Below are 130,744 nucleotides of genomic sequence, written 5' to 3' on the forward strand. Positions count from 1 at the left end.
TGTTCATGTATCTGGATTCGAGTTCTGGTAATGACGGTAGTGGTGGTGGCCGTGGTGGGCGTGTGGTCGTGGTGGGCGTAAACTCCCCAGCAACCTCTCTCTCTCTCCCCCTCTCCCTTCCCTAGTGCGACCCTCCCCTCCCTCTCCACTCCCCTTCTACTACATCCATCACCTCCTTCTCCTCTTATGGCCTAATAGCCCAGCCAGGGATGATGGAAAAAAAAAAAAAAAAAAAAAAAAAAAAACACCTCCTAGGGGCTTCGTGGTGCAGTGGTTAGCACACTCGGCTCACAACCGAGAGAGCCCGGGTTCGATTCCCGGGCGGAGTTGAACAATTTGGGCGGGTTTTCCGATACCCTACGCCCCTGTCCACCCAGCAGTGAATGGGTACCAGGTATTAATCGGGGGTTGTGTCCCGTCTCCTGGGGTCTGTTCCCTTCCTATAATTCCTTCCCTTTCTGTCTCTCTCCGGCATATGACCACAGATGTTGCACCGACTAAACGAAACTTTCCAACTTTCCTTCTCCTCCTCTTCCCCTCCCAACTACGGTCCTTACTTTTCCCCTTCTCCGCTCTTTCCCCATTCCACGCCTGCTACTTCCTTTTTTTTCCTCTCCTCTCCCCAGCATCTTAACCACCACCTCCATCTTTTTCTCCCCTTCCCTTCCCATCTTCTCTCCCCCTTCCCAGCTCCTCACCTACTGTCTCCCCTACCTTTCCCTCTCCCCAGTACCACGCCTCCTACCTCCTGTTTCCTCTCCCCTACCAAGCAGCTAACCTACCACCTCCTTCCTCCCCTCCCCAGCCCCTTCCCTGCCACCTCCCCTTGTCCTCCACTTCCCCAGCACCTCTTCCCCCTCCCATCCTCTCCCCAAGACAACCCTCACCTTCCCCTCTTATCCTTCTCCCCACCACCTCACCACCACCTCCCCTCCCCCTCCTTACCTTCCCCACCTATACTCTACCCAGGGGACTGACTCTCCTCTCCCTAATCACTGCGCTGTACCGTGTAATGCAACAGGTACGATGCTGCTGCTGCTGATGATGATGATGGTGATGATGATGACGATGATGAGAAGCTAACATGCCGTCATCTATCGCCCCAACACGTGTCGCCCAGGTGTCAAGCAGGTGTTGATTAGTCATGTGCCTGCATCACCTGGCTCCGAGCACGAGTAAAAATATATCATAAACACATGTAAAGAGTCTAATTATTATTCCTCCGACGAGTAAGAAAATGTAATACTCGATCCTCCAGTTAAAAAGGTCCATATATGCATCCCAAAAAACTTATATATACAAGGAAAAAGAGACATGTCAAAAGTCTAGTTATTCCCCCGATGAGAAAGAAAATCCAATGCTCGATCCTCCAGGTAAAAAGCTTCAAATTTCACCCCAAAAATAACTTATATATACAAGGAAAAAGAGACATGTCAAAAGTCTAGTTATTCCCCCGATGAGAAAGAAAATCCAATGCTCGATCCTCCAGGTAATAAACTTCAAATTTCACCCCCAAAATAACTTATAAATATGCAAGGAAAGCAATAAAAAAATAGTGGAAATGATGACTCCACCATAAAAAAGATAATAAAAATGTAAATGAAGCGAACAAGTGAGCTGTTAACCTTGGCCCGCTGATCAAGAACACTTTATAGTCATTTCTCCACTCAAAAAAAAAAAAAAAACATTTAAAATTCCCCTGAAAGTAGTAAAAGATAGAAAAAAAAACCGCAGGAAAAAGTTAAAACGTCCATAAAAGAGATGGCATGAAAATATTTGACTACACATATACATTACTACATATATAAAAAAAATCCCCTATAAATGGATCACCTGGAAAAATAAATTTGGAAAAAAGTCTATTCCCTCATAAAAGAGATTAGTGTGTCGTGAAAATACTGAACTCCATAGATATATAAACTCTAAACTTTCCATACATACGCACCTAACCTAACCTAACCTAACCTAACCCAAGCGACATCTGCAAACTCCGACAGCTACCCTCTGCGGAGTCTGCTTTGATTGGCTAAACTCCCTCATACGTGGCCTTAAAGCTCCACCCACGTGACCTGCCCCACGCCCTGGCCTCCCCATACTCACTCTCCTCCCTCTCTCACCCCCCTCCCCACGACCCTCTCTCTCTCTCTCTCTCTCTCTCTCTCTCTCTCTCTCTCTCTCTGGGTGCCAAGCCACGTTGATCTGAGAGGAAACGAGAAGGCTGACCGTGCTGCTGACACGTCTCGGTCCCTTCCACAGATCACCCTCCCCCTTGCCCCCAGCCTGTCCTACATTAAGATCAAGGCATCCCAGGCGGCCCTCTCACTCACCCGACTAGAACACAAGGCCGTCCTGGTTCAGGGCTCTGCCTCTGCCTCGTGGTACAGCACGGCCACTCACCACAAGCCTGTTATACAGTTCCCCCACACCACACCCAACACCATCCTCGCCTCCATCCCCCGCCTCAGACTCGAGTTTGCCTGCTACGAGGAGGTGGCAAACAAGGATAGCCCACCCTGCCCCCACTGCTGGCAAGCCACCCGGAAACCTCTGCTGCACTACATCCTGGAGTGCCCCCTCACCACCCCACTGCACCCACCCGGCCCACAGCTCCACCCTGACGACGACACGGCTCCCCAGACAGCAGCAGAGCGGGTGAGCCTCACCCAAGACTCCACCCTGGCAGAGGTGGTGGCAAAATTCCCACCTCCTCGACAAATTCTGAAAACTGACGACATCCTCTGACGGGCTCACCAGCCCGTGCCCTCCTCTAGGAGGACAAATCAACAACAACAACATTCTCTCTCTCTCTCTCTCTCTCTCTCTCTCTCTCTCTCTCTCTCTCTCACACCGATTTTTAAGAAAGGAGACAAAATAATACCAGGTAACTACCGATCCATTAGTCTAACTTCAATCGTAGGTAAGCTACTTGAGAGCATGATTAGAGACAAAATTGTGAGTTACCTCGAAAGCCATTCATTAATTGGGGATGAACAACATGGCTTCCGTAACAAAAGATCCTGCCTATCAAACCTATTGACCTTTTATAACGACCTCTTCTCAGTTTATGACGGAATTATATCATTGGACGTAGTCTATCTTGATTTCCAGAAAGCGTTTGATAAAGTCCCACATCATAAATTACTTTATAAATTAAAGCAAATAGGTATTGACGGTCAAGTAAACCAATGGATCGCGAATTGGTTGAGCAACAGACAACAAAGAGAGGGCGCCGGTCACTAGTGGCGTCCCTCAGGGCTCGGTTCTTGGCCCAGTGCTCTTCATTATTTACATCAACGATGTGGATGTTGGACTCAATAATCGCATTAGTAAATTTGCAGACGACACAAAGATTGGTAACTCTGTTCTCACTGACGAAGACAGGCAAAGCCTCCAAGAGGATTTGCACAAAATTTCAGCTTGGTCGGATGGATGGGAGATGCCCTTTAACGTTGACAAGTGCCAGGTCCTTCAAGTTGGAACAAGAAATAAGAAGTTCGATTACGAAATGCGCGGCGTTAAACTCACAAGCGTTCAATGCGTTAAGGACTTGGGGGTCAAAATCGCGTCAAACCTCAAATTCTCACATCAATGCATCGATGCAGCAAATAAAGCGAACAGAATGTTGGGCTCCATTAAAAGAAACATTTTATTCAAGAATAAAGATGTAATACTTCCGCTCTACAATAGTTTAGTCAGACCCCACTTGGAATATGCGTTACAGTTTTGGTCTCCTCACCATGCAAAGGACATTGCTAAATTAGAAGGTGTTCAGCGTCGGACAACAAAATGATCCCTTCCTTGCGCAACAAATCCTACGAAGAAAGGCTTTCCACCCTTAACATGTTCTTTCTTGAGAAACGTCGCCTCCGAGGAAAACTGATCGAATGTTTTAAAATACTTAATGGTTTCACGAATGTAGACAGATCAACATTGTTTATGATCGATGACACTTTGCGAACGAGGAACAATGGCACAAAACTTAAACGTAGACAAGTAAATTCAGAATGCACCAAATTTTTCTTAACCAACGTTGTAGTGCGAGAATGGAATAAGCACTCACCGTCAGTGGTCCAGTGTAACACGATTGACTCATTTAAAAACAAGCTCGACCGTCACTTCATTGAACTGAATATTACTAGAGTTGAAATGCAACGTTTTGGAGCCATCTGATTAATGTAGAATCATTTAGGTTTAAGGAAAGACCACTTAGTCTGGACCATGGGATCTGTGTGGTCTGATTGTCTATGTAATTCTATGTAATTTTTTTCTCTCTCTCTCTCTCTCTCTCTCTCTCTCTCTCTCTCTCTCTCTCTCTCACACACACACACACACACACGCACACACACACACATTTTGATATTTGTGCTTCTAGGTCAGGTAAGGGCACCTTATTAATAAATGACATTCAATCCCTACCTCCTCTGAGACTAACTTCCACATCGCACTAATCTTCTCATCCTCTTTTACCCCTCCTCCCATTATTTCCTATTTCTTTCAACTGTTTTTCGTGGCTCGACGGTGTACCATCTCGAGTTTATCAATATCCTTTCTGTAATAGGGAGACCAAAACTGAACGCAATACTCAAGATGTGGGCGGACTAACGAATTGTACAGTGTCAATATTACTTTTTCTGATTTGTGTTCAAATGTACGACCAATAAATCCGATCAGTTATTGGCAGTTTTTACTACTTGTGTGCAATGTTGACTCGGTTTAAGATCGTTCGAAATTATTACTCTAAGATCTTGTCTTTGTTGGCTTCAGAGAGTTGCACTCCATTAATTTGATAATGAATACGATCGTTGTTGATTCCGATATGCATAACCTTGCATTTTTCAATATTGAAATTCATTTGCCATGTTCGTGCCCAACTACTTAAACGTTCGAGAACAGCTTGGAAGTGTTCTTTATCCATTGTCGTAGTGACTCTGCTGGCTATTTTTGTGTCGTCTGCAAATTTCGATATTTTTCACGATATCCCCTCGTCATTGTCATTTACGTACACTAAAAACAGAACAGGTCCCAACACCGATCCCTGTGGAACACCGCTTTTGACATCTCGCCAGTTAGATGATATACCATTCATAACAACTCTCTGTTTACGGTCGGTAAGCCAGTCTTTGAGCCACTTATGAATTTTACCAGTTGTACCGTGAGCTTGCAATTTACTAAGGAGGCGGTTGTGAGGGACTTTGTCAAATGCTTTCTGAAAATCCAAATATACAATATCTACTGATTGACTTTCATCGTACACATTAATGATCTAGTTGAAGAAATCGAGAAGGTTAGTCAAACAGGAACGTTTGTTTCGAAAACCATGTTGCAAATCCTTAATTAGTCTGTTATCTTCAAAAAAACTTTACCATTTTTTCGCGAATGATTGTCTATAAAATTTTGCACACGATTGACGTTAGTCTGATCGGTCGATAATTACCTGGTTGTAACTTGTCGCCTTTTTTAAAGATAGGAGTTACGTTAGCGAGTTTCCATTCTAGTGGTACTTTTCCTGTGTTTAGCGACTTTCAGAATATGTTCAAGAGGGGCTTGCTGATATGATGCTTTGCCTCTTTAAGAATACGCGGGGATATTTTATCTGGGCCGAGCGTTTTGTTTACTCTAATATTATCGATAATTTGTACTATATCACTTTCTACAATGTCGCTAATACTACTCAAGGATATGTCATCAATATATCTAGGGGCTTCCGGTTGCCTTTCGGATAAGATTTCTTCTGTAAAAACGGAGGCAAAAAAAAAAAATCATTCAATATGTTAGCGATTTCTTTATCATCATTCGTGGATTCGCCATTTACAGTTGCTATTGGGCCAATACTGGGGGTGAGAACTTTTTTATTACTACTTACGTTGGCAAAAATTCTTTAGGATTTGTTTTGCATGTGCTTGCAATATGAAGCTCTAGGTTTCTTTTATTGAGACGTATGATTCTTTTTGTTTCTCGGCGTAATCTTTGGAATTCAATTTTGTCTGTTTCATTATTTGTGATCAAGTATTTACGACGTGTTCGATTTTTATTCTCAATTTGGCGTTTGAGTTGATTGTTCCACCACTTAGGCTTCCAGTTGGCTGTTGGTCGTCTTATACGGAATGGTACGCATAAATTCACGGCTCTACGTAAAGTTTCCGTGAATGTTTCCCAAGCTTTATTTATATCTGAGGCTGCAGAAATTTCGCTCCAGTCTGCATTCGCTAGTAAATTTCTTAGTTTGTCAAATTCCGCACGTCGGTAGTCAGGTATTCTTTCTTCACTCGTTTTCATGTCATCTTTGATTTTTATCTTAAACGAAATCATTCGATGATCGCTGTCGCCGAATTCTGTACCAACATTGAGATCATTAACTAGGCTTTCTTTAGTTGTGAGAACAAGATCGAAGATGTTATTTTCGCGAGTTGGTTTATGCACATGCTGATAAAGCGCACTTTCTAATAAGTTACTGATTAGATCGTGACCTGAGTGTATATTTAATGTGTCTCCCCAACTCTTTACTGGTATATTAAAGTCTCCCATAATTACAGCTTCAAATTATTATTATTATTATTTTTTTTTTTTACGTCGTAGCCTATTGCGCCGGTAGGTTTCTTCCCGGTGGATCCTGATGGTCGGTCCAAGGCTTCTTCCCGGTGGGGCCTGATGGTCGGCCCAGCCCGTTCTGGCGCAGGCGAGTGTTTATAGTGGCGCCATCCTGCATTGGCTCATGCTGCCCTCCCGGAGGTCATCTTTAATCCTAGAATCTAGAGTCCGGGTTGATAGGTGGTCTTCTGGACAGCATGTGGGTAGTTTTAAGCCACTCGGCGGCGGCTGAAAAATCCCAGCTTGGTGGCACCGGGCGGGGATTGAACTCGCGTCGTCCCGAACGTGGGGCCATCTCGCTATCCATTCAGCCACCGTCTCCCCTCCGTTGTTAGATATGTTAGATATGCATATGTTAGAAATTTGTTCGAACACTTTTCTGTCTATTTGCATTGCTTGGTTTGGAGGTCTATAAACAATGCCAATAACTAATTTACTTGAACGGTTTTTAATTTCTACGAAAACGGTGTCCATATTATTATTTTTTTCTACTTTGATAACACGTGGATTTAATCCAGCACGAATATATAAGACGACGCCACCACCAACTCTGTTTTCTCTGTCGCAAAGGAAAATTGAATAGCCGGGTAAGCTAAATTCCGCAATAAAAATCATGTTATTTGTATTTAACCATGACTCCGTGACGGCGATAATGTGGAAGTTTTCCGTTCCAGCAAGTTCTTCTAGGTCTATGAATGTATTTCGAATGCTGCGGGCATTTACATAACACGCGTTTATATGGTCGTGGTGGGATTGGTTGGTCTTTGATTGTTTACGTGACGTTTTCTATCGGGGCTCGCTGATTTTTTTTTTTTTTTTTTGCTCTGAAAAGTGACACCTGTTCACTAAGAAGTCTTCCAAGTCTAGCCGCCCCGGCGGGATTTAGGTGCACACCATCGCGTTCGTACAAGTCATTTGCACTGTAAAAGTTATTCCAAAAGTTCACAAACCCGACATTTTCTTGAGCACATTATGACTTTAGTCGGTTGTTAGTGCTGAAGGTCTTTTTTTTTTACAACAAAGGAGACAGCTCAAGGGCACACAAAAAAGAAAACAATAATAAAAAAGCCCGCTACTCGCTGCTAAAAGGCGTTACTTTCTCTCATCCGCGGGAGGATACCATATATCATTATGTTGTTTGTTTTTTCCTTGAATTGTCGGATCAGTCTACGATACTTTTCCATTAATTATTCTGAACGATTGGCTTTTACGTCGTTTGTTCCGACATGGATGACGAACAGTGAGTTTTGGTCTGAGCCGGTCATAACATCGTCACGCGCCGCAGTGATGCCATCTACACCTATAACAGGGAAACACATGCGCTTACCTTACGTTTCTCATATGAAGCACGACCGCAAAATTCTGTTAATTGACCTCTGATCATGGAATCGCCAATTAACCGGGTTTCGTGTTCCTCTTCAACTTTCTCCTTTAAAATATCAAATCGATTGAAGGTCGTGAGTTGCAGCATTTTTCTTGGCGTATAAGGCCTGGCTCCATTCCTTACAGGATTGAAACCGTCATCAGGTGCTTCGGTGCTCGGATTTCTCGTGACTTGGGCATAGGTCGGTTCGGTCGGGTTGGGCAAAGAAGGGGCAGTGTCGCTAGCCTGTGGCACAACTATGTTGGCCGCAACAAACTCCTTCAGGGATTCGTGTTGTTTTTCTAGGATGTCATATTTCATTTTCAAATCGTCGTACTTACAGTCGCTAACACAAAAGCGACAAGCAGAGGAGTTTCTACAATACTTAGGAGCGAACTTCTCGCAACATACTTCGCAATCTCTCAGGTTGGAGGGCATTTTGGATTAGCAATTTCTTAACTGACAATGAAAGCTATTAGAGCGCAATTACTGTAAAACTTAAGGGTGGCACCATAATACAATTTAAAAAAAAAAGTCAAATGCATAGAAAAGAGATACTGCGGTTTCCCAGTGCTCCAGGAAAAAGGTATGGAGGCCTCCGCAGGGCCAGAAAAACACAGAAAATGGCCATTATGAGTGATGAGCCTTCGGATTTGAAGCTGGCAACCTTGTCAACCCGGTCGAGTTTGTCCTTGAGCTTTGTCCCCAAAAGACTGGGGCCGGCGTGGTTACCATCACCCACACTGGGTAGAGAGAAAGGAGTCAGCCACCCAAGAGCATCACATGTGTGCTCCTTCAAGCACGAGCCTTGCGGGCCCTGGCCCAAGGCACCTGTCACCATCCGTGGACTCCGCAGGAAAAAAGAACACCGCCGCGAAGACTCCGAAGTGACTAGAACCTCCCGGGATAGTGAGAGAAACATCGGAGGAAGACTGAGACTAGAGGCTAGGTAGAATACCTGTAGAAAGGAAGGAAAGGAAGGGATGTGTCCTCAAAGTGTAGGGGAGGGCGACAACCTTTGGATAGACTACCCATAGGAAGAAAAAAAAAAAAGGCAATAGTCCGGAGAGAAAGAAAGAAGTCCCATTTAGTCGCCTTTTACGACACGCAGGGAATACGGTGGTGAAATTCTTACACCCCCCAACCACAGGAGGAGGAGGAAAGCAGTTGAAAAAAATAGGATATGATGGGAGGAGGGGTAAAAGAGAAGATTAGTGCGATGTGAAAGTTAGTCTCAGAGGAGGTAGGGATTGAATGTCATTTATTAATAAGGTGCCCATACCTGACCTAGAAGCACAAATAACATAATGTGTGTGTGTGTGAGAGAGAGAGAGAGAGAGAGAGAGAGAGAGAGAGAGAGAGAGAGAGAGAGAGAGAGGGTGAGAGAGGGAGGAGCAGTGAGTATGAGGAGGCCAGGGCGTGGGGCACGTAACGTGGGTGGAGCTTTAAGGCCACGTTTGAGGGAGTTTAGCCAATTAGAGCAGACTCCGCAGAGGGCAGCTGTAGGAGTTTGCAGATGTCGCACACGTTTTCAGCCCCGTGCCGCCCTCCCCTCTGACTCGCCGGCTGGCTCTCAAGCTCCGCCCCCCTCCTCTGCGCCTCTGCCTTGCCTGTCAGTGTCACCCCTCCCCCCTCTCTCTCTCTCTCTCTCATCCATAAATATATAAATGAAATTTGACTGGAATATAAAAATAGTTTATACTTTACTATCAAGACTTGAAAATCCCACACACACACACACACACACACACACACACACACACACACACACAGGAACACACACACACACACACACACACACACACACACACAGATATACGCTAAAGTGCACTTGCTCATGTCGGGAGGGTTCCTGCTGGCGCTTACGAGTCCAACACTTGATCAGTCCGTGGTGAATTACACACATATATTCTCTCTCAATGTTACTCAGTTCTTTCCTGAATGTATCCAAGTTGTTTCTCAACTGCTTCCCGAAAAACTTGGGAAACGTCTGGGATACATTGTTGACATACAAAGATTCCTGGTGTGGGCGCGCCTTTACAGGCACGGCAGAGGCGTAGAGGAGGGCCCCCCTCCTCTGCGCCGGGCTTGAGAGCCAGACGGGGAATCAGAGAGGAGGGCGGCGCGGGGCTGAAAACGTGTGGGACTTCTCGTGAATATGCGACCCAGCCTAATTTTTAATGACGCTGACGTTATATATATATATATATATATATATATATATATATATATATATATATATATATATATATATATATATATATATACACACATACATATACATTTGACAACATATTTTCAAAATTACCCTGAAAATAGCACATGATAGAAAAAAAACGTAGAAAAAAGACGAAACGTTCATAAAAGAGATGCCATGAAAATATTTAACTACAATATGCATAACTATATATATTCGAAATTCCCCTGAAAATGGCTCACCTGGAAAAATAAATGTGGCAAAAAAGGCAACTCCACCATAAAATAGATTAGTGTCATGAAAATATTTAACTCCATAGATAGACTTGAAACCTTCCTCGAGTAAATGGGAAGATTATCGATATCGTTGTACGCGCATTCACTCCTTGTATAGCGAAGGCAAAACAGGGAGAGAAATATTTTTAAACGAAACGAAGCGCGAGGAAAAGGTCACTCTGAAAATAGTCTACCAAGAAAATAATATAGAAAAAGAATGTAGATATAAAAGAAAATAGTCTACCAAGAAAATAATATAGAAAAAGAATGTAGATCTAAAACAAAATAGTCTACCAAGAAAGTAATATAGAAAAACAATGTAGATCCAAAACAAAATAGAGAAGTGTAAACAAGTAGGAGAAATTTATATATATACAAAAAGGTAAGAATAAGCCAACAATAATTAGAAGAGGAAGAATTTTCAACATACCATAAACTCTGATACCTTGTGGCCGTCCCTCGTTAGAAAGAGAAGGAGAAGAAAGATGAACAGTATAACCAAAACGAGGATAAAAGAACATGATTTAGCCTTAAGAACATGAGAACATAAGAACACAAGGAGACTGCAAGAGGCCGAGTGGCCTACACAGGGAAGCTCCAGAATCCCCCCCACTACTCACGATGGGTGAGGTGTAGTTCCAGGGGTTACAGGTAGAGGCTTGATCCTCGTTTACCTTCGGTACGGGCGTACGCTCCAGTACCCTGTCTCCTTACTGCACCCACACCTCACTGCCATCTGTCATCCTCGTCCATGTAGCTATCCAGTCTACCCTTAAAACAAGCTGTCGTCCCTGCACTATGTGATTGCTTAGTCTATTCCATTCCCCCACCACCCTATTACTAAACCAATGCTTGCCTATTTCCCTCCTAAATCTATACTTTTCTAATATAAATCCATTACTGCGTGTTCTATCCTGCTGACTAATTCTTAGAACTTTACTTATATCGCCTTTGTTGTAACTCTTGACCCATTTGAATACTTCTATCAGATCTCCCCGCACTCTTCGTCTTTCTAGCGAATGTAAGTTGAGATGTTTCAGCCTATCTTGATATGGGAGGATCCTCAGTCCCTGAACCATATTGGTCATCATCCTCTGAACGGTTCTCGGAAAAAAATGGCACCTAAAAAAATTGCACAGGAAAATGGCACCAGAAAAAATGGCACAGGAAAAAATTGCACAGGAAAAAATGGCACAGGAAAAAATACCACATTTTTCAGCATAGGAAAAAATGCAGTAGAATCAGCTAAAATGTGTTAAAATTTAACTTCTTTACATTTTCCATTTAATAATTTTACATTTCCAAACATTTCCATTTACAAATTTTACATTTAAAAACTTTTATTTAAGGTTTTTGTTATACTGCTTAAGATTTCCAGCGAATGTTGTTGCCAGCTCCCCGTAGAAACTCCTCAACAGATTTACGACCAGCCCGGCGGTCTAGGCAGAGGTTCTTCATCCGTGCCTATAGATTCTTGTAGACCCTTTTCTGGCGTTTCGTGGGAGGCTCACCACGAGATTCTTGCAGCATCTGAGTAGCTACAACAGCATGGTCAGCTTGGATTCATTGGATCGCACGCCATAATTTATCGTTGGGTGACTGTGACCAACCAACCTAGCAGAATAATGATCGTAAATCATTTGATTCGTGTAATAACTAACCAAAGACCTACCTAAGCTAAATACGAGAGAGAGAGAACGACTGACAATATGTAAGTAAATAATTAGACAACAACTGACCACATGAATACATTATTTTCAAGTCCGCAGTAGCCTATCTTACAGTGGAGAGAGAGAGAGAGAGAGAGAGAGAGAGAGAGAGAGAGAGAGAGAGAGAGAGAGAGAGAGAGAGAGAGATTTACATAGATTTACATAGAAAATCAGACCACACAGACCCCATGGTCCAGACTAGGTGGTCTGTCCTTAAACCTAAGGGATTTTACATTAATCAGAAGGCTCCTAAACGTTGCATTTCTACTCTAGTTGATATTAAGTTGAAGGAAGTGACGGTCGAGCTTATTTTTGAAGGAGTCAATCGTGTTACACTGGACCACTGATGGTGGGAGCTTATTCCATTCTCGCACTACAACGTTGGTGAAGAAAAATTTGGTGCAGTCTGAATTTACTTGTCTACATTTGAGTTTTACGCCATCGTTCCTCGTGCGCAAAGTGTCATCGATCATAAACAATGTTGATCTGTCTACATTCGTGAAACCATTAAGTATTTTAAAACATTCGATCAGTTTTCCTCGGAGGCGACGTTTCTCAAGAGAGAACATGTTAAGGGTAGAAAGCCTTTCTTCGTAGGATTTGTTGCGCAAGGAAGGGATCATTTTCGTTGCCCGACGCTGAACACCTTCTAATTTAGCAATATCCTTTGCATGGTGGGGAGACCAAAACTGTACCGCATATTCCAAGTGGGGTCTGACTAAACTATAGTAGAGCGGGAGTATTACATCTTTATTCTTGAATAAAAAGTTTCTTTTAATGAAGCCCAACATTCTGCTCGCTTTATTTGCCGCATCGATGCATTGCTGTGAGAATTTGAGGTTTGACGTGACTTTGACCCCCAAGTCCTTGACGCACTGAACGCTTTGGAGTTTAACGCCGCGCATTTCGTGATCGAACTTCTTATTCCTCGTTCCAACTTGAAGGACCTGGCACTTGCTTACGTTAAAGGGCATCTCCCATCTATCCGACCAAGCTGAAATTTTGTGCAAATCCTCTTGGAGGCTTTGCCTGTCTTCGTCAGTGAGAACCGAGTTACCAATCTTTGTGTCGTCTGCAAATTTACTAATGCGATTATTGAGTCCAACATCCACGTCGTTGATGTAAATAATGAAGAGAGAGAGAGAGAGAGAGAGAGAGAGAGAGAGAGAGAGAGAGAGAGAGAGAGAGAGAGAGAGAGAGAGAGATTCCGGAAGTGAAATTTGACAAGTTCAGTTTAACTAAGAAGATCTTGATCTTGATCTTGATGTCACAGGTGGCTCGGGATTTCTCCCCAGCCAGGCCTTTGTATCGGCAGCTCCTGTGAAAAGAAAACAAAACATGCGGGAAGTCTATGTTCTCGGGGCAAGATATCATTCCCTACATCTTGCACGCCACATGCCTTCCAAGAACTCTTTCACTGCCTCAATCACTCGTCCACTCGTCTCTCCACTGAGCCCCAGCAGCAGCACCATCCACTCCCTTCCAGTCCTCCCGTTTACTCCACGTCCCATCTCGCTCATAAACACATGCATCATCTTCGTTCTCTCCCTGTCATACTTCTTACATTCCAGCACTACATGCTGCACAGTCTCGTCCACACCCCTGTCACACATCTGGCACACTTTGCTGCGGGACTCAGACCATCTATAGTTCCTTGCATTCACATCCAGACACTGCGCTCTAGCACGGAAAAGAAGATCACCTCCCAGGCTTCCCTCATACCACACCTCACACTTTGGGGCCTCTTTCTCCCTGTACCAGTCGAGAGTTTCCTTTCTTTCCATCTCATTCTTCCACTTGCTCAATCCCTCATCTTTAACTGCCATATCTATCACATTCTTCCACTTTCTAACATCCCACTCAAACCCCTCTCCATTTCTGTTTGTTATTCTCCATTCAAACACATTCTGTCTATCTTCAAAAGGTCGGTACACCCACCTACTTAGCATAACATTCCTGTCTATCATTCGCCCACATTTATTCGCCCATTTGCCATCTGTTATACTCCACAAGTATACTTTCCTTGCTAATCTTGCATCTTCCATTTGTTCCAGTCTCACTTTATATCTCAAGGTTGCCTTTACTAGTCTTTCCCTAAACGTGGATGTGAATGCAAGGAACTATAGATGGTCTGAGTCCCGCAGCAAAGTGTGCCAGATGTGTTTTAGGGTAGGCGGTGGCCGAAATGGTAGCGTACTGGGTCCACATTCACCGCGTGATGGACGACGCGGGTTCGAATCCCCACGCTACCACTCGGATTTTTCAGTCACCGCCGAGTGGCTTAAAACTACCCACATGCTGTCCTGAAGACCACCCATCAACCCGGACTCTAGAGGAAGCCGTCCAAGCGAATCAAGAACGAGTTCCGGGGGGCAGCATGAGCCAATGCAAGATGGCGCCACTATAAACACTCGTCTGCGCCAGAACGGGCTGGGCCGACCATCAGGCCCCACCTGGAAGAAGCCTTGGGCCGACCATCAGGCCCCACCAGGAAGATGCCTACCGGCGCAACAGGCAGCGACGTATAAAAAAAAAAAAAAAAAAAAAAACGTGCTCCATCCCATGTCACCCCTAAGAGCCTCTACTGCTGCAAACCTTGGTGCATTCAGTGCCATTCTTGCTACCCTATTCTGCCCCACTTCTAATTTTTCTATCTCACTGTCATTCCATGTCATCACATCCATTCCATACATAATGCTCGGGACAGCCACACTCTTCCAAACCTCGCGGATGACATGCTCGCTCTCATCCTCGCTGCACTCCTTAAACGGCCTACCCACTGGTTTGTCGTACTTATCTTTACATTCTTGGCCCTGCCGCATCCATTTACCTCCATCCACACCCCTAGATACTTGTATTCTTCCGTCTGTTCCAACTCATCCCCTTCCAGTCTCCAAGTTGTTTCTCTCTCATCCTCTGATCTATTTACTATCATTACTTTTGCTCTTCTCACTACTGAACCTAACCCCAAAATCCCTTCCATAACCCCCTACCACATCTAGGAGACTCTATAGTTCTTCAGCAGACTCACTCATAACCACCACATCATCCGCATACAACAACACACATATTCGAAACCTGTAATTACTGAAAATCATGCCATAACAAGCAAATATTTCTGTGTGCCATTTTTTCCTATGCTGAAAAATGTGTCATACTTTCCTGTGCCATTTTTCCTGCGCCATTTTTTCTGGTGCCATTTATTCCTGTGCCATTTTTTTCCGGTGCCATTTTTTTCCGGTGCCATTTTTTCCTATATTCCCTCTGAACTGATTCTAGCAAGTTGGTGTCCATTCTGTAGTGTGGGCACCAAAACTGGACAGCATAATCTAAGTGTGGCCTAACTAACGCTAAATAGTCTGAGGATGACCTCTACACTTTTGTTGGTTACCGTCCTGTTAATAAAGCCTAATACCCTGTTAGCCCTATTCCTCGCACTAATACATTGCTTCCTTAGCTTTAGGTCAGAGTTCACTAACACTCCCAAATCCCTTTCACACTCTGATCTGCCTATCGCTGTGGAGTCTAAGCTATACCGGTGTAATGGGTTGCGTGTTCCTACACTTAGTACGCTACACTTGATGTTAAAATTCATCTGCCATTTCTCTGACCAATCTGACAGTTTGTTGAGATCCTCCTGCAGACCTCTAGCATCCTCCCTTGTCCTTATAGTGCGTCCTATTTTGGTGTCATCCGCAAATTTACCTATGTTACTAGTTATCCCATTGTCTATCTATATCACTGATATAGATAATGAATAAAAGCGGGTCTAAAACTGAACCTTGAGGAACCCCACTGGTAACATTACCCCATTCGGATTTTTTACCGTCAATGGTAACCCTCTGTTTCCTGTCGCAAATCCACGCCCTAATCCAATCATAAACCTTCCCTCCTATTCCATGAGCCGTGACTTTATTTAACAGTCTCTGGTGAGGTACCTTATCCAAGGCCTTACTAAAATCAAGATAAACTGCATCGTAACTCTCACCATTGTCAGCTGCCTCGTATACTCTATTGTAAAAGGATAAAATATTAGTAAGGCACGATTTTCCTTTAATAAACCCATGTTGTGAGTCGTGAATTAAATTATGTCTGTCAATATGGTCCCTAATACTATCTGCTATTATTGACTCAAGCATTTTACCTATAACTGACGTCAAACTGATCGGCCTATAGTTTTGCATAGCAGATTTGTCTCCTTTCTCAAATATTCGAATAACATGTGCCTGCCTCCATGAAACAGGCACCACCCCTGTGTCTAGCGACTTCCTAAAAACTTCAGTTAGCTGCCCACTGATTTCAGAGTTCCATTTTTTTAAGTACCCTGGGAAAAAAATCATCTGACCCTGGCGCCTTAGTAACTTTGAGTCTATTTATTTGTCTAATCACGACCTCCCTACTTACGTTGATGTCGGTTAATCCTTTTACCTCTTCTCCCCTATAGATCTCTTCTCCCTAAGGTATATCGCCTAATCTTTCTTTGGTAAATACAGTTAAGAAATATCTATTTAACGCCGCACTCATTTCCTCATCTGTATCTATCAGTGATTCTCCTGACTTAAAAGCGGCCCTATCTTATCCCTAACCTTAGTCTTATAAAGCTGAAAGAAGCCCTTTGGATTGGTCTTTGCTTCCTTGGCAATTCTAATCTCATAATTACGTTTTGCTACACGTTTCTTAACTGTTCTGGCTAAATCGTTGTAACTGTCCCTTAGGTGAGTTTCCCCCCCTCTTGATTCTAACATATAATCCTCTTTTCCTTTCTATTTCAGTTTTTAGCCTGTCTGTCATCCATCGCGGGTAATTACCTGTTGACCTGACTTTCCTTTGAGGTATAAACTGTTGCTGACCTAGTTTGATCTCCCTGACCAGACTACTGTACTCATCCTCCAAGCTACTGACCTGACTAGTGACCTCACCAGAGATTAACGCCCCTCCCTGCTCTGGGTCCTGACCTACTTCTGATCCTACTCCCCTAATCCTTTGCAGCTGCTTTCTTAATCCCTCGTAGTCTGCCTTCATAAAGTCAGGTATTAATGTGTTGTTACTGCTTACTCTATCCTCCCATTTGATATTACATCTAATTTCCTTATGATCACTGTTACCTAATGAATCCCCAACCTCTATGTTGCTTATTATGTCCTCTCTATTAGTTAACAACAAATCCAAAATATTTTCTTCCCTCGTTGGTGTTCTAATCAACTGCTTAACCCGTACCGTACCGCCCTATGTGATGTAAAAGTGGTCCCCAGTACCGCACTGGGAGTAAAAAAATATTATTGGCTAAATCCCTTCAAAATGACCCCAGTAACAAGGAAAATAGGTTCATTCCACTCACCGTTGCCCATAAGAGCTCCGCACCCCACACCCCGTCCGCTCGTGGCTGGGGTGTGGTGTCATCTGCCATCCGGTATAATGAGACATCCCATCCTTATTTTCGCATCGCGGAACCCAAAATTTACTATCATAGTGACTAACTGAAGCACCTTAGTAGTATGTATTGGTGACAGTGACGGGACCAAAAAAATTCGCAAGCATGATCAAGAATTAGCACCAAAAATGACGTCGAAAAATTTTATACGTTGAATTTGCCGGCCGGGGCAGCCAGCCGCGCGGGCAGCCAGCCGCCGAGGGGACCTCCCCACTACCCAACCGGGGAGTGGTCATAAAGCTACCCAAAGTGACCATTCCCCCCCAACCCCCCACCCCACCCCAAATACCACCACCTTCCACGCCATCGTGTCTCCCCCTACCCCCCGGAGGCCTGAGCGTCACCCTCCTGCCGGGGATTGGTTAGGGGCGTCCTTTCGCGCTGTGCCGGGGCGTCGCCCTCCTGCCGGGGATCGGTTAGCGCGAGCGGTGACTTGTTCGGGGGATCGGTTAGGGGCGTCCTTTCGCCCCAGTGCCGGGGGATCGGTTAGGGGCGTCCTTTCGCCCCAGTGCCGGGGGATCGGCTAGGGGCCTCCTTTCGCACCGTACCGGGGCGTCACCCTCCTGCCGGGGGATCGGACTTAGGGGCGTCCTTTCGCACCGTGCCGGGGCGTCCTTTCGTCTCAGTGCCGGGGGATCGGCCAGGGGCCTCCTTTCGCGCCGTACCGGGGCGTCACCCTCCTGCCGGGGGATCGGTTAGGGGCGTCCTTTCGCACCGTGTCGGGGCGTCACCCTCCTGCCGGGGATCGGTTAGCGCGAGCGGTGACTTGTTGGGCAGAGGCCTGTGGCTACCATTCCCCCTCCCTCTCCCTCTTCCCCTCCCGCTATTGATTTTTTTTCAGTTTGCCAGCATGTGTGTGCGTGTCCCCCTCTATACCCCACCCCTCGCGAGCGGTGACTTGATGGTCAGTCTGAGGGTACCATTACCCCTCCCTCTCCCTCTACCCGCTATTGATTTTTTCAGTTTGCCAGCATATGCGTGTGTGTGTGTGTGTGTGTGTTACTGTTGATTTTCATATTGACTGGAGTTATATCGATTGTCTTTTCAGTGAGGGGGTAGGAACGGGAAAAGTAGATTTTATACATTTTTATTGAAATATAGTGGAAAAAATGGTATGACAAGTTATTATAACTTAATCTAGTCTATTTTATTTGTTCTTTCTTAATCCAGGCTAATTTGTTCTTTCTTAATCCAGACTAAATACATGCTAAGCCTAAAAACAAAAACACACAATCGCCATAAAAAAAAAGGCATATTACAAACTCACACCGTACAGGCTCAAAGAAATACAATGGAAACCCACCCATCCTACCCTTTTTTTTTTTCCCTCCCCCAAAATAAATCCTAATTGAAAGAGACATATTACAAACTTATGTCGTACATGCCCAAAGACAGCCCATAAAAAGATGACAACACGAGTACATATACAAATGAATAAAAAAAATACACAACACAAGTACATATATATATATATATATATATATATATATATATATATATATATATATATATATATATATATATATATATATATATATATATATATATATATATAAAAAATAATACACAGAGCGAGTACATATATAAAAAAATGATTGTTAAGCACTAAATATAGGACTCTCATCAAGAACATTTATAATATTATTCACGTCCATGCTATGAGAAAAATTCAAAGACTTGAAAGCTGAAGGAAGGTCAGTGCTTGAGAAGCTTTCATTTGTTTCGTCCGCACGAGCCGCATTGGAAGGGCCCGGTTGTGGCGCGAGATTTTCTTCAACGGCCGCAGTTGTTGCACGCCGCGCTGGTGGGTCTTCAAAGACGAGTTTCTTGGTCACAGAGAGATTTTTTTTCATTGGTTTTCCCCGACCGTACGCCGCTGCTGAGGAGAAGAGACCCGCCTCACGTTTGGCCACCTGAAGTTTTTTTCTCCCAACTTTGTGGAGGCTCTTCTGAGACAGTCTTGGGTCCCGGTGTTCTTGCTGCTTCGGCAAATTATTCTTTGTCATTCTTCGCCGCCGTTCTTGTCCTCGGTCGCGATCTTGTCGTCTCTGGTGCGTCTCCTGCTGCTCGCTACGCCCCTGCTGCTGGAGCTGCCGCAACACTTCCGCCATATGCTGCATTTTTTTTTCCAGTCGTGATTGACGCATTTCATGATCTTTTTGCTGCAGACGACTTCGCCGCCGCTCTCGCGATTCAGCGCCCGACGGAGAGTCGAGACACACCATCATAGGTTTCAACTACGCCTGCTCCACCCGACCTGTTATCTTTGAGGAGGTTTCCTATTTCTCCGAATGATTTGAGTTTTAACGTGGAGAAGGTGGTGAGCATTTTTAGGAATGACCAGTAATTAAAGTATGGGTTACTTTCAACCATTTGATCGCCTACATACACCTGAATTGATTTGAACATGGTATTAGCAGTGCCATTGCAGAATTCGACATTGACAGCCTCCTCGACTTTTGTTTGTCCATCAGCTTGAGTGACACTTAATTTCAACTCAAGAATTAATTTAGCAAGATCGATAAATGCCCCCTTCACCCCCGGCACGCGGAACTCTAGGTACTTATCTTTTAACCGGGCGTGGCTGGACAAATTTACAGGTAAAATGTCGACAAGAGTTTTAGACGCAATAGAGCTCTCAACCTGGCGTTGTCTGTTGATTCTAGGGAATTCGTCAATCACACTGAGCGCATAATCAGAAATCGGAACGGAGGGAGCGGCGGAGGCCATGCTGTTGTCGCTTTCGTCGCCCGCTATATACTAATGGAGACACTGGTCGCGGGAGCGGGCGACGTGTTAACTTGATAAGAGACCACTCGCTAAAAAAAATGGCAAGCCCACGCGCGCGCGCAGGTCAGAATGTTCCCCCCCCCCCCTTTTTTTTTTTTCATGAGTGTCCACCGCACCTCCACATTACTAAATTATATCAAACACATCGCTGTTCTTTCTCTTGCAACCACTTTTCCTTTTATTATTTTTTTTTCTTCTTCTTGTTTCGCGAAGTAACTCTTCTTTTTTTTCTCCTTTAATAATTCTAGCACCTACGTCACTTAAGGCTTCAATACCTCTTTTCTTTAAAGCGCCTCTCACACTTCTTTGTCCACTGCTCACATCCTGGATAACATCTTGAGTAAACTTAAGCGCTGAGGGCTTAACGGTTCTGAATAGAAAGGGCATTACACTCTTGGCTAGGTTTGCGAGCGTACTAAAAATACCGCCACCTCTTTGATGTAGTCTTGCAGGATGGGCGAAATGCACAGTTCGAATATTGCCAAAACCACCCCCCGCCTGATGTGGAAAGCTACTCAAAAGACTTGAAAATTCACCTCCGTAGGCGGAAGAAACACTGTTCGCGACGATGACTGCATGACCACTAGTTAAAAAATATAAAACGTAATTTTATAGCTACACAGTGGTTTGTTCCTGTCGCCCATCCCCGGCAGTTGAGGCTTTCGCGGGAGATTCTTCGTCCTCTTCCCGCCCCAAGAGCATTACCTTAACGTTATTCAAATCTAGTTGGTGGGCAAAAGATCTTAGCTCCTTCAAGTAGGCCACGTTCCATTCATGATCCATCTTTCCCCTTCGTCCTACGCCGGTAGGAAAAATGACTTTTCGAATGTTTTTTTTCTGCTTTACATAATCACCTAGCTCACTGAGGCAACATTTAAAATTATCGCGTCTGCTTTGCTTGGTGTCCGACATTAAACCGTTCACATAATGCATATCTCTGCTGGTTTCAATAAAATATCTTGACACGTCATTATATTCTACAGATTCACCCTGACAAAATTGAGTCACCATACCCACCACAATGGGATAATTTGATTCCGTGGGTGGTTCCTTCACTACCAGCGACCCCACATTCGGTCTGTCACTCCAAACGACTCTGTTCAAATTATAAAGTTGTTTCCGATTTTCAAAGAGATTAGCATAGCCATACACTTCAGCCAAGTCCTTGGCTATACCGCTAAGTTTAAAACTGCTGGCGTTGATGGTGGCTACTAAACACACACTGTCGTCAATGAACTGGCGATCGGTCATTCGCCCCTTCACAGGAATGATGGGATAGTCTGACATGTTTATAGGAAAAATATATATTAATTCTCGCTCTTACTCACGCTTGGTGTCTCCCTGTCCCGCGAGGTCACATAAGTGTCTATATCCCACTGTGGTGCCCCGCGAGCCGCGACACCACTCGTGTCATCATCATCTTCTCCGGCAATATTTTCCGATGACAACAGCGGTATCGACCGCTAAAGCACAACACGGACTCCAACACATGATTGTCCCCAAACGCACTGTTCATTTACCAACCTATACACAATTGCAATTGCCCATTAACGCACCCGCTTATCTCTCTAAGCCAAAACACAATCAACCGCGGCCAAAACACAATCAACCGCGGCCAAAACACGATCAACCGCGGAACAAAATGTTATGAAAACAAAGCTGCGTCACCGCGTGACAGCTACACTAAGGATTAAAATCGAGTGTAAGCCACATGTCGGTTAGGTAGATTATTGTATGAGCTCGGTGTGAGTTTGATGTATGACTCACACGCCTGACGTATTACCCTCGTGATGTCTGTATGTATGTCATGCCTATATAAGAAGCATTTATTCAGGCTAGGGATCAGATCAGCCAGCACTCTGTTCGTGTGCTGTACACCCAGTTGTCCTTCCCTAGACAACATGGGCAAAACATTCATCTTTGCTACTGTGAGTATGGAGTGAAGAAGTACCATAGAGGAAAGCGTATCTAACATATCTATTGTGTTCTATTATCTTAGTTTTACTTAGGATTATATTTCTATGATACTTTATTGTGTGAGTTTTTACTCAATATTATACCAGTGCTAACGTCAGTAACCAATAGTGAAAGAAAACCTGAAGACTCATTGAGTCTCGTAAGCCAGTCGCTGGTTTAAACAATATTTTTACCCTTTGTAATATTAAGTAGTATTAAGGTAGAATAAAATACATATAAGAAAGGCGACACCGTTTCATCACCCCATTTACGAACTCCTTTAAATACCAGAATTTTAAGTCAAGTGTCACTATAGTCCGGCAAATCTTAAGTGGCGGCTCTGACGTAGACAGCCCGCTAGACCCTGTTGCCACGTTTCCAATTGACCTCGCACACCGTGCCTCTCACACCCTTTCTCTCTCTCTCTCTCTCTCTCTCTCTCTCTCTCTCTCTCTCTCTCTGTGTGTGTGTGTGTGTGTGTGTGTGTGTGTGTGTGTGTGTGTGTGTTCCTCTCTCTCTCTCTCTCTCTCTCTCTCTCTCTCTCTCTCTCTGTGTGTGTGTGTGTGTGTGTGTGTGTGTGTGTGTGTCTCTCTCTCTCTCTCTCTCTCTCTCTCTCTGTGTGTGTGTGTGTGTGTGTGTGTGTGTGTGTGCGCGAGAAAAGTGGGGGTGTACTCTCATTCGGGGAGTATGGTGCACGACAATGCATAATAATAATAATAATAATAATAATAATGATAAACCTCTTTTAAAAAACGCACCAAGACTCTTTACCCCTTGGGTGATGTGGAAATAAGGTCAAAGTGTAATATTTTAATGTTCTTAGCGACCACTCCTTCCCCACTCCTTGGCCCAAGCGGAACCTCACCATTCACCTGCATGACTCACATCAAAATTTGCTTGACGGTCATGGCATATTCCATATATAGTCTGTCTCCATATTTTAACATAATTGTGCCATATGGCTGACATTGTATGGCAGATGGCAGACACACACCAAAAAATGGCAGAAATGCGATAATTAAAGCAGGCAGAGCAACTGGCAACTGCGGTGTGTTGGGTTGACTTGAGCTGACAACGCCGCGGTGGCAACGCTGCCAAGTGTTGTACAAATTTCTTTGTATTCACTCACAGATAGAGAATCAATCATAAAAACCATATTTGTTTTTATACTAAAGTGAGAGAGAAAGAGAGAGAGACACGGGGGGAGAGAGAGAGAAGGGCGTGAGAGGCACGGTACGCGAGGTCAGTTAGAGACATAGCACCAGTGTCTAGCGGGCTGTCTACGTCAGAGCCGCCACTTAAGATTTGCCGGACTATAATACAAACAGTGTGTCGTCTCCCCTGTGTGACCCGGGATTACGGGTTACAACATTGGTGTCAGGTGTGGGGTGGTGAAACTTGTGGTGAAACTTGTGGTGAAACTTGTGGTGAAACTTGTGGTTTATATTGGTTTATATTGGTATTGTACTAGTGTATGTCCACATCCGAAAGCGAGGGAGAAGACAGTTATTCTTGGAATTACGGGAATAAGACTTTAGAGTTAAAAAATGCCAGACGAAGGCAAGAACCCTCCCCCCACCAAAGGAGATGGAAAATCGATCACCCTTGCCCATGATGATCTTGTCACGCTACTTAGCCGTCATACCTTGAATGATTTTAGTAGAGTGCAGGGACTCTTATATTTTTGTGGTGGAGAAGAAAAAAGTAGCAAAGCACCAAACCTCCCATGCCATAAGCTAGCAAAGAAATGGATAGAGGATATTGATAGCCGGACACAGGCAAATTGGGACACTACCGGAAAGATTGAGTTAGCCAAACAATATGCCCTGGGAGCAGCGCGCGATCATCTCCTCGGTTGTATCACTAGATGTGGACAGGATTGGGAAAAAGTAAAGGAAGACTTCCTACGTGTGTTTCCCACAGTAAGGACCTTTTCGGTCCTCCAGAAAGAATTGGGAGAGGCAAAACGGCGGACAGGAGAAAACATCCGCACCTTCCTCATCCGCCTGGAGACATTGAGAGACGAGTTGATCGCTCTCAAGCCTGACAATGCCAGTTTGCTAACTGAGATAACCGCTTTACGGCTCAGAGAGGCTTTCCCTCCGGCCCTCTTACTCATCCTAACGGAGGAAGAAAAGGGGGACCCACAGAAGGTATTAAAGAAAGGGTATGAGTATATTAAAGCTTATCCAGAGTCGAAGCTATCCGATGCCGATATCGCCAAAGAAATAAAAGTGCTGAACGTCTGTTCCACCCAGGCATCCGGACCCAAACATGTCTCACAAGCCCGTCCTCCACGCCCTCCAGGCCAGTCACGTTACCCGATACCCCAAAGGGGAGGACGGCACGCCACGCCACCTACATGTTATGCTTGTGGGTATGTAGGACACATGGCTCGTGGTTGCACATATGGAAGGCAGTATAGGGGTGCCTACCACCCACCAACGGGCTCTCGGTACCCTCAGTACCAGCCCACTCGAAACAGGCGTCAGCCTGTCTCGCCTTGCGCTGCCTGGCGCCCGGAGTACACGGCCGGTCCCTCACCCCGTAGCTCCTGGGTCAACCCTGACCACGAGAAGAACAAAAAAAAACGACCCCAGAGTAGCTGCGGCAGTCCACGGCCCTACCAACGCCCTCACGTTGAGATTGTGCGTAGGCGCTAATGAACCAAAGGAGATGGTTTACGCAATGCTAGACACAGGAGCAGGAGCGTCCCTAATAGAAGAAGATTTATTTAGGAAGGTAGGAGGGAAGATGATAGTTACAGAACCTCTCTCCATACAAGGGGTAGATCGGACTCCAATCCCTAATAAAGGAATAGCCGAAGTAGTAGTAGACTTTGGGCACGGAGAAATTATAGAAAAGTTTGTAGTAATATCACAAGGTATAGTGTTACCAACAGCAGTTTTGTTGGGCCTAGAATTTATGTGGAGACAAAATGTGGTAGCTGCACCGCTGGCCACACCTGGGCAGTTTAGTGTAATGGTGGGCGCCTACCCAGTGGAAGTTCATTCCCTGGCTGCGGACGATATGAGCCCGTACCCAGAAGATTGACTAACCGACCATAAACCTACTTTAGACGAGATGGAGGAAGTACCAGTGAAAGCATACGCTATTAACGTGGCGTCCTTGCTACCAGGCACGGCAGGGTATGTCACTCTGGAGGCAGAGATTGGCAGAGCCCAGCAAGCCTTATTTCTCCCAAGGTCCAATGATATCCCTTCTTCATTTTTATTTCCCGGGTTAGTAACCTTAACTCCTAACGTCAAACAAACCAAAGGCAAATTCATCATTCCCTATGCTAACCCAACTGAAGAAACTATTGAGATGCCAACCGGTGAAGTGATGGGACACATTTATTCTTGTCACTCAGAATACTATCAATCATCGACTAATGAATGTGTAGCGGCTGTCACAAACACACCTACAAAGCCGCCTGTCACCCAGTCAAGTAAGCAGATGGTACTCGATAAGCTGATAGACGAGCTATTTTTACCCTCACAACGGGAAAATTGCTGTCTGAAGGGCCTAACCCGCAAGTATCCTGATGTGTTTGCTCTAAAAACGAGCCACTCACTATTACCCCCTATTATGTTCACACTTTAAGGCTAAAAAATGACAAGCCTATATATAAAAAGCCATACCCAATACCAGTAAAATATCATAAAGAAATAGAGATTCAGCTCAAGGACCTTGAGGCCCAGGGTATTATACGCCCTAGTGCGTCACCCTACAGCGCACCTCTAGTCCCTGTTGCTAAAAAGGATGGTGGAGTCAGACTTTGTCTCGACTTCCGCGCTTTGAACGATGAATTGATTGATGACAAACATCCCCTCCCTAACATTAACCTCATTTTGCAACAGTTAGGGGAAAGTAAAGTATTCACCTCCCTTGATTTGCGCCAGGGCTACCACCAAGTCCCATTGGCAGAGGAATCTAAACACTTGACAGCCTTCACGACACCTTATGGCCTCTATGAATTCACTACAGTCCCTTTGGATTAAAACAGCACCTGCAGCCTATCAACGGATCATGAATCAAGTTCTCATAGGTCTGACAGGAAGTATTGTACATGTATACCTTGATGATTTGATAGTACAATGGAAAGACATGGACCATCACCTAAAGAACCTCCATGCCGTCTTGGACAGACTGCAGAAGGCTCACCTGTCCTTAAGACTAGATAATTGTTCCTTTTTCAAAGAGCAAGTAGATTATCTTGGTCACATTGTTAGTGCTTCTGGCTTAAAGCCTCAGCCCTCAAAGGTACAGGCGGTGCAACAACTCAAACCTCCGAAAACAGTCAAAGAACTTCAAGGTTTCCTGGGATTGGTTAACTTTTATAGGAAATTCATTAAAGACTTTGCCAAGATAGCATCCCCACTTAATAATTTACTCAAAGGGAGGAAAGTAACCAAGAATGATAAGACACATCTGGAGTGGAATGAAGAGGCATTGCATGCATTTAGCACACTAAAGAACAGTCTAACGACTGACATTGTTTTAGCCTTTCCGGATTTCCCGAAGCCCTTCAATCTCACCACAGATGCGTCAGATAAGGCAATAGGTGGTGTGTTGCAACAAAAGGATGAAAATGGTAGTTTACGTCCCATAGCATATTTTAGTAGAACCCTGAATGGAGCAGAACGTAACTACTCAGCGGTAGAGAGAGAAGCTTTAGCAGTCATCTATGGCCTCAGTACTAACCGACCCTTATCTTGGGTTATAGGATACACATCCTGTCGGACCATAGACCACTGACTTGGCTGTTAAAAGCACAGTACCTAGCAGCAGGATTGCACGCTGGCAGACACTTCTAGGAGAATTTGACTTTAGTATTGATTATCTCCCAGGCTCCAGCAACATGGTAGCAGATTTTTTGTCAAGGATTAGGAATCAGGAGAGCGACGTGATAGAAGGCGATTTGGATGCTCGAATTATGTCTGTCACCCTTACGGGTGGACAGGACATGTCTGTCGCCTCTCCGGAGGGACATGACAAACAGGATAAGTTTCTCCATTGGAGTCTTGCTGGACTCATGGAGCACCAGGATCGCGATCCTGAACTGAGAGAATTGAAGCATGCTTTTGAACAGACCACCGGTGGTAACGTACATGAGAAAGATGAGACAAAGGTTGCAGAGAGGAGCAATGTAACGTTAAATGCAGCTAAGAGGCACTTCAAAAAACTGCCTCTTAGTGAAGTGTGTAGAGAACGGCATTCTCTACCGCGATGTTTGCGATGAATACAACAAGCAGAAAAGACTGGTTATCGTTCCACCAAGCTACATTCCTAACGCGTTAGTTTTGGCGCATTCCATGCTACCTGCAGGGCATGGAGGCACTAAGGTTACGTTGGCACGCTGTCGCAAGTTTGCGTACTGGCCGGGAATGAAGGCGGACGTGGAGCAATATGTCAGATCTTGTCCTGTCTGTTGTCGGTTTAAGAAGATGGGATCCCCGCCAGCTCCACTTATGAGGTATCCAGAGGTTGGCCAACCGTTTGACAGAGTCCATATGGATATTGTCGGACCTTTGTCTGTTTCAGACGAAGGCTATAGGTATGTACTGACAGTGATAGACGTCCTGTCACGCTTCTTGGTAGCAACCCCCCTTCGTACGAAGGCAGCCAAGGAAGTGGCAGCTGCGTTCTACAAGAACGTAGTCTGTGTACACAGCATCCCGCCGATTCTAGTCACGGATCAAGGAAAGGAGTTCGTCAACACTCTCTTACGAGAGTTGACTCAGTTGTTACAGATTGATCATCTAAGGACAACTCCTTATCACCCGTCTGCAAACGGTGTGATAGAAAGGCCTAACGGCACCTTAATAAATATCTTGAGAACTTTGTGCGAGGACAATCGCGGTATCTGGGACCAAATGCTTCCGGTTGCAACACACGCCTACAACACTGCCTACCATCGTGTTCTGAAAGATTCACCATTTTTCTTGCTTTTCTCTCGGGACCCAAATGTTCCTTTTGAAGTGCTTGAGAATAAACTCCAACCTTGTTATGATGTTGACAGCTATAAAGCATTTACTTCTAGTGTCGCGCAGCGGACCTATAAACTATGTCAGACCAATATAGATATAGGATGGCAGGAGTCAGAAAGAATGTTTAGGAAATCCAAACCCAAACAGGTGGTAGTAGGAGATCGGGTCTACTTAAGGCACGTATGTACAAAGGGCGAACCAAAGAAGCTCCAGCCCTTGTTCAATGGACCTTTAGGGTGCTAGAAAAATAAGCCCTGTAGTCTTACGACTGCGTCATGTTAGAGGTGGTAAGATCAAGACAGTTCACACAAATAATGTTCAGGTCGTTCACGAGGACTCTCTTGGCTTCCATGACTCTCCTAATGTCAGGCGTGCATACCCTCTCCCTGATCAAGTAGTAGAAGTGGACCCACTCCCCATGCCTTATTCCCCGAGGAGCCGCTGCCATTGTCCTTCCAGCTCCTTCCGAGCTCTCCTTACCGGCTCCTGTCTCCTCAGATGCTTCAGAGGTCCCTCATTGGTTCCCTCAGCTCCTTCAGAGCCCTGTGTCAGTCGCTCATTACGCTCCAATACGGTACCCCTTCTCCCCAATGTGATGGAACGCCCTTGAGTATCGCCAACGACCAACGAACTGATGCCCCTATAATTACAGATCCTGGGTGTTGCCTCTCCTTGTCTTCCCTTGATCCCTCCTGGAGCAACCCATTCGTCCCGGCCTCGTCTTCTCCCCAGTCTTTAAGATGCTGTTGACAGGACGGTACTATGTTGTCCCTGTCGTCATCAAGACGGACGACATCCAACGTCCTCTCATCAACGTGGCAAATCTAACAGCGGAAGTTTCATGGTCGATTGAACATATGAATCAATCGTTCCCTACTGTTGGTCTACTCAGGCGCACTCTAGACTCTTTTCACATTGAGTTTGAGAAGTTATTCAAAGATCTTAACAGCTTTCTGTCGGCTATGAGTGGTAGAGATGGAAGCCCATTTCGGACTCGCCAGAAGCGAGGGGCCGTGGATTTCCTTGGCTCGGTAGCAAACCTCCTTTTCGGTACGGCCACTCAGGCCCAAATAGATGTGATACACGGAAGCTCTCCCAGCTCTACACTCTGTCCACAGAAGAGAGACGTCAACTTAACCTCCATCAGGAAGTCCTCAACGCCACAGTTCGGGACCTCCGTCATGTTCATTCTGCCATCTCCGTCTAGAGTCCGCCTCGGCTTTGGCCTCAGCTATTATCCGTCAGTTCTCACTAAAACCTTGCAAATTGAAGGGAAATGCGTATTTTGGAGACTATCCTTCTCATTCAGTTGGCACTTAGTGACCTGAATCATGATACTCTGAATCTTAAGCTTGGCCTTCAGCAGCTGTCCCAAACGCAGGTTTCCTCTCCTTCCGAATGATGTACTATTTCGTGTGCTCAGCAATGCGTCACCCATTACCCAGGCTTACTTTTCCCTGCAGCACATTAATATTTATCATTGTATAGAGATGTCTAAAGGGTTATTTCTAAAGGTACGCATTCCTCAGGAAACCTTCACTTCTACTTAAAAATCCCCAAGAAAGGGGATCCTCTGACGTGTTCGATGTGTTTAAAATGGACGCGTTGCCTTTTCATCTTGATGGCACGCCATATTTTCTGCACACCGACACGCTTTCCACTTACCTTGCGGTTTCTGAAGACCGCACTCACTATATGCTCTTAGACTCCTTGGACCGCTGTACTAAACACCACCTGCTCTATGTATGTCCCCTGTCGCCCCTGTTCACTCGACTTCTGTCCGGCGCTGCGAGATCGCTCTTTCTCGATCGCCCAGACGCCCTCTCGCTGTGTTCTAAGTCTCTCTCAGAGTCTTCCCCGGTCTTCATCCTGTCTCCTGCGGGCTGGGTCTTCGCTACCGATACTCCCCAGGTGGTCACCATGGTCTGCCCGGACAGCCCGGTCTCCAAATACAGGCAGACCATCAACGGGACGGGTCTCCTCAGCCTCGGTATGGGCTGTAGTGCCCACTCCGACGCCTTCAGCCTCCCTGCCTCTGCTACTATGGACGGTGACGCCCCGCTGACGGTTCATCGCGCCCCCTTCCACATCGGACGTGACGTGGTCTCATCGCTCCTGGCCAAGACTCCCCTTGGCCCCTTCCCCTCCCCGCCGCCGTCGCCCGGGTCGTCTCTGGCCCCCCCGCTGGACCTCCCTCCAGCACTTCACGCGCTCCAGGAATCCGTCTCTCCGGTCCCCGCCTTCGACCCCTTCCTCCCTTGGTGGGGGTGGCTGCTCCTCCTCGGCGTCGTCTTCGTCGCCGGTGGGGTGGCCTTCTTCTGTCTCTTCAGGTCCCGTCTCTCGCAGGACTCCTCCCCCACGATCCCGCCATCCCCGTCTTGGCCCTCCATGGTCGTCCGCCGGGCGGACCGCTTCATGCCACGAGGACGTGGCGTGATTTTAACGGGGGGGGTATGTGGTGCCCCGCGAGCCGCGACACCACTCGTGTCATCATCATCTTCTCCGGCAATATTTTCCGATGACAACAGCGGTATCGACCGCTAAAGCACAACACGGACTCCAACACATGATTGTCCCCAAACGCACTGTTCATTTACCAACCTATACACAATTGCAATTGCCCATTAACGCACCCGTTTATCTCTCTAAGCCAAAACACAATCAACCGCGGCCAAAACACAATCAACCGCGGCCAAAACACGATCAACCGCGGAACAAAATGTTATGAAAACAAAGCTGCGTCACCGCGTGACAGCTACACTAAGGATTAAAATCGAGTGTAAGCCACATGTCGGTTAGGTAGATTATTGTATGAGCTCGGTGTGAGTTTGATGTATGACTCACACGCCTGACGTATTACCCTCGTGATGTCTGTATGTATGTCATGCCTATATAAGAAGCATTTATTCAGGCTAGGGATCAGATCAGCCAGCACTCTGTTCGTGTGCTGTACACCCAGTTGTCCTTCCCTAGACAACATGGGCAAAACATTCATCTTTGCTACTGTGAGTATGGAGTGAAGAAGTACCATAGAGGAAAGCGTATCTAACATATCTATTGTGTTCTATTATCTTAGTTTTACTTAGGATTATATTTCTATGATACTTTATTGTGTGAGTTTTTACTCAATATTATACCAGTGCTAACGTCAGTAACCAATAGTGAAAGAAAACCTGAAGACTCATTGAGTCTCGTAAGCCAGTCGCTGGTTTAAACAATATTTTTACCCTTTGTAATATTAAGTAGTATTAAGGTAGAATAAAATACATATAAGAAAGGCGACACCGTTTCATCACCCCATTTACGAACTCCTTTAAATACTCCTAAAGTACCAGAATTTTAAGTCAAGTGTCACTAATACAAACAGTGTGTCGTCTCCCCTGTGTGACCCGGGATTACGGGTTACAACACCACCCCAAAACAAAATCCTTTTTATACGCGATAATTCTCCCACGTCATACCCGGCATCCGCGCGGGGGCGGAGAAAGAAGGCGTGGGGCGTGGCTTTGCCCGAATTGGGGCACTTCTCCTTCCTCCCCCACCCCCTCCTCCTCCTCCAAACAGTTGCTTCCTTGCCTTATTATTGCGTATAAATGAGGGATCTAAGTTTGTGTTGTGGAAAAGCATTTTAATAAATGGTATATCATCAGCTTTGAAGCCTAATTTGCTGTTGACGTCACTTAAGGTTTGCAATATATCAATGACGTTAAAATTATTAATGGGGCTCAAAAGATTTCCGTTTGTATCCCATGTAATTCCTGGAGTATGTTTCATGAGAGCTAAGAAAGCTTTGGCATAATCCCTTTGAGCTGCTTTCATTCTAACATCAATCCTGTTATCTATGGCAGGTTTCGAATCGATAGTATTGGTGGGGAACGTCGTGCGAGGACCTATGGCCGCTATAGATGGCGGGTGGTTGTTTGGGGTTAATACATCTTGCAGCGCGCGTCTCTTTATATTTTTTAATGCAGTTGACGCCTTGACCGTCGAACCCGACAACGGTTTCCGCACTCTCTTTTCTTTTTTTTCCTCGTCCGTCTTTCTGTTTCGTTTTATGTTACGGCTCCCCGTAGAAGACTCGAGTAAAAATTGTTCTGCTGTTGATTTCGGGATGAGACAATATTCCTTCATTTTGTTAAAAGACCAGTTATGACACTAGCTGCCAGAGGTAACAGCACAGAGAGTATAGCACCGCCCCGCTGTGTTCGCAGTAGTTTTTTTTGTTGGCGAGTTTCCTTATGTGTTTTTTATATTTGTTCAGGGATTTCACAATCTTTGTATTTCGCGTAAGATTAGTTTTTAGGAAATTTAGAAACACTTCTGACAAGCAATCTATATGTTTCTTGTTCAACACTGCAATTACTTTTTTCCGCTTGTCGGGGGAGAGTTTAGCCAACAACAAAACAAGATCCTTGTGAACAAAGGCGAGGGGAGGTGCTTTTTTTTTTCTTCTTGTTGGTGAATTCGAGGTTATTAGGAAATATCTTGAGCGTCTATCCAACCGTCTTGGCTCGGATCATAACCCAACCAAGATACAAAAAATTGTTTGCGGCCGTTCACAACTCTCGATTTTTTATGATGATGGGGAAAACGTCCGGGAGCTGAACTTTGATAAATTCCTCTTTGTAAAACAAGCCTTGGATGGGTTGATTGGATAAATCTTGCAAGGTATAAACCAATGGGGATTGTCGATAATCCACGCTTGCAATTTTAAATATTTCTTCTGTGTTTTGGATATGAAAGCCTCGGTTAAATTTAGAAGCTTTATCCGCGCCCACGAGTCGAACGTAGTCCCCGATGTTCAGCACACGACTGGCTTTACCTTGACGCTTTTCTCTGTTTTTATAATTATGCATTTTCTTAAACTGACGAATGATTCCTCGCGGTTCTTCATGGCATGTACTTCGGCTGGGGTTTTTCCTAGACGTGCGTGAGGCGTGGTTATAGCTCTCGAGTACCTTCTGCAAGATGGAAATATACTCGAGTTTATTGTGAGCTGTCATATACCTATATATTCGACCTTTCAGAGTTCTGATAAATCGCTCAGCAAGGCTGCTTTTTATCTCTTGGGAGTAAACGCTGTACATTTTTATGTCTTTACTTTGCAAATAGGTTTGAAGTGGACGATTATAGAACTCTTTGCCTCGGTCAACACAGAGCCTAGAGACCCCACTGAAAGCAGCGTCTTCCTCTGGCAATGTCTTCATTGCCATTACCATCGATTTTGCATCTTTACGTTTAAGAGGCAGGGCTTTGGCGTACCTTGAAAATGCATCAACGCAGACTAAGATGTAATTATGACCTCCATTAAAGCGGGACAATTCTTTCATGTCCGCGAGATCTGCTGCTATGATAACTCGTGGTTTGGGACTGAGAATAGCGCGTCGCTTAAACTTATGGGGTTGTATCTTATGTAATGTGTGTTCTGCAACCTTCCATAAACTGTTCAACATCGCGCATGGAAACGTCGGGTTCAATGGCTCTCGCTGCTAAAAATAAAGGTCTCACTCCACTTTAGCCTCCAGGTACTTGAGGGTCTTCATAAAGTGACTTTAAAAGACGTGTCTTGATGGGTTAGCATATCGCTCACTCTCTCCACGAGTACACAACCTCACAGGAGCCGTCGTTCGCTATATTTGATCTCAGTGATAGGACCTCGGGGTTAGTTATGCAGACGTCAGCCAGCAGATAGCCGTAAGGTTTTCCCGCAACAGCTCGCTTGTAGATACTGAGAAATGCCTTGGCTCTGTCACGACCATACAATTGACGACCTAGAAGTTCAATTTGACCAAGATCTCTTTGTTTAAGCAAAACGAAATGAGTGCAATTGAGGGATATGCTTCGCGCATACTTTCCCTGCATAAATAAGTCCTGAGAAATGAGTATGGAGCTAAGGCCAAGATGTCTGCCTTTAATAAAAACATTGGCGACGCTTTCATCATTGGCAGCGCGTAAAAAGTTATCGTCATATACTACTAACATAGATTTATATTTCTGACAGAGATCAATTTCCTGTTCTGGGTCTATAATGTCCTTACTAAGTATTACTTTATTTTGCAGCTCTGGCAAGTCTTGAATGGGATGATGTGTTGCACCGTAAATAAGAACTCGATAGAATTTGTCACAATATTTCCGCACAAGTCGCGTCACTAGCTGTGTTTTCCCAGATCCTGACGCACCGGCCACAAATATCCTCCCTCCTCGCTCGCGGGGAAATAAATCGATAAGGTCTTCCCCATAACACTCTTCCATGGCAAAAGTCTCGCCATGAGTGAGCGTTTTTTTGCTGGCCCACTGATTTTAAAAGAGAGGGTGGGTGGGTGTAATGCGCAAGACGATCGTGGCCGAGCGGTTTTCTTCAAAGTATATTATTCGTCCATACTGATCCGTCACCACTACCGCCACTGAATCTATAGCGTTCTTCGCCAACTTTTTGTACAGAGGTCTTTGCACTGAGTAATAATTGTTACTCCCACCGTAAGGGAGAGTGGCTAAAATGTTCACAGTTTGGCTAGCAAATCGCGTGGGCTGGATTATGTCGCAATAGAGGTGGAGATAGTCCACGTCGGCGTGGGGGTCTGGCGGGAAATCGGCATTTACCTGGCGAAGCGAGTAATGTGACTCCTCATCCGTGACGAATATATCATAGTAATGATTAGGAATAAATCCAAGAATAGCCGCCAATCTGGGCTTAAATAACAAACTTATTTTGCAATAATTTAGATTACCGCAGCCATCTATAGAGCGTTTGTGGTAGCATACAAAATTTTTGGTCCAACTCAGTATTCCGCCTTCTCCATCAAAATAATCCTTGTAATTTGTAAACCCAAACACTCCATTTAAAATAGCTTGCCAGTATGTATTAAGGTCAGCCACAATTGCGCTTATTTGCTTGCTCGTTATATTTTTCGAGGGAGACAGCGAGTACCGCAACTGTTTTCCTGAGGTGTCATTGAGCGTTTCTGTGTAAACTTCCACTATGGCTTCTTTGTCTTCTCGATGGAGGGTGTATACTTCTAGGAATAAAATACCGTGTAAGGCAACCTGATAATCTCGGTCGGGTTGTAAATTTAACGGTATGATTTCATTTTTAAATGAACCTGGCACGTTGTCGGGATAAAGATCGCGGCATCCTAGGCTACTAAGGTATATTATATGTTCGTCCGCGCTCGTCATGTTTGCGATAAAGACTGAGCTTGTTATGGTTTAGGCTTTAGCTTTTAAGTAACAGATCAATGATTGCTTTTAGCGCGAGCTCTGTCGCCGTTACAGCCACTCGCGTGAGCTCCTTTGTCTGAAACCCAGCCCGGTGGGGGAGGGAATCTCCATGCCATTCTCGGGGGTGGGGAGGGTGAGGATATAGGCGACCGTGGAGATGATGTTGACGCTGCTGGTAGCTGGCGCGATGGGAAGACATTGGTTTCTCTCCTCTTTCTTTTGTTTGATCGATTAACGTTCTCTACGTTGTATTTCCTATATCTTTTTCTCCATAGATTACACGCCACTGGTCTAGTTCCATGACTATACACACCCTCATCACCACTTTCACTTAAAGTATCCCCGACAACATTATGAGTAGTACTAGTAGTAGTAGTAGTAGTAGTAGTAGTACTAGCAGTAGTGGCAGTAGTGGCGCAACTAGTAGAAGCAGTTTGAGATGTCCTCCGCATTTGACGCAGATTCTCAGGTAAATCAGGGTGGCCATAATCTCTCGTAAAAACACGAGAAGGATTACCCGGCATGCTGTCATCAGAGAGCAGATGCACTCTTTTGTTGTCTAATGCGCTTAAAGTCGCCTTCTCAATGGAGGTAGTGCATACCTGACCTTTCAGGGTGCGGATGCAATAGAGGCGTGCCTTATCCACCCCCGCCCCTTGCAGTACCTGTCTGTATTTTTCATGATTATAGTTTCTCAAACTATAGTGAGGTACCCCTTTAGCTTTTTTTATTTCTGCATCCTCGCCGCTTGAGGGATCATGCAATTTGATAGAGTACATCTTAGGTTTCAGGCAAAGCACTTCCTTTATATGGGCCGCGCCCACTTCTGACTTGACATACCCCGCTTGACCTTTCTTAGAAGTGTCATAGGCGAGGTGGGTGGTGGGGAAGTTATTAAAATCCATTATGTATTTTATGAGTGGAAGCGAATAAAATTCACTAATGTCTTGGAAGTTAGAGATGCATATGGCGGCCGAATCTGTGTCGCCGTAAATATATGAGACATTCTCTGCGCCACAGGCTTTTCGAATTGTGTGGTAATAGAAGTCGTACATTTCAACCTTAGAAAGCTCCAAAATCTGATAACCAATGCAATTTGGTTGGTTGATGCGAATGTTCTTCCTTCCTCGAACAACAAGGACTCTGTCGTTACTAAGAGGTATGAGTCTCTTGAATAATGGGTCTCGTAACCTGCGCCGTAGTGCTGACTTGGAGGTTACAATGTCTGTATTTATGCTATATTTGACTGGATCCATAAGGGTTCGACCAAATATACTATTTGAAATGACTTTATAGGCTTTCTGTAGGATTTTACTGCTGGCCTCGCGTCGTGCTTTGATGTTACCCTCCATAAACTCTTTAAGAAATGTGGATTGGGTAAACTGATAGATATCGTGGATTTCTGCAATTTTACCTTCCATTCCCAAGTAAAACTGCAACATGGGTAGCGTGGTGAGGACACCATTCTGAGCGCAATGCGATCCAACAAGCTTTCGCGTTACCCTAGGGAGTTGACATCCTGTTTTCGCCATGAATGTCTTGCTGTGCTCAGTCTGGGGCGAAAGGACGCCCCGGCACGGTGCGAAAGGACGCCCCTAGCCGATCCCCCGGCACTGGGGCGAAAGGACGCCCCTAACCGATCCCCCGGCAGGAAGGTGACGCCCCGGTACGGCGCGAAAGGAGGCCCCTGGCCGATCCCCCGGCACTGAGGCGAAAGGACGCCCCGGCACGGTGCGAAAGACGCTCCTAACCGATCCCCCGGCAGGAGGGTGACGCCCCGGCACAGTGCGAAAGACGCTCCTAACCGATCCCCCGGCAGGAGGGTGACGCCCCGGCACAGTGCGAAAGGACGCCCCTAGCCGATCCCCCGGCACTGAGGCGAAAGGACGCCCCGGCACGGTGCGAAAGACGCTCCTAACCGATCCCCCGGCAGGAGGGTGGCGCCCCGGCACAGTGCGAAAGGACGCCCCGGCACGGTGCGAAAGGACGCCCCGGCACGGTGCGAAAGACGCTCCTAACCGTTCCCCGGGGTGGAGGGTGGCGCCCCGGCACAGTGCGAAAGGACGCCCCGGCACGGTGCGAAAGGACGCCCCGGCACGGTGCGAAAGACGCTCCTAACCGATCCCCCGGCAGGAGGGTGGCGCCCCGGCACTGGGGCGAAAGGACGCCCCTAACCGATCCCCCGGCACTGGGGCGAAAGGACGCCCCTAACCGATCCCCCGGCACTGGGGCGAAAGGACGCCCCTAACCGATCCCCCGGCACTGGGGCGAAAGGACGCCCCTAACCGATCCCCCGGCACTGGGGCGAAAGGACGCCCCTAACCGATCCCCCGGGACTGGGGCGAAAGGACGCCCTAACCGATCCCCGGCACTGGGGCGAAAGGACGCCCTAACCGATCCCCCGGCACTGGGGCGAAAGGACGCCCCTAACCGATCCCCCGGCACTGGGGCGAAAGGACGCCCCTAACCGATCCCCCGGCAGGAGGGCGACGCCCCGGCACGGCGCGAAAGGACGCCCCTAACCGATCCCCGGCACTGGGGCGAAAGGACGCCCCGGCACGGTGCGAAAGGACGCCCCTAACCGATCCCCCGGCACTGGGGCGAAAGGACGCCCCTAACCGATCCCCCGGCACTGGGGCGAAAGGACGCCCCGGCACGGTGCGAAAGGACGCCCCTAGCTGATCCCCCGGCACTGGGGCGAAAGGACGCCCCTAACCGATCCCCGGCAGGAGGGTGACGCCCCGGTACGGTGCGAAAGGAGGCCCCTAGCCGATCCCCCGGCAGGAGGGTGACGCCCCGGTACGGTGCGAAAGGACGCCCCTAACCGATCCCCCGGCAGGAGGGTGACGCCCCGGTACGGTGCGAAAGGACGCCCCTAACCGATCCCCCGGCAGGAGGGTGACGCCCCGGTACGGTGCGAAAGGAGGCCCCTAGCCGATCCCCCGGCACTGGGGCGAAAGGACGCCCCTAACCGATCCCCCGGCACTGGGGCGAAAGGACGCCCCTAACCGATCCCCCGGCACTGGGGCGAAAGGACGCCCCTAACCGATCCCCCGGCAGGAGGGTGACGCCCCGGTACGGTGCGACAGGAGGCCCCAGCCGATCCCCGGCACTGGGGCGAAAGGAGGCCCCTAACCGATCCCCCGGCACTGGGGCGAAAGGACGCCCCTAACCGATCCCCCGGCACTGGGGCGAAAGGACGCCCCTAACCGATCCCCCGGCAGGAGGGTGACGCCCCGGTACGGTGCGAAAGGAGGCCCCTAGCCGATCCCCCGGCACTGGGGCGAAAGGACGCCCCTAACCGATCCCCCGGCACTGGGGCGAAAGGACGCCCCTAACCGATCCCCCGAACAAGTCACCGCTCGCGCTAACCGATCCCCGGCAGGAGGGCGACGCCCCGGCACAGCGCGAAAGGACGCCCCTAACCAATCCCCGGCAGGAGGGTGACGCTCAGGCCTCCGGGGGGTAGGGGGAGACACGATGGCGTGGAAGGTGGTGGGATTTGGGGTGGGGTGGGGGGTTGGGGGCGGGAATGGTCACTTTGGGTAGCTTTATGACCACTCCCCGGTTGGGTAGTGGGGAGGTCCCCTCGGCGGCTGGCTGCCCGCGCGGCTGGCTGCCCCGGCCGGCAAATTCAACGTATAAAATTTTTCGACGTCATTTTTGGTGCTAATTCTTGATCATGCTTGCGAATTTTTTTGGTCCCGTCACTGTCACCAATACATACTACTCACCTTAGTGTAAAAAAGTACCAATGAGGACCTAAAAAGCGATACAAAGCTAAACAGGTCACAAGAAGAAGAAAAATCATTGCTGATATCCTCGTTATGTACATACATGCGTCGTCATTTGCTTTCATAATAAAGTAAATAAACTTGGGTGGCACAGACCCCGACAAGCAGTCGACGAAAGATACGGTACTGTGTCGAAATGCATGTATGTATTCAGGATCGGATGTCTCACGATCCCCGGATGTTTCATGACGCCACAGTGTGTGTGTGTGTGTGTGTGTGTGTGTGAGACTGGCTCAAGGTCACTACTCGGCTGACATCCCTATGATTATCAGACGTTTTCACTTTGTTTCGGACAGGATTTCGTTGGGCTTCCCTTTGTTCCCAGTGGGTCGGCGTCACCCCTGGGGGCATATTGACCTGGGAGAGGCTAGGCTGACTCACAAGTCAACGCTTTTTACCCATATGAGCCATAGATGCGCATGGGAGCGTCCTTTCAATTTTTTTTTTTTTTTTTTTTTTACAGCAAAGGAGACAGCTCAAGGGCACAAAAAAGTAAACATTAATAAAAAAAAAAAGCCCGCTACTCGCTGCTCCTAAAAAGAATCCAAAGAGGTGGCCGAAAGATAAGTCAGTTTCGGGAGGAGAGGTGTCCTGATACCCTCCTCTTGAAAGAGTTCAAGTCGTAGGCAGGAGGAAATACAGATGAAGGAAAATTGTTCCAGAGTTTACCAGCGTGAGGGATGAAAGAGTGAAGATGCTGGTTAACTCTTGCATAAGGGGTTTGGACAGTATAGGGATGAGCATGAGTAGAAAGTCGAGTGCAGCGGGGCCGCGGGAGGGGGGGAGGCATGCAGTTAGCAAGTTCAGAAGAGCAGTCAGCGTGGAAATATCGATAGAAGATAGAAAGAGAGGCAACATTGAGGCGGAATTTAAGAGGTAGAAGACTATCAGTATGAGGAGGAGAGCTGATGAGACGAAGAGCCTTTGCCTCCACTCTGTCCAGAAGAGCTGTGTGAGAGTAGCCCCCACACAAATGAGATGCATACTCCATACGAGGGCGGATAAGGCCCATGTATATGGACAGCAACTGTGCAGGGAGAAGAACTGGCGGAGACGGTACAGAACGCCCAGCCTCGAGGAAGCTGATTTAGTAAGAGATGAGATATGAAGTTTCCAGTTGAGATTTTGAGTTAAGGATAGACCGAGGATGTTTAGTGTTGAGGAAGGTGATAGCTGGGTGTTGTCAAAGAATAGGGGATAGTTGTTTGGAAGATTGTGTCGAGTGGATAGGTGGAGAAACTGTGTTTTTGAGGCGTTGAAGGACACCAGGTTCTTCTTGCCCCAATCGGAAATAATAGTAAGGTCTGAGGCTAAGCGTTCTGCAGCCTCCAGCCTTGAGTCGTTAAGTTCCTGAAGGGTGGGTCTTCTATTAAAAGAAGTTGAATAATGCAGAGTGGAATCATCGGCGTAGGAATGGATAGGACAGTTCGTTTTGGAAAGAAGATCATCAATGAACAACAGAAAAAGAGTGGAGATAGGACAGAACCCTGTGGGACACCACTGTTAATAGATTTAGGGGAAGAACAGTGACCGTCTACCACGGCAGAAATAGAACGGTCAGAAAGGAAACTGGAGATAAAGGTACAGAGAGAAGGATAGAAACCGTAGGAGGGTAGTTTAGAAAGCAAAGATTTGTGCCAGACCCTATCAAAAGCTTTTGATATGTCCAGCGCAGTAGCAAAAGTTTCACCGAAACGGCTAAGAGAGGATGACCAAGAGTCAAAAGAAGGTAGGAGATCACCAGTAGAACGCCCCTTGCGGAACCCATACTGGCGATCAGATAGAAGGTCAGAAGTGGAAAGGTGCTTTTGAATCTTACGGTTAAGGATTGATTCAAAAGCTTTAGATAGACAAGAAAGTAAAGCAATAGGACGGTAGTTTGAGGGATTGGAGCGGTCACCCTTCTTAGGTACAGGCTGTGTGAAGGCATACTTCCAGCAAGAAGGAAAGGTAGATGTTGACAGGCAGAGGCGAAAGAGTTTGACCAGGCAGAGTGACAGCACGGAGGCACAGTTTTTAAGGACAATAGGAGGCACTCCATTAATTACGGTAATTTTGAAACGCGTCTGACGCGTCAACGGTATATAATAGCAAATCGCTTTTAACGCGTGAGACTCGTCAACGGTACTCTGCGGGTTAAGGAAACTATCCTGTATCACATCCAATGTCTTGCAATGCCTTCCACGAAACACCATAATCACCCCTCCCCCCTTCTCCCCCCTCACCTGACCCCCCACCCGATCCCTTCTCACTTAATTCCCCCTTTCTCCCCCTCACCTGACCCCCCACCCGATCCCTTCTCACTTAATTCCCCCTTCTCCTCCCTCCTCCCCCTTCTTCTCACCCCTCCCCCAACCCCATCACCCCTCTGCCCCCTTCTCTCCCCTCATCCCACCCACTTAACACCTGCAAGCACTTTTTTTTATAACACAGCAATCGGGGAGGCGGTGGCTGAATGGATAGCGTGACGGCGCCGCGTTCGGGACGACGCGAGTTCAATCCCCGCCCGGTGCCACCAAGCTGGGATTTTTCAGCCGCCGCCGAGTGGCTTAAAACTACCCACATGCTGTCCAGAAGACCACCTATCAACCCGGACTCTAGATTCTAGGATTAAAGATGAGCTCCGGGAGGGCAGCATGAGCCAATGCAAGATGGCGCCACTATAAACACTCGCCTGCGCCACAACGGGCTGGGCCGACCATCAGGCCCCACCGGGAAGAAGCCTTGGGCCGACCATCAGGCCCCACCGGGAAGAAGCCTTGGACCGACCATCAGGCCCCACCGGGAAGAAACCTACCGGCGCAATAGGCCAAGACGTAAAATAAAAAATAAAAAAATAAATAAATAAAAAATCAACATTCACTTTTCATCACCCCTTCCCTCCCTCTCCCCAATCCCCATTCCCACTCCTCCCTTCCCCCCTTAACCCTCCCCCCCCATTCACACCCCCAATCCCATTTTCTATGACATGGCAATCAATTTTTCTCTTCCTTTATCTTCCTTTTACAGACATAAGCAAAAAGAGTTGAGTCCCCCCTTCCTTCCCCCTTCTCCCCTCCCAAACCCCTTCTCCTACCCCCCATAACACAAATTCTCTCCCATATTCCTCTCTTCTCCCACCTCCATAACCTCCCCTACCCCATAACCCTCTTCTTCTCCATAATCCCTCCTTGTTTGATGCCAATACTCACCCACACACTGAGGACACTAATGACACAGCTCTTGAAATCATTAATCATCTCCATGGACACACTGATCTTAACGCTGTTTCAAACTATTTTGATCTTGATGCATACAACAAATTATCTAACCATAACTCAAATAAAATAAATATTGTACATATTTTTTATTTATTTATTTATTTTTTTTTTTTTTTTTTACATTGCAGCCTATTGCGCCGGTAGGCTTCTTCCCGGTGGATCCTGATGGTCGGTCCAAGGCTTCTTTTCCCGTAGGTCCTGATGGTCGGCCCAGCCCGTTCTGGCGCAGGCGAGTGTTTATAGTGGCGCCATCTTGCATTGGCTCATGCTGCCCTCCCAGAGCTCATCTTTGATCCTAGAATCTAGAGTCCGGGTTGATAGGTAGTCTTCTGGACAGCATGTGGGTAGTTTTAAGCCACTCGGCGGCGGCTGAAAAATCCCAGCTTAGTGGCACCGGGCGGGGATTGAACTCGCGTCCTCCTGAACACGAGGCCGTTACTTTGACGACTCAGCCACCGCCTCCCCTAAGATTCCAGATCCTTCCCAAAGAACATTGACAACATTATAGCCTTCCTTAATACCCTTTCCACTACCCCAGATATCCTGGCAATCACTGAGACCTGGCTAAATACTAATAACAAACACATTTATCAGCTTCCTGGGTATCACTGTTATCACCTCGTCAGGACCAACCGAGCACAAGGTGGAGTCACCATTTTTATTTCAAATAATATACAGTCAGAACAATTACAAGATCTATCTCTAACTAATGATAATATTGAAATCAATACTGTTAAGATTACCTCAGACTCACTTTCATTCATACTTTGTGCAATATACAGACCTCACAGTAAACATGAATTTGTGGAAGAATTTACAAACACCTTATGTACATTACTACAAAATAACACTGTAACGAACAAAAAAATCATTCTTATAGGTGATTTAAATATAAATTTGCTGGAACATACTACCCATACCCCAACTAACAATTTTCTTGCAACCCTCCAAACAATGAATTTCTTCCCACACATTTCAAGACCAACACGTTTTCCAGACAGCTTCAATCTAGGTGAACCTTCTCTACTTGATCATATCTTTACAAATTTTTTCAACACCTTCTCATCTGGTATAATCCATTACCCAATATCGGACCATCTACCAATTTTCCTTAATGTTAAAGTTCCCTCTAAATCTAAAAATCTACATAAAATTGAGTTTAGGGTAATAAATCAAACAAATAAACAAGAATTTGCTCAAAAAATCAATATGATCAATTGGAATGCTCTCCTTAATGAACACGATGTCAATGACAACTGTAAAATTTTCTTAAACAATATTAAAAAAGCTTTTAGTGATTGTTTTCCACTTAAATCTAAATTAATAACTGAAAAAAGATTAAACAATCCCTGGATATCAGAGGCAGTACTAAACTCTATAAGGACAAAAAATTATCTATTTAAGGACTATAAAATTGGTGCTGTCACTGAGGCTCAATACAAACAATACCGTAACATCCTAAATAATACTATAAGACAAGCTAAAAAATCTTACTATATGGCTCAATTCACTAATTTTAAAAATAACACCTGTAAAATATGGCGAACAATCCACCAACTTTCTAATCATGACCATAAGAAGAGTTCCAAAAATAACATAATCTGTAATGGTAAAAAACTCTCTGAACCTTTACAAATTGCACAAGCTTTTAATGAATTTTACACAAATGTTGCACCTAAACTAGATCACAGTCTACCACCTTCCACCACAGACCCTCTCAGCTTTCTTCAAGGTGACTTTCCTCATTCAATGACAATTCCTATAATTATCCCCCAAGATGTAATTACTGTAATTAATTCCCTTAAAAACAAAAAGTGCAATGTGCATGAAATCCCAGTATCTGTATTAAAAACCAGCAAAAACCAACTTGCAATACCCTTGTCCATACTCTTTAATAATTCTATCAATAATGGTAAATTTCCTCAACTCCTAAAACATGCAACTGTTGTCCCCATCCATAAAAAAAGGCCCCAAAGATGAACTAAGTAATTATAGACCAATATCCTTACTAAATGTTTTTTCAAAGATCTTTGAAAAAGTAATGAAAAAATTCCTCATAAATTTTCTTGAAACTAAAAACATACTTAATCCAAGTCAGTTTGGTTTTCGTCGTGGTCTAAACACTTTCGATGCCTTGAGAACTTATTCAGAAGAAATCTATAAAACTTTAGATAATAAACAGTCATTATTAAGCATCTTTGTTGACTTCACCAAAGCTTTTGACACAGTCAGACATGATATATTATTACGTAAGTTGTATTACTATGGAATTAGAGGTATTATTCATGACTGGTTTCAGGATTACTTGTCCCACAGAACTCAATCAACCAAATTCCACACTTGTCTATCTGCATCTCTACCTATTCAATACGGTGTTCCACAGGGCAGTGTCTTAGGTCCACTCCTGTTTCTCTTATATATAAATGATATTACTTACATATTTACAAACCTTAAAACAATCCTTTTCGCAGATGACTCAACCTTAAATATTACTGGTGAAAATCCTACTGACATGATACATATAGCAAACACTGACCTACAAACCTTTCATAAATGGTGTCTGAGTAATAGATTAACAGTGAACTTAAACAAAACATTTTATATGCTATTTACTAATAAGTCACCATCAATGCTTCCGTCCCTATTTTTTTCCCAAGACATTATAAGCAGAACTAATAAACATACATTATTAGGAATAACGTATGATGATACCATGACCTTTAAGCATCACGTAACAAACCAAATCCTTAAATTATCCAGGCTAGTATCTCTGTTATATCAAATTAAAGAATTAATGCCCATTGATGTTTTGAAATGTTATATGACGCACATGTCTTACCACACCTGTATTACTGTACGCCTATCTGGTGCAACACCTACCCCACACACCTGTTACCTCTGTTTAGACTTCAAAAGAAAATAATAAGAATTATTACAAACAGTGACTACTTTGCCCACACACAACCTCTCTTTAAAGAAACAAATTCCTTAAAACTTTTTGACATAAATAAGCTACAAATTGGTATTTACATGTATAAAAAGATCAAAAGTGAAACCTCCGTGTCCTTACAGCCACAACATACTTCTTTCACCCGTACTCATGAAAATTTACGTACACCTGCCCATAATTTAACACTTTTTCAACACTCACTTTCTTATTCAGGACCTAAAACCTGGAATTCTATTCCTAATAATATTAAAGCTCTAAATTCAATACACTCCTTTAAAAAACAATTTAAAAAACATATTCTTCTCAGTTATAATTATTAAGTCCATGTATCATGTCAGAGTGTGTCCTCAGCTTAATCAATTATTACCTTATACTATTATTATTGTATTAATACTATTACTACTTACATTATCATTTACAGTACTACCATATTATTTTTATAAATCAATTACAATTTTTGTACTAATGATATTGTGTTAATATTATCACTTTAATTATTATTTACACTGCTATTATTTTATAATTATCACAATGTTAATTATTATTATTATTACTATAACTATTATTATTATTATTATTATTATTATTATCATCATTTTACTTTTGTCATATATTATATGTTTGTATGTGTATATATATGTATGTATATATATATATATATATATATATATATATATATATATATATATATATATATATATATATATATATATATATATATATATTTTTTTTTTTTTTTTTTAATTGCTCTCAATATATATATATTTTTGTTTTTGCACTATTTATTAAATCCGGCACCTAAGTTTCCAGTACTGCCCAAAAAGCTCCCAGCTTTAAATGGGCTCCCTGCACTACTAAATTATTGTAAATACATAATTGTATAAAGGGATAATAAAATGTTTCAAATGTTTCAAATGTTTCTCCTTTATTCTACCCACTCCCCACTCCCACCCCTTCTCCTCCCTCCCATCCCACCTGAGCGTCTCACCTTAACGCATGCACTCAATTACATCTTCATTTACCCTCATTTTTAAACAAAATATTCATTGGCGCCAACGAGGATAGGCACGAACGCTCATCAGTAAGCAACCAACCAAAACACCTGCCCACGCACACACCTGGCGCACACCTGTCAGGAATCAATTAAGGCAGACTTATCTGAGATCGAACGGCAGAGTGTCGACATGAGGACAGAGACACCAGGTGAGGGAGTGATATGAAGTGGATGATTCGTTCTCATTTACATATTTATTTATTTAGATGTTTTTCATGGTGGTAGAGGGGGGATGGGAGTTAGTGATGGTGGTGGTGGTGATAATGATAAAAATAATAAAAATAATAATAATAATAATAATAATAATAATAATAATAATAATAATAATAATAATAATAATAATAATAACACACAAACACACACACACACAAAAAAAAAATAACGTACGAACTAGATAACCAAACGACATGCAGAGAGAGAGAGAGAGAGAGAGAGAGAGAGAGAGAGAGAGAGAGAGAGAGAGAGAGAGACAGAAAAATATACTGGACAGATGAGATAAAGGTTCATTGAAGTTGTTAGGGAAGTCAGCTGATACAGGAGTACTATATTCTGTAACAGGGGCGTACCCAGAAAATTGAAAAGGGGTAAATATATATATATATATATTTATATATATATATATATATATATATATATATATATCTATATATATATATATATATATATATATATAATTTTCTGCGTCCAGTATTATTGCAAGCGCAGGGATCCCAAATAGCTTGAGGATTTGGGTTAGATCGCTTGGGTAAAGTTATTATTTTTTATACATACATACATATACATACATTGTACATTTTAGAAGTTTGTTGGTAGCATATAAGTACAACATAAATCTGGGATATTTAAATAATCTTTAAAGTACTAATTTTATGTTACTTGAGCGAACATTACTTTTAAAATCTTGTTCATTTCTGTAATTTGGACTGCAAAAATTTACCCTCGAAACAACACTACTTACTTTAGAACTACATGTTCTGATAAAAAAGTAATATACTGGCAAGGAAAAAAATGTTATATTCATATAACATGTATAATCTTCGTTTATACAGGCTGCTGATGTAATACATATTTTTACGTACAAGATACATGAAAACTGGGTCAGGTATTTTATGAATATAAAATAAACATAACTAGATGAATTAGATTAGTTACTGTTAACAACAATACAGTAAAACTGGTTTACCTCAAATTTAGGCGTCTGTTCTGACGTGCAAATTCATCAAGGACTTCATGATCAAGATTTGTGTCACAATAGACATAGTAAGGGCAGTCCATTTAAACGACTTTCACTCATTGCGTTCCTAAGGTATGTTTTAAGTAATTTAAGGGCACTAAAGGATCGTTCATTGGTGGAAGCACTAACAGGTGGGGTTGAAAAAATTGCAATAAGGTGGAAAAATTTGGATATGTGCCCAATTTTTTGGCACATGCCAATGTCTCAACAACTTGCTTTGACGTCTCATGAGATTCACGACGCTCCCAATAACTCTGCCCCCGTAGATATTCATCTTCAACGAGATCTGCATCTCCATCAAGAAATTTCCCATAAAATTCAACTGCCTCCTTCATTTCACTAAAATCAGTATCAACTGAAAGAGAGGGAACAAGATTTCCCAACAAAAAACTCCTCATGTGTTTAGATGCAAACCTTTCCCTGAGTTGTGCTATAGCAGTGTCCGAAAATGGGATAAAAATAGCTCTTCGATAGTACTCCTATGGAGTTGCTGTTGGAGGGTTAGCCTTAATTATGTTTCTGATGACCTCTGATTGTTCAAGGCTTCTGGATGATATCTCCGGACCTTTCCTCAGCTTGGGCAAAAAGTTGGTTGAACTTATTTCCATCACAATAGGACTGAAATGCATCTATGCAGCTCTGTGTAGCTACACTTCCAAGAACACCCATCAGTTCTTGTTGTGACCCCTGCAGCTTTTCTGGCAAGGGTTTAGTGACACTTAGAACTGAGGTGAGCACTTCCAAACTCATGAGAAAACCTGGGTCACTTATTGCTTTAGATTAGGTTTGGCTGCTGATTCTTCACCTAACGTGTTTTGCAGTAATTATTCTTAATCATTATTTCATTATTTACCCACCTGATTAACTGTATTATCCGGGGCATCAGCCGAGTCAGTGATGACTTTCTTACACCAGATAGAGTACGCACGTGAAGCGTTTTCTGGCGTTTTGTGACCAAGGAGGAAATATGTAAAGAATGGAAAGGCACAAATCCCAAGCCTGCGGGAATTCAAGAAATGACACACGCTATAGAAAAAAAGTAATACATAAACAGAAATTTGGAATTTTTGGTCAGAAAATATTATACGGATAACATGAATAGGCTACGGCCACGTGAGCCTACGTCGTCAATGAATGTTTCTCAAAATGGTGGGTAGGCGGTGGCCGAAGTGATAGCGTACTGGACCCACATTCGCCGCGTGATGGACGACGCGGGTTCGAATCCTCACACTACCACTCGGATTTTTCAGTCACCGCCGAGTGGCTTAAAACTACCCACATGCTGTCCTGAAGACCACCCATCAACCCGGACTCTAGAGGAAGCCGTCCAAGCGAATCAAGAACGAGTTCCGGGGGGCAGCATGAGCCAATGCAAGATGGCGCCACTATAAACACACGCCTGCGCCAGAACGGGCTGGGCCGACCATCAGGCCCCACCTGGAAGAAGCCTTGGGCCGACCATCAGGCCCCACCGGGAAGATGCCTACCGGCGCAATAGGCAACAACGTAAAAAAAAAAAAAAATAAATAAATAAATAAAAATAAAAACCTGCTCTTATTCAACTCAGCAGCTCCATTGTTCAAGTGCTGAACATACAATAGTTACTCAGCCACTCTACACTGTCCACTGTCAAGCACAAAACGGTCATTAAAGGTGGTAATATAGCAGCAAAGGTCGACGTCACAGGTCCCATACGCGTGTAGCGTCGCCTGCCACTCTCCGCGTCATAATACAGAATCATTACATACTCACCACTGTCACCAGACAAGTTCGCTTGCTGCCTCAATGGTATAATTATATAGTCCTCCAATCACTTTGACAGCACCTTACACCTAAAATCAAGTAAATCTGAGAGGCAAGAAGGAGAGAAGGCACACTTACGACTTTCGTGCTCTCTCTCTGCCAGAGCCGTCCCAATCTCGTGTTCCTCTTCTTCCTGTCTCCCCGCTCCCGCTACAAACATCCCTCAGCCGCTTTCAGTTGACAGCTTGACATCGCACTCTACACACAATTTTATGAACCCATCATTTAACACCTTACTTTTTTTTATCACTCAGAGCACACCTTATGTCATACCATTAACTCAAAACAAAACCAAAGGGGAAATAACTCGGTCAGTCGGTGTCACTGAGCTCTCAACTACACACACACACACACACACACACACATTCGTAATCGTAATACTAATATACATATTCCTATTATTTTTCTGTAATATTTATTTATTCATTATTATTTTTTCTTTGCTAAAGGGGCCATGGCCCCCCCTCTGTACGCCACTGTTCTGTAATGATTAGCAATGTCTTCAGAGAATTAACACCCACACAGAGTAGCAGTACATAACAGGCGCACCTAACATGTGGGGAACAAACTTGGCGGAGGGACTGTTTTTGGGGCCATTGAAGGTAACGGGCTAAAGAGTAGCCTATCCGGATATTTTGTTTTTATTTATTAATGATCCACGGGACATCCTAGGGTTAAATCAAAGTATGTGCTTATCTTTGTATTCATTCATACACACACTGGTAATATTTCTGTGGGGTCTGATTCACTTGTTTGAGTGAAATTCTATTGTGAAAAAGTCACAAATTCGTGTCACTGGTAAAAAATGAAACTAGTAATTTAAGTTTTGCCACCATGAAATATACACAAATAGATAAATATGAAAGCTCACGAAGTCATAATAAGTGACATCACCTGCTTTGCGCAGTAAAAATATACTATTTATGGTATCTGACACCCTCAAAATGGCGGGCTTGCTGCCTGGGACCTGCGGGCTACAGCCAGGCTGTAGCCCGCTCGGAGCAGCCCACTCACCGAGCTCCACTTCCAGACATAACATTCTTGAACACAACATTGAATAAACAACAGAACAATAATATGAAAATACGTACAGGCTATACGTATTTTCATATTATTGTTCTGTTGTTTATTCAATGTTGTGTTCAAGAAAAAAATACTCATAATTTTAGTTAGTTTTTTTGTGATAAGGATTCTTTACGAAATAGTTATAACGCTACCTCCTCTACCTTAGCAAACGTCCTGAGTCCTGGATCGGCTATGGTGATGTTTGGTGAATTCACGGCCTGCCGATCAGCCCATGTTATGTCTGGAAGTGGAGCTCGTTGAGTGGGCTGCTCCGAGGATCTTTTCAGTCATGCAGAGTTATCAGCCAAGCTGCGGTCTGTGATAGACTGATGCTCTCCATGATTGGTGACCTCTATCCTTGTAATGTGCACGTGAGAGGTTACCAGACACGGAGAAGGATGCGTCAGTCTATCATAGACCAACTAGCCTGGTAACTCTCCATGGCCGGGAAGACACATGAAGCAGGCAAATCAGTGAGATCCATTTCCAGCCGTCCCACAGGCTGATCTGTGAGCGGCAGTGTATGTGCTGCCACTATGAGGACATTCTGCTAAGGTTAGAGAATATACCTTCAGCTTCAGCCTGGGATTTCCTGCCACCTTTTCCACTCATTTGTCTCATCTTCATCTCAGTTAAAGGATCTTTTACAGCAATATTACCTTAAATTAACTAGAAAATACAAGTTAATCTATAACATGATTTCACAAAATATAGTGAGTTGCATCTCAAGTCTTTTGTTCCACAATCATTTGGGACAGAAGGCATTAATGAGACCAACCAATTTTAATTCATGCCTCGTTGGGAGAATACTGGGGATCAGATGTATCCAGGCTTTACTAGTGTGTTACAGCGTATAAGCTGCCATGCCGTGCTTACACTGTGGTGCGTGGGATGCGCTCATTCTGGATTGGAACACATTCATTGGAGGGAAACACTGACCCGTGCCGACTTTCGGAGCATAAAGCATCAAATAATACATCACGTGACGCCATCTTGAGTGTTGATTGTGTTGAGGAGATAGCGTTCATAGTTAATGTTCACACAGGTTTCGAGGTGCGAGGCCATCTGACATCCTCGCTCATGGCTGTCCTTTGTCGGTACACTTCTTTGAGGGGCTGATGAACGACGAATGGACTCACTCAGTGACAGAAAGCAAGGTAAAGAGCAGGATCAAAGGACAGTGGGTCAACTGGCGCGCAGAAAATGACGTCAGCAGGTGGAGGGAGGAGAGATGAAATAGAAAACGAAAGTATTCACGTCGAACGGTAACGCAAATAAAATCGAAAGTATTTAGATCGAATCTAAACAGGCTCTCATTGTCTTTGTCTTTGATTGACAAATACCGTATCTTCTATAGGTTTCTGTAGTGAATTTAACACACAAAGAAATTACGTACACACATCTTTAGGTAATGTTTCTTGCTTATACACACTATAATTCACTTGACTGTCTATATATGCATATTCTAGACACAGTATAAAAATACAAAACATGCTAAATTATATTTTTGGCCACAATGGGAGAGCCTAAACATTAAATCTGAGAATAATGACTGCCCGTCCCTTTGTTATGGCTCACAGTAGTAAGCGTGGGATTGCCTTTGTAACGGCTCACATCTTGCTGTGTAATAATAATAAGTACAATGAAAACTATAAACCTACATTCAAATCCTCTGTAACGAGCATGATGCTACTCGATTCTCTCACAATATGATTCAATAGTTTATCCTGTATTTTTTATATTATTTTTATATTACATATTTCCATCCATTTCTTTCTAAGTTCTTGATCTCTTGGCAGCCGATGAAACCGTATATTACTGTTTCCTTTCACTGAAACTGATCGACAACCGCGCACAATACAAAAAAAATGGCATAATGAAAGAAAATACACTTTAGCTAAGTTTCCCATTGAGTGAGTGAGGAGCCAGGTCTGGAAGCTGGTGCACGCGACTGACCTCTCTTCCATGCCGGGCATGTCCGGACCCATCAGTCCTTCTTTCACCTGGCGTCATGCGCAAAAGAGACAAATTTAGGTACCTCATCCCCCCCCCCCCCCTAGTGAACCTACCTTTCATTCTCTTTACCTTGTCATAAGGTACAATAGTAATGGACATGGATGGGATTTTAGCAGGAACTCTCTTTGTCAACACAATGTTAACTTCAGATGATCTCCTGAAACACTTTTCACGTTCATGAAAACGTGAATTTTCTCAGTCATAGCCACAGCGGTATCCTTACGGCAAATATCGTGACTTCGGTGCCTGAAGGCATCAACCATTCGATGTCTCGTAGCCATAGAGTAAGACAGCGGGCACGAGCGACTGGAAGACACGGATCATTGGCCTTCGCACAAATATCGACAACGTCATGCGCTCGTGCTGAGCGAGTCTTTGACAACGTGGGTCAAGCCAATCCGCCAATTTACATTAATTTTGGCTGCTTTCTCCTAGTGGCTGCCCTTTGGTCCTGGCCGATAAATGCGTATACCTGAGGAAAACTGTTGTAACCCGGATGTCACAATGGCCCTGTCCCGGGGTAATGGGTTATTACCCGCCATGATCATTGGCCAATGTGACGGAGATGAACACCGAGGCCACGCGCAGCTTCAATGTATGTTGCCAAGTTTGTTTTGACTCAACACAAAAAAGTATATATAATGAAAATAATTAAAAATAATAACAATGAAAGTGAAAATAAATAAAATGGAAATAACATGAATAAATACCTAAATCAATATAAAAGAGAAAAGGCCACACACTTGTAAGGCAGCACAGGTGGCCGCGCCGCGCTCCGCCCCACGTGCAGGTATTAAAAGGGCGACTCCGCCAGAACAGCCACACTGCTGCTGCGGCCTGCGACTCCGCCACGACCACGCCCGCTCGCTGCAGTACGACCACCAGCTCTGCCTGTCTGTTTGCCTGTCGCCGCACAGATCACCGACACCAAGTGAGGCCGCAAGTGCATAAAAAAACACACATAAAAAAAAAAAAAAAAGTTGGAAAGCACAAAGTGTGATCAGCAAGGTAAGCCTGAGGACTTATCACAGTCTTGCCCGTCCAACACGCCCCATCAGGAGCGTCTGTGCTGGTGCTGTGGCTTAACGTAAAAAAGAAAATGGCATTCCAAAAAACTGCTATCCTCCCCTCTCTATATAGGGTTCAGTTCCTTCAGTTGCTCTGACCACATGACCACTAAATTCGTTTCGCTACTCCTGTTCCACTAATCAATACAGCCTTTCGTGCCAAGCTATTCTTTTGATCTGTTTATTGAACTTTTTATCTGCCTTGTATCCATTACTGCATGTCCTAACTTTTTTACGTAGCTGCACTACGAATACCACATTGTCAACCACTGTTTCTGTTTCCCTCCGTAACCATAAGCCGCGATGAGGACTGCGCTTATAGTAGGACTGCTGACACTGCTGGCTCTGGACGTCTGTCAATCCAAAGTGAGTATGATTTGTGGTAGAGGTGTTCTTGCATATACACACGTCAGCTACAGTGAAACCAGATTGGGGAGATCGTGTTTATGATGGTTCTGCGGGGTTTTTCCTCCCGCCACTCTATAAAACAGTACCCTGCAGCACCTATCTTATCCTCTCATATTATCTATAGCTAACATACGAGAGGAAGAGGTAGGTGTTGGGACTATGTGGCAGAGCGGCGGGGAGGAAATAAGGACCCGCAGGAGGAAACGCTAAAACGATTTCGACAATCTGGTTAATTTCACAACAGGTGTGATATAAGTCTATTAAGTCTCAGGTTATGGTCTCTTGCACAACGCCAGTAACAGGTTCGAAAGTTTTGGCTGACAGACTATCTGGTTGATTGCCTCGTCAACGTCCAGACCAGCTGCTACTCTTCGGCGGCAGTTGTAACGCCATATTGTGGGTGAAGCTCAGCTCCGTAGTAAGGTTGCGAGTTTTTTTTTTCTTTAACACTCAGGCTGGTGGTGAGAAGCAAGGGGATGGGTCCAGGACCGTTGGTGCCGACACGAAAAAACTTTTTGATCAACGAGACCAGCCACTGCGGAGCTGCAACAGCAACAAGCGGACTGTATTGAATGGTAAGTTTTCATCTGATACAAATTATCATGAAAAAAAAAATGTAATTCAATTAGACCATGTTTCAAGCACGTCCCAAACGTACATTTCGAATAAGTGTATTTGGGCCCACCGGGTAACTTGACTGACCACCTAAAGCCGCGTTCAGACCTGTGCGCCTTGGGCCTGGTTGCCGTGCATCTTCCGATGCCTCTACGCATGCAACACGCACTCTCACGCATGCCTCGAGTTGCATGCCTCTTCCTCGATGGATACGCATGCCTCTTTCTGTTTACAGCTGGAGTGAAGGACACGTACTCTTTTCAGTCGTCAAGAAAGTTTCTCTGCCAGGCCTTGTTTCTTCTTCATCTAGAATGAAGAGAAGTGACTTGTAGAGGAAGCAGGACGGCTTTGGATCATCATCACCATCGGAACCTCTCTTCGTCTTCGACAAGTATTCCTTGCGTACTCGTCGAAGGTACGACCGAAGGCTTTTAATTTTGTTCAGGACTGCCTCTGACGTCCCCATTTCATATTTATTTTTGAGGAACTGTAGAGCATCATTCCGTTTCACCCTGCTGTCTTTATAGTGTGCAGAGCAAGCCATCCACAGCCAAGTAGATGATCGATAATCCTCAATAAAGTTTATATATTTTTGTCATTGGACCAATCCTCCATATACTGACAATACAAAGGAGGACCTGAAAATTAGAAAACACGGCGTAATAAACCGTACGTGGTTGACGGGCGAATGTTGCACGAGTCTCCCCGTCTTGGATGGGGAGACACTTGCGCCTTCATGCCTCTTTGCACGTTGGCCTGTGCGCACAGATTTGAAGCATGCCTTACCATGCACCGTTGCATGCCTCTTCTTGCCTCTTCATGCAATAGGCGCATGCCTCCTGTGCGCACGAAAAGTTGCACAGGTCTGAACGCGGCTTAACATCACGTCCATGCACAGGGGCTGCAGTAATGCCGGTGGTCCTGTTTTAGAAGGAACCCTGAAGGATGCGACAAAATAACAGACACGGAGAACTTATGTAGTGCCGGCTGCCGGTGCTGCGCGGACACCGTGGACGGTAACAGGGCCATGGACGGTAACAGGGACGGTAAGACACACTAATAGCCATCAGCGGATCTTCCTCGGCTGGCGGCTGGTTACTGTTCAAACAAAAGGCAATGATGCAGCAGTGCCTACATCACCTCAGCTTGAAATGAAGCATGTTCTTCATTATGGATATTCCCCGATCTCAAATAAGAATAACGTCCTTCCTCACTCGCCTTATTCATCTTCACAGTAAAACACTTCAGTCTTTTCATGATCCCTCTCACAACGCGCCCATCGCTGGAGTAGGCTACACCCCGAACATTTACCGAACCTTCCTCCCAAAACACACCTACGTGTACCCCTCTGCATGTTGCCGCTCTTGTTCAATTTGCTCTCTCCTTCATTTTTCAGCTTGTCCAGCAGACAGGTGTGGTACTTCTGGAATGGGCACGTGCAAGACTGACTGCAAGGACGGGGAATTCACTGCCGGAAACTGTGAATCATTTAAGTGCAAGTGAGAGCTTGGGAACTTTCGTTGTTGTCTGTCAGTGTGAACGCTAAGTAAGCGACATGACTGTGTGTGTGTGTGTGTGTGTGTGTGTGTGTGTGTGTCCACGGTTGGCTGGTTTTAGTCTTTTGTTAATGAGGGCGCTTTTATTAATGACGCTGTAGTTTATATTGCTACTCGACTCACGGTGCAGCCCCCTACCCCTTACCCCAGGCTCCATTTGGCAATCTCAATCAAGCCCGTAATTTTGGCAGACTTTTGGGGGTGCTATATAGACTAGCGGGGTTCATAGGTTCATGAGATAGCGAGCGAAGCGAGCACGGGCCAGTCGGGGAATTAAAAAAAAAAAGCACTTTTAGGGATATTTTGCCGCTATAACAAACAGTGGCCGTTATAGAAAACAGTGAAGAACAGAAAGCCCGCTATAGAAAACAGTGTGGATTAAGTTAAGTTCACAGGAGCTGCCCTGCATAGGCCTACCGACCGCTTGCTGTCTCCTAATGTTTTTATGTTATTATGTGGGTGATCTTATTCTGCCATTCAGAGTCGGACGATAATTCTTAATCAAAGGCGAAGGGACGTGAACTCAGCATTGCCTCTGACACTTGGTGAGCACACAGCCACCCTGCAGAGCCTCAAATATCTGCGGCCCCCGCTTCTCCTGATTTACAATGAGCTACGTCCCTCTGACAGGTGCTGTGAACCTTGTGATGCAGCTGGAAGCTGTGATGATGGCCGCTGTGTGAGTGACGCCAGACTCTGCACTCCAGACGAGTACAGTGACGGGGACTGTGGCTTCGGGAGCTGCTCCTGCTGTAAGACCTGCCAAGCAAGCGACGACTGTGCGGAGGCCGGAGGTCAGTGTATCAAGGCTGATGCTACGTGCGGTGCCGGCTTGTCGCCAAACCCTCGACTTGGCTGTAGCGATGACAAGAACTGCCAATGCTGTGCGCCAGCAGATAGACCTGAACTTAGAGTAGTAAGTATAACGCCAGCACGCCGGGACCCGTAAGAGTCACGCACTTTAACTTTGTTTATATCACTTGACTAGGGTATCATACGTCCGGAGTTCAGTTTTGATGGTATTTGAAGCGGGGCACTTTCTACATCTACTAGCTGTTATCAACCATTCTTTTTCCAAATGCAAGGCGGGATGTCAAGGATACTTTTATACTAAAAGATACACCCAAAGTTGTTTCACGGAATACTTTCCCTGGTGATATACAAGGCAATGTAGTTTTTCTCTCACCTATATATTCAACAATTGATAAATATAATTATAAGCCTAAAGCAATCCAACTCGGAAATATTAAATAACTTTGGTGTGCTATTATGTTGGTTGAGAATGAGATCAGCAAAGCCTGGGCCATAAACAAACAGGAGAATGATTTAATAAACAGTCTTGGTGGTGTGAATACGACGGAGCTTCTCAGAGCTTGGAGAAACATGTGGATAAAAGACTTACGAATATGATAACTTGTGGATGGCTTTCAAGGGTTGCTTTGTATGGACTGACAATTGCCCTTGCCTATTTATCAACTCCTTCCGTTCTCTACTTGTTTAACTCCCCTTCCCCCCACCTTTCTTCCCTCAACAGTGCGAATCCACCAACGCCTGTGCTGGTGGCCTCAACCCGGGGAGATGCGTTTTTGAAACATATTATTGCAACGATATAAATGAATACCTAACAGATGATGCTTGTGGCTCCTGCACGTGTTGCAAGACCTGTAAGCCAGACTATTGGTGTGCCCATAAGAAAGGCATATGCGTCAACCCAACTCGGGGAGCTATACGGACAATCTCTCTTCACGGTGAGTTATGTCTGTTGATCTCCCTAGTTCCTATACCTCAGGCTAAGACATAGAATTGTACAGCACTAATCATGCAATTAGCTCAGAATTCTAGAGCGTAGGGAGATGTGGGTTGAGGTATGAGTCGTTCAAGTCCCAGGCAAGACGACTTGTGGGATACGACGTGGGTTCCAAGGGCTGCCTTGTGGTTAAGGGACTGAGACTGGCAATTTTTGTTTGCTCTTGGCCTTTCTGTTCAATATGTTTCTCAAGATAATAACAAAGTAGGAGCGCCGGTCTGAAGGTGTGCCCTCGTCGGTGGCTGATTGCAAAGAGGCGCACTGGGGAATTCAAACTCTCCAAGCTAAGTTTGTCTTGGTCATCAACTCATCAGACGATCGAATTCCTCTTCACTGTGCTTCCAATTAACCTTGCTTACCTCATGCTTACCTTACTAAATCCGAATTACCACAACCATTCCCTTGTTCTTAATTGAACATCACCAGATTAATAATGCTATACAATATGTATACAAACTGGAATACTTTCCACAGATCAATGTCCCACTGGATATTATCATAATTGGCTCGGCACTTGCAACACTGGTGACTGCATCTGCTGTGTTCCAAAGGTGAGTAGTCGTGTGTGTGTGTGTGTGTGTGTGTGTGTGTGTGTGTTCCTAGTTGTAGTTTTACAGGGCCTGGGCTTTACGCTCGTGTGGTCCCGTCTCCGTATCTGCATTTATCCAACTTTTCCTTAAAGCTTTGCACACTCCTCGCCGATACCACATCTTCACTTAGTCTGTTCCAAACCTCTATATTTCTTTGCGGGAAGCTATATTTCTTTATATCTCTCAAGCATCTTCCCTTTCTCAATTTTTTTTTTAATATGTCGTCTTGTGTTCCTGGTGGAAACTCCTTCTTTTAGTAGTAACTCCTCGTTATTTACTTCTACCATTTTGCTCAATAATTTATAGATTTGTATTAGGTCTCCCCTTTCTCTCCTTTGTTCTAGTGTTGGTAAGTCCATTTCCTTTAGCCTTTCCTCGTATGTCAATCCCTCCAGCTCTGGAACCATATTTGTTGCCATCCTTTGTATTCTTTCTAGTTTCTTTATGTGTTTCTTCTTGTGGGGAGACCACACCACCTCCGCATATTCCAATTTTGGTCTAACCATAGTGGTAATTATTTTTTTCATCATATCCTCATCCATGTAGTGGAATGCTATTCTTATATTTCTCACCATATTATACGTATCACCGAATATCCGATTTATATAACTCTCTGGCTGATTATTATCTTGTATTATTACTCCCAGATCTCTCTCTTCGTGTACTTTCTTTAATATTTCACCATCTCCCATTTCATATGTCCATTTTGGTCTTGCTTCACTTTTTCCCATTTCCATAACATGACATTTCTTCACATTGAATTTCATCTCCCATTCCATACTCCATTTCCAAATCTTGTTTAGGTCTTCTTGCAGAACTTCCCAATCTTTACTGTTTCTTATATGTCTTAGCAGTTTTGCATCGTCTGCAAACAGGCTCATATAACTATTTACTCCCTCAGTCATATATACTAGGAAAAGTATTGATGCCAATACCGATCCTTGAGGCACTCCACTTTCTACAGTTCTCCATTCCGATTTTATGTCCTTAACCACTGTTCTTATCTCTCTTCCCCTTAGGTAACTTTCCATCCAGTTCTTCATTTTCCCTTTCAATTTTCCTTAATTTTCTAGTTTCCATAGCAGTCTTTGTCGAACGCCTTCTTCAGGTCCAGATAAACGCAATCAACCCATCCGTCCCTTTCCTGTATTTTATCTGTCAGTCTTTAGTAAAATCTCAGTAAGTTTGTCACACATGAGCGCCCTTTTCTAAATCCATACTGTTTACTTGTGATTAAATTATGCTCTTCTAGAAATCTCGTCCATTGTTTCTTTATCACTTTCCCACATATTTTACATACTACACTGGTCAGTGATACGGGTCTGTAGTTCAGGGTTCTTCCTTCCTTCCACTTTTGTATATGGGGACCACTTCGGCCCTCCGCCACTCCTTAGGCACTGTACCAGTTGTTATTGAGCATTTAATGATGTCATATATCGGTCCAACCAACTCATTTCAGCATTCTTTCAATATATACCCTGAGACTCACCCGGTCCTACAGCTTTCCTCTCTTCCAGCTCCCCCAACAATTTATATATCTCCTCTTTATTTACTGTGACTTTTTCCATATGAACATTTATCTTGTTTTCTTGTGGTTCATTAAATATTGATTCTTTAGTAAAAACTTGCTGGAACTTTTTGTTTAGTAACTCCGCCATGCCTTTAGGATCATCGATTGTCACATTCCCGTCGCTCAGTCTTTCAATTGTTTCTCTTGGTTTAATTTTTCCATTTATGAGTCTATAAAATAGTTTAGGTTGTTCTTTGTACTTTTCCACAATATCTTTTTCATGTCCCTTCTCTTCTTCCTTCCTTATTTTCACGTATTCATTTCTCGCTACCTTAAAATCTTCTTTATTCCTTTGCTCTTTATTTCTTTACAATCTTTTCCATGCTTTGTTTTTGTTTTCTTTTGATTTAGCACATTTTGCATTAAACCAGTCCTTTTTTCCCTTCTCTTTAGGTCTGTAATCTGGTACAAGCCTCATAACACCTGTTTTATACGCCTCCATGAAAATATCATACTTTTCTTGCACTTCACTTGTTCCCATTAGTTCATCCCAGTCCAACCCTCCATAATATTTCCTAAAATTTTCCACGTCTGCCTTCCAATAGTTTAACCTGTTTCTTTTATATGATTCATCCTCTTCATTTCCCTCCTCCTCTGTTTTTATCTCTAGTCTCGCCGGTTAGTCATCACTTCCATATCTTGTGTTTTCCTTCACCCTTTGCATCATCAAGTTTTCCATCATCAATCTTAACAATCTTTCCCCCTATGCCATGTCGCCACCACCGCTTTCAAACATCTCCCAAGCTACCTCTTTACAACAAAAATCACCAACTAATAGTACTCTTTTGTTTGCCTCGAGTATTCTACTTAAACTCTGAATGGTATCTTCAATCATGATTTCATATTCTTCTTTACTCCATGAGTTAGTTCTAGGTGGTACATACGCTGTTGTAATCGTCATCCTTTCTCTGTTTTTGTTCTCCAGATTTACACTCACTATTTCTGCCTTTCCTTCTCCATATACTACTGATTTTACCAATAACTCCTTCTTTGTCATTATCATCACTCCTCCACCACCTTTGCCCCCCCTATCTTTCTTCCATACATTGTATTTTGTATCAAACACTATTTGGATGAGTTCATTTAGTCTAGTTTCTGTTAGGCATACAATCATGGGCTCTTCCTCTTGTAGGTAGTTTTGTAATTTCAGCTTACTAGATATTATCCCGTCTACATTTGTGTACATCACACTCAATCCCTTAATTGTATCAATCTTGTCTAACTTTCGCTCTCTTTCATCTTCTCCCTTATGTACCATGTTAGCCTTTTTGTTAGCTGTTTTTTTTTTAGTGTTTATGTTTAAGGCGCGAACTGTTATCTCACGTCAGGTCCGGTGTACCGTTGCCTGCGTTCTCCAGTTGATTGAAGTGGTTGAGACAACACTATAGCCTTTACTTAAGTGAGGTGTATTATGTGTTGGCCGAGCCAAGCCGTTAAGTTCACTTAATTTACTTTCTCTCTCTCTCTGGTTGACTAAATAGTTGTATTGGCTTTTTAAATATATTAACAGTCTTACAGAATAGTTACAGTATTTTGTGGACGAGACGTAAGTCGTACGCACACCCCGAGAAGTCCTCTGCTCTCGCCCGCCGCCCGCTAATATCTGCCGGCTTCTCGCCGGCACAGGAGCGGCCAGCGGCACCAGGCTTGCTGAATCAACACCGTTCTCACGGCAAGGAACACTTCCTAAGCACAACCTATGCCCTGACGTGTTAATAAACATCCTTTAGGGCGGCTGTGCCATGGCGTTGCGACATACATTCACATGTACATTATAATATACACATTACAACCACTTTCTGACACGATCTCCCAGAACTCCAAAAAAATACCTCTTTTTCCTCTTCAGGTCTTACATTATTCCTTTCTTTTGCCTCTGCTAGAAGTTCGTTCCATTTCTTCCTTTCTTCTTCATTTCTATTTATATATATATATATATATATATATATATATATATATATATATATATATATATATATATATATATATATATATATATATATATATATTTCCTTACATCCTTCTGTTTCCCTTAACTTTGTTGTTCTGTACAGTATTTCCTCTGTTGCCTTTGGCGATCTTAATCTTAATTTAACTGGTCTTGTTTTCCCTTCCATATGTGTGTGTGTGTGTGTGTGTGTGTGTGTGTGTGTGTGTGTGTGTGTGTGTTTTCATACTAGTTAATTACTTTTGAGTGATTCCCGCCCTCTCTTCCCTTATCATTTTCGCCATCATGAGTAGTGAAACTGTGACCCTGAGCCACCGCCACCGCCTGCACGACCGCCGCCCTGACTGAGGACTGACCTTGCCCTGACCTGCCCTTGACCTGACCCGCCTCACCTTCATGCACGGACTTCCTGCACGAGCGCCGTGCACGCTGACCCTCTGCAGAGTATTCAATTCTCCTTCTTGGGCTTGATGCCAGAGCACCCTTCTGCAAAGAAAAAAATATATAAAAAAAAGATATATGCACAAACGTAAATAGAGATATTACAAAAACTTAACATTTCAGCAGACATGAATTTTGACTTTCGAAATTCTATGTATGTTCAGCTCGCAATGTGTGTACTAGCTGTTCAGAATTATGCTGCAAATAAAATAGAAGCAATCTTTAAAAGTGTTGATGGATGCAAGTCCTAGGTTTATAATTATACCTGCCATGCACCGTTTTCCTACACTCGAGGCAGAAATGGTATCAGTGAAGGTGTGAGTGGTGGTGGATGAAGTGGTGCTCATCCATACCAACCAACATCACCGAAAAAAATGAAAAATAAAAAAAGTCATCCAACTTTACATCCACAAGGAACAAGGATGTCACCCATACCAACCCACAGCACGGGAAATGAAAAAAAAAAAAAATATCATCCAACTTTAGACCCATATGTACACCCACAACAAACAGAGATCATCCATATACCAACCCACGACACCGAAAAAAGATAAATAAAAAGAATCATCCAACTTTGCACCATCACACTCACAAGGAACGGGGACCATCCATATCAACACAGCACCATAAACAGGATACGACACACAAAAAAGAACATCAATAAAGGACAATATAAAATTAATCACCAGCCAACTTAATTTTTACACCCTCACACCCAAACGAACGGGGATTATCCATATCAACACACAACACCGAAACGGGATACCGCGAAGCAGAACACCGAAAAAGCACAATAGGCTACAAACAAGCACCAATCACCTTGATTTTGACCAGAGGTGGGCGCGGTACTGAAAAATCAGTAGTGCGGTTGCGGTAGTGCGGTACTTTTTCCGGAGTAGTGCGGTTGCGGTAGTGCGGTCCCATTTTTTTGTTTCCCAGTGCGGTATGCGGTGTGCGGTACTGCGGCAGCGGTAGTCAGAATAAGAAATACTTCATTGCCTATCCTGCTGGCTATTTTGTACTGGACATGAGCGGCGATCATGTTAGTGCTTGTACAGTCATCGTCAGAGGCAGTCATGGCGCGCCGCCTTGGGTTGAGTGACGAACAGATTTACTCTGAGTTATTCGCGTTTGGTATTGAGGATATGTTATCAACTTATCAGACATGTCTGATGATGATTCAGTAACTAATAAAAACTACGTAAAACCGAGTGAGAGTACCGTCATTTAATATGCACTAACGAGAAGCAACACCAACATATATAAGGTGGGTTTAAAAAACTCGCTTTGCTAAACCAGTTTTTGCATGTTTTTCCATTATCTTACAATTGCTTAGGATTTTTTAAGCTCATAAAAAAATGAAAAATCGGCCGGCACCACGGACGGGTCCGGGGTTGAAATGGCCGGCACCGCGCGGGTTAAAGAAGACTCGCAGTGTAGTAGTTTAGTCTGTCTATTTAGTATTTAATTTTGAACAATAACTGAAAAGTCAGAATGACTGAATCACTGATTCTGATGACTGATACCGATTGACTGATTGAGTCCGATTCACTGAAAAAAAAAATATGTGAGCATGCCGCGCTGCAAATGTCGTCTTCGATAGTTTTCAAAGTACCGCAAAAAAGTACCGCAGGATTTTTTAGTGCGGTCCGCGGTAGTGCGGTATTTTCAAAAATTTAGCGGTAGTGCGGTACTTTTTTTGTGATGCGGTACTACGCACTCCCGCACTAAATACCGCACTTGCCCACCTCTGATTTTGACAGTCACAACAGCAATGTTATGGGGGACTTCGATCCGAGGAGCTAAACTGAGGTTCATCAATATCTACACACAACTAAGAATAATAGGGGTCGGCGGTAATAGTGGTTAGCGTGCAGGCCCCGCATTCACCGCGCTATGGACGACGTCGGTACGAATCCGCCCGCTACCACCTGGGATTTTTTTAGTCACCTCCGAGTGTCCTAAGACTACCCACATGCTGTCCTGAAGACGACCCATCAACCCGGACTCTAGAAGAAACCGTCCAGGTGAATCAAAAATGAGTTCCGGGGGGCAGCATGAGCCAAGCATATCTGGCGCCACTATAATAATTGCCTGCGCCATGACGGGCTTGGGACGACCCCCGAAGACCGGCGCTACAGGCGAAGACGTAAAAAAAACTAAAGCCCCTCCTTCATTCATCCCTACACGAAACACCAAACGATCATACAAACAACACCTCGATAACGAATGATGCAGACACACACGCCATCCACATCCAGATCCTCAAACCAGTAAAATAACGAGTGAATCATGTCGGGAAAGCGTCCATTCATTGTAACTCCTATAATAGTTCCCTTCCTCCTTACAAGTCTAGCTCTCCCTCCCTCCCTTCTCTCCATGGCGCCCTCCTCCCTACCTATTTCTTTTTATCCCTTCCATATGCTCCTCTTTCCCTTCCTTTATGCCCCCTTTCTACCCCTTCTCTCCCTCTCCACTGTCTCCCTCCCCCTCTCCTCTCCCTTTCTTCTTCCCTCCTACTATCCATATCAGACCCTGTGACACAGTTTTTCGCAAATATCTTTCAAACGAAGACTCGGATCATCATGTTCCTTTGGCACAGACTGTTTCACACACTCCGCTAATTTTTGACGCTATTGTGCATTGCCAGATGCGGTAAGTTATGGCGTTTACTCTTGATTGTGATGTCAAAACCTGCGTCAGCCACTTACAAATTCGAACAGGTGAGGCATGGCGTATTTGTGGCGTGCATCCACAAACTACCTCCACCCCTGGCTTCCCCTACTCCCATCCCTCCCTTTCCCTCCCTCTTACCCTCCTCCTCCCCCGCACTCTCTCCAACCGCCCTCTTTCACCCCCATTCCTCTCCCCCCTCTCTCTGTCTCTCTCTGTCTCTCTCTGTCTCTCTCTCTCGCGCGCGCGCTGTACACGATATATGAATCCATGCACACGTATGACTTGAATTAATGGCAGATAAATAGAAATTATATCCCGTCTGCATCAGCATCAACAGTGGTGACGAGGATGACCTGTTTGTCAATGGTGATGAATATTAAAGTAACATTATGTGGTCAGTTATTTACATTACTAATCCACCCATCATATACTCGCTGTCTATTTTTGTTTGTTATAACGTTTTAACATATCTACATGAACACACATCGTATGGCAGTCTTTTCCAAATATCAAAATAAATTATTCATATATTTCTCCAATTTCGTTTCACGTTTTTACTCTGCAATGAATTCCCGCATCAATTCCACCGTTATTCCTTTCCGTCTCTTACGCAATTTCCTATAAATGATCAAGCGTCAGCTACGTGCTTCATCCCATCATACGCTCAACGTAACCTGTGGGAAGGAGGGTCATATACTCGTACAACTTTCAAGGGTGTATAATTGCCAAACAAACCTCATACAGCACTTACAAACATCCAGTTACGCTGGAACAGGAATCAGGGTCGTGTGCATAAAACACCCTACCATACTTAGTAAATACTTTTGTAACGAACCTGCCGGCATACCAACACCGCAGAAGCCAATTAAAAGCCAACTGGGAAAATTGGGAATAATCCCTTGTACATGGCCATGGTTATTTACCGGATCCAGTTTCTCCTCAGCCGAAACAATACCCGTAGAGGTTAATATGTCATAAGTAGATAAGGGAAGAGAGCGAGAAATACGAACCACAGCTTGGGTTGGTACCCCTGATATAAATCCAGCCGAATCCCTATATTATTATATATATATTTATACGTTAGGACTTAGAAATTAAGGGAAAAATAAATTTAGAATTAACATACAAAAAGACAACCTCAGAAAGGCAGAGGAAGGATAGATTAATGTACCAAGCTGAAAGGCGAGAAGGAAAAGTGTTGGAACCTTGAGGTGGCCACGTCAGGGGAAAGGTCACGAGATAACCGCTCGGCCTAACGAGATTCATTCAGGACTTAACCTTTCCACGGCACAGGTAAGCTCACCGCTCGCTAGAGTCCTGAGTGCCTGGGAGTGAGAGATAGCCCTAGCCGGCGTTCATTAGTGATTCATTCGGGACTTAACCTTTCCACGGCACAGGTGAGGGCGCGAGACAGCTGAAGGCCAGTGTCCCGGGTTAGGCCAGGCGAGTGGCCCGCCATCTTGAAGCCGCCCCCATTGAGAGTCGGGAATGGACCCAGACGCCAGTGGTGGACAAGGGTCATGGCCTCAGTCATGAGTGCCTGAATTGAGCCAAGGTAAGGGCGAGCCAGTCCAGTCTATGCCGCCCCGCGACCAACAGGCTGGTGATGGGAGTAGAAACGGCTCCGAAACCCCCCTTTAGGCACGGCACAACAGCATATAATGTAGCTCTCAGGCCTCCACCAAGCCAAGGAAATTGTGTAAAACGGGTAAGGGGCATCCGCTTGGTGGACGAGGGGCAAACAGTGACCTCACCCCCCCCTTTAGCTGTAACAGTCTGATCTTTCTCTCATACTTACCTTTCTATTCCTATTTTTCTCCTGAGTGTGTCATGAGTGTTTTTATTTGTGTATGCACGCCGATGCGGGAAGTTGAAATCGGATTGTCTAGTCAATCGGGCGGTAGCCCTGTGGTATATACCTACATATGGTCATCTCTCGTGTGTAGCATTTATCGATAAGAATATTAGGAATTATAAGAAAGATTTACAATTTTGTATTAACCAAAACATGCTACCCTTCCATCGGGAGTGAGGATTAAACTAATAAATTGTATTCTGTCTGTCCTGTGTTAATGCATACAGCCTTCCTAGCCTACGGTGCAGTCTCGCAATCTCCCCACCACGACCTCCGAAGGTAACCACGACCCCACACTACCAAACTTGGGGCTGAGGATACCATCTACCTCAAGGAACAACCCATAGTAAGCTGGGGAGCGACGGACACTATCTACCAGGTGGGACAGTTGTTAAAGTCAAGTGTTGCCAGGGCAGGGAGAGTCTGGGGACTAAACAGTTTAGTTCAGCCCCACCTGGTTCATAGAACTGTCGTTCCTCACTTACAGGCTTTGGGGGTTGTGCCATATTACAACCTCCTGGTGGCAGCTTACAGAGAGGGAACAGCAGGGAATCGAACCCAGCTGTACACTCTGTGAGGTTGAGGAATCTTAGCGTCACTATTTTTCCTCTTCCTCCCTTTTTTTTTATAATTTTTCAACCTGTGATGGCCAGGGGTCGAACCCGGGGCTGTTATACTTTCGAGTTATCCGCCATTATAGACAAGTCATATGTGTGCAAAGCTTCACATCGCATGTACACAGACAGAGAGAGAGAGAGAGAGAGAGAGAGAGAGAGAGAGAGAGGGGAGGGATGGGGGAGAAAGAGGGCGAGGGGATAGACTGCGGGGGAGAAGGAAGAGGGTAGGAGGGAGGAAAAGGGAGGGATGGGAGTAGGGGAAGCCAGGGGTGGAGGTAGTGGTGGATACACGTCACAAATACGTCACGCCTCACCTGTTCGAATGTGTAAGTGGCTCACGCAGGTTTTGCCATCACAGTCAAGAGTAAACGACATAATTAACCACAATAGCATGAAAAAATTAGCGGAGTGTGTGAAACGATCTGAGCCAAAGCACCAAGCTGATCCGAGTCTTCGTTTGAAAGATATTTGCGAAAAACGGTATGTCATAGGGTCTGATAAGGATTTTTTTTAGTAGCCCCTCAAACCAGTAAAATAAAGAGTGAATCATGTCGGGAAAGCGTACGTCCATCCACTAACTCCTAGCTCCCTCCCTCCTTCCCTTCTCTCCCTGGCTGCCTCCTCCCTACCCATTTCTTTTTATCCCTTCCATATGCTCCTCTTCCCCTTCCTTTACGTCCCATTTCTCTCCACTGTCTCCCTCGCCTATCCTCCCTTTTTCTCTCCCTTTCTTCTTACCTCCTAGATAGACTTGTCGACGTTTACTGCAGACACCAACACACCATCCACTTCTAGCCCGGGGAATATCATGTCGAGAGGGCGTCCATCTGTTTCAAGAAATGCACCTTCTTGAACCATTTAACCTTTTTACAGCTATATAGACTTGTCCTCGTATACATAAACCAATTGTGATCCTACTTACTTGTGGATACTTATTGATGATTTCCAAGGCCTGGTGTTCTCATGAAGGGCACTCACTAAACTCTTCTACTCTTGGCGTGTTTATGGTGGCACAGATGTTGCTTGTGAAGAAAGTCATCAGATGCTTTCCATTCTACCCTTCCAACAATTACGCGATCCATTCTTGAAAATATTATAAGCTACTCATGGATGCAACCTTTTCCTCGATCAGTTTATACATGTCCTCTTGGTGTCTGTATTCTTCATGGCCTTAATAATCGAAATGGGAGCTTTGAGAGAGATGTACCAAAAGAGGAAACGGGACCCCAGAGTATAGTTTGGTCTCGGCTCCAACAACCATCGAGGTAAACCACCACTTAAGTAGGTAACGTTGCACTGTTGTTCGCTCTCTATAGCTTCTAACAACCACTTAGGTAAACCACCACTTAGGTATTACGTAAAGTTGCAACGTAGTTCACTCCCTCGCCTCTTTTGCCTCTTGTAACAACCACTGAAGTAAACGAGCACTTGCAGATATATAGGTAAAGATGCACCAAGTCATACATCCACTTGTAGACATGACACAAAATTAACTAAATGATGTACAGCCTCGCAGGCCCACACCGGGAGTGCCGTTACAAAGGCGAAACTCCCGACCGTCAAGTGAACTGGATCCAAATTCTCGAACCTTTCGGCGGCAAAGCTCACCCATTTGACAAGGCTTTCATAGGAGTTTTCGGCATTTCCAGGAGAAGTTTTATGACCCTGGTGGTAGTTCGACTCTTCCTCTGTACCGTGAACCTAAAGAAACTCTCATTAAAACCCGACTGATCTACTTTTTGGCCTTTGGAAATGGTTGAGGTGAGAGGCTGAAGCGTCTGAAAATCCCGACCCTGAACGAAATGTGACATGTGTGGAGCGGAAGAATACCTGAGGCACTTCCTGCTCTGGGTGCCCGGCCTATACAGAAGAAAGAAAGTGTGAGGCTGCAACAACCCTATATAGAAGAAGAGGACATCATTGGAGAATAGTTCGATTCCCGGGCGGAGTGGAAAAACTTGGGCGATACCCTACGCCCCTGTCCACCCAGCAGTGAATGGGTATCAGGTATTAATCGGGGGTTGTGTCCCGTCTCCTGGGGTCTGTTCCCTTCTCCTATAATTCCTTCCCCCTCCTGTCTCTCTCCGGCATATAACCACAGATGTTGCGCCGACTAAATGAAACTTTCTAACTTTCTTTCACTGGAGAATATTTACCTGAAAATGATCATATTGAAGCAGTCATGGAGTAGGACAGCGGGCACGACCCACTGGAAGACACGGATCATTGGCCTTCGCATAGGTATCGACAACGTCATGCACTCGTGCTGAGCGAGTCTTTGACAACGTGGGTCAAGCCAATCCGCCAATTTACATTAATTCTTGACTGCTTTCTCTTAGTGGCTGCCCTTTCGTCAGGCCGATAAATGGGAATATTTATTTATTTATTTATTTATTTTTTTTTATTTATTTTTATTTTTTACATCTACGCCTATACCGCCGGTAGGCTTACTTGAGGGGCCTGGGTGGTAGTCGGCCCCAGCCCGTCATGGCGCAGGCAAGTGTTTATAGTGGCGCCATCTTCTCTTCTGAGGAAAACTGTTGGAACCCGGATGTCACAATGGCCCTCTCCCGAGGTAATGGGTTACTACTCGCCATGCTCATTGGCCAATGTGACGGAGATGAACACCGCGGCCACGCGCAGCTTTAGTGTAAGTTGGGAAGTTTATTTTGACTCAACACAAAAAAGTACATATAACAAAAATAATTGAAAATAATAACAATGAAAATGAATATCAATAAAATGTAAATAACAAATAAATACCTACTATGCTATGCCGAGGCCTCGTGGCATCGTTTTTCGTTTTTAACTAAATAACAAAGAGTTGGCTTGAGGTTATGTTCAGGGAGGGAGAGTTTCAGACCTTCCGCTAATATTCCCGAGCTACATTATCAAGGAAAAGCGTATGACAAAGGCACTTCCCTCTTGAATCGTGAGGGGGACTTCGGTAAACTCTCGGGCGACGATTGGCAACCGAACACTATGACACCGTGACGTTGCTATGGCGTCGTCAATTGGCCCCTCCCCTCAGGTACCGTCTGCATAAAAGGCATAGTAACAAGTAAGTCCTGCAACCACTTTTCTGGACAGCGCTCACTTGTCAGGAAATTCACTCATGAGGCACAGCCTGTCCCCCTCCCCGCCCTCGCCCCCGCCTCTAAGTGACATCTAATTGGTCTGTCCTGCTCCCTTTCTTCCATCAGCCTCCTCCCACACCTGCCCCTTCATTATCCCCCTCCTCCGTCTCTCAAGCCGACATACCGCCGCATTACAATGGGCTCAATTTGCCTTTAATCACGAGAAGCTCAACCATATTTCAGGATCATACACACACACACACACACACACACACACACACACACACACACACACATGAGCACCTGCGAGCATTGCTTTTTGTCTTCCGTTTATAAGAGAGTTGAAAGGAGTAAGCGAAGGGTAAGGTGATAGTGAGGAGCGGATAATTGTAAGATAAGTGAAAAAGGCAAATCGACTTCTGTCTGTCCAAGGTCTCTCTCTCTCTCTCTCTCTCTCTCTCTCTCTCTCTCTCTCTCTCTCTCTCTCTCTCTCTCTCTCCACGTGGACAATGACTTATCATATTAGCCATTGTAGTTGTGGTCAACAGCAGTTGGTAGGAGCGAGGGTCAGTGGAGGTGAGTGAGAATTTCACCACCATCACCATCGTATACAACTCTGTTCTGAACCATTAAGTAAGTCTTCGAACAGTTTGAGGCCAGATGAAGCAATAAAATTACCGTCATAAGTACCATTGGTTCAACTAACGTCACGTAACCACCTGGGTTAACAACGGGGGTGGAGCCTAAATGATGACGTAACAGCAACGTCACGGGCACTCAGTACCCACGTGTATGTTGCCAGTTGTCTCCCGAGAGCTTACCGAAGTCCCCCTTTACGTTTCAAGAGAGAAAAGCCTTTATTATACGCTTTTCCTTGATAATGTAGTTCGGGAATATTAGCGGAAGGTCTGAAACTCCCTGCCTGAATATAAGCTCAATCCAACATTTTGTTATTTAGTTAAAAACGAAAAACGATGCCACAAGGCCTCTGCAATGCATAGTAAATCAATATAGAAGAGAAAAGGCCACACACTTGTAAGGCAGCCTGCAGGTGGCTTAGTGGTAGGAAGCAGAGAGTGCAAATCAATGGTAAACAATCTGGATGGGGCAGTGTTACGAGTGGAGTCCCTCAAGGGTCGGTGCTGGGTCCGCTGCTATTTATTATTTACATCAATGACTTAGACACAGGAATTAGTAGTGATGTCAGTAAGTTAATCCAGCAAGACAGGGACTCCAGGATGAGCTTGAGGGGGGCGACTAAGGGGGGTCCTCCTGCCCATATGGTACGTCCAATAGCTTTGAAATCTTAGTATGTTATTTGTTTCTGTAAATATATGACATTCTGTGAATTTCATGACATTTGGGTAAGTATAGGGGAGACTCATTTAGTGTAATTTTCTTTTTTTTGTTTCACAGACTTTATTTTTCAGTTAATCGCTGTGAAAAAAAAAACTTTGTTTACATATCTACATTTTGTATTTTTAAAATAGTGATATGTTGTTTTATCTTCGAGCAAAAAAATTGCAATTTTTTTTCACTTACAATTTTCTCTACTGTCCCGTTATTTTTTTACATTTTTGAAATTTCATAAATACAAAAAATTGCCCTTTAGTTGTAGTTTTAGTTGGTACCAAACAAAAGTCGGACAGACTTTTTCCTGATTTTGTGAAATTTTTTGAAGTGTAAAAAACTACTTTCAGAGATATTGGCTCCTAAAGATTTTTTTTTTCATTTTATCCATGTCTTGCCATTTGTATTTATCTGATTGGCATGAAATTTTCACATATGATTGTGTATACCTTGTTGACTTACTGGATAATGCTAAGGCATCTGGTCCCCCTTTGTAAAAAAGTATTACTCACTCGCAGGTGAGGGTGTCAGAAGGCGCCACCTTCCTCATTGTAGAAGAGGTTACGGTCAAGGTATTCCTGCACGACCGTACTGGGCACTTCTGTCTCGCGATGAGTGTCTGTAGCTGGGAAAGCGACACGGTGATGAAAGTTTCGCTTGTATCAGGAGGAGGAGGGTTCAACTGAACACCTCTGTGCAGAATTTGTTGTTGGAGCTGCAGTGATGTTTCATGTGGCAATGATTCTGCAGCTGGTGGTGATGTAGGTGGTGGTGGAGTAGGTGGTGATGAAGCAGGTGGTGGTGGAGAAGGGCGTGATGAGGTACTCGGTGTAGGGAGTGGCGAATCAGCTGGTGGTGGAGCAGGTGGTGGTGGTGATGAGCGGCGGGTGAGCGTGGCAGGATCACGACTCGCTTCATAAGCTCCGAAACTGCTCCCTTCCTGGTCTTGGCCGCTCCATCTTGTTCGATAAGCCTTCTTCATGTTGATGGCTCTCTTGCTACTCAACTTGCGTTTGCACGTCATTTCTAAGGACCTTTATTTGGCTGGAGTACAAACGAACAGGTTGCGTGCCCTTCCCCGTTGTTGTCTGGGTAGGGACTGGCTCCAGTGGAGCCAGTCCCTACCCAGTGTGGTGGAGCCGCTCCACCACACTCCTCTCCTCCCTCAACTCACACCCTCCCTATGATCCGGCACGAAAGGAATGACAGATGACAAAATTTACGGAAAAAAAATATTCTAATGCAAATTTTACGTACATACAAGCACTGTATGATACAGCGTGTGTTGGCGCGCGAGTCAGGCTATGATGCAATAGCGCGGGCCATTTAAATATGGCTTCCAGGGGTGAGGGGCTTTAATTTTACGAAAACAAACCTCACTACATGGCAATTTTGGCTATCCCGGCCATGCTGAGCGAAAAAAACGTATTTGTCCGATTTTAAATGTATTCTTCAAAAAAATACCCTTAGTCGCTCCCGTTGACAGACTCTATGATTGGGCGGGGAAGTGGCAAATGGAATTCAATGCCGGGAAGTGTAGCATTCTGAGTGTAGGTAGGAATAACCCCTCACACAATTGCTCCTTAAATGACACTCCTCTAAGCAGGTCTGGGTGTGAGAGAGACTTAGGAGTCTTAGTGAGCGCTGACCTCCGTCCCAGGGCTCAATGCATTCAGGCTAAAAATCGTGCAAACAGGGTACTGGGCTTCATCTCAGGGAGCGTAAGCAATAGGAGCGCTGAAGTCATCCTCGAAGTTTACTCATCACTAGTTAGACCTCATCTCGATTATGCAGTTCAGTTCTGATCACCTTACTATAGAATGGATATCAAGATGTTAGAATCTGTACAGAGTAGGATGACAAAGATGAATCAGGGGGTGAGAAACTTGTCTTGTGAAGAAACTCTGAAACATTTAAATCTGCACTCTAGAAAGGAGGAGGTTGCGAGGAGACTTGATCGAAGTCTATAAATGGATGAAGGGCTTTAATAAAGAGGATGTCAATAAGATTTTGGTAGTAAAAGAGCCAGGTAGGACACGTAGCAATGGTTTTAAGGTAAACAAATTCAGATTCAACAAAGACATAGGCAAGAATTGGTTCACCAATAGAGTGGTAGATGAATGGAACAGACTTGGCAACCATGTTGTGGGTGCCATTACCATAAATACTTTCAAGAAGAGGTTAAATAAAGTCATGGATGGTGAAGTAAGGTGGGGTTAAGAGTACAGGAGCTGCCTTGTATAGGCCAACCGGCCTCTTGCAGAGCCCTTATGTTCTTATGTTTTAGTTTATTTTTAAACAGGCGGTAATTTGTTTTAATACAGACAAAAACTTGCATGTAAGGAATGAGGTCACAAAGATTTTTCCCAGGCCTTTAAATCTTGCTCTGTAATATTGAATATACGATTCCGTAACTTAAATACTGAAAATAAATGAAGAAAATCCTGAGTTCTCCAGAAATGCAACAGAAAGGTACCAGTTTTCTTTTTGACTCAGGAAGTGGACATTTTAGTAGATGGGGGGAGGGGGGGGGGGTCGTCAGACACACCCTACCCCTCCCTCCCCTGGGTACGGCGTACTACGGCCCTGTACGAGTATGTAGATTGTTAGATGAGTACGGGGCCCATAAGAGCGCGGGGCCCTGGGCACGTGCCCGTTGTGCCCTGGCCCTGCAGGAGAGTGAAAAATTATATCAGACCGAAAAAATTGAAATCTTGCCTGAGCATCCCGTCCACCTCCGCATAGTAAAGCCCAAGGAACCTAAAGAGGAGGATTTTTTTAAAGTTTGGAGGACAGCGTCCAGAGCTAACTAGCGGCGGCCGGCTTCGCTCCCCAGCTCTCTAGCTTTTTAGGGGTATCTTAAATATATTATATGTTTTCTCAATTCATGGGTATTACAAATATTTTAGTTATTCTATTATTTTTTGGGGGGGGGCCCGGGCCATCTGGCTCCCCACCCCCGTATCCGCGCCTGCATATGCCTACAGCCGACGACACATTCCGTATTATAGTTGCAGCACATTATAAGCGAGTCAGTTCTGTACCCACTATCTGCATACACTCGAGATTTTCTGGGGGGGTCGGAGATTTTTTGGGGGGCCTGGGCCCCTTGCCCACCCCCTGCCCCCCCCTCCCCCCTGTATCCGCCCCTACCCAGGCTCCATTTGACAATCTCAATCAGTCCCGTAATTTTGGCAGACTTTTGGGGGGTGCTAGACTCTAGCGGGGTTCATAGGTTCATGAGATGGCGAGCGAAGTGAGCACGGGCAGGTTGGGGAGTTTTTTTTTTTAAAAAAGCACTTTTATGGACCTTTTGCCGGTATAGTAAACAGTGGCCGTTATAGAAAAGTGGGGATTATAGCCCCCCCCAGAAATAACGGCCATGTCAATGAAGGCAGGATGGACAGTAGAGCGGATGACAAAGGTGATCAACGGGTTAAGAAATTTGTTTTATGAGGACAGACAGACATATTTGAATTGCATCCTCTAGAAATTAAGGCGAAGGGTGCAAGGGGACTTGATCGCAGCTTATAAATGGATGACGGGCTTCAATAAGGATGATGTTAATAAGGTTTTGGTGGTAAGATAGAGCCGGGTAGGACACTTAGCAATGATTTTGTTGGACAGATTCAAATTCGACAAGGACAGGCAAAAATTGGCTGATCAACAGAGTGGTGGGTGAGTAGAATTGGCTTGGCAGTCATGTTGTGAGTGCCAAGACGATCGATATATGCATTCAAATGAAGATTACATAAATTCATATAGATAGTGAGGCTAGGCATGGTTAAGTTCACAGGAGCTGCCCTGCATAGGCCTACCGACCTCTTGCTGTCTCCTAATGTTCTTATGTTATTATGTGGGTGATCTTATTCTGCCATTCAGAGTCGGACGAGAATTGTTTATTAACGGCGAAGGGACGTGAACTCAGCATTGCCTCTGACACTTGCTGAGCACATAGCCACCCTGCAGAGCCTCAAATATCTGCGGCCCCAGCTTCTCCTGATTTACAATGAGCTACGTCCCTCTGACAGGTGCATGCTGTGGACATTGTAAAGCTGGAAGCTGTAATGATGGCCGCTGTGTGAGTGACGCCAGCCTCTGCTATCCAGACGAGTACAGTGATGGGGATTGTGACTTCGGGAGCTGCTCCTGCTGTAAGACCTGCCAAGCAAGCGACAACTGTGCGGAGGCCGGAGGTCAGTGTATCAAGGCTGATGCTACGTGCGGTGCCGGCTTGTCGCCAAACCCTCGACTTGGCTGTAGTGATGACAAGAACTGCCAGTGCTGTGCGCTAGTAAGTCAACGCCAGCACGCAGGCGCCCGTAGGAGTCACGCACTTTAACTCTGCTTATATTCGTGTCACACTGCTAGGCTATCTTCAGTTCAGAGTTCAGTTTTGATGGTATTTGAAGCGGGGCACTTTCTACATCTACTAGCTGTTATCAACCATTCTTTTTCCAAATGCAAGGCGGGATGTCAAGGATACTTTTACACTAAAAGATACACCCAAAGTTGTTTCACGGAATACTTTCCCTGGTGATATACAAGGCAATGTAGTTTTTCTCTCACCTATATATTCAACAATTGATAAATAAAATTATAAGCCTAGAGCAATCCAACTCGGAAATATTAAATATCTTTGGTGTGCTATTTTGTTGGTTGAGAATGAGATCAGCAAAGCCTGGGCCATAAACAAACAGGAGAATGATTTAATAAACAGTCTTGGTGGTGTGAATACGACAAAGCTTCTCAGAGCTTGGAGAAACATGTGGATAAAAGACTTACGAATATGATAACTTGTGAATGGCTTTCAAGAGTTAGTTGCTTTGTATGGACTGACAATTGCCCTTGCCTATTTATCAATTCCTTCCTTTCTTTACTTGCTTAACTCCTTCCCCCCACCTTTCTCCCCTCAACAGTGCACTCCCAGCAGCGCCTGTGCTGATGGCCCCAACCCGGGAAGATAAGTGATCAACGAAGATTCTTGCGACGCCAGAGATGAATACCTGACACATGATGGATGTGGCACCGGTGCCTGCACGTGTTGCAAGACCTGTGAGCCAGACTATTTGTGTGCCCATAAGAATGGCATATGCGTCAACCCAACTCAGGGAACTACACGGACATTCTATCATCACGGTGAGTTATATCTGTTGAACTCCCTAGTTCCTATACCTCAGGCTTAGACATAAATTGTCAGAGGTGGACACGGTACTGATAAATCAGTAGTGCGGTTGCGGTAGTGCGGTACTTTTTTTCCGGAGTATTGCGGTTACGGTAGTGCGGTACTTTTTTCCGGCGTATTGCGGTTGCGGTAGTGCGGTCCCATTTGTTTTTCTTTCCCAGTGCGGTACGCGGTGTGCGGGACTGAAAAAAAAAAAAAAAAAAAAACTTCAGTGCCTATCCTGGCTATCCAAACAAAGGAAACATGCTTAAAACAGTACAATTGCCTTAATTTACAATAGATTTTCCCAAAATAAAAGCAATAATAAATCAAACTACTACAAATGCACTTTTGGAATCAATTTATTTAATATTTATCATATTTTATATATAATAGAAAATATTCACCAGTTTCCTCAGACCTCAGCACTCCTCCTCACTGATCCTGATGACTGATACCGATTGACTGATTGAGTCCGATTCACTGTAATAAAAAATATAAAAAATTCTGTGAGCATGCCGCGCTGCAAATGTCGTTTTCGATAGTCTTCAAAGTACCGTACCGCAAATAAGTATCGCAGGATTTTTTTGTGCGGTCCGCGGTAGTGCGGTAGTTTCAGAAATTTTGCGGTAGTGCGGTCCTTTTTTTGTGATGCGGTACTACCGCACTACCGCACTAAGTACCGCATTTGCCCACCTCTGCTGAATTGCACAGCACTAATCATGCAATTAGCTCAGAATTCCGGAGCGTAGGGAGATGTGGGTTGAGGTATGAGTCGTTCAAGTCCCAGGCAAGATGACTGGTGGGATACGACGTGGGTTCCAAGGGCTGCCTTGTGGTTAAGGGACTGGGACTGGCAATTCTTGTTTGCTCTTGGCCTTTCTGTTCAATATGTTTCTCAAGATAATAACAAAGTAGGAGCGCAGGTCTGAAGGTGTGCCCTCGTCGGTGGCTGATTGCAAAGAGGCATCCTGGCGAATTCAAACTCCCCAAACTAAGTTTGCCTTAGTCATCAACTAATCAGACGATCGAATCCCTCTTCACTGTGCTTTCAATTAACCTTACTTACCTCATGCTTACCTTACTAAATCCGTGCTATTGAATTATCACTACCATTCCCTTGTTCTTAATTGAACATCACCAGATTAATAATGATATACAATATGTATACAAACTGGAATACTTGCCACAGATCAATGTCCCACTGGATATTATCATAATTGGCTCGGCACTTGCAACACTGGTGACTGCATCTGCTGTGTTCCAAAGGTGAGTAGTCGTGTGTGTGTGTGTGTGTTGATACTATAGTGCGTTCAATTGAAGCTTACACCTCCGTTTGAGGAGCAATAGCCTACTTTTGCGATCTTTTTCCCCCTGATGACTTTTACGTGTGTTTCTGCCTTTGATTGCTTCTTCTGATGTAAGAGAGTAACTGAAGAATCGGATAGACAAATGGGTAATAATGCGTTGACTCGGACTAATCCATCAATTATCCGTTTGAGGAGCAGTAGCCTACTTTTGCGATTTTTTTCCCCCTGATGACTTTTACGTGTGTTTCTGCCTTTGATTGCTTCCTCTGATGTAAGAAAGTAACTAAAGAATCAGATAGACAAAGGGGACTAGTGCATTGACTTGGGTTTGTGGTCTTTTTTCCCTCTCCTGATTTTTACGTGTTTCTGCCTTTGATTGCTTCCTCTGATGTAAGAAAGTAACTAAAGAATCAGATAGACAAAGTGGACTAATGCGTTGATTTGTATTGCTTGAAGATAAAACCGGAGCTGATAGTTAAGGTCTTGGCATGTGACAGAAGAGCTTCGAAACATGGCACTGGATTCTCGGCCTTTGCAACTCCTTTAAGATGTATAGAAAGTAATCATAGAGCAGTATCGTTAGGGGTTGAGGCTCTGATGGTAAAGGGGGCAGGACATCCTACCCTCCTGAAGGACTCTACGCTAGTACTTGCCTTCATCAAGACTTTTAAGGATTGCTTCTATTTTTATTTGTAGCATAATTCTGAACAGCTGGTACACACATATTGCGAACTGAACACACATAGAATTTCGAAAGTCAAAACTCTTGTCTGTTGAAGTGTTAATTTTTTTTTAATCTCTACGTATTTACGTTTGTGCATATATATTGTTTTTATAATTGTTTTTCTTTGCAGAAGGGTGCTCTGGCATCAAGCCCAAGAAGAAGGAGAATTGAATACTCTGCAGAGCGTCAGCGTGCACGGCGCACGTGCACGAAGTTCGTGCATGAAGGTGAGGCGGGTCAGGTCAAGGGCAGGCCAGGGCAGGGTCAGTCCTCGGTCAGGGCGGCGGTCGTGCAGGCGGTGGCGGTGGCTCAGGGTCACAGTTTCACTACCCAAGATGGCGAAAATGCTAAGGGAAGAGAGGGCGGGAATCACTCAAAAGTAGGTAACTATAGTGCGTTCAGTTGAAGCTTGCACCTGGAGCCTAGCGAGAGGTTTGTAAGCTGCTCTGTGATTGGCTGCCGCTCCTCTCACTCACTTATCCCTGACACACTCTTTAATGCGACACACCTCTGTATTTTTTGCTCTAACTCATCTCGCATGCAAAATCAGTCGTTTTGGTTGGTACTGTTATACTCAGCAATGATTGTAGATCTCACATATGTTTGTCAATTCTCTGTAAACTAGATTAAAGAAATTACGGAGTGGTGAAGTGAAAGACGGGGTTATAAATGTTTATACCACATTTTATTCTTCGCTGATTGTTTCACGGAACTGCTGAACTACAGTTCATGAAAATGGTGGCATTTGATGGGGAAAGTTATCCTGAACACGATGGCGTTGTTATATTTTAGATGAAGTGGAAACGAAGGGAGTTCGGCAGCTTTTTAAAACAAGATGTAACTGCGTCTCGGCAGCAGGGTGCTCGGCCTAACGGCCGCGGCGTTGGGGTGACTGGTGAGGCAGGGGCAGGGAGACTGCGGTTCAGCGCTTAAATCTTGTCATTAAATGGTGTATATCTCCCTTATTTCCCATTTTAACATAGCTCTGATAGCGTCATCGTCTTCAGGAAACATTTTTATATCACAGGACACGGTTTATATTAACATAAGCTTTTTAATTCCATGACACAACTAACACAGAATGAAAAGTGGTATAAACATTTACAACCCAGTATTTCACATTTACACGCATTATCTCGTATGCTTTTAGTCAAATGCAGCTGGCTTTCATAATAAACCTTATCTACTATCATTCTACTGTTCAGTGGTGAAAGTTACAAAATGCGAAATAAATTAACTACTGAGTATACAAGTAAAACTTTTAGTGCGGCAAGTCCAGCGTTCTTGGCTAGGCGAGAGGCAGCCTGCCTCATGCCGCTATCCAGTCAGCGACCAGTTTCACATGCACACTTCACATCACATCAGGTTATGGGAGTCTCAATGAATTAATAAATAGAAATGATAGATAATAATGATGTTTCACAACGGTGGCGATGGACACATAATTATATCCAAATCTCTCTCTCTCTCTCTCTCTCTCTCTCTCTCTCTCTCTGTGAAATATATTTTTTCACCAGGGCAAGATTGGCCGGCCAAGGGAAACAAATATAAAAAAAGTTCCGCTAAACTTGCCGGCCACAAATCAGAACCAAACATGATAATAATAATAATAATAATAATAATAATAATAATAATAATACGAAAATAGGTGAATCGGCGATATTGACATTCATGTGTCTTTTGGAAATCTATAAATTACTCTGTGAATTAGATTATTTCGTATTAGCACCAACAAAAAAAGAAAAGAAATAAAAATCTATCGGCCATTGCATCAAATATTAGCCAGAATAAGAATGAAGTGTGATCCCGCAATACAATGAGGAAACTCGAATGATATCAAGACGCTGATCTGCAACGACACCACGGGCCACGTGCGACACCACACCTCACTGTGCTGGCCACTGTTTCTAGATATCGGCGAGTTATTAACCCGTCCGCTGCAATTGCCACGGATTTGGCTTTCACTGATAGCCTGGTAATATAAAGTCCCATGTCTTTCTTTGCCTCTGTGGTGGATAGTGGAGTGTTTCCCATGTGGTATTTGATGTGCTGGATATCATCTCCCAAGCTGCAGGACTTTACATTTTTCTTCATTGAATTGTAGCAGACACTTTTTGTTCCACTCTTGTAGCTTGGTGATGTCTTCTACTAGGAAATCCGGAGTCAAGGGGTTAAGCTGGGTTTCTTTTATTTATCAATTTTGGATGTATATAATCTCCACATCAACAACCTTATATAATAGCATCTGTATAGAACTATGAATCTCTATCAAGTGCATAATTATGTGATACAATGAGAGTAATGAACAGTCAACTTATACTGCATAATCAAAATGTCACACTTGCAAGATGAACTTTTCATACAAAGTCTCATTAATCCACAATTAGTGATATATTAAATCTGAATGAAGAGAAAAGTTTTGATACATTTGTTGAGGAAAGTTTCTTAGCTTATTAGTTTGTGCTCATTCATTAAAGAAAACTGCTTACGTTGGCTAATATTTTTAGGTTATTATCTCTTTGTATTGTATGATTGCATTAGGTTATTATCTCTTTGTATTGTATTATTTTATTGTATTATTGTAGTTACGTTTAATTATCCTGTGGCAATGTTTATCATGTTCGCTGAGCTTTGAAGTTGAGGGAAGAGCGCTCCAGAAATACCGTTTTCTTTTATCAAAGTAAAGGCACAGACTTGTGTAAAAAGCAATACTGAAATTAAACCTTAAACTTTCAACGGGTCATTCATCTCTCCTATAGATCAGTAAATGTGGGAAGATAATTTCCACGGTAGCGTCATTTTCATGTGGGACTAAGTTTGATTGAAATTATGTAATTGCGGCTTAATTTATTAATGATAGTGTCCCAAATTTCCTGTTGAGAGAATACACAAATTTTGTTGTATGACAGCCTTCCAAGGGCACGAACAATGGGGTTAACAGCATTATAATTAATTTATCTTGGCTCTTATATTGGAAATAAATCTATACATTACTTGGAGCTGTGCTCTATCAATAAAATCGAATTTTTTTGATCTCACTCTTCCTCTCTGTTTCTCTAATAGGAGCTTGTATGAGGATAAAGAAAAATAATGGCTGATGCTCGACGTCAACATACAAGAATAACCAAAGAATAACCAGACAGTCAAGAAACATTATCCTGAACGTCCATCGCTTCATGCAGCAAATTTTGGTGTGTATTCTTCTGTTGAAGTAGACAAAAAGACAGCAGAAGCTGCACAGGTATCACTGCGCACCTTGGGAACCATAAAAAAACAAGCTATGATGTGTCATCCCCTTCCCATCACATCGCCACCTCAGAGGAAAACACCATGCAAAATATTAGATAATGTTGATGATTTCGACAAAGAATGCATCAGAAGGGAAATTCTTTCCTACTATGAAAGGGGAGAGCTCCCAACCCGGGACTCCATCCTCAGCAAGGTGAAGGAGCCTCCAGTGAGCTACAAAGGAGGGAGGTCAACCTTGCGAATGATAATCAGGCAGCTTGGATTTCGATATAAGAAAACGGCAAGCGGCAAAGCAGTGTTAATGGAGAGACAAGACATTGTTGTGGCAAGGAATAGATACCTGAGAATGATAGAAAATAACGGAAAGTTCCAACCCCAGACCAGAAGTACAATTAGATGAAACATGGGTAATAAATGTTGTATTCATTCCTGCAACGTCCTCACTAAAAAAATACTACGAAAATATTGATAACGTGCACAAATATTCTGATATGGTCTAAAAATATATAATGATACCACCACTTAACTCTCGCTTGACGATGTTATGCAATGACGTCATCGACCATGCCAGCCGGCGCATTTAAGAAACTGGTAGGCTATTATGAATTGAATGTAATTACAAAGCTATTATTTTGCATTTAAGAATACTAAACGATTCATTTGCATTTATGAAACTAGGCTATTACTTTGCATTTACGAATACTAAGCTATTATTATGCATTTAAGAAAAGTAGGCTATTATTTTGCAGTAACTTTTTTTAAGAGAAATTAATCTCTCTCTCTCTCTCTCTCTCTCTCTCTCTCTCTCTCTCTCTCTCTCTCTCTCCAGAATGCACACTGACAACCAAAGGCAAGCAAGTATTTAGCTTATGGAATGAAGAAAATCTTATTACAGAGCGTGCTTTCGTGGAAACGAGAGCATTCATAACAGATTTTTTTAAAGAAACATAATCGTCGTGCAGTTGATGCTCTCAGTTTCGTAAAAAAAATCTTAAATAATATCTCTCTCACAGCAATACACACTCTTTGGTCCTTGCACACACCCACACACATACGTTACATATAACTCGAATGTAGCAGTGCTGGATAGATTCCGTCTTTCGCTAGCGGCGTCCGAAACATTTTGGAAACTGTGTCAACACTAGTGTCCCACGACTGTACACAGTAAAATTATTAGCTAGAGTACACAGTAAAATTATAATGTATTTCTCTTAACAACTTCATTAGCTAGTGTTAATGAACATAAAATAATAGAATAGTATTACTAACTGCTAAATAATAGCCTAGTATTCATGAATACAAAATAATAGAATAGTATTCCTAAATGCAAAATAATAGCCTGGTATTCATGAATACAAAATAATAGAATAATATTCCTATAGCCTTGTTTAACAAAATGCAAAATTATAAGCTAGTGTACACAATAAAATTATTAGCTAGAGTACACAATAAAATTATTAGCTAGAGTACACAGTAAAATTATAATGTATTTCTCTTGACTACTTCATTAGCTTATTAGCAAGTTATTACAGATTGTGAAACTCTTTCCACTTACAATTTATTACAGAAGTTGTAGATACTGTATAACATGCAGAAAACCTTACACCATACGAATAAAATCCAATATTCCTCAAAACAACTTACTTCGCTCCCAGGAGATCACGACCCTCAGGTTAAGAACTGCTGAATAAGAAACAATAAAGCAATATCAGCGACAGCAAGGGATGGTAGCACGGGCTACTACTTACTTGAAGCACTGGGTGGTCGTTACTAACCAAAGAGACTATATACCAAGAGATAGTGGTATGTAGTAATTCCTCGGGCGTGAGGAAGTAGCGCCATCTATTGCAGCCCACCAAAAACGTCACTTTTCAGGGGTAGCTTTACTATTTTTGAAGTACCTGCCACAGCACCCTATCCAGCCTTAACTTTTTTTTTTTCATTGTAAAATGATTTACTAATGAGGTAAAGAAAAATATATTTGTTCTAAAGTTTTATTAGGTATTATCTACACTATATATATATATATATATATATATATATATATATATATATATATATATATATATATATATATATATATATATATATATATATATATGTGTGTGTGTGTGTGTGTGTGTGCGTGTGTGTGTGTAGCAAACATATCCAGTGCTTTAAATACAAGCAAAGCATACATCATTCTATGCATGCTAGATTACTATAATGCCTTTGCAACTGTGGTAACCCGGATGTCACACTGGTCCTGTGTCCCAGGGTAATGGGTTCCCTAACACCACAGGCTCAAGGGCCAATGTTACGGAGATGAGCACCGAGGCCACGCGCTGCTACAGCGTATGCCCCCAACCGTACCTTTACCTTTTGCAACATGCTCTTAGCTGAGTAAAAATATCATACTAACTGTACAAGTGCCAGATAATGGCAAGCATTGCATACTGTTTGACAGGGCAGAGAACAAAAACTTCTAAGCATTACAACTGAAATAAACAATGGGAGACACTCAAAGCTTTTTAACTGAACATGACCCGATTTATAACGGGCAAAACCAACATTGGTGCGTTATATACAATAAAAACTGTATAAAAATGGTGCAAGGCACATCAATATAAGAGTAAGGCATTATAAAACATGCTGAAATACATGATGGAGGACATCAAGAAGGTAACACATGAGTTGTCTTAAATGGAATGCAATAACTTGGTGGTTCTGGGAGACAGCCGAGCCTGGAGGTGAAAATGGGATGTAGGACACGGTATAATCTCACAAGCTCTGACCTTGGTGTCAGGGTCATGAAGATATTAAGCTCAGTAGGCACAACTATGCAGCGGAGGCACATATGATAAAAGCAAATGAGACAAAATAAGGCAACTCATAGTGTAAGAAAATGGCAGGAAAGTTATGCTGCAGTATGTGACACACCAAATCCCAGGGCAGAGAGTGATATGTATTTCATAGGCTACATCAGTAAACATGTAGCATTTATTGCAGGAAGCACACATTAAAGTTGGATGTAATAAAATCATTTGATATGAAACTCCTTGAACTGGCCAACCAAACAAACCACTCTCTGTCCACCTGCCCCCCCTCAAAAAAGCATTACTTTTCACAAGGTTTATGAGGCATTAGTCAAGAATATCAACTGCCATTACATTTTGTCAAAAAAAAATCATACCTATGTGATTATGTATATCATATAAAGCAGAAAAAAAACATTGTATGCTGTAATACAAACAAGATTACTCCTGGAAGCCACATTAATGATGCCAGACACGTGATGATAGACACTTAGTGTGATGAAATTACAAGCTGTATTTCACATCATGAAACCAATCCAAGTGTCGCTGCAGCACATTATTAGGTAAGGCAGACACCAAAAGCTTGTTACCTGAACAAGATTAAACATAACAGGCAAAATCCACATTAAAGTATTGCATACTGTTGGGTAGGGAAGATAACAAATGTTTCCAAGCATTACACCTGAAATAAACAATGGCAGATATTCAAAGCTTGTGAGCTGAACAAAATCTGATTTATAACAGGCAAAACCAACAATGGTGTATTACATGCAATATCTAGCAGGGGATTCCTTGCATTACAACTGGAAAGTGGCAGACACCTAAAGCTTGTTAACTGAACAAGATCTGATTTATAACAGGCAAAACCAACAATGGTGCATTACATGTGATATCTGGCAGGGGAGATAAATGATTCCTTGCATTACAACTGGAAAGTGGCAGACACCAAAAGGTTGTTAATTGAACAAGATCTGATTTATAACAGGCAAGACCAACAATGGTGCATTACTTGCAATATTTGGCAAAGTATATGGAAAAAAATTCTTGCCGTAACAAGAGTAATACTAAATAATGGCAAATCCCACGAAGTATCTAATCTTTTGACAAAGCCTGTGCTCTTTACTGCAGGGCTGTCAGAGTCTGTTTGCTCTAGCCAACTTTTACTGAAATACCCCTGAGTCATGAGTGAAGTGTTGAAACTGAAGGCAAGTGAAATACTGTGCTTAGAAATCTATTAGCATTTGGACTTTGATAATATAAGGCCAGAGCAAACATCCTCTCTTGTAACCCATATCTCCTACTAGGCTTAGATCTTGGCATCTTGCAGCATGTTGAACCTGACCTTAGAAAAAATCAACCCCTATTGGATCTAAAAAAACTGCTGGCTCTGGGCAAAAACTGCCCAGGAGTTGTAACAGCCTGGGCTTTGAGCTGCCTTGCCTCCCGGCGCAGACGACAGACTGTTTTGTGCAGCAATTTTCACTTTTCATGTCTGAAAATACATGCAAAAATATTTAATCACAATTAATCACAATTCTAAATAATAAAATATGTGCATGTAATTGCATTATTTTCAGTGCTATAAGGACAGTGAATCTAAGCATTGACATTATGTCTGCACGCCAACTTCAATGTAAGGCTTCACTTAGATTGCCTGACAAGAGTAATATTTTCAGGAGAGATGGGGGAGAGGATACAACTGGAGACTCTTGACAGATATAATGTCAAGATCTACAAGCACCCATTTTCCATATATATATATATATATATATATATATATATATATATATATATATATATATATATATATATATATATATATATATATATATATATATATATATATATATATATATATATATATATATATATATATATATATATATATATATATATATATATATATTCAGTCCATACTAAAACATTTGTCAATGTGTTGCCACACTAAAAATCTAAAAATTCCGTTTCTGCAATGTTAGTCATACCTAAGCCCTGCTAAACCATCCAAGTGAAATGAGTTCCGGGGGGCAGCATGAGCCAATACTAAATGGCGCCACTATAAAAAAAAAAATGCCTGCATCATGACGGGCCTGGGCCGACCGCCAGGCCCCTGAGGAAAACCTACCGGCGCTATAGGCGGGTGGAAAAAAAAAAAAAAAAAAGGATCACATCAGAAGAATGGACAAAGGTTTGTCTGTTCCCTCCTACTATCTCTATCTTAAATTTCAATCCAAAGCTGGATGCTGCGCCTACGTGCGCAACGACATCACTTGCTCTCGTGCCCACAACCTTGACTCTTCTGAATTTTCTACCATCTGGCTAAGACTTCATTGTCATTCTATTACTAAATACATCTGTGCTGTTTATCTCTCACCTAACTCTACCAACTATGTAAAATTCTTTGACTATTTGAATTCTAAAGTGGAGCACATCTTGACCCACTCTCCCTTCGCTGAAATCTCCATCCTAGGAGACTTCAATGTTCACCACCAGCTTTGGCTTTCATCCTCTCTCACTGACCATCCTGGTGAACAAGCCTACAACTTTGCTATCCTCAACGACCTAGAGCAGTTGGTCCAGCACCCTACACGTATTCCCGACCGTCTTGGAGACCGGCCCAACATTCTAGACCTCTTCCTTACCTCATACCCTTCTGCTTATTCTGTCAAACTGTTCTCTCCGTTGGGCTCCTCCGATCACAATCTTATTTCTGCATCCTGTCCTATCGCTCCTGTACACCCTCTGGACCCACCGAAAAGGCGATGCTTCTGGCATTTTGCTTCAGCTCGGTGGGACGACCTGAGGATGTACTTTTCCGATTTCCCGTGGAACGATTATTGCTGCCAGGATAGAGACCCCTCTGTGTGTGCTCAGCGCATCACAGAGGTGTTTGTCTCTGGAATGGAGGCATACATTCCTTGTTCTTTCTCTACTCCTCACGCTAAAAAGCCTTGGTTTAATCACACTTGTTCTCGTGCTGTCAATGATAGAGAGGCAGCTCACAAAAGGTACCAGAGCCTTCAAACTAATGCTAATTATGAACTTTACATTTCTGCCCGAAATCGTGCCAAATCTATTCTCCGATAAACCAAAAATTCTTTCATTAATAGAAAATGCCAAAACCTTTCTCTAAAGGGGCTCTCACACATTCCCGGTCCCGGTCGCGACCGTCCCCGATGACTCCCGATAAGCCGATCGGGGCCTGACCGCCGACAAAATAGGCAATAATCCCCGGACCGGCGGCTTACCGCCGGTCTGCCTGCGGTAGACCGGCGGCTTACCGCCGGTAAGCCGGCGGTTTACCGGCGGTAGACCGGCGACCATATACGATTTTCGATTTCTCCGACCGGCGACTGCAGCAGGTCAGTCGGCGGTAGACCGCCGGCCTACCGGCGGAAGACCGCCGGTCTACCGGCGGCAGACCTGCTGCACATCGACGAGAAAACACTTTCTTTGCATTTTCATATATTTATAATTACCTCATAAATAGCTTCATACCTAAATTCATTCGTGTGCACAAAACACTCTCTCTCTCTCTCTCTCTCTCTCTCTCTCTCTCTCTCTCTCTCTCTCTCTCTCTCTCTCTCTCGCTCTCAGATCACCCATTTCTCGTCCTCCTTTTTTCATCTCTTTCCACCCTCTCTCCCTTCCTTCCTCACTCTCCTCCATCCCTCCCTCTCTCTTCCTCACCCCCTCCCACCTGTTCCTCCTTCCATTCCTTTCCTTTCTGTCTGTCTGTCTGTCTGTCTGTCTGTCTCTCTCTCTCTCTCTCTCTCTCTCTCTCTCTCTCTCTCTCTCTCTTTCTCTATCTATCTATCTATCTATCTATCTAAATATATAAATATATATATAATTATATAAATATCTATATATATAACTATCTATATATATATATATATATATATATATTTTTTCTCTCTCTCTCTCTCTCTCTCTCTCTCTTTCACCCATTCCTCTTCCTCCCTTATCGCATCTCCCTCTCTCTCTTCATCCCTTGCTCCTACCTGTTCCTCTTCGTTTTTCTCCTTCCTCCCTCGCTAATCCCCAGGTCAGACACAGGTGTTCACACGCGGTCGACCGCCGGTCTACCGGCGGTCTGCCGTGGGTGTCGGCGGCTGTCCGCCGGTTGACCGCCGGTCGACCGGCGACATTTTTCCTCACCGCCGGTCGACCGGGCGCATCGCCGATATCTTTGAAAATTTTAAAGTTGACCGGCGGTGGTCGGCTGCGTCTGCGGTCCTCAGGGTCGACCGGCGGTCGACCGGCGGTCTGCCGCCGACAATCCCCGATCTTACAGCCGGTCGACCGGCGACCGGCTTATCGGGAGTCATTGGGGACGGTCGCGACCGGGACCGGGAATGTGTGAGAGCCCCTTAACTCTTCCCGTGACTTCTGGCATCTAGCCAAAAACATCTCCTCCAACTTCACTTCTTCATCTTTCCCTCCACTCTTCAGTCCTGACGGCAACACTGCCGTCTCATCTATCTCTAAGGCTAAACTGTTCTCTCAAACTTTTTTTAAAAACTCCACTCTGGACGATTCTGGGCATATTCCTCCTACTCATCCCCTCTCTGACTCCTTTATGCCTGTTATAAAGATTCTTCAAAATGATGTTTTCTATGCCCTCTCTGGCCTCAATCCTCAGAAGGCTTATGGACCTGATGGAGTGCCTCCTATTGTCCTTAAAAACTGTGCCTCCGTGCTGTCACCCTGCCTGGTCAAACTCTTTCGCCTCTGCCTGTCAACCTCTACCTTTCCTTCTTGCTGGAAGTATGCCTTCATAAAGCCTGTGCCTAAGAAGGGTGACCGCTCCAATCCCTCAAACTACCGTCCTATAGCTTTACTTTCTTGTCTATCTAAAGCTTTTGAATCAATCCTTAACCGGAAGATTCAAAAGCACCTTTCCACTTCTGACCTTCTATCTGATCGCCAGTATGGGTTCCGCAAGGGGCGTTCTACTGGTGATCTCCTAGCCTTCTTAACTGACTCTTGGTCATACTATCTTAGCCGTTTCGGTGAAACCTTTGCTATTGCGCTGGACATATCAAAAGCTTTTGATAGGGTCTGGCACAAATCTTTGCTTTCCGAACTACCCTCCTACGGTTTCTATCCTTCTCTCTGTACCTTTATCTCCAGTTTCCTTTCTGACCGTTCTATTTCTGCCGTGGTAGACGGTCACTGTTCTTCCCCTAAATCTATTAACAGTGGTGTCCCACAGGGTTCTGTCCTATCTCCCACTCTTTTTCTGTTGTTCATTGATGATCTTCTTTCCAAAACGAACTGTCCTATCCATTCCTACGTCGATGATTCCACTCTGCATTACTCAACTTCTTTTAATAGAAGACCCACCCTACAGGAACTTAACGACTCAAGGCTGGAGGCTGCAGAACGCTTAGCCTCAGACCTTACTATTATTTCCGATTGGGGCAAGAGGAACCTGGTGTCCTTCAACGCCTCAAAAACACAGTTTCTCCACCTATTCACTCGACACAATCTTCCAAACAACTATCCCCTATTCTTTGACAACACCCAGCTATCACCTTCCTCAACACTAAACATCCTCGGTCTATCCTTAACTCAAAATCTCAGCTGGAAACTTCACATCTCATCTCTTACTAAATCAGCTTCCTCGAGGCTGGGCGTTCTGTACCGTCTCCGCCAGTTCTTCTCCCCTGCACAGTTGCTGTCCATATACAGGGGCCTTGTCCGCCCTCGTATGGAGTATGCATCTCATGTGTGGGGGGGCTCCACTCACACAGCTCTTCTGGACAGAGTGGAGGCTAAGGGCCTGTTTACACGAGGCGTTTCTAACGCGCGTTAGCAAACGCCGCGTTAGGAATTTCAATGATAACCTATGGAGCTGTTCACACGTGACGCGCGTTTTTCCCTGACGCCGCGTTAACGCCCAAGTCACTTCCTAACGCGCGTTTCGCCAGCGGGTCGAGATACATTGGAGCTTATGGGAGCGTTTACACAGGGCGGTAAACGCCGCGGTTTGAAAGTGGTGGGCCCTCTAATTGGCTGGGCTGCAACCAATGAGGAGATAATATGCGTTACTATGGCAACCACTCCACGTGGAGGAGGCAGATAGCATCCCTCATCAAGGTGTTGCATGAAGATATTTCTTCCTGGATAAGTCCAAGCAGCTCATCGAAGGACTTCACTGACATTCTAAAATAGTTGAAAAACTTGGCTTCATGTTGTCTTAAGCTCGGGTACAAGGTTGCATACATGCCATGGGTAAGTTTGTCTCGTAAAATTGGATGAATCCAATATCTCCTTTCTCGCCGCTTGCGCCGCTTCAAACGGCGATGCAAGAGCCAAGCACATGCTACCTCTTCTACGTCCATCCTGGTTGGTACTGTCTTCTCTCTGCATTGTCTGGCTCATACATATGCACGCACAAACAAAACCGCGGCGTTAACGCGGCGTTAGAAAACGCCTCGTGTGAACGGTCGTGAATCTGACGCGCGTTTGCTAACGCGCGTTAGAAACGCCTCGTGTAAACAGGCCCTAAGGCTCTTCGTCTCATCAGCTCTCCTCCTCATACTGATAGTCTTCTACCTTTAAATTCCGCCGCAATGTTGCCTCTCTTTCTATCTTCTATCGATATTTCCACGCTGACTGCTCTTCTGAACTTGCTAACTGCATGCCTCCCCCCCTCCCGCTGCACTCGACTCTCTACTCATGCTCATCCCTATACTGTCCAAACCCCTTATGCAAGAGTTAACCAGCATCTTCACTCTTTCATCCCTCACGCTGGTAAACTCAGGAACAATCTTCCTTCATCTGTATTTCCTCCTGCCTACGACTTAAACTCTTTCAAGAGGAGGGTATCAGGACATCTCTCCTCCCGTATTTGATTTTGTTTTCGGCCACCTCTTTTGTTTCTTTTTTAGGAGCAGCGAGTAGCGGGCTTTTTTTTTTTTATTATTGTTTTCTTTTTTTGTGTGCCCTTGAGCTGCCTCCTTTGTTGTAAAAAAAAAAAAGTGGCACTTCAAGGTTATGCTACCTCTTCAAAGATTGGCCAGTCATGGTTTAAAGTGGAGCAGGATAAAAAAGAAACAGGCAGGTATCTGTGGACACTACTGTTACTATCAATTGCCAGCCTATGGCAAAATTTGAACCTATACTATCAAAAACATAAGACCCATATGCTGATCACTCGACTAATCGTAACGGTACTACAGCCATAGAAACATAATAGAGTTTAAATATATCATTCAAAATGTCAACCTTTTTACATCCCTTTTTTTTTAAAGATATGTAGCCTACTGGTGTAACAGTTAAATATTGAACTCAATTTGTATGCAACCGGAAGATTCAAAAGCACCTTTCCACTTCTGACCTTCTATCTGATCGCCAGTATGTGTTCCGCAAGTGGCGTTCTACTGGTGATCTCCTAGCCTTCTTAACTGACTCATGGTCATCCTCTCTTAGCCGTTTCGGTGAAACCTTTGCTATAGCGCTGGACATATCAAAAGCTTTTGATAGGGTCTGGCACAAATCTTTGCTTTCCGAACTACCCTCCTACGGTTTCTATCCTTCTCTCTGTACCTTTATCTCCAGTTTCCTTTCTGACCGTTCTATTTCTGCTGTGGTAGACGGTCACTGCTCCTCCCCTAAACCTATTAACAGTGGTTTCCCTCAGGGTTCTGTCCTATCTCCCACTCTCTTTCTGTTGTTCATTGATGATCTTCTTTCCAAAACGAACTGTCCTATCCATTCCTACGTCGATGATTCCACTCTGCATTACTCAACTTCTTTTAATAGAAGACCCACCCTACAGGAACTTAACGACTCAAGGCTGGAGGCTGCAGAACGCTTAGCCTCAGACCTTACTATTATTTCCGATTGGGGCAAGAGGAACCTGGTGTCCTTCAACGCCTCAAAAACACAGTTTCTCCACCTATCCACTCGACACAATCTTCCAAACAACTATCCCCTATTCTTTGACAACACCCAGCTATCACCTTCCTCAACACTAAACATCCTCGGTCTATCCTTAACTCAAAATCTCAACTGGAAACTTCATATCTCATTTCTTACTAAATCAGCTTCCTCGAGGCTGGGCGTTCTGTACCGTCTCCGCCAGTTCTTCTCCCCCGCACAGTTGCTGTCCATTTACAGGGGCCTTGTCCGCCCTCGTATGGAGTATGCATCTCATGTGTGTGGGGGGGGGGGGTCCACTCACACAGCTCTCCTTGACAGAGTGGAATCAAAAGCTCTTCGTCTCATCAGCTCTCCTCCTCATACTGATAGTCTTCTACCTCTCAAATTCCGCCGCCATGTTGCCTCTCTTTCTATCTTCTATCGATATTTTCATGCTGACTGCTCTTCTGAACTTGCTAACTGCATGCCTCCCCTCCTCCCACGGCCCCGCTGCACACGACTTTCTACTCATGCTCATCCCTATACTGTCCAAACCCCTTATGCAAGAGTTAACCAGCATCTTCACTCTTTCATCCCTCACGCTGGTAAACTCTGAAACAATCTTCCTTCATTTGTGTTTCCTCCTGCCCATGACTTGAACTCTTTCAAGAGGAGGGTATCAGGACACCTCTCCTCCCGAAATTGACCTCTGATTTTGAACACCCCTTCAACCTTTGTTCTGGAGCAGTAAGTAGCGGGCCTTTTTTTATTTTTTTCATTACGCCCTTGAACTGTCTCCGTAGCTGTAAAAAAAAAAAAAAATGTCAACACCTTGCTTTCTCTAATTCTTCTGGCACTCATCCAAAAATATCTCCTCCAGTTTCACTTCTTCCTCTTTCCCTCCTCTCCTTAACCCAGACGGCTGCACTGCCTTCTCATCTATCTCTAAGGCTGAACTCTTCACTCAAACATTCTGTAACAACAGGTGATGATGCTCACTGATATTTACTGTGAGATAATAATGTTTATTGATAGCTGAAGATTATTTATCAGGAGTTAATAATGTTTGTTTAGTAAAAAACAAAAAACATACGGTTTACTGAGCTAATAATGCTTATTGAGTTAATGATTACTACATCAAAAGATCTGTTAACAATGTTTATCGGTCTGCAGTGCTCGCATCGCGAAAATTTAAAAAAATGTTTTTGATGTTTATTGCGATTTAATGATGTCAAATGTCAACGAGTTATTGTTATCAGATGAAGTATGTTTAAAAGTTGATGAATTTTATCGTGTGTTTAAGATGTTTACAGTCTGCACTTATCGTTACGAAAGAGAAACGAGTTAATACTGAAATAGATGAATAAACAAACATTTTAGTGAAGAAATTATCACGTTTATAAGTGTTTTATAGACTCTCTTCCTCTTTCTTTCTCATACATAACATTTTTTTTTTTTTTTTAGGTATAGCAGGGTAGTTTGCCACTAGCCTTTCATAACCTGGTAGGACGTAGCCTAAAGTAGTCAAAACTTTGGTAGGTTTCGGTAATTTTGTATTTAATATCAGGTAACTAACGGCGGTAGCTAATAGCTAATATTAAGATTTATCACTACGATGGAGAAAAAGTGTTAAAAGTAAAAAAAAAAAGGAAATGATAAATACATATATATACATATACTAAAAATACTAATGTTGTATTACGTTGTCCAAAGTCTAAGTTTGCTTTGATACAATTCGAAAAGTTAATACAAGTGTTAAGTGTAATTTGGGCCAAGGTGGAGTGAACACAGCAGGCCTTGCCATCAGATGAGACTGCGTAATCATGGAGAGAAGACTGGAGGCGATAACAGAAGGGGATAGGACGATCAGACTGCGGGAGTGGAATGTGCATTCTTGATATAGCCAGGACTTTGGGGTGTTCTGCTGGGAAAGTTTCTCGGTGCATTACGAGGTAGTATATTTAAAAGGAAGGTTGCTATATCACGGGCAATATATTATTTCTTTTATTTCCAACAGACTAACCAGGATATGCTCGTGCGAAACCATTGTCAGGACAGTTGTGCCTTCACACTCCTTCTAACCATGAACTTTACATTTCAGCCCGGAATCGTGCCAAATCTATTCTCCGACTTACCAGAACCTCTTTCATCAATAGAAAATGTCAACACCTTGCTTCTTCTAATTCTTCCCGTGACTTCTGGCACCTACCCAAAAATATCTCCTTCAATTTCACTTCTTCCTCTTCCCCTCCTCTCCTTAACCTTGACGGCAGCACTGCCGTCTCATCTATCTCTAAGACTGAACTCTTCGCTCAAACTTTCTGTAAGAACTCCATCCTGGACGATTCTGGGCATATTCCTTCTACTCATCCCCCCTCTGACTCTTTCATGCCTGTTATTAAGATTCTTAAGAATGATGTCTTCTATGCCCTCTCTGGCCTCAACTCTCAGAAGGCTTTTGGACCTGATGGAGCGCCTCCTATAGTCCTTAAAAACTGTGCTTCCGTGCTGACACCCTGCCTGGTCAAACTCTTTTGTCTCTGCCTATCAACATCTACCTTTCCTTCCTGCTGGAAGTATGCCTTTGTACAGCCTGTGCCTAAGAAGGGTGTCCGTTCCAATCCCTCAAGCTACCGCCCTATAGCTTTACTTTCCTGTCTATCTTAAGCTTTTGAATCAATCCATAACAGGAAGATTAAGAAGCACCTTTCCACTTCTAACCTTCTATCTGATCGCCAGTATCGGTTCCGCAAGGGGCGTTCTACTGGCGATCTTCTTGCTCTCTTAATGAACTGACTCTTGGTCATCCTCTCTTAGCCGTTTCGGTGAAACTTTCTCAGTTGCGCTAGACATATCGAAAGCCTTCGATAGAGTCTGGCACCAGTCTTTGCTTTCTAAACTGCCCTCTTTCGGATTCTATCTCTCTCTCTGTTCCTTTATCTCCAGTTTCCTTTCCGGCCGTTCTATCTCTGCGGTGGTAGACGGTCACTATTCTTCCCCTAAACCTATCAACAGTGGTGTTCCACAGGGCTCTGTCCTATCACCCACTCTCTTCCTGTTATTAATCAATGATCTTCTTTCCATAACAAACTGTCCTGTCCACTCATACGCCGACGACTCCACTCTGCATTATTCAACTTCTTTCAAAAGAAGGCCATCCCAACAGGAAGTACACGACTCCAGACTGGAAGCTGCAGAACGCTTAACCTCAGACCTTGCTATCATTTCCGATTGGGGGAGAAGGAACCTTGTGTCCTTCAATGCCTCAAAAACTTAATTTCTCTACCTATCAACTCGACACAATCTTCCAAAGACCTATCCCCTATTCTTCGACAACACTCAGCTGTCACCTTCTTCAACACTAAATATCCTCGGTCTATCCTTAACTCAAAATCTCAACTGGAAACTTCATATCTCCTCTCTCGCTAAATTAGCTTCCTCGAAGTTAGGCGTTCTGTATCGTCTCCTAAATTTCTTCTCCCCCGCACAGTTGCTATCCATATACAGGGGCCTTGTCCGCCCTCGTATGGAGTATGCATCTCACGTGTGGGGGGGCTTCACTCACACAGCTCTTCTGGAGAGAGTGGAATCTAAGACTCTTCGTCTCATCAGCTCTCCTCCTCCAACTGATAGTCTTCTACCTCTAAAATTCCGTCGTGATGTTGCCTGTCTTTCTATCTTCTATCGCTATTTTCACGCTGACTGCTCTTCTGAGCTTGCTAACTGCATGCCTCCCCCCCTCCCGCGGCCCCGCTGCACACGACTTTCTGCTCATGCTCATCCCTATACTGTCCAAGCAAGACTTAACCTGCATCTTCACTCTTTCATCCCTCACGCTGGTAAACTCTTGAACAATCTTCCTTCATCTGTATTTCCTCCTGTCGACGACTTGAACTCTTTCAAGAGGAGGGTATCAGGACACCTCTCCTCCCGAAATTGACCTCTCTTTCGGCCACCTCTTTTGATTCTTTTTATTGGAGCAGCGAATGTTGGGCTTTTTTTTATTATTGTTTCCTTTTGATGTGCCCTTGAGTTGTCTCCTTTGTTGTAAAAAAAAAATGTGCATGTATTGAGAGTAATACCGTGGACGCCCAATGCCACAATAAGCTTCGACATTTTTCATGAATGTTGGTGTAATTCCCTCAGCATATGAAATTTCTTTTGGTTACAATTCTTGTGATGTATACTGTATATAGTAGATGCTGTTACCACAGGTGGCAAGAAAGTGACAATCTGGCTGATGTACCAGGGGAAGAGCACCACGCCGCACCACACCTGCCGAGGACCGTGATATTACCGCTGTTGCAGAAATAAACCCACATACTAACGCAGTGGCCATCCGTGACGCCCTGCACCTTCATGCCAGTGTGTGGACCAAGGAGGTGTGGACAGTGTGGAGGCGCCCTCACGAGGTGGGCCTGCAGCACAGAGGAACGCCTCGCCTAGCAGCCTCGAGATGGAAGGCTCCAGTTCGCCAGAGATTACGCAAACGAAGGGAATGATTTTTGGGAGCGTGTAATCCGAACAGATGAGAAAACCGTTCGGTCTACCTCTCGTGGACACCTTCACTGTTGGAGGCGCAACAATACTCGCTGATTATAGTTTACGTTCAAACTAGTAAAACTGAGTAACAAATGCTTGAAGAATACTTAAAACAACGTTCATTTTGTCACGATAATTTTTATTATCCAAAGCCCAGTCCACACGGACAGATGCTGCTCGTTGCATCCACAGACAGTATCGAGACAGGCGAGGGAGCGAGCGGTGGGCGGACAATATCCTCCCTTTCGTCTAGGGTCCAGAGAAAGAAAGGGTCTCCTCAGGCGGAGCTTGAAGCCGATGGGGCAGGGCAACTGTGGCTGTGACGTCCCGAGGTGCCATGGCTCTTACCCATCCCCCTCCCTCGGGCTTCCCCCCTCTCTCTCTCTCTCTCTCTTTCTCTCTCTCTCTTGCAGCATATTACCACACTAATAATGTAAGTAATCCAGCGATTGCTACTGTTGCACCCAACCACAACACAATGAGGCATTACTAAACGCCGTGGGCGGCCTGAACCATTGCCGTCTCGATAATATTAAGGCCTGACAGCTTGATGGATTCATTGCCGATGAGTCATACAAGTACGGGCGAGTGTGTCCCGCGCTTCTTATGTCCTCCTTCTCAACACTTCTATACTTCACACCATGCCCTTAGTCACTTCACAGTGCACACTTATACATTTCACCCTGAACCAAGGTGTTTTTCTGTTCTTTTCTTCCCTTGACTTTGCTTTTCTATGCCCTTTTGTTAATAGTGTCCACTATAACAGAGTTGTAGTAGCCCCCCTCACTCGTAGTTGCCAGGTACCAGGTGACTGAGTTGCCTAGTATCAGGATGGAGGATCGGCTTGGTGAATATAGTAATTGTAACGACAGCGTTATGAATGCCAAAAAGAGATGTTTAGAAACGGTGACAAATCAAAATTATAGGAGTCTACAGTGTTACGACTGTCAATGTATTTATATGATTTTTATGTGAACATTTCTCCCTCTCCTTATACTATATTATATTTATTTCCTCTTTTTTTATGTCTAATTTGATGATGTTTATAAGACATTAATGTTGGAAAACCTTTAATTACCACAGAAAAAAATCACAAAGATATGCATTAAAGCAGAGACTGGCCGGGCAACACACCCTTGGACCCCGTGGACACTCGCCGGCACCTAGTGACGTCATTGCATGCGCAGTCCGTTTGAATTTTTGTTGTCCCGTGATTAGACCCGGTATATTCTCTGGACTCCGCTTTTGTCTGTGTCTGCGGCGGAGTGAGCCCGTGTGGACCGGGCTTAAGAAACTTGAGGTTATGTAGGTTCCAGTTACGACAGCCAGAATGTTTATGAAGAAAGGAGTGGCCACCAGACTGTAAACATAAGGGGTTGGATCAGCCACTATGGAACGGGTGATTTACATCACATACAGGGTAGATTTGGGCCGTGATTCAGAGAGCTGTTAGCAACCTTGCTAACCGATTAGCAACGTTGGTCTGAGAAATAGCAATGTTTTCGGCATGCAGAGAGCCAAACGGTGACGTCACGAGGTTGCTAGAATAACAACTGCCTCGGGGCAGTTGTTATTCTAGCAAGGTTTCATACCTTCACGTTTTTTAAACTTAAAACAACTCGGGAGTATAGAAAGCATATCTATATAATACTTTGGTATGTCATACGCAAACACGAGTAAATAACAAGAGTTGGGGCAGTTTAATTAATTAATTTCTTGCCTTCCGGGAGGGAGGAGGCGGCGGCGGCCCAACGGTGCCAGACTGTCGTACTCAGCCTCCTATGATTGCCAATTCCCAACTCCAAAACTGCCTCCTCGACCCCAATAACTGCCTTCATATATAGTTATCGTTAAAATGGTTAATTATTGTTGCGTTTTTTGCAATAGTTACGGGCATGGCTCAAAACCCGGTAAATACGAGGCTCTGAGTACGATAATCTGGCAACGGTGGGGAGAAGGGGTTCAAGTCATCCTCCACACACGCAGCTACAACTGACAGCGATTTTTTAAACTTAGTGGGCTTTTGGCGGGCGCCTCGGGAGGCAATGTGAGGCTGGGAGGGAGAGCGTAACACTCAGGGGGGTCGAATTCAAAAGAAGCTGAAACTACCAGAAGAAAATAGTTTCGTCCGGAGTAGACACTGGTGAAAGACCGAAAATTACCATTTTATGTGTGTGGAAGAACAACAATTTATCCCAACCAATTGGTATAATTTATTTCTTGTAACATAAATAGGGTATACCCATTGTAGGGTTATCCACCACAGCCCGCTGGATGGCACTACAAGGGATGGCATGGAGTTTGGAGGAAGACTACAAGGAGACGGCATGACTGCAGTCTTTTGGCCTTCTGTGATGTCATGCCCTTTCCTTGTATTCTTCCTCCGAGGGCGAGACAATGTAAACACAGCTGGGACGAGACAGCCTTGTGATTGACGCAGCTCTCTGCAAAACTCACTGTGATTGGTTGTTAACTCCCCGCCAATCAGTTGCCTTTCCGTCATAGCAAGGTATTAACAACGTTGCTATGCCTCGTTTCTGAATCCCGAGTTTAGCAAGGTTGTCGAGTAACAGCTCTGTTAGTGTTAGCAAGGTTTTTTTAGCAATGTTATCGCTGCATCTCGCCATTGGTGTACAAACGTATGTGGAAACTATCACCAACGGTTTCCTGCCTTCCTTGCCTGCCAAGTGGAATCACCCATTTTCGGAAGGCCCGTGTGGCGGTAAGTCTCGTACCCCTAATTTGGTTTGTCCAGGCTTTGTTTACATACATAGGGTGGATGAATTTCGACAAGGTACCGTGTCTTTTGTCTACTGCTTGTCGGGATCTGCCCTAACCAAGTTTATTTATATTTTTATAAAAGTAAATGATGACGTATGTATGTATATAACTAGAATATCATCACTCCTTCTTCTTTTGACCTGTTCCGCTTTGCATCGCTTTCTAGGTCCTCTTTGGTATTTTTTTTACACTTAGATGCTTCACTTAGTAGATCGGTTTAAGTTGACATTGTAAGTACGTTGGTAGTACGTCGACGACTCCACCATTGGTGTCGACGTTAACAGTGCTAACCCTGACCAGCGAGCTTCAAGACACAATCAACAAGCTGAAGCTCACCACGAAGTAACCATTAACTCTGCCAAAACTTTGGTGATGCACACTCTAGGAGAGTAAGCAATGAGTAATATTGTCAAATGTCATTTGTATATAGTAAATCAATTCTTTGCAAGGGTGGATGAAGAGTTTGTCAGTTAGATAAATTGGTCACTGAGATGGCAATGAGATAAGTCAGTGTTCGTGATGCTACGCTAATATTCAATGAAAGTAAACCGTGAGAAATATGAGCACCACAGAACGATAACTGGTGTGACTGGGATGGCTTGTCGACGGCCGGGTCAGCGTTCTTAACTTGTCGAGGCTACGCGAACATAATGGAACCATACACAATGAAGAACAGTGTCACCACGGCGGGACACACGTAAGTCCGGAGCACCGTGAGGAAAGTTTCCGGCAACATACGACGCCTCTTATGCGTCGCTGCTGTCTGCCATGCACCATTGCCGCGCTGCCCCAAAGGCTCCACGGGCGAGGTGTTCATCCTCTCCACGTAGATGTGTGCCATGATGATGCAGAAGAGCAGGATGGTGCAGAAGAAGAACCATGCGTCGACCATTTTGACGTAGGCGGTTTGAGGCAGCGATGAGGAGGTTTGGTTGAAGAAGGTGTACAGGACGAGTAGTGTTGTGAGGCTGACCGCCAAGCGAACCTGAGTGGAGAACAGACTAGAATCACATATCGGACTGATTGATTACACTAGAATCATGGCACCGCAACTGCACTGGTTATATGGCGCCGAATAAAAATCACATCTCGGAACTGTCAGACTCAGACAATTACTTATTTTACAGACAAATGAGGCAGGCCAAGGAGGAAAAGTATCTTAAAAATCAGCAACTCCCTGCTCCTACAGAGACTAAAGACGATAAAATATTTTCAAATTTTGATTAGGGAGGTGTCTTAGGCTGGATTCACACGAGCCACTTTTTAGTGGTCAGTGGCCGCCACAAAATAATGGTCAAAATAGAACACACACATCTCTATGGGTGCATGCACACGGGCCACTTTTTTGTGGTCGGCACAAAACAGTGGCGAGTTGTGGCGGGCGGAGCCATTTTCCCGACCACGCCACTGTGGCCTGCAGGTCACAGTGGCCAGCGATAGATACCGTTGTTTCAAATGGCAGCGTGCACACGAGCCACTATCGGTGTCCACCACCCTGCCACCCGCCGCTTTCCCTCTGTCTTGACACTGGCCATTTTGAATTTTAACTTATAATGATGTATAAGTATGACCTTGACCTTCACGCATAACTTGTGTTCAGGATATGATGGATAAGCTCTTATTGCTTTTAGAATTAATGTTTCATTTCGTTTCACAGTTTTGCATATTAAATGATTAAGATATGGATTAATTACTGAATGTGGTAGTTTTATTTACCCGGAAGTAGAAAGTGGAAATGTAATGTAACCGCAAAGACTGCTGAATTATGTCAATAGATTACATCTGATGTGCCTTTATATTCTTCATGTTCAGCCTTACATTAAAATTACCGCAAGTTTCTCTTTTACTGGCACATACTTCCTCATGCTGGTGTCCTGCCGTGTTATACGTGGACCAATTACTGTCGCAAGATGATCAAAGCTGTCCTGTGACTTCCTAAAGTAGTCATAAAAATTTATAAGGGTGCTCTTTTAGCTCTGTAGATAATGTGTGGAACGAGAGAACACAGACAGCTGTTACCTCTACGATATCCATAACGCCACATACTGACCAAGATCTTGGTAAATTGGTACTGACCTCATTAGTGGCCGCCACCCAGTGGCTCGTGTGCAGGGTGCACCTACTCACTATTTTTCGTGGCGACCATTTTTTGTGGTGGCCACTTTTTGTGGAGGCCACTGATCACTAAAAAGTGTCTCGTGTGAACCCAGCCTTAGACTCCTAGGTTTGTCGTAGGAAAGAGGAAGCATGGATTAAGGAAATGTTCCAGAGTTCAACAGTAAAAAAGATAAAAAAATGAACTAACTAACTAACAGGGAATCTATGTCAGGCGGCGCATTACTTCACTCGCCCACAGCCGCCACTCCCGACGGTCCCCAGAGCAAGCCGACATGCAGCTACCCTTTCCATTCCAAGCCCTTTTCAGCAGGATCAATAAACTTGCCCCAGCCACGAGTTATATGGGCGTCCCCTTTGGTCACCTCCACTTACCCATCCCCGACTCCTTCCCTAACGTATGTGAAACTTTTTGTGGCCCCTGTGTCCTAACCACATGCAGGAACAGACTAAACTCTCCATCCAGCAAGCCCCCAAATGCCTGGACCTTGGTTATGGCCAGGAGACCTTCAGTACCAGTGGCTTCTCCTCAAGCAGCACTCACGAGAGCAATCCAATTTCACTTCTTCATCTTTCCCTCCTCTCATTAACTCTGACGGCAGCACCACCGTCTCATCTATCTCTAAGGCTGAACTCTTCTTTCAAATTTTCTGTAAAAACTCCACTCTGGAAGATTCTGGGCTTTTCCTCCGTCTCATCCTCCCTCTGACTCCTTTATGCCTGTTATTAAGATTCTTAAGTATGACGTTTTCTATGTCCTCTCTGGCTACAATTCTCAGAAGGCTTATGGACCTGATGGAGCGCCTCCTATTGTCCTTAAAAACTGAGCTTCAGTGCTGACACCCTGCTTGGTCAAACACTTTCGCCTCTGCCAATCAACACCTACCTTTCCTTTCTGCTGGAAGTACGCCTACAAACAGCCTGTGCCTAAGAAGGGTGACCGCTCCAATCCCTCAAACTACCGCCCTATAGCTTTACTTTCCTGTCTATCTAAAACTTTTGAATCAATCCTTAACCGAAAGATTCAAAAGATCTTTCCACTTCTGACCTTCTATCTGATCGCCAGTATGGGTTCCGCAAGGGGCGTTCTACTCTTCTAGACATATCGCAAGTTTTCGATAGAGTCTGGCACTACTCTTTGCTTTCTAAACTGCTCTCATACGGATTCTGTCCTTCTTTCTTTTCCTTTATCTCCATTTTCCTTTCCGGGTGTTCTAGCTCTGCTGTGGTAGACGGTCACTGTTCTTCCCTTAAACCTATCAACAGTGATGTCCCACAGGGCTCTGTCCTATCACCCAATCTCTTCCCGTTATTCATCAATGATCTTACTTTCATAACAAACTGTCCTATTCACTCATACGCTGACGACTTTACTTTGCATTATTCAACTTCTTTCAACAGAAGACCCACTCAACAGGAATTACAAGACTCCAGGTTGGAGGCAGCAGAACGCCCAACTTCAGACCTTGCTAACATTTCCAATTGGGGTAAAAGACACAATATCTCCACCTATTAATTCGACACAATCTTCCAAACACCTATCCCCTATTCTTCGACAACACTCAGCTGTCACCTTCTTCTATACGTAACATCCTCGGTCTATCCTTAATTCACAACCTGAACTGGAAGCTTCACATCTTTTCTCTCACTAAATCAACTTCCTCGAGGTTGGGCGTTCTGTATCGTTTCCGCCAGTCATTTTCCCCGGCACAGATGCTTTCCATGTATAAAGGCCTTGTCCGCTCTCGTATGGAGTATGCATCACACGTGTGGGGGGGCTCCATTCACACAGTTCCCTTGGACAGAGTGGAGTCTAAGGCTCTTCGTCTCATCAGCTCCCCTCCTCATACTGACAGTCCTCTACCTTTTAAATTCCGCCGCCATGTTGCATCTCTTTCTATCTTCTATCGATATTTTTATGCTGACTGCTCTTCTGAACTTGTTAACTGCATGCCTCTCCCCTCCCGCGGCTCCGCTGCACACGACTTTCTATTCAAGCTCATCCCTATACTGTCCAAACCCCTTATGCAAGGATTAACCAGCATCTCCATTCTTTCATCCACTTTACTAGTAAACTCTGGGAGAGCCTTCCTTCTTCTGTATTTCCTCTTGCCTATGACTTGACCTCTTTCAAGAAAAGTGTCAAGACACCTCTCCACCCGAAACTGACCTTTCTTTTGGCCACTTTATACTTTTAGTTTTGCGGGAGTAACAGTTGTGGGCTTTTTTTTACATTTTCTTTTTGTTGTCCTTGAGATGCTCTCTGTGCTGTAAAAAAAAAAAAAAATCACCAGGACCTCCAGCTATTCCGCGAGAAGTACAGCAACATCAGCGAAAATAAGGTCAGTGAGCTTCGTATTGCCGTCAGCTGCTTCGCAACGACTTTGAATAACAGCTGTGCCTAATACCCAGTCCATGCAAGTGTTGAGTGATGGCTCCAGGACGCACCAGTGCCGCATTCATGAATCAACAGGGTAAAATCCGGAAACGCTTTCCCCACACTTTACAGCACTCTCAGTCCCAGAGTAATGGCCAGTCATCAGGTCAGCAATCCTTGCAAGAATCCAACTGATCCACATACTGCCTCACGATGCACTGAGTCAAATGCCACCTTGAGATCCCCATAGGCTGCGAGCAGCCCCTGTCGAAACACGTCGACGTTCCACAAGAACGCGAAGTGCTCGGATCCGGTCAACTGTTGACTTCCCTTGATTGCTCAGATCATTGAAACTTTTAGGAGATTAGATCGAATTCATATATTCAGCAAGTGAGCGAACGCTTTGCCGGCCCACTGAGCGGTGTAATTCCAAGGTAATTCTTACAGTTCCCTTTCCTTTTCCAGATGGGGATAAACAACCCCATTTTCCAGTCAAGAGGAATGACACCGGACTGCCACACGGCATGCAACCCATGGATCATGGCTTCATCGTTCGGTCGTTTTTTTTTTTTTTTTTTTTTACAGCTAAGGAGACAGTTCAAGGGCGTAAAGAAAAATATATAAAAAAACCCGCTACTTACTGCTCCTGAATAGAAGTCAAAGGAGTGTCCAAAAGGAGAGGTCAATTTCGGGAGGAGAGGTGTCCTGATACCCTCCTCTTGAAAGAGTTCAAGTCGTAGGCAGGAGGAAATACAGATGAAGGAAGATTGTCCCAGAATTTACTAGCGTGAGGGATGAAAGAGTGAAGATGCTGGTTGACTCTTGCATAAGGGGTTTGGACAGTATAGGGATGAGCATGAGTAGAAAGTCGTGTGCAGCGGGGCCGCGGGAGGGGGGGGAGGCATGCAGTTAGCAAGTTCAGAAGAGCAGTCAGCATGAAAATATCGATAGAAGATAGAAAGAGAGGCAACATGGCGGCGAAATTTGAGAGGTAAAAGGCTATCAGTATGAGGAGGAGAGCTGATGAGACGAAGAGCCTTTGTCTCCACTCTGTCAAGGAGAGCTGTGTGAGTGGAGCTCCCCCCACACATGATATGCATTCTCCATTTAGACAACTAACGACATCCTCAGCAAGATCTCTAACATACCTCCCATTATCCCTCCTCAGAAGGGTTCTATTGAATCTTGCACTGGTAACTTGGGTAGCATAAGCATGAGCTCGAGTGGAAGATCTTGTGCAGTGGATCCGGGGAAGGATCAGATTGTGAGGTAAGCAAGATCAGAGGATAGTTTGCAGACTGCGACAAGAGATAGGGAAGAAACAATACAGCGGAATTCAAGAAGCTTAAGAGGAAAAAAAGATTCTAAGATGAATGGCCTTTGACTATACTAATTTGAAAAGTTATGTCTGAATGGAGCCCGTCTTCATCTTTGTTTTAGTAATATTTGGTAACTGCTGCCCAGCTATTACTGACGCCAGACAACGTGTCCCGTCAGCCCCGCCCCCTTCCTGGAGTCATCGCTAATTATGTGAAGACTGTTTTGTTGTTTAGATAGAAAAGATAACCTGAACCATAATCCAAAGAGAAATCCCATGTAAACAGAGATTTTAGGTGAAGTCCATGCAACCCGGAATAGAGTAAGTAACAACTACGAAAGTACCTCAAGCTGCTGGACCCTGACGAAGAGCGTCCCGTAGCCAATGGTGAGAACAATGAGGGACGGGAGGTAGAGGGAGAGAGCGATGAGGGTGAACCTTCGCGTCAACGTGTAGCCAACCTGCCCAAGGAAGAAGAAAAATCTATATAATATCAAGTAATATATTTATGCCTTTGATACGTCTCAATACACTACTTTTAAAATTGCCTTCATTCTATGATGGTGTTTCCTAAGCCTGCTCCCTCCCTCGCCCTCTCACCAGGGCAGCGTTGGCCTCCGCCTCTGCTGGTGACAGATCCACGACCTTTATGGGGGCGGTTAACAAGGTAAGTAAGTTAGGTTCAACCTTGGGAAGTATGAGAGCTCGGTCCTGTCGCTCCTGTACAGCCCCTGAACCAACCGAGGAAGTATTGTTTCTGGCAATATGCTTTAGATTGGTGGGAAAACCTGATGGTGTACTTTTTAGGTTTTCCCTGGAATGATTACTCCTTTTATGCCAGAAATCCCTTTGTTTGGGGTTCACGGTCTGCGCTGATAATCCTATATTCAGTTTCACGGAGATATCGCCGATATCAGTAATCTCAAGTACTTCAGCGATACCCCATGATCCTTTGTTAGCAAAGAATTCAATTCACCTAACTAAATTACTATTTAGTGTTCATGCCTCACAGTAACAAAAAGGGCGTAGCGACTCTAAGATCCGAATATTTGTCCTTCTGCACACGCACAAGTACAGATAATGCCATATACTCGTGCTGAGAGTCCACAACCAAGTCCAAGGATAAGTCAGTCCGTCTTAAGACTTGTCAGTGATCCTCCATTGTTCTGCACCACTATGTGATTTTATTAAAAATGTTGCACAATGAGTTTGCTTCTCAACCCTGACTAATACCAGTCAGTACTGCTGTATAAAAGTGGTGGGACAAGAACGCATTCATGCCTCACTTTAATGTTCACATGAGAGAAGCTCCCTCCCCCACTTCACAACACACTCACTCCCAGAGTTCAAGCCAAGCAAACAGACCAACAACCCCCGCAAGTATCCCACGGCTTTGAAAATCCCAGAATGCCTCACGATGCACTGAATCACACGTCTTCATGATGAATACATGGGCGGCAAGATTACCCTGTTGAAGCACATCGGCGCTCCTCCAGTAAGAGCAGTGCTAGGATACCGTCGTCTGCAGACTTACCAGACGTGAACAAGGACTTTCCAGTTTTAACAGGTGGCTGTGAAATCGCATGAGCAATATACGGGCAAGCACCTTGCCTGGCACACTGAACTTAGTAGTGAAGCGGTAGTTGGTACAGTCCTGACGCACCTCTTATTCTTCACAGATGGGGGCAAGCAGCCTCCTCTACCAGTAAGCAAGTATAGTACCAATTTATCATACGGCAGTCAAGACCGCATGCAATCCACGGATCATGGTACCACCTCCAGCTTTGAGCAGCTCCACACTGGTGATGCCATTCCACCCCTCAACCTTGCCATAGCCTCTCAGGAGAGAATGGGCTATGTCATCGGTGGGTCATCACCGCTATTTGAAATTCAGCGACTGGGAGCTGCACGCTAGGAGGGTCTGCCGTGTACAGTTGTCCAAAGTAAGGTCGGAGGTCATTTGCGTTGAAATGACCCTCGACATCCACAGCGACACTCCTGACTTACCTCTCCTTGTCATTCCTCAGCAGAGTTCTAGTCTTACGTGACAGAGTCCTTAACAGATCCCGATTCTTGAGCGTCTCCTCCGAGCCCAAACCACTCTGACTTCGGGCGTCCTCTACATTACTCCTTTGTAGCTTGAGAGCAAGGCATCCCCAGTACTTTACAGAATCCTCATGGGTGTTGAGCACAAAGGGCCGATTTGAGACACGCTTTCAGTCTCGGGATATACCACAGTAAGGCTAAAATTAGAGATTCTTCTCGACTCGACATATCAGTAATAACACAAACTGTCGGAGATGGACATATTATAAAGCATCATGGTGTATAAAACATAACTGTTGTGGAAACAAACAAATATGCTCTACAAATTAGTCATGCTGACACAATAACACGGGGATCAAGGGTGACCCAATAATACACATCAACAAGTGCATGAGGATGGTGTGGAAGCTTGAAGTATCGTTGTAGCTGTTGAAGAAGGATGGGTATGATTATTCATTTGTGTACAAACGCAAGGCAAGAGCTGGGTTCCAACATCTTTTGAGATTCAACAGAACTGAACAAAATAGCCTCTTCAGATAAAAATAGGCTATACAAGATTCGCCCGCTTCTTGAAATAATTCCAGGTTCCAAACATCTTACAAGCCTAGTTGTAAATGAGACTAATACTATTCTGAGGCATGTTGGAACCGCGAAAAGATATCCTTGCAAAAGCACATTTTGACTGTAAGGAAGCAAATATGTTCCCCAGAAGATTAAATTTGGAACTTTTAACTATTTAGGGAAGTCAGATATGGTTCCGGATTTCAAACATGCTGAATCAGTTGTCATTCATCGGACTCAAAATCTACTAAACTGTGGTACAACTATCAGTTTCTATTCGACCACTTGGTGAAAACCTGCTGAAAATGAGTGGATAACTGCGTAAGAGCAGAAAAGTATTGCCAAAGGAACTGAATTATACTGAATGAGCAAAACTAAACCGTAAAAAGGTTAAAGCAATGGAAAATTTAAGTGTGAAAATACGAAACTTTTAGGCCAGACAGAATGACTTAATTATTTTAATCAACTGTTGCAGAACATCCCCAAGACCTAATTACAACATGGGAAAAGTCCGGTTCTGGAGATATCATTGAGTCCTAAGCCCCGTTCACACTGTGCCGACTCTGGGCCACGACAACCCAGCGAATTCTGCATTTGACAAATTGGTTCCCACGCTCCAAGAAGGGGGGGTTAGGTTTTATTGGAGTCTTGGTGTCTTGCCGACTGTCTGAGACATTCGGCCAACTAGTTGCCAGCATGTGCTAACCCTCACGACTCCAGACTCGCGTCACGACGTCGGCGCAGCATTCGGCAACTCTCAAGACCTCTTTCAAGACATACCCGACCCTATCATATCAACACCCAAGACCCCGTGCACCCTAGAGTAGTCATGTATCGGATGTCAGATTTTAGAGATCCGCGGATGCGGATGTGTATGCGGATGTCATTTTTACATATTTTGCGGATGCAGATGCGGATATCAAATTATGACATCCTCATGGATGCGGATGCGGATGTGTTCATGATTTTGGTAATGCAATAAATATAACTTTTTTTTTTAATTCTCGGCCTGTAGCGCCGGTAGGCTTTCTTCTTGGGCCTGGTGGTCGTCCCAAGCCCGTCATGGCACAGGCAATTTTTTATAGTGGCGCCAGTTATGCTTGGCTCATGCTGCTCCCCTGAATTTATTCTTGATTCACTTGGATGGTATCTTCTAGAGTCCGGGTTGACGGGTGGTCTTCTGGACAGCATGTGGATAGTCTTAGACCACTCGCCAGTAACTGAAAAATCACAGGTGGTAGCGTGAGGATTCGAACCGACGTTGTCCATGGCGCCGTGAATGCTAGGCCCGCACACTAACCTCTCAGCCACCGCCTACCTGTTGCAAGATGTTAGCTACTTTTGTTACGCAATACTGCATATTGTAATTTTACATAAGAACCTATTCCACTTACGCAGGAGTCTACAAGAGGCCGGTAGGCCTGTACGAGGCAGCTCCTTTGACCCTAAGCTCCCGTGTATCTAACCCCACCTAATATCGCTGTCCATGAATTTATCTAGTCTATTTTTGAATGTGACAATTGTATTTGCACTCACCACATGACTGCTAAGCCTATTCCACTCATCCACCACCCTGTTAGTAAACCAATTTTTGCCTATGTCCCTGTTGAATCTGAATTTATCCAGTTTAAACCCGTTACTTCATGTCTTACCCGGTTCTCTTACCAACAAAACCTTATGAATGTCTCCCTTATTAAAGCCCTTCATCCATTTATAAACCTCGATCATGTCTCCACGCACCCTTCGCCTTTCTAGAGAATGCAAGTTTAACTGTTTGAGTCTTCCCTCGTATGGCAAGTTTCTCAACCCCTGAATCATCTTAGTCATTCTCCTCTGCACCGATTCTAACATTTTGATATCCATTCTGTAGTAAGGTGACCAGAACTGAACCGCATAGTCAAGATGAGGTCTAACTAATGCTAAATATAGTTTGAGGAAGACTTCGGGGCTTCTGTTGCTTACGCTCCTTGAAATAAATCCCAGTACCCTATTAGCTCGATTTCTAGCTTGAATGCATTGTGCCCTTGGACGGAGATCAGAGCTCACTAAGACCCCTAAATCCCTCTCGCACCCAGACCTACTTATGAGAGTGTCATTTAAGCAATACTTATGTGAAGGGTTGTTCCTACCTACACTCAGAATACTGCACTTCCCTACATTGAACTCCATCTGCCATTTATCCGCCCAGTCATATAATCTGTTGAGTTCACCTTGGAGAATACTAGCGTCCTGATCCGACTCAATTACTCTACCGATCTTGGTATCATCTGCAAATTTACTAACATCACTACTAATTCCTGTATCTAAGTCATTGATATAAATAATAAACAAAAGTGGACCTAATACCGAACCTTGTGGGACCCCACTCGTAACACATCCCCAGTCAGATCTTTTACCATTGATTTGCACTCTTTGCTTCCTATTGCTAAGCCACGCCTTGACCCAGTTCAAAACTTTACCCTCTACTCCGTGAGCCTGTAATTTAAGCAACAGTCGTTGGTGAGGAACTTTGTCAAACGCTTTACTAAAATCAAGATAGATTACATCATAATTTTCATCTCTGTCAACCGCCTCAAATACTTTATTGTAGAAGGACAAGAGATTGGTGAGGCATGACCTACCTTTTGTGAACCCATGCTGCGAGTCATGAATTAAGCTATGTTTCTCTAAATGCTCCCGAATGTTCCTGGCTATTATGGACTCCAGCACCTTCCCTATAACCGATGTTAAGCTAATTGGGCGATAGTTTGAAGCAACTGACCTGTCCCCCTTTTTAAAAATCGGCGTCACATTAGCTACTTTCCATAGGCTCGGCACATAGTTAGTATTTACCGAAATCTTAAAGATGTCGGTTAGTGGGTCACTGATTACATCACCTAACTCCTTTAATACCCTCGGAAATATCCCGTCAGGACCTGGCGACTTGTTCTTTTTAAGCTTATCTATCTCATCCTGAACTACTTGCCTGGTAATGATTATATCCCTCAATTTATCGCCATCCCCGCCCTCGTACACCTGAACTCTTTCCGTTATAGTCGTTCGATCCTCCTGTGTGAATACTGAAAGGAAGTAGTCGTTCAACAATGTGCTCATATTTTCGTAATTTTCTACTAGCTCCCCTGTGTTTGTTTTCAGCGGTCCAATTTTCTCCCGTGTTTTTGTTCTATACATCTGAAAGAAGCCCTTAGGATTACTTTTCGCCTCATTTGCTACTTTGATCTCATAGTTCTTTTTTGCTATCCTGGTTTTTTCTTAACTAATCTAGATAGTTCGACGTACCGGCCCCTGAGATGTGTTTCCCCATTCTTTATTTTCTGATAAATTCCCTTCTTTAACCCAATCTCGTGTTTTAGTCCACGAGTCATCCACTTAGGATCATTGTTTTCTTTTCTAAGTTTTCGCTGTGGTATATGCTGTTCTTGCCCCTCTACTATTACTCTAACTAAATTATTGTAAGACATTTCTACCTGGTTCTCCTGGCTCTCCAATCCGCAGTTCTGGCCCTCATGAATCCCTAAATTATCCCAGTTTACCCCTTCAAGATGTCTTCGAAGCCCCTCGTAGTTTGCTCTTCTAAAATCTGGCACTAACACTGGGTTTGGTTCGCGGGTTACCGCCCAGTCTAAGCTAAAACGAACCGTTCTGTGATCACTATTTCCTAACTCTCCGCCCACCTCCAACTCACGTAGCAAGTTCCCATTATTGGTTAGGACTAAGTCTAATATGTTATCTCCTCTGGTAGGCTCAGTAACTACCTGCTTAAGGAAATTATCTTGTATAATTTCAAGAAAGTCCTCGGCTTCCAGGTCACCCACTAGATCTTCCCAGTCTATATTCCAATAATTAAAGTCCCCCATTACGCAGACATTTCTACTCATACTCGCCCTGCCAATCTCCTGTAGTAATATACTCGTGTCCTGCCTGTTAAGGTTGGGTGGCCTGTATATAACTCCTAGAGTTAGTTTTTCTTTTCCTTTGTAAACGTCCACCCAAACTGATTCTGAATCCATGTTAGTTTTGACTGAGTTGTTAACTAAACATTTAAGTGAGTCTTTAACATATAGCGCAACTCCACCCCCCTTTCTGCCCCTTCTGTCTTTGTGAAACATCTGATAACCCGTTATTTCAAATTCTGATCTAAAATTTCTATTAGCAGTGTCTATCCATGTCTCAGTGATCGCTATTATGTCAAAATTTTCTGAACAAGCTTCACCCCTTAGTAAGTCTATCTTGTTTCTGAGGCTCCTGCTGTTAGTATAGAAGATTCTTAGCCCGTCCTCTGTTACTCCCCTAGAATTACTTCTAAGCTGCCTGGTTATATTATGAGCTAGATGTCCCCTCCCATTACTCCTCCCATTGCTCCCATTACTCCTCCCCCCCTCGCCTATACTAAAAAATCCCTCAGGGTACCAAGTGCTCGCTCAAGGGAGTCTGAGAGAGCCTCAACACCCTTGAACGTCAAGTGTATCCCGTCACGGGCGTAGAGGGCGTCGTTGCCAAAGAAGAGGTCCCAATTGTCGACGAACAGCCACCCATTGCGCCCGCAGTGCTCAGCAAGTCTGCTGTTCACTGCTATCGCCCTGGACAGCCATCCATCGCCAACGCCCCTCCTTGGCAGGACGCCACACACTACTGGCGACCCACCAGCGTCACGTATCCTGCCTAACAATTCTCTAAAACGCCTGAGAAGGTCCTCGCTTGGCACACGAGAAACGTCGTTTCCGCCACAGCTGAGAAAGACAATAGGGTTCGATCCCTCGCTTGCCATACACGCCTCAATCCTGTCTGATATATGGCCCACCCCTGCCCCTGGGAAACACACCCTTAAAGCTTTATGAGGAGTTTCAGCCACACATGTTGTATGTTACCAGTATGCGGAACAAAAATCTTGTTGATCTTCTTCACTTTGGCGCCCCCAAAGTATTGCGCCGGGGACATTTGCCCCCCCCCCCCCCCCTCGCGACATCCCTGCACAAGGGTCCGACGTGCAGCTGGAGATCAAAGAGATGAGCGGGGAGGGGGTCGTGGTCCAATATACCGAGGGCGCCTCGGAACGCCGACAGGCTTAACCTGACTTGCCCTTGCTCAGGGGGCAGCAGGAGCGGTGCGACCTCTCTCTCCGGGGTCACGCGCGGAACTCTCTCTCTCTCTCTCTCTCTCTCTCTCTGCCGGCCAGGCTGCTTCCCTTCATACCTACGCAATATTACATATAGTACAATCGTGGGACACAAGTGTTGACACACTATCCATTGAGTTTCGTTCACCGGCCCCGACTTTAAAATATATACACCGCATGGAAAGAGGCTAATGCTCAGATATGTCACTACATATACACTCTCCATAATTTATTACATATAGATTTGTCAGTTGTGCACACTGATAACAAGTTTTTTTTAATTCTCGGACGAAAATGTCTCTTTACATTTCGTTCAAATTTAGTCAAGGACAGCTAGAGTTGTTTACAACGCTACTATACCATACATTTTATTTTTTTTTTTTTTTTTTTTTTTTACAGCAGAGGAGACAGTGCAAGGGCGTAAAAAAAGAAAGAAAAGAAAACAATAATGAAAAAAACCCCGCTACTTACTGCTCCTGAATATAGTAGAGTGGACAAAAAGAGAAATCAATTTCGGGAGGAGAGGTGTCCTGATACCCTCCTCTTAAAAGAGTTCAAGTCGTAGGCAGGAGGAAAGACAGATAAGGGAAGATCGTTCCAGAGTTTACCAGCGTGAGGGATGAAAGAGTGAAGATGCTGGTTAACTCTTGCATAAGGAGTTTGGACAGTATAGGGATGAGCTTGATCAGAAAGTCGTGTGAGGCGAGGCCGCAGGAGGGAGGGAGGCATGCAGTTAGCAAGTTCAGAAGAGCAGTCAACGTGAAAATATCGATAGAAAATAGAGAGAGGCAACATCGCGACGGAATTTAAGAGGTAGAAGACTATCAGTAAAAGGAGGAGAGCTGATGAGACGAAGAGCCTTAGACTTGTATTCATTCCTGCAACGTCCTCGCTAAGAAAATACGAAGAAAACATTGATAACGCACATATATTCTGATATGGTCTAAAAATATATAATGATACCACCATTTAACTCTCGCTTGAAAATGTTATGCAATGACGTCATCGACCATGCAAGCCGGCGCATTTAGGAAACTAAATATGGTAGGCTATTATGTACTGAATTGAATTACAAAGCTAATATTTTGCATTTAAGAATACTAAGCGATTCATTTACAGTTATGAAACTAAGCTATTACTTTGCATTTGCGAATACTAGTTATTATTATGCATTTAAGAAAACTAGGCTATTATTTTGCAGTAACTTTATTTTTCTTAAGATAAATTAATCTCTCTCTCTCTCTCTCTCTCTCTCTCTCTCTCTCTCTCTCTCTCCCTCCAGAATGCACACTGACGACCAAAGCCAAGCAAGTTTATAGCTTATGGAATGCAGAAAATCTTATACAGACCGTGTACTAGTGCAAACAAGAGCATTCATAACATTTTTTTAAAGAAACATAATCGTCGTGCAGTTGATGGTCACAGTTTCGTAAGAAAAATCCTTAAATAATATCTCTCTCACACCCACACACTCTTTGATCCTTACACACACACACACACACACACACACACACGTTACATATAACTCGAATGTAGCTCTGCTGGATAGTTGCCGTCTTTCGCTAACGGCGTCCGAAACATTTTGGAAACTGTGCCAACACTTGTGTCCCACGACTGTACATATCGTTACACAGTTCAATACATACATACATACTTTTACAAATTTACATGATACATATACTACATAGTTACTATGCAAAATTATCTCCTTCCTTCTGCCCTTCCGCAAAATTCTTTACACATTAGGCTGTGTAAATTTGATAGGAAATGAATAGAAGGTGTAATTTTAGTAGGAAATTAACATGCATTAATTCATTTTCTTCAGCATTGCTAGGTCTGTACTCGGTAGTCTGCATTGTGATATCTAAGTCTATGACTGTAATGAATACAATATATCCGCAACATCCTCTTTGTGTGGTGCGGATGCGGATGCGGATGTTTATTTCATCACAAATGTGTAGGCGGATGTTTCATTTATGCGGATGTGAAAAATTATGCGGATGTTCCGCGGATGCGGATATCCGATACATGACTACCCTAGAGTCGTGGGTAGTCGTGGCCCAGAGTCGGCACAATGTGAACGGGGCTTAAGAGTGTGTTTGAATAGGTCAAAAACAGTGTAGATGTGTCAGACAAGATGGTTGGATACTGTACCGCACTGAGGACGAAGGAGGGGGGCATGCAGATGAAAAAAATTATACTGAGGCAAATAACCTGCAGTAAATACACTCGTGTTGTCCCCTGAAAGCTTTTTAAGACAATTAACACAGATTGTCGTCTTTAGAATAAGCTTACCTCTATCATGGTGTTCTCAGTGCTGCTCGAGTTCTTCTGTTCCGTGACGAAAAACCGACTGACGACGTATATTTGTAGGTTGCGGTTGTTGTTGTACTCGACAAAAGACCTCGCGTTAGTGAGGATGACCAGCTGCTTGCTGAGCGACGCCAGCTGCACCAACACGCTGCACTGCTGCACGTCAAAGGGGTAGTAAAACACGCTGAAGTCACACACGAAGCTGCCGCTGTAGTGCTGCTGCTGCACCACCTGGGCCGATGTGCCGCTATACACTTCGTCTGCGGCACGTCAGAAAATTAGACCATAATGTTTTCCCTAAAGCTGTGCGTCACCAGCAGGATGGTCAGTACGTACTGTTTGACCGCCCGTCTCGTGCACGTTCAAACGTAACCTTTAAAACTGTAAAAGAGCTGGATTGCAGGAAAACATTTGTATTAACATTATTCATGTTATCTTGACAGAAAGCCTTTAAGATGGATCACATAGACACCCTTTATTCTGAATCCATGAACATCACAACACCCGCCACTCGGCTGTCAGGGAAGGGAATGCAGTCCTTACTGGGCTCTGTTTCCTTACGCGAACCAAAACCCTCGACTTACCGCCATGTCGTCTGACGGGAAAGAAGTAATGTTTAAGTGACACAAAATTATCTTTATGCAGCTCTTCAGAGGCAACTCTCGAATTTAAAAAAAAAAAAAAAAATAAAAAATAAATCTGTGAAACAAATATACTATATTGTAGTGCAGCTGACTTGCTTGATGGGCGAGCCTCCCTTAACTCATTCTGCGAGGGGGTACCTCTTTGGCCGACTGGTTAAGGAGAGGCTCTCCCGTCTCGCTGGTCGCGGGTTCCATTCCCGTGTTACGTTGGCCCTAAGGAAACGCAACGGTCTCCCGTTCGCTATAGGGGTGTTCTACACGTCTTCCAGGTGTCCGTTAATGATTGACATGAGTTTCTCCTCTCTCTTCCTCTCCCTGCACTCGACCAATGCACTTCATCTTACGAGAGGGTTTCTACGAACTCAGGTTGGGTGAAGTGTGAGGTTCGGCTGGTTACGGTGTGTTTGATCTTCCTGTTCACTGAATGGTGCTGCAGAGTGTATTGGGGTTTGTATTACATCAGTATCATTGCCACCTAGCCAGAAGATACAAAAGTCGTGTTCCCACTCCAATACTCTGTTCAATCGGTTGTCTGAAAAAAATGAATCTGCTCTTCCGCCTGGAGCTCGGAATATATTCATTTCAGATTCTGGTTCAAATAACGTGTCAGGAATCTGACAGTGCCCAACCAAGGAAACTTTAAGCATGATTTAGTCCTGTTCCTGACACGGGAGAGTGCTTCTGGTGTGCTACGAGTGATTATATCCCACCGCTGCCACCAGTGAAATGCCAGAATTTCCGCTTTACTATGCTCCAACACGACCACCGCGTGTAACGAAACACACGAGACATGAATCCAGACAAGGAAAGGTTTTGCCGGCGCTGGGATCAAACCCGCGATCAGCAAGACGGGAGAGCCACTCCTTAACCAGTCGGCCAAAGAGGTGCTCCCCCGCAGTGTGAGTTATGGGAAGCTCGCCCATCAGGCAAGTCAGCTGCACTACACGGCTCCCCATTCCTATTTAGATTAATTTTTGTGTGTTGACTTTTCTCATTTTCTATGAACTCTTCGGAGAGCGTGGGTCATCACTCTCCCTGTTATCGCTTCTAGGAGACAAAACAGAATCACAGGAGAGGATGCCCACCGCCTTGCCACCAGTGAAATGCCAGAATTTTTTCTGCTATATTCACACAAGACCTCTGTGTGCAACATAACGCACGAGAAATTAATCCAGACAAGGAAAGATTCTGCCGGAGCCGGGGATCGAACCAGCGACCAGCGAGACGGGAGAGCCACTCCTTAACCAGTCGGCCAAAGAGGCACCCCCCTCGCAGAGTGAGTTATAGGAGGCTCGCCCATCAGGCAGGTCAGCTGCACTACAATATTACATTATAAAATGTAAAAAAAGAAAAAAATATTCAACTTGAGATGGAGCATGAAAGATTTTTTGATAAATGTTGTTGAAATCTTCATTATTATCATCCATATAAATACTAGATTTGTGAAGTCTTCCGTGAAAAGACAAACAGCTGGCACACTAAAGTTAGTCTGAACATTGACTAAGTGCAGAGTGCACCAACTCCACAGATCCGTTAGCACAAGACCAGTTCCCTGAAACACGAGCTGGGACTGATACAGCTTGACTAGTTGGAGAGGACTTTGGTGGCTCCACCAAACTGACGAAAGCCATTCTGTGTGATGAGCATTAGTTTCCAGGACACGTGAAAGAAGCTGGCTGATCCTATTCCTGGATACTTCCCATAGCTGTTAGGAGGCAGTCACATATGCTGTTATGTAAATTAGGATTAAGATTTTTAATGAAAAATTATTCGAGCGACTAAAAATCTTTAAAGAAATCAGCCATCTCATGACATCCTCACTCAAGGCAGGGATGTTTAAGGAATGCTTTAAGGCCACAAATGTTACACTAAATAATCGGCAAATAATATTAGCAGGACTAAGGCTCTGGGAGAGATTGAAGGAAAACAAAAGAAACGTAACAAATAATAATAATGAATAACAGAACCAGATTGTTCACACTTTCTAACATTCAGGGTCTCCGGAGACTGAGAGCAATTATCAAAACCTTACCCTTAGAACTAAATCACCAGAGCTGGGCACATCCCATCATCAGTCCGATCGTCCGATCTTCCGATCTGATCGGAACAGCATTTGGCGATCGGAATGCAAAGATTGGATCATCTTTGTAAAAGGTAATCGGACTGTGGAGATCGGAACTTCACAAACTAACTTCCTATCACTGATCACATAAAAAAATTGTGGTCAACGTTGTTATGGCAACAACTGACTGCAGACATTTTGAAACCTCACTACTCACTTAAATTATCTTTATACAAGTTGCTAAATGGTTTCTTCAATAAGCGTATTTATTTATAATATTAAGCGATGATTATTGATCGTTAATTTATTTAAAGTCGCTTTATTTACTTGGCGCTCACTCCATTAACCCAGTTAAACGTGCTCATCATAGAAAGTGACATTTTACGCACAATTGAAAAGATTAAAATAAGCAAAGCTCCTGGTCCAGAGAAAATTACCCCTAGGGTCTTAAAAGAAATCAAACATCAAATTTGTAAACCGCTCTCCATCATATTCAATAAATCTTTAACAGCTGGAAAAGTTCCGTCGGATTGGAAACTAGCAAATGTCACACCAATTTTCAAAAAGGGGGACAAGTCTCATCCAGGAAACTATCGACCAATTAGCCTGACATCTATTGTTTGTAAGTTAATGGAGACTATCATTCGCGATAATATGGTGAAATTCTTCGAAGAAAATAATATAATAAATAATTCGCAACATGGCTTCCGTAGTAAACGTTCGTGTTTGACTAACTTACTTGATTTTTTTCACTATATTTTTGAGGTGTTCGATGAAAGCAGATCAGTAGATATCATATATCTGGATTTTCAAAAGGCATTTGATAAGGTCCCCCACCAACGATTGCTCAGCAAACTACTGGCGCACATTATCTCGGGTAACATTCACAATTGGCTTGCGGACTGGCTCTCTGAGCGGAAACAGGGAGTAGTTCAAAAGGTGTTACATCTAACTGGCTCGATGTCAAAAGCGGCGTACCTCAAGGATCAGTACTTGGCTCCATGATCTTCTTAATTTATGTTAATGATATCGATATGGGCTCACTTGCAAAGTATCAAAATTTGCTGATGACACAAAAATTGCTAGTAAAGTAACTGCGACACTCGACGAAGACGCTTTACAATCAGATCTAGATCGACTTGCACGTTGGGCCAATCAATGGCAAATGAAATTTAACGTTGACAAATGTAAGATGTTGCACATCGGAAAAAATAACAATCGCGTTCGGTACGTAATGAATGGCCAACAACTTTCTGCAGTAAGTAAAGAAAAGGATCTTGGAATCACTATATCAAGCGATTTAAAGCCCGGTCAGCATTGTTCAGAGGTAGTTAAAACTGCAAACAAATTGGTTGGCTTCATCGGACGAGTCTTTAATAATAAATCGGAAAAAGTAATATTAAAACTGTATAATTCGTTGGTTCGACCCCGTCTAGAGTACTATGTACAGTTATGGTCTCCCTACTACAGAAAAGACAGAAAAATTGGAACGGGTCCAACGAAGAGTAACAAAGATGATTCCTAGGTTGAGAAATTTGTCATATGAACAAAGGCTTAAAGAAGTAAATTTATTCAGCCTATCAAAACGAAGAATGCGAAGCGATCTAATAGAAGTGTTTAAAATGTTTAGAGGATTCAGTGATATTAATGCGGAAGATTACTTTACAATTGATCGATCAAATAGAAAAAGAAGAAATCACAATTTGAAGATAAGTGGTAAAAGATTCTCATCGCACGAAGCTAAACACTTCTTCAATCGAGTTGTTAATGTTTGGAACTCTCTACCTTGTGATGTCGTTGATAGTACAACAGTTACGGCCTTCAAGAATAGATTTGACAAGTGTTTTGAATCCAACCAGCAATTAAGATATTACTCATTGTCGTAATAACGTTAAGTTCTTTCGAATACTGGTGTCCTTGTCCGCTTTTATCGCCCGCTTAGTGGTAGCAGTAATGGCAGTTCTTTCCTCTTTCCTACGTAATTTCCATGCAGTTTTTCCATGCTGCATGGTTCTTTTTCCTTTCCTGCCAGCTTTGGCTGGAGGGATGGGGGGGCGGGGAGGAGCCTTCGCCTTTGCTGTCCATCTTCCACCTTTGATTAGATAGTTAGTGTAGCTTGTCACAAACAACCTCGTAAGGACCAGCCGGTCTGCTGTTGTTTGTTCTTCCTTTGTGTTTTGTGTTGACTAACCGCTGTACCTGGTGAGTGACAAACGCATTTTTATATAATCTAAGGCTTTACCTTCTAACTAGAGTAATTCATGTATGTGAATATGACTAGGCTATATGTTACTATAGTGACGTAATCTATCGACTTTAAAGCTGCGTCCACACTAGGCCTCACTAGAGTCCCTTGATAAAGTCCCCACAACCTAAGATTTGGACGCCATTATTGGCCCTGTTTTCGCAGCGCTTTTCAACCGCTAGTACACGCTCTCTTTTGTATTTCTGTTTCACAGCCATACGGGTCGTCCAGTGAAACTGAGCACACTTGTGTCAGACCTTCCTCTAACAACCAGCAGGGAGTCAGCAGCCAACGAGCTCTGGGAAAGTAAATATAAGACAGTTTGTGTCTACATCAGCAGGTAGCCAACCCACCATTACACCCTAATACTTTACCATAATTTGGTCACCAGCCGTTGGAATGTGCCGTAAGAAGGTGACAGGAGATTATTATTAGCCTTATGCTGGGATCACACATCTGCGATTTCGCTCTGCGACGGTTGGCGATCTTGAAAATGCACGAAATCGTGCGAGCATCGCCATTGTCTCTGCGCATTTGCCTCTGTTTCAACTCACGGCAACATGGCAAGGGAGGGTCGCTCGCTTATATACACGAGGGCGACAGGCGAAGGGACGTCGAGGTGAATCGTGTGTGAATGCGCGCGACTGTACGCAGAGGAGCCCAATTTTGAAAATAAAACGACGGTTCGCGATGGACGCAGGGCCTGGCAACTATGCGCGACCGCCCCTCGTCTAGCCGCTCGACGACGCTCGATGTCGCACGCATGGTCGCGAAAACGTCGAGGGCGCGTCGCTGTACGACCCATAATAGGCGGGCAACACTATCGCGCTCTCTTCCATCCATCCCCCACACACCACACATTTTATATATATATATATATATATATATATATATATATATATATATATATATATATATATATATATATATATATATATATATATATATACACACACACACACACACTAACTAACCAGAAATTAATCTTGGCACCCTGCATATCCCGACGCTCTAACGCTACGGTTATTATTTCTGCTGATCAACCTAATAGGTTTTCAATATGGTAAAATAATCCCCATCTGGCAACGCCAGTTGCTTGTGTCGACTCAAATTTGATAGTCGGTTAGTAACGACCACCCAGTGCTTCAAGTAAGTAGTAGCCCGTGCTACCCTCCCTTGCTGTCGCTGATATTGCTTTATTGTTTCTTGCTTCTAATTCAGCAGTTCTTAACCTGGGGGTCGTGATCTCCTGGGAGCGAAGTAAGTTGTTTTGAGGAATATTGGATTTTATTCGTATGGTGTAAGGTTTTCTGCATGTTATACCGTATCTACAACTTCTGTAATAAATTGTAAGTGGAAAGAGTTTTACAATCTGTAATAACTTGCTAATAAGCTAATGAAGTAGTCAAGAGAAATACATTATAATTTTACTGTGTACTCTAGCTAATAATTTTACTGTGTACACTAGCTTATCATTTTGCATTTTGTTAAACCAGGCTATTGTTTTGCATTTAGGAATACTATTCTATTATTTTGTATTCATGAACACTAGGGTATTATTTTGAATTTAGGAATACTATTCTATTATTTTGTATTCATGAAGACTAGGCTATTATTTAGCAGTTAGGAATACTATTCTATTAATTTGCATTTATGACAACTAGGGTATTATTTTGCATTTAGGAATACTATTCTATTATTTTCCATTCATGAACACTAACCTATTATTTAGCAGTTAGGAATAATATGCTATTATTATAAATTCATGAATATTAGGCTATTATTTTGCAGGCGGGCAGGATAGCGGCGTGTGCAGGACAGTGTTGAGTGTGAGCGAGCGGTCGCTTGCCAAGACGCCAATGGTTTTTCACACCCTCCCGTTCTCTAGATTCCCAAAGCAGCGTCGCTGCCATACGCACGATATACAAAGTCGCAATTTTGACATCGGAGACTTGCCCAAATGAAAAGCTACCAGGTACTTCGAGAGCTGTGAGCTTGCTTGACAGCGACCAGGAAGTACTCAGCCTTCTGGCCTCAAAATATGAAATTAGTATTATACAGGAAGATAGGAGCAGCTCGGATAGATTGAGGACGATACCCTTCTCGTCCATACAGACCAACACTACCTTAGACTATTGACTCACCCATTTCCACAGCATTGATGTCGGCTGGCAATGGGTTAGCAACTTTCTTTACATATAAACCCTCTTTGAGCATCTTGAGTTGTCCGTCTTTGATGTTCGGGAATTGCAGCGTCGGCCGCCAGATTGCTTCCACCTCCCCTTCCGATAGTGGGTTTGCCAAGACGTTGTCGCGGAGGTTTTTGAAGCGCAGACGAGAGTCGGTCCACTTCAGCTGTACTTGAAATTCAACGTTTATTGTTGATTGTACGTCTTCAATGTTGAGAAACCTTAGGAGTTCTACCTGCAAGTAAGGCTGCAACGGAAGGGAATAATTCTCAGTGTTCTTGGGTGGTTTGAATTTGCGGTAGCCTTCAGGGATCTGCAGGATTGTACAGTTGTCTTCGTCTGTTTCGTCCTGACAGTCGTCCTTGGCGTCACAACGAGCCGCCAGAGCGATGCATTCCCCGTCGCCACACATGTAATGACTCTCATTACACGCGGACAAACTCAGCTTAATATGGCTGCCAACTTCTTTAGTGCACACGGGGGCTGCCACGGACCACAAGCGTCGCCCAAATGGGTACAAATCATTGGACGCTAGAGTTACATAAGCGAGGGTGGTGTTGGTGACTGTATCCCATAAGGTCCAACTGTCTCCACTGTGGAGTATCATGTATCCATAATGACCATGGAAAAACGGTTTCTTATTGACGTAACCAAGTATCTCGAACTTAGCCATAGATTCGGATCCCATGCACAATCCTCGAAGGTACAGTGAAGTCTCCGTATCAAGATGACAGGAAGCACAAGTTAGAACCAGGCCACTACAGCTATAGTCAGCCCACTCACCTAGGTCATTCTTCATTAGCATACAGTTTTCTGACTTCAAATTGTCTGGTTGGCCTTGGGCAAAGTTTATATCATGGACAACTTTTCCGTCACTAAGTCTTCGCCAAACTCCCTCCTCCTCCGAGTCTGTCACGCCAAGCCACATGTTACTTGATCCTCGGCAGAAATCCTCCGTCTGCATCGTCTGGTACAGCTCGTGATTCTTGCTAGTATTTAGAGGAGCATAGAGTGATGATCCGATGTAACTGCAAATTCTTAAAGACTGAGGTAAATATCGGCCTTCAGGAAATATCACAAACTTTTCCTCCTTGAGGCAGAAACTGTACATAGGTTCAAAAGATTCCTTAGCATTCAGCAACTCAAACTCTTCTCTATCACTAGAAAGGATGTTTCCTTGCGGGTTGTCTTGACATTTGGCAATAGCGTCGATAAGCCTCTCGGAAAGGCTGTAGTTCCATAGGTTCACCTGTGTAACATACCCCTTCAGGATTTGTTCCTTATTGAAGTCGCTAGAGAGTCCGTCTTGTTCCTGACCGATCACAAAGGTACCGTTCAAAAGAAGGCGTCGGTCATCCACCACAAATGGCCCACTAGCCACGGCAACACCGTCAATATATACCGTGTAGGTGTCACCAGCCACTACATGGCAGTAATGCCGCCACTCCCGCAGAACAGGGTCCATCACCAGCCGCTCAATGGCTGGCTGAGGTATGTTGTTGTAACGGAAGAAATGTTTACCTCCCAGGATATCTGCAATATACGTGGACGTCAGTATATAGTCAAATTTTCCCCCAACTCTCTCTCTCTCTCTCTCTCTCTCTCTCTCTCTCTCTCTCTCTCTCTCTCTCTCTCTCTCTCTCTCTCAGAATTAAGTAATTGATCGACTGGGCTACACATTCATGGCACCGCAACTACAGTGGCCATATGGCGCCGAACATGAGATAATAATAAAAGTTAAAAAGCATAATAAAAATACTAATACCAATAGTAACCACCAATGACAGCAAGTCCACAGGAGATGGAGGACACCAGCCTCCTGTGAGCCATGACTTTATACCTACCAGGGGGGGCGCCTTCTTTCCCAGCCCCAGAGAGAAGCTTCCCTATCCCCTTACCTGCCGACACCAGGAGAGCCACCGCTCTCGCCGCCCCCCCAGACTGGGGCAATAGACCATTGATCAGTTAGGGGGACCAAACAGCCATCACAGAATGGCTGAACTCCCCGGAACATAAGTAAGCCATGTGTGTGTCCAGTGTGGCCTGCCAGCCATACAACGTATATTCCATCATTTACGGACGGGTCCAAATCCGATGCTAACGCTGGATTTGGGGCTGTCTTCCCAAAGTTCCCTCGTCCTGGGAACCCTCTTTCCCTGGCAGAGCAGAACTTTCTGGTATTCCTTCAGTAATACGTGCAATTTTTAGCATGCCTGTGGGTCGCTTTTTCACTTTCTCTGGCTCACAGGCAACACTGTCTGCTTTAAAGAATTCTGCAAGCACCCACCCAGTAATTTTATATTCTTCACTGGCTTGTTCTGGCCAAAAGGCGTGGCCATGAGATGACTTTCTGTCGGGTCCCTGCCAGGTCTATAAGTGGTAATAAGGTGGCCGAGGGGGTGGCGCGGGCACTGCTTCGTCCTGTTTAAGTGCCTTCTCTCCTAAGGGGATCTGTACCTCACTGTGCCGCACTCAATGTGCGGCAGAGCAGGTGGGATGACCTGGCTGCCACGACCCAGATTGGAGAGATGACGACCAGGGGTGAGCGTCCCTGGTCGTGCGCCCACATCAGTGGTCGTAGGAAGGAACCAATTATGACCCGCTTCAGGGCGGGCCATTATTTTTTGATGACTGTTTGGTCCCTCTGACAGGCCGGCACTTGCTGGTCGAATGCCCCAGTCTGGAGTACCTTCGAGAGCGGTAAGTCTTCCGGTGTCGGGGTGGAAATAGGAGTTTCTCTCTTTTCTTGGTGAGGGGTGAGAAGGCGCTCTCTCTGGGACACATGTCATTGGTTACTCGCTGGAAAACTGTGTCTTCCATCTTCGGTAGGCCCGTTGCTAACGGATGCTACTTTTATTATTTTAGAATTTTTATTGTTCACTCTGAACTCTAGAAATATATCATATGCAGCTTGCTTTTAATTGTGTTCGGCGCCATACGAGCATTGTTCTTGCGGCGCCATGACGGCAGACAAATCCTCCAGCAAACAATTCTCTCTACAGATCCAACAAGCTGGTTTCCTCTCCCGTTTGCTGTTTTTTTTTATTGTAAAATGGCAAAATGCGGTTTTATAAGAAAATGGAGGGGGGGGGGGTGGCCGCCCCCCCACCTTCGGACATAAATTGCGCCCTTACCTTACCTTACGAACATAATTGCGCCCTCACATTGGAAATAAAAAATATAAGTATGTCCTAATTTTATACCACTTTGTTATATTACACTGTGTGCTATAGAATTGTGATATAATAAAAAACTTATGCATATGCATTATTTTACAATTTTGCTTTCTCCGTTTAGTATGAAGATCTAAGATTTTTTTTTTTACAACAAAGGAGCCGGCTAAAGGGCAACAAAAACAGTGTATAAAAAAAGCCCGCTACTTGCCGCTCCCACAACGGAAAGTAGTATAGAGTGGCCAAAAGAGCGGTCAAATTCGGGTGGCGAGGTGTCTTGATACACTCGTCTTGAAAGAGGACAAGTCATAGGCAGGAGGAAATACAGACGAAGGAAGGCTATCCCGGAGTTTACCAGTGTAAAGGATGAAAGAGTGAAGATGCTGGTTAACTCTTGCATAAGGGGTTTGGATAGTATAAATTCCCCCAGGGAGGACTCCCCTTCTGGCTGCCGACTTGAGAGGCGTCCTGATAACTCCTCGAACCTCCTCCTTATCAATTTCTGCAACATTCGCGGTCTTCGTTCTAATTTTAATTCTGTGGAACACCATCTCTCGTCCTCTAAACCTCACCTTTTCTTCCTCACCGAAACACAGGTTTCTCAGGCTACTGACAGCAATCTCTACTCTGTTCCCTCCTACTATCTCTATCCTAAATTTCAATCCAAAGCTGGATGTTGCGCCTACGTGCGCGACGACATCACTTGCTCTCGTGCCCACGACCTTAACTCTTCTGAATTTTCCACCATCTGGCTAAGACTTCATTGTCATTCTATTACTAAATACATCTGTGCTGTTTATCTCTCATCTAACTCTACTAACTATGTAAAACTCTTTGACTATTTGAGCTATAAAGTGGAGCGCATCTTGACCCACTCTCCCTTCGCTGTAATCTCCATCTTGGGAGATTTCAATGTTCACCACCCGCTTTGGCTTTCATCCTCTTTCACTGACCAGCCTGGTGAACAAGCCTACAACTTTGCTCTCCTCAACGACCTAGAGCAGTTGGTTCAGCACCCTAGTCGTATTCCCGACCGTCTTGGAGACAGGCCCAACATTCTAGACCTCTTCCTTACCTCAAACCCTTCTGCTTACTCTGTCAAACTGTTCTCTCCGTTGGGCTCCTCCGATCATAACCTTATTTCTGTATCCTGTCCTATCGCTCCTGTACATCCTCTGGACCCACCGAGGGGGCGATGCTTCTTGCATTTTGCTTCAGCTCGGTGGGACGACCTGAGGATGTACTTTTCCGATTTCCCGTGGAATGATTATTGCTTCCAGGAGAGAGACCCCTCTGTGTGTGCTCTGCGCATCACAGAGGTGATTGTCTCTGGAATGGAGGCATACATTCCACGTACTTTCTCTACTCCTCATGCTAAAAAGCCTTGGTTTAATCACGCTTGTTCTCGTGCTATTAAAGATAGAGAGGCAGCTCACAAAAGGTTCCAGAGGCTTCGAACTCCCAATAACTTTAGCCCGGAATCGTGCCAAATCTATTCTGCGACTTACCAAAACTTCTTTTATGAATAGAAAATGTCAACACCTTGCTTCTTCTAATTCTTCCCGTGACTTCTGGCATCTAGCCATAAATATCTCCTCCAGTTTCACTTCTTCCTCTTTCCCTCCTTTCCTTAACAATGACGGCAGCACTGCCGTCTCATCTGTCTCTAAGGCCGAACTCTTCGCTCAAACTTTCTGTAAGAACTCCACCTTGGACGATTCTGGGCATATTCCTCCTACTCATCCCCCCTCTGACTCCTTTATGCCTGTTATTAAGATTCTTCCTAATGATGTTTTCTATGCCCTCTCTGGCCTCAACTCTCAGAAGGCTTATGGACCTGATGGAGTGCCTCCTATTGTCCTTAAAAACTGTGCTTCTGTGCTGACACCCTGCCTGGTCAAACTCTTTCGTCTCTGCCTATCAACATCTATCTTTCCTTTCTGCTGGAAGTATGCCTTTATACAGCCTGTGCCTAAGAAGGGTGACCGCTCCAATCCCTCAAACTACCGCCTAATAGCTTTACTCTCATGTCTATCTAAAGCTTTTGAATCAATCCTTAACCGGAAGATTCAAAAGCACCTTTCAACTTCTAATCTTCTTTCTGATCGCCAGTATGGATTCCGCAAGGGGCGTTCTACTGGCGTTCTTCTTGCTCTCTTAACTGACTCTTGGTCATCCTCTCTTAGCAGTTTCGGTGAAATTTTCTCTGTTGCGCTAGACATATCGAAAGCCTTCGATAGAGTGTGGTACCAGTCTTTGCATTCTAAACTGCCCTCTTTCGGATTCTATCCCTCTCTCTGTTCCTTTATCTCCAGTTTCCTTTCCGGCCGTTCTATCTATGCGGTGGTAGACGGTCACTGCTCTTCCCCTAAACCTATCAACAGTGGCGTTCCACAGGGCTCTGTCCTATCACCCACTCTCTTCCTGTTATTCATCAATGATCTTCTTTCCATAACAAACTGTCCTGTCCACTCGTACGCCGACGACTCCACTCTGCATTATTCAACTTCTTTCAATAGAAGACCATCAAAACAGGAAGTACACAACTCCAGACTGGAGGCTGCATAACGCTCAACCTCAGACCTTGCTATCATTTCCGATTGGGGCAGAAGGAACCTTGTGTCCTTCAATGCCTCAAAAACTCAATTTCTCCACCTATCAACTCGACACAATCTTCCAAACACCTATCCCCTATTCTTCGACAATACTCAGCTGTCACCTTCTTCAACACTAAACATCCTCGGTCTATCCTTAACTCAAAATCTCAGCTGGAAACTTCATATCTCTTCTCTCGCTAAATCAGCTTCCTCGAGACTGGGCGTTCTGTATCGTCTCCGCCAGTTCTCCCCCGTGCAGTTGCTATTCATATACAGGGGCCTTGTCCGCCCTCACACAGCTCTTCTGGACAGAGTAGAGGCTGAGGCTCTTCGTCTCATCAGCTCTCCTCCTCCTACTGATAGTCTTCTACCTCTTAAATTCCGCCGCGATGTTGCCTCTCTTTCTATCTTCTATCGATATTTCCACGCTGACTGCTCTTCTGAACTTGCTAACTGCATGCCCCCCCCCCTCCCGCGGCCCCGCTGCACACGACTTTCTACTCATGCTCATCCCTATATCGTCCAAACCCCTTATGCAAGAGTTAAACAGCATCTTCACTCTTTCATCCCTCACGCTGGTAAACTCTGGAAGAATCTTACTTCATCTGTATTTCCTCCTGCCTACGACTTGAACTCTTTCAAGAGGAGGGTATCAGGACACCTCTCCTCCCGATTTTGACCTTGCTTTTGGCCGCCTCTTCTGATTCTTTTATGGGAGCAGCGATTAGCGGGCTTTTTTTTATTATCGTTTTTTTTTGTGTGCCCTTGAGCTGCCTCCTTTGTTGTAAAAAAAAAAATATATATATAGGGAGGAGCATGAGTAGAAACTAGATCGCAGCGGGGCCTCGGGAGGGGGGGAGTCCTGCCGTTAACAAGCTCAGACGAGCAGTCAGCGTGGATATATCGATAGAAGAAAAAAGAGAGGCAACATGGCGGCGGAATTTAAGCGGTAGAAGACTATCAGTAAGAGGAGGAGAGCTGATGAGACGAAAAACCTTAGACTCCACTCTGTCCAGATGAGCTGTGTGAGTGGGCTCCCCCACACGAGATGCATACTCCATACCAGAGTGGACAAGGCCCCTATAAATGGAAAGCATCTGTGCGCAGGAGCAGAACTGGCGGAGACGATACAGAACGCCTAACCTCGAGGAAGCTGATTTAGTGAGAGAGGAGATGTGAAGTTTCCAGTTGAGATTTTGAGCTAAGGATAGACCAATAATATTTAGTGTTGAAGAAGGTGCCAGCTGAATGTTATCGAATAATAGGGGATAGGTGTTT

At 44.3% G+C, this 130,744-nt stretch overlaps 2 protein-coding genes across 2 annotated transcripts; one reads left to right on the plus strand and one right to left on the minus strand.

Annotated features, from left to right (window-relative positions):
• The first annotated feature begins 54,002 nt into the window (after positions 1-54,002).
• LOC126986876 (keratin-associated protein 5-3-like) lies at positions 54,003-97,889 on the plus strand. Its single transcript, XM_050843349.1, has 6 exons — positions 54,003-54,129; positions 54,626-54,746; positions 56,183-56,285; positions 56,973-57,258; positions 57,877-58,090; positions 97,696-97,889. The coding sequence occupies exons 1-6, from the start codon at positions 54,067-54,069 to the stop codon at positions 97,887-97,889; spliced, it is 981 nt and encodes a 326-aa protein (XP_050699306.1). The 5' UTR covers positions 54,003-54,066.
• A 3,186-nt stretch (positions 97,890-101,075) lies between these two features.
• Positions 101,076-116,900, minus strand: LOC126989382 (gamma-aminobutyric acid receptor subunit rho-3-like). The gene is made up of 3 exons (XM_050847990.1): positions 116,539-116,900; positions 106,865-106,981; positions 101,076-101,695 (listed from the first exon to the last, which is right to left on the minus strand). The coding sequence occupies exons 1-3, from the start codon at positions 116,545-116,547 to the stop codon at positions 101,348-101,350; spliced, it is 474 nt and encodes a 157-aa protein (XP_050703947.1). The 5' UTR covers positions 116,548-116,900; the 3' UTR covers positions 101,076-101,347.
• Positions 116,901-130,744: the final 13,844 nt, after the last annotated feature.

The sequence above is a fragment of the Eriocheir sinensis genome, chromosome 6 (genome assembly GCF_024679095.1).
Source record: "Eriocheir sinensis breed Jianghai 21 chromosome 6, ASM2467909v1, whole genome shotgun sequence".
NCBI classification, from domain to species: Eukaryota; Metazoa; Arthropoda; class Malacostraca; order Decapoda; family Varunidae; genus Eriocheir; species Eriocheir sinensis.

Excerpts from the sequence above, each read along its gene's own strand:
- LOC126986876 (XM_050843349.1), top strand. The coding sequence starts at position 54,067 with ATGAGGACTGCGCTTATAGTAGGACTGCTGACACTGCTGGCTCTGGAC. Across the intron at positions 54,747-56,182 it reads CAAGCGGACTGTATTGAATG|CTTGTCCAGCAGACAGGTGT; the intron begins GTAAGTTTTCAT and ends TTCATTTTTCAG. Across the intron at positions 57,259-57,876 it reads ATAGACCTGAACTTAGAGTA|TGCGAATCCACCAACGCCTG; the intron begins GTAAGTATAACG and ends TTCCCTCAACAG.
- LOC126989382 (XM_050847990.1), bottom strand. Across the intron at positions 101,696-106,864 it reads TCAGGGTCCAGCAGCTTGAG|GTTCGCTTGGCGGTCAGCCT; the intron begins GTACTTTCGTAG and ends TTCTCCACTCAG.